This window comes from Mercenaria mercenaria, chromosome 18, assembly GCF_021730395.1.
Source record: "Mercenaria mercenaria strain notata chromosome 18, MADL_Memer_1, whole genome shotgun sequence".
Classification (NCBI taxonomy): Eukaryota; Metazoa; Mollusca; class Bivalvia; order Venerida; family Veneridae; genus Mercenaria; species Mercenaria mercenaria.
In genome coordinates, this window is record NC_069378.1 from 34,031,479 (window position 1) to 34,153,834 (window position 122,356).

At 35.4% G+C, this 122,356-nt stretch overlaps 2 protein-coding genes across 2 annotated transcripts; both read left to right on the top strand.

Annotated features, from left to right (window-relative positions):
• The first annotated feature begins 5,762 nt into the window (after positions 1 to 5,762).
• On the top strand, positions 5,763 to 71,503 carry LOC123538796 (ADAM 17-like protease). The gene is made up of 22 exons (XM_053529512.1): positions 5,763 to 5,910; positions 19,321 to 19,462; positions 22,238 to 22,368; positions 24,650 to 24,741; positions 25,057 to 25,154; positions 26,347 to 26,420; positions 27,364 to 27,497; positions 27,737 to 27,832; positions 28,299 to 28,400; positions 28,912 to 29,050; positions 29,738 to 29,851; positions 30,846 to 30,970; positions 32,542 to 32,611; positions 33,093 to 33,231; positions 39,407 to 39,511; positions 52,044 to 52,109; positions 58,246 to 58,325; positions 59,104 to 59,222; positions 59,606 to 59,684; positions 60,811 to 60,899; positions 61,398 to 61,451; positions 62,861 to 71,503. The coding sequence occupies exons 1-22, from the start codon at positions 5,844 to 5,846 to the stop codon at positions 63,167 to 63,169; spliced, it is 2,424 nt and encodes an 807-aa protein (XP_053385487.1). The 5' UTR covers positions 5,763 to 5,843; the 3' UTR covers positions 63,170 to 71,503.
• A 37,871-nt stretch (positions 71,504 to 109,374) lies between these two features.
• LOC128550705 (C-type lectin domain family 10 member A-like) lies at positions 109,375 to 110,247 on the top strand. The gene has a single exon (XM_053530278.1). The coding sequence runs from the start codon at positions 109,429 to 109,431 to the stop codon at positions 110,230 to 110,232; it is 804 nt and encodes a 267-aa protein (XP_053386253.1). The 5' UTR covers positions 109,375 to 109,428; the 3' UTR covers positions 110,233 to 110,247.
• Positions 110,248 to 122,356: the final 12,109 nt, after the last annotated feature.

The window sequence follows — 122,356 nt, forward strand, 5'->3', positions numbered from 1 at the left end:
AAAAAATCATCGGGAATGAGGTTGCGCACCGGGAATGGATTTGCTCGTATACATCATAATATATATAATGTAAACGCACAATTCCATTCCCGGGGCGCAACCCCATTCCCGATTATTTTTGCCAATCTTTCCCCGAAAAGCAACATTTCATTCAAGAGTATGTAATATTCATGACTGTTTTACACGTGTTTGATCATTGGAAGCGTTACATTTCCAGAAAGAAGGCACAAGAGCTAGGAAATTTGCATTTTTCATGATTCCATGCTTTTTTGACGGCTCGAGCCAGCAGAGTTTTCGTGATAACAGAGCTGATTCTTAAATTAATAAGTTGGTATTTCACACATATGATCTTTATTCATTTTTGTGTCGAAAAGCGTTTTGCTTTTTTTCGAAAGCACTCGTAAATGTGTCATTATTTACTAAAACAAAAATCCATCTACCTCGATTTTGTATATATTGATGCGCAACACCAGCGCCGGAAGTCGCGCAACCCCTTTTTGGCGTATTCCCAGTATACCACCCGTGTAATTGCCTTATGTTACTTTTGTTAGTTGGCTGACACTTTGTTTCACCTGGATATTCAGGAACCTACCCTGACAGAGCATTAACATAATAACAGGCTTTAATAAAATCTAACGTGAATCCACGTAATATATTGATTAATAATTTTAAATGAAAATTGAATACAAATATTAATACAAATCCATAAGATTCTACTAACGTAGGATTTAGATTTTATAGCAACTGAAGAAGATCTTCGGGTCGAAAGCGCTTTTGCGTCAGGATATTGTTTTTATGGTAAAATCTTCGAATCCTATACCAGTGTATCAATTATAAAACGATACAACTGCTCATACTATGGAAAAATACGTCAGCAATTGGCAAAAAATAGGTCATTAATTGACAATGCAAATACCGCAAAAAAATAAATTACAATATATAATAACGTGTCAGCGGTATGCATGCGGATACAGGAATATATATTATCAAAATACACGTGAAATAGTTGGGTGAGATTAAACCCATGAGGTTACCTCAAACTTGGCACGGGGCCCTCATGAGGCATTCTGAACCATCAGCTGTGGTCGGACACCCGCAAACCCCCTAAACAAAGCATGTTGAATCTACAGGTAGCATTTTTGTTTGGCCTACTAAAGGTGTGTAAGTTAAGTAAGTTATTTATATTTTTTCCTTTCAAAATGTTTTATTTATCTATTTATATAATTATTTATAAATTAATGATACATAGTTACATGGCAGTTTGAATTGTAATATAAAACATGTGTACATTTTGACTCTCCTAAGTGGGTATATTTTGACTTGTTATGTGTATTTTGACTTCTTATTTTTGCGTACAATTTGTTTGGAACAGCAATTGCCAAGCAGATATTTACGGTATTGAGCATTTTAGACTGACACAGAATGATAATTTTTGCCATGCTGATTGGATGGCGGATTGTGAAATACAATATGAAGCGGGTAGTATCAAAACTGTTTAAAAATGGGGCTATGGATTTTTATTATACAACTTAAAGGGAACAGTACAATATAATAAGTGTCCATATTCTCGAACATGAAGAGCATAAATTTAATTATATCCATAGCTACCAATTTGCTAAAAATAATCTCACTTTCGTTCATTCAACAGCGCAACAGTGCTCAAAACACTGTGGTTTAAATTTCCAAAGTTTAAGCTAGGCTTTTATTATTTCAATTTAAAGAAAACGAAAATATGAAGTTTTTGAGTAACAAACTTTTGTCCTTGAAAAATAAAGTATTATGATTAGAACATTCAGGTTAAATTAATTGATTTAATAAACATCCATTCTGATACGGAATTAAAAGCGATCAATCTGATGGGTGTTTTCAAAATCAAAATCTTTTTAAAGCATGTAGGCAAAACCCAGGGATAAATATTCAGAAGAAAAAGCCAAGTTCCAAGAATGCAGACCCCTTCAAACTGAAACTACATACCAGAATGGCTGTCTACATGAATAAGATATAGAAAAAGTGGAAACTCCACAGGTCGCTCAACACGACAAAAACGTAAATGTTGCAGCCTCGGGTTGAATGAGCCTGTTAATTGACGGTAGTGGAAATGCATGTTACCGTCCTCGCCCTCTAGCCCGGGTGAGCTGAACATTTACACATGCTACAATTACAAAAAAAACAAATTTGAGACATCCGCAGATGTGTTCATACGGCGAGGCACACGGAACCTTCAATGATATACTAGCGTGTAATTCCATGAAAAGCGGCGTATGGTCCACAGTTAAAATAATACCATAAATTGTTAGACAAAGTAAAGGCAACGAAAACGTGATGAGCACAATGGAACACCGCCTTGGAACAGTCAATAGCAAAGTATCATCGGTGAGAATAATAGTGCAAAAATACTCACTCTTTATCTTCAAATAATTCCAGATACAGGACCATGTAGATAAGAATTATCCCACCAAGTGAATCCATAACAGATCACAGTGCACTGGTAGCAAATGACTGGATATGTAAAATGCAAAATTGCTCTTGTAAATAATTACAAAAACAAAGTACCAAATATATATACAATGTATACACACCATATGCCTTAACAGGACGAAACAAGACAGAAGACAAATGTCGAAATAAATGTGACCCGGTCAGCTTTAGAAACTGCATTAAGTATGGAAAAATGGAAACTCTGCGGGTCATCCAACCAGACAAAACTGATTTTTTTTTGCAAGCTATGTTTGATCGAGCCTATTTAAGAATGATAGTGGAAATGCATGCTACCGTCCATGTCTTCTGGCCCTGAATTGAGCAGAATTAAACATTTAGTTTATACTAATTTAATTTAGTTCGATTGTGAAGCAAGTTCTAAAACTTATATTAATCACTCTCGACATCTCATTCCTGATGGAATCCATCGCCACGAGAGTATGAGAGAAGAGAAAGCCAGTTTCCCTTTAAATGCTGAGCTCCAAGCAAGGGAGCTACTAGTACCATTTTACACGTCTTTGGTATGCACGTGTTACAAGTACCAAAAAAAGAGATATATCAAAAGATATGTTCACAGTGCGGTGTACATGGAACCTTCAATGATACATAATGCAATTCCATGAAACACAGCATACGGTCCTCAATTACTAAACGAGAAAACAATGGGTAGAACTAAACAAACATGATTTTAGAGAGTAGATTTCCACCTGTTCAAAAGGCAGACGTAACGTCCAACTAAGATTTCTCTTTTCTTACGAAACATGTAAAATACCATTATATTGGGAAAAAATCTATTTAATATATGTATTTATTTTATCCATCTTTGAGACATCTACAAACTAAAAAAAAACTTGCGACAAAACCTTTCAATAAAACTATACAGTATTTGCAAAATATGAAGAAAGTATTATGAGCACCTTCATCCTGGTTTTATCTTTTTTCTTTTTGGTTGTTGTTTACTTTTTCAAAAAGGCTAGGGCTATATATTGTTCTTTATTTTATTTTCAATTTTTGTTTGTTGGTGGTATTACATACCTTCATCCTTCCCTTTCCTCCCCCCCCCCCCCAACCACACGTTCGTTCACACACACACACACACACACACACATTTCACACCCCCCCCCCACTCCCCCCCCCCCCCCCCCCCCCCTTTTTAAATACACTCCCCAATTTTTACCCAACAAAATTTATGATGTATTTCATCTTGTTGAAATGAACTTGTTGATGGATATATAAAGCAGCCTGTTTGTGGTTGGCTTACTTTGCAATGTGTGGATCTTTGCTGTGCTCCAGATATATGATCCAGGGGTTTGCAAAATACAAATTTAAGGAATATAGGCTTATGAAAGTAGATGCTGAATTTGGACCTGCCATCTCTCTTACAAATGAGGGAAGCATTTGCTCTTTCCAATTTAAATGTAAAGATTCCTAATCAATGGATTTCTAAAAAATAACTTCAAGGATTTGAGACAGTTCCATTGAAAATCTAAGTGATTAAGTATGCCCACGTGATCATATAACAACACAGGAGTCAGTGATTTATCAAAAATTTGTTACTACTGATTGAAAATCTATATTAAGACATAGGGTTCTAGAGTTTAAAAGAGACTGGACTCCAGATAAAATTGATCTTTCTTTAAATTGAAGTTTGGATATATTATGAACATGAGAACATGAGTTTTTGTTCTTAAAAACATACGAAATCATGAAAAAAATATAATGTTGGAACCGGGAAAAGATTCCAGGCCGCCTCGGCAACAAATTTTTTCTGTCGTATTGACTATACGGAGAAATAGGTACTTAAGGCTCGTAAAATATAAAGCTTAAAAATGTTTCTACTTCTTGTTCCTATTGCTTTATGCTGCTGATTATATGGCGATTTTTCAGAATCTGAATCTGATTTTCAATTGGCTGTATCCGTAAAAACTGATTTTTTATTGTAAGTTATGGACCTTTAATTTATAAAAAAAAACGAAAGGGGTAGTTTTTTTCTGAAGGAGAAATGTAGAAATACACCTTCATTTTATTTCAATAATGCTAAATTTCATAATATTAAATATAATAGTTTTGATATAGATTTAGCAAAATCACTAAACTTATACATCTTTGTGGTCAAACAAGAAAAGCACTATTTGATGTACATAAAGGCACTGACCTTCAGTTCGTAAGACCAAAGAATACATAACATATAAAGTGGGAAAATATTGCTATATTTCTCAAGACGGCTTTGAAACTTACTTACTGACAGATAATATACTAGTATTATGAAACGCATGATAATTACTTGTAGTTGGTTTTACTAATTCTTTCCATTTAAAATTCAAAAGCGTTTTTTAACGTGTTAATTAGAAATATATTCTTAGATTGTGAGAGAGTGTACTGTAAGACCGAGGCAAACCTCATTTGTATAAAAGAAAGTCTATACATACTTTGGGCTAGCCTGGCTCCCTGGCTGCATGGTTATTTTTATAAAAATACTGGAAACATTTTGTAAGAAAATTTTAGGCCTCTAAAATAGCACAATTTTAGCTGATGGCTGAACCATACAGCCTGGTGAAAGTTGGCCAGTGTAACCCTAGATTGCCCCTGTAAACTGTTAACTACTGAGAACCCTATCAATATGTTCAGAGCCAGGGGCAATAAAAAATCTCAATGTAGAAACAACCTTCTGGAGTTACTTCCCTCTTAATGAAGAAAACTGATATATGTAAATAAGAACAAACATAGGGACGGGAGCCAGTCTAACTTTGGGCTAGAAATCGAAAAATTAGCAATGTATGGCTTATGTTTCCGATGGTTCTCATTACAGATTTTATTATTTTCGCAATTATAAAATTATTTTCGTTACCACATTTGACGCAGAGTGAACAAAACTGTGCTGTTTATTACATTATTACTGATACAAAATTATTTATTTTTCGTATTTAAGTATGTACATTAAAGTTAAAATAGGAGCAAAATATATCATTTATAGCTTAATTTCGCAGTTATAAAGTTTATATGGCCATTAGAGTAATAAAGATTAAAGTTATCTATTTCATCATTATCCATGCAAGATCATTTATTTTGCGTTTGTAAGAGTGTATTTGTAGGATTAATACAGTAATATAAAATAAGGTCAATTTGGACATAAAATAAAGAAAATATGGCTTATTTTCGTAACCATTTCCTATTTTCGTGAAAAGAACCTTTTTTTCGCACTTTAGACCTATCGGAAAATATTTAATTACCAGTCTAGGAATTCCAAAATATTCGGAAAACTTTTACTATTATCGTTACAAACATGTATTTTCTTCCGTGTTTTGATGAGAACAGCACTAAAATTAGGAATTAATGAGTAAATTGAATGAATAATGTGACAGTTAATGTCTGTAAAAATGGAAGTTGCTGTTATTGTTTTGCATTTCGTTAATTTTCTGTTTATATCGACAGGTGAGTTGAATTGGATGGTTAATTTATACACTGTACCCCACCCACGGTTTTACCTGTGGTTGGTATTAATTCTACGACATTGATAATGAGTGTACTTGTGCATTGAATGTTCACTATGAAACCTATGTTGAATTTAATCCTAACCTTTAGTCCGTATATTGTAATCTAAATACATGTGTATGCTGCTTTCTCCTTGATTCGAGCCTCTTAAATCTTATAGGGTTGTGCATATTTTTGTAATCCTGTTCAATTGAATAATTTTTGTTTTTTTGTTACAAAAATATTTGCATTTAACAATGGGCAATAAGAATTACAATGTTACCATCTTTTACATGTACTTTTTGCACAAGACTGAAGGAGGTCAAACTCCACATCATTTTAGGAAGTGTCTAGGGGTACGGATCCCTACCTCTAGACAAGCCTGTTAGGGGTTTTCTAGGGATACGGACCTCCTTTTTCTAGAGATTTAGAGTTATTTATATCTTAATTTTTTGTAGAAAATGAAATAACAAATAAGTCGTAACCAGTCTTCACTTAAAACTTGGATCTAATTGGTTTACAGATACACTTTTCTGTGCCGATTAGTTTGTTGTCAAATAACCTGTTGATAACAGCTAGATTAATGAATGAATCTATCCCTTAAATGAATTCTATTTGAAATTCAGCAAAAAAATAAATTAGGCATGATCATATGCATCAATTTATTTTGTTATTTAACAAGGTATAATGATAATCGGCACGGAACTGATTGTTTAATAATCAATTAAGCGGCATTAAGTAAAAGAAACTGTTTGTGAAAACGTTTCATGTATCTCCTAACGGCTACCAAATGTGTGAAAAACATGAATACACTAAGGGTTAATTATCAATTAAAAATAGTTTTTTCCCCAGCATATTTAACATTATTTTGTTTAATCTTTATATCTTGTTTTCCTGCCAGTTCGAATCCTCGATCGTGATTTATTTGGTGTCCCTCTGTTATTTACGTTCCGAAAGAAATTGTAACAAATCGGATGAATGTTAGTATCTGTAAACCATTTAGATCCAAGTTTAAGGTGAATTCTGATGAAATGTTATTTGTTATTTCATTCGCAACAAAATTTGAAATGTAAATGACCCTTAATCTCTAGAAAAACGGAGGTCTGTACCCCTAGAAAACCCCTTATAGGCTTGTCTAGAGGTACGGATCCGTACCTCTAAAATCAGATTCTAGAGGTACGGATCCGTACCCCTAGACACTTCCATCATTTTAAAGCTTTCTCATCGATTTGAGCCCTTTATTTGGAAGGTCATCAAGTGTTAATGTTTGCATATTCTATTTCCATAAAGCAAATATCTATCAAGATTGACTTCTTGTTCACTCCTTACAACAGTTGAAATATGCTCAGGATGCTTTTAATTTGAAATTTGGGCTCACAATATTACCCACTATGTAATTTTCTTTTGAAAAAAGCAATTTTTGATGCAAAATATTAAAACAGGTATTTACGCAATTTTTCAGTGGTTTCATGACTAATTTTTTTCAAGGCATTTTAAAATGTTAATGACACAAATTTCTGATGGAAGAACATGCTACATGAGCATGACTTTTACTAAAATACAAGGGCTTGAATCGATGAGAAAGCTCGAATCAACGAGAAACAGGCATATAAGGATTTTTCTAGAGCAGAATAGCAGAGTGCTGCGCTCTGCCCTTTTTAGCGCCGCCCTTCTGCCCAAAGTGGGAAATACTGGAAAAAAGTGGGAAATACTGCAAAAATGACTCCAAATTCAAAGAAAATTCTGCTTTTTTGTGACAAAAACATCAAATATCTAAGTGATAATTAATATTTAAATGAACACTTGCATGAGAAAAATACATAAAAGTACTAAGCACATGTATACACTTTTATACATATAACATAGCTCACTGTTGAGAAATGTACTTTCAATTTTACATAGTTCAACCATCATAAGACTCAATGATATCTAAAAACATTCATGCAGAACCAATAGGCTTCATTTTCACTATAATGATAAAATTATGTCGGAACAAAAGCTGTGTATTTGAAGGGATGAATATCATGTTTTCTTGGATTTCTTCTTTCAGTTAAAATGACCATAAGACTAAAATATTTACTTTGAGTCAGCAAGACTACGTTTACAACCAACTATGATAACAGTAGTAAACAGCATCAACATAAAAAGTATGATAAGCTGTAAAAGAGAATAAGTGTAAGAATGATCGAGTTATAACAGCAGGTGTCACAAATCTTCAGACATATTACTCTGTATTCAAAATGATAATTAAAAAATGTATAGATGTCAACAATGGCTGGGTTGTCAAGAAAATATATATGTGAAAAAAAACAAGCAGTACACATTATAGGAACATTTATTATAGCTAGTTAAAAGTTCAGAGAAATAAACTGAATTTTGTAATGATTTACTGAAATAATGTAAACAGGTGCTATTAAGTTGTTTGTAGCATGTGATTTGGTCAACATCAGTGCCTGAGGCATAGTGTATTATTGTTACTGATCCCTACCAACTAATGAGTGTCCAACTAATGAGTGTATTGTTACTGACTTCTCACCTTAATGATTATGTTAACACAAATGGATTGGTAAGAAGCGATTATGAAAATATTTTAGGGGTATAGCTTATCTAAAGAATAAAATATATTGGTCTGAATCATATTTCCCAGTATTGCCCAGGAATTACCAGTATTTCCCGGGAATTCCCTTTATTTCCCGCCGTCCTGGGAAATATGAGTATTTCCCGCTTTAATGCCAACCCTGAAAATAGCAGACGTCCCAAAAAAACTGTCAGTCGATATGCAGATATGACACTCGCCAACTACACATGGGTGCTGTGTATTTGCCCGAGGCGTGTATGCAGAGAAAAAGTAATTAAAATGATAAAAGACGATGACCAACTGAAGCCTAACAAATAACAATTAGAGAGGTCTGCAATCAAAGCAAACTGGAAAACAGAATAAAAAGGGTAAAAAAAACACATAATTTAGAACAAGTCAGTAATTATCGGCAATTAGCGTGACACCTCGTGTCAGTTTTGTTGTTCACAGTTAGATCTTGGTTGAAGATAATACTCAATCTTTAATTAGTATCATAATATCAGTTATCTATAATTGTTTTTATATTTCTTTCATCAAAATAATATTAAATTTATATGGAATTAGAATTGTTCAAGAAAAAACAAAACACACACACACAAAACATACACACTCAAACTTTTACGAAACATAACGTAACGGCAATCTTAGATTTTAGCATAGACAGCACGGAGAGTAGTTTCCCTTTACTGAAATGGCGAAAATCATAAATAAACTTATTTTGAAGTTGGAAAATCTTCTATACCCATATATATAATGCACTCACCATTCGGGGGTGGTCCCGGGGGTCAAAAATCTGCGCATTTTACAGAGTGTCAATGGTACGTTCAGTAATATGATGAATGTATAATGACATTTATTGAAAATGTATTCAGATTTGCACTAGAAGAAACTTGCAATGAATTTGAATGAAAAAAAAAATTATTCCTATTTGTTTATATAACATGCTTATCATCAATACATAAATACTGTTTGTTTTATGATTGCCATTCTATACATAGAGCGTGACGTCACACATTCCGTCTAACCTCTATATTAGGAACTGATAACTAGCCGATTTTGGATGATTGTACATACACTAAAACATAGTCCAGGGGAGGACGATAAATTTTCAGAATCTACTTATTTTTGCATGTTATTACAAGAAATTTGTGTAATTGTGATTACTTAAACTTTTTAAACCCTTATCTTTCTTTGACTCATGTCATAGAATTATTTTTTGACAAAAAGGAAAATCTACTTTCACTTTCCTATACTGTAGTATTGCAACGCAATTATGGTATATTAAATATGGATCGGGAGACTTAGATATCATAAGATCAATGTCCTAAACGTCTAAATGATGCACAAATTGAGTGCTTAAGTCATGTCATCAAGAAGGAATACTGTGTGGCCTGATATACCAGCTGGCACCCCATGTCAATGTACATGTATATCATATTCTGTTCAAAGTGTTAATAACCAAACACTTTCTCTAAGTTTACATATTGCAGTTCTGATAGTCTAGTCCTTCATTTGGTGCACCACTGACAGTTAGACCAAAGAGAGAACAATTTCTCTGCTAGTACTAACTGGAAATGCTAAAAAGTACTTGTTGTTTGTATGAATCATGGACAATGTAATACTGACAGGATTTCAGTTTTCAACACCACTATCATGAGTGAAAAACAACCACCTTTGTAAATTCCAGTTTTATTTGTACATATATTAAAGTTCATACACACTATTTTTCAGTCTATTTTTTATTAATTAACAGGCCTACTAAACATGGGGAACATATCAAACAAATACACTTCAGGTAAACATATAAAATCCTAAGCACAGACAACTTCAATACAATATAATTATTAATGGAAGTATTTGCTGGTCAATAGTAAAAAAAAGGCTACGTCATGACTGGCAAGCCATTCAATAAGTGGTATATTACAAGACTTTAGACATTAATATTAACTATTATTCTCAGATATTAGACATGTCATAAAACACAAACTATGGACCAGATATTTATGTAAGAAGTCCTGCAATATTACTAATGATTATTAATATTATTTCTGGTACACACATTATAACATTTTATCAGATCAGTAAAAGGTTGAAGGGTAATACACTTGTAACTTAAATGAAAATAATAACTAGAATGTTAACAATGTGTATATATATACAGTCAATAAAAGATGTTTAAATTGTTTCTAGATTCTGTTCAATGTTTTAATTTGATAGTATTTCACACAAAAATTCTATTTCCCAGGCTAGTTGTAAAATATTTAGTTCATTCTTCTCTCAGAAAGTAGGTTTAATTTCCAATATTTGACCAAAAATTCTTTCCATCTTTTTTACATCTTCCAACCAAATTTTTTAGTAAATATTATGTCAACCATACCATTTAAAACACAAAGCAATTTGTTAAATCAAGTCCCTTTCTTCTGAAATGGATTTTATTCATACCGTATTTTCCCGAATTAAGGCCCCCCGCTAATTAACGCCCCCCACCCATTTTGGAGGGAAAAAAAGTCAACAAGAACGGGAAAAAATCACCTACCTCATTTTTATAAGTCCACATAATAAGTAATTTACAGTACTAAAGTCCAATGTATTAAAAATTAAACACACTTTTAAACAGTCCATGTACCGTAAAGCCAAAACATTTGTACTAAGTACGGTACGTAACAGAAAATTAAACGGTAAATACATTTTTGATTTGTTTTTACACCACTCGCGCACACGCTTCCTGCCGACTTCAAACAAACTTGCAGCAATGTGTTTACGATATACCCTTTTCTTTGGCAGTTTTAAGAACTTTTGATTTAAAAGCAGGCACAGCAGCGTGTCAAACCATTGACATTGTGTATTGCACTTTTAGCTACCCGCATGTACTAAGGAAAATATTATCGGAGTATACAGCTGTTTGGGTCATGACGTAATGTGTAGTGTCGCGAGCGTGTCAAAAAGCCAGACATGGAATACACGAGGTACCGTATTTAAATGCATAAAAGACACACGACACACTGCATTAAATTGGATGCCAAATAATTACGTTTTAGGGGGATTAAACAACACAGAAACACTTTATAGCTAGTTTGAACGATGTTTTTAAGTTTTGTAAAAATTTTCATTTTTTATTTTTTTACCTCAAATAAATGCCCCCTCTTTGGAAAATGTAACGCCCCCGGGGGCGTTAATACAGGAAAATACGGTAATTCATTCTGATACAAAAATAACAATGTGACTTAGTTTCAAAAGATTCCATTATTTCTATCACTACAACTTCATGACAGCTCATGCAGCAGATTGAGAAATATACAAGGATTATATATAGTGACCTTTACAAATATGTAATATACTGTTACTAGTATCTTGGTCTGCAGTATTCATCTAAAGTCAACTTTTACTAAATAAAACAAAAATGTCCTAGTTTGTATTACCTGTTGACCTGCAGTTATAAAACATGGGACATGCCTGTTTCTCAGTTGAAAAAATCTAAATGTTACATTAGTATATACCTACCGTTTCATCTAAACTGTAACATTATATCAAAGTTAATAGGATATTGTGCTCAACAACAAAATTTATAACAATAAATTAAAGCATCAATCTCTTAAGTTTTCCATGGCAAAATGCTTTAAACACTTTCTAAATGTGCTGTGGTATGAAAAATATTATAAGATCAAATGTACATACATGAAGAATTGAAGATTTATGTGTTAAAATTTGGAAGTGTAAATTGACATAATTGGAGGTAATAAGGTGGACAAGTGCCAGGTTAGGATTCGAACCTGAGACCTCCCCATGACATCGTACTTCTATGTCTGGGGTGCTCTAACCAACTGAGCTACCTGTCACCGACTGTCCTCACCGAGAAATAAATTCTGAGATTTTTTACAATTTTGAAGCAAGCTGAGAAATCTTATTGAATATGATTTTTACTATTCCGATATCAAATAAACTCGTACTAATTATCAACTGTTTATTCAAGAAAAAATATCAATTAACAAAACAAGAGTACAATACAAGAAAACAAAGTGTGCATTTGGTAATTAGCCGTTTAGGTCTGGTATTTAGCCTTTTAGGTCTGGACCATTTCTGACTAGACTGTACATTTAGCCTTACTGGACTACATCAAACTGATACTTTGGAAACTAGTCCTGCAAAAAATAAAAAAAATGTATGACTGACATTATTTCAATTTATACTTATACTGAATTTGGAAATGGTGCATTCAATACTTTTGTACATTCGTTTAATGAAATGATGTACATGTACAGCTCAGTAGGTAGTGCGTAGATCTACGGATCGAGAGTTCGATCCGGGGCTAATGTTCTTTGCAACTATTTGATAAACAATATTTGTGTCTGAAATAATTAGTCCTCCACCTCTCATTCATGTGGGGAATTTTGCAGTTACTTGTGGAGAACAGGTTTGTACTGGTACAGAAATCAGAAACACTGGTTAGGTTAACTGCCCGCCGTAACATGACTGAAATACTGTTGAAAAACGGCGTTAAACCCAAAACAAACAAACAAAAAGCTGTACAGAAATATACATGTACAATTTTGCAGGTAAACAAGATAAACGATGCCATTTTTCATGTATGAATCGATTTGAACAACTGCAGATAACTTAAACATGTTAAATTCATCATTTCAAATGATACTAGAATGGATACACTAGAATTAATCATTCTCTGGAAACAACAATGGTGAATATTCAACTAAAAATGCAAAGCATACTTTCACTTCCTTGTTTACGACTCCATGTTGAAAATAGTTCTTACCCATAATGCCCCAAGCGAAAGTACACAGGTCAGTGCGACAGTATGAAGGCGCTACCGTAGTGTACACAATGTTATGATTGCATTCATTAATTTCATTATTTTTGTCTTGCAAGTTTTTTTGTTTAGAAATACCATAAAATGTTAAGTTCTGCATAAAGATTGTATTGCACAACCAAATATACAATGTAGTAACTTACAAAATAGACATTTTTGACCAAAAACCATGGAAATATACCTTTTGATTTTTGTAGACAAAGGTGCGCAATGCGCAAAATGCACCCTGCCCCTTTTTAGCAGCACACTGCTCTTTTTAGAGCTTTAGAAAAATCCCTATAATTATGTATATCAAATAGATGCAAATTAATGTTGTGTTTTTCTTTCGGGTTGATTTTGTTCGACTCCAGTCCAAATGAAAAATAGACTTTTTTGTCCTAATTTTATGTCTAAAATTCTCAACAGAAAGTTGGAAAAAATATCTAAAAATTTTCACAAAAGAAAGACACCTGCGGGTTTTTCACTATTCTTACGAGGCTATTCCTATGGGACCGTAAGAGTAGCCACTTCCTTTTTTATACGCCCGAAGGGACGTATTATGTTATACCCCCGGTGTCCGTCCATCCGTAAGCAATTTTGTGTCCGCTCTGTAACTCTTGAACCCCTTGAAGGATTTCAAAGAAACTTGACACAAAAATTCACCACACTAAGACGACTTGCAGAGGGCATGTTTTGGATGTCTCACTTCAAGGTTAAGGTCACACTTAAGGTTCAAAGGTCATATGTGTATGTTTTGTGTCGGCTCTGTAACTCTTGAACTGCTTGAAGGATTTCGAAGAAACTTGGCACAAATGTTCACCACACTGAGACAACCTGCAGAGCGCTTGTTTTGGTTGACTAGCTTCAAGGTCAAGGTCACACTTAGGAGTGAAAGGTCATATATGACTTTGCTGTGTCCGCTCTGTAACTCTTGAACTGCTTGAAGGATTTCAAAGAAAATTGGCACAAATGTTCACCACACTAAAGTGATGTGCATAGCGCATGTTTTGGATGACTCGCTTCAAGGTCAAGGTCACACTTAGGGGTCAAAGGTCATATATGTCTTTGCTTTGTGCATACTGCTCTGCATTGCAGTGCTCTTGTTTTTATTTGGCAGATCCCTTTTCTGTTCTCTTACAATAATTTTTTTATGAATTACTTCCCTTTTTATTAATATAAATAGCTTTTTTTGAAACTTTTTTATTATTGGCCTTAGGGAAAAACCAAGACCACTTTTCTGGGTACAACATGGATGGTACATCCAATTTTGAGATGTATTTTGACATTACTTTACCTGGTAAGAATTTCTTTTTTGGACTTAGAAGTTTTTGGTTTTTTTTGAATTTCTTCTTTTTGTTGTTCCTGTCCTTTGGGCTTCAACAGTCAAATTTTGCTCCCATCCTCTGATGTAACCCTTCGGGCGTATATTGCCCTGCTTGGCGGGGCTCTTGTTTTAAATTTACATTCAGTATGTACAAAAAACTTTGAAAGTTTGATGTAAAATGTGTACAAATAATGCTGCTATTGGATATGTTTAATAATCGCCGTTCGCTGTATATATCCAGGTCATCAGGGTGATGTCTTTCTGCATGCGTCTCTTTGATACAGATGCACTCGCCAGCAATGTTGCATAATTCAAAGTACTACGTAAAAAAGATTGAAAAACCAGAAAACAAAGACAGTTGACCTTTTATTTAAACAGTTTGTTTTGGGTTTAACGCCGTTTCCAGTGTTCCTGGATTCTGTACCAGTACATACCTGTTCTCCGCAAGTAACTGCCAACTTCCCCACATGAGTCAGTGGTGGAGGACTAATGATTTCAGACACAATGTCGTTTATTAAATAGTCACGGACAACATACGCCCCGTCCGGGGATCAAACTCACGACCCCGCGATCCATAGACCAACACTCTACCTACTGAGCTAAGCGGGCGGGCTTTTTATATAAATATACAATATTATCAAATGCTTCCCAGGAACAAAGGTTAGGTGAACTGCTCGTCTTAAATAACTGAAGTCACTGTTGAAACGTGCATAATAAATTCATAAAAACATACAACGTAATACAAGAATGAATAACTGAGCCTCTCTGTCATGAAATGGGTGCCAGAATGTAAGTTAAGAAAACATGTAAAATTGTTACATTTGTCGAAAAATATATATTAGAACATAAAATGACAATGTGTGAATATGTGTTCACAAACAATGTCACCAGTCGCTTTCACCAGCACAGATAACAGACATTGTTGATTATTTCAAAAACATGAAAGCGGTGATATTGACTTGTAACAAGTATAGTCGATCTTAAATTGAATGGTCATGCCACGTGTCAGATTCATTAAACATAAAAACCATTAACTGTGTTCATATATGACGTTTTAATATGTCTTGTTTTAAACATTGCAATTTTTGCCAAAATGATGCGAAAATTCCAAATTCAAGGGGTGTGGGTCATATTCCCAAAATGATGGGAAAAAACTTGGCGTCATTGACTGGAATCTGCATGACAGATTCAGATAACAATTTTAAGTGATCATCAAGCACAAGACTAAATCATGTCTATTGTGAATGTCTATGTATTGCAAGCTTTGTCAGATACTGATACATGATTTGCTTGTTAATTTTTTTGTTGTTCTCAATGAATAAATATTGATAACTTTACTATATTTTAACATAGATATTGCTTAAAAATTATTAGTAGTACATTAATCATGCAATTAAAAAATTCCCAATTTAGGTGTTTTACTACACATATATTTTTTTTTAACTAAATGGATCATTAATTTATGAAAGTGGACAAAGAGGGTCTTAATCCCTGTGATTTAGTGTCATTACTGATAGAGAATACTTGATAGTGATTATGTTAGTGAGTCTGATGGATTTTAATGACTGATGGATAAACCACTGAAACGTAGGTAGAACTACAAATCTATAATTTTGTTCATTGTGTCTGATTATTGATTTTTTTCACTTAGTAATTTTTCACGCTTATTAATGGTGCTAGATAAATCGCGTATTTTAATGCTTGTTTGTACGGTAATTAGCAAATTTTTGACTATCGTTATAAACACATTTATTGGTCATAAAATGAAATAAAATAAAGGAAAATTTTATTTTTTATTTTTGTTTGTTTAATTATATATGCCTTTACTGTAAAACTAATAGAATACTTTAACACTATTACAGCACTAATAATTTATCGCGGAAATGTAACAAAATCGTGAGCAAAATTAAGCGGTAACTTGCTAGAAACATTTTTTTCACAGTATTTTGTGCCATAGCAGTTGTTAAAATGCTAGAACTATCCATCCCTCGAGTCGACTTATGGTTGGGGCAAGTTGAAAATCTAAGATTTTTTTATCCAGAGTAGGCTCTCGTCTTATGGCCGAAGTCGACATATGGCCGGAAATATACGGTATTTAACGTGTCAGATGTTTTAATATCATATTTTAACTTTAGGAAGATAGTATCAGTGTCATTGTAATAAATTTAGTCGCGGGTTGCCATTTATTTATAAAATAATTTTCATTTCTGTCCGCCAAATCCAGACTTTATTCTACCTTTTCCGGATAAACGACGTTACGCCATCCCTTCCGGTTTATCAAACGTGCAGAACTACCTTAAGAACCAATTAATTTATTATTAAACATAATTATGTATCAATCTAAAGGTCTTCCTGGATAAAAGACTTCAAGGAAGTTCTTGAATTCTGAAGGCGTCATTAATTATAATATAATCATAAACAAATGATCTTTTAAAAGGAAATATCTTGGAAAACTTTGGACAGCTTGCATATCACATAAAGGACATCTTTTAGAAAGCCAGGTACGAGGACAAAGGTTACATTTTTAGCTCGTCTGAGTTTTGAAAAAAAAAATCTAGGAGTAATTTTTCATCATTTTGATTGTCAGCGTTGGTTAAAATTTTTGTTTAGGTACACCTTCTCTCAAACACTGTAAGAGCTACAGCTTTGAAACTTTGCACACTTGTTTATCATCATTAGGGGACTATGTAGGCCAAGAACCATAACTCTGATATGCATTTTGTTAAAATTATGGCCCTTTTTGTACTTAGAAAATTTGAGTTTCTTGGTTAAAATTTTTGTTTAGGTCCAGCTTTTCTCAAACACTGTAAGAGCATATATATTTACAGAAATATTGAATTAATAATTAATTACTCAAATTCCTCATCATTCATAATTTTTAATGTTCTGAATTAGTTCAAGTCAGGTGATAATTCTCAGAAAATGAATTCCTTTAGTTTGAGTAGCACTTACTAATATTTAATCAACACCTTTTAAAATTGACACATAAAATTAGACACACACCAGTTTAATGTTTATTATAGTAATGGTTATGAACCAATTGGCAGACATCAATTTTTAAATTGAGGATTTTTGCATTTATGTCAAAATGTGATGGTAGCATAGTCTGTGAATGAGGGACAGACAGATGGACAGATAGTTTAAGTGGCCATTATGTGTCATTATCCAATTCATTACAAAGTGAGTGACACAGTCAGTAAATAATCCAACAAAATCTTGTTCCACTAATTAATACACTTATTAAGTATGAATGAAATATACACATAAAACAAACATAGACAATACATAATATAAATACGTTGCCACAAAGACTGTACAATCATACAACACATACTAATCACAGACTTAACATTTAGTGAGCTGTATTCAAACAGTAACGAAAGCAAGATTATTGTATATATTATAATATGATTATCATGTAAAAATGTGAATATGGCTGTAGACACAACCATTTTGTAATCAGAGCCGGCTGCCTTACAGGGATTGGCCTATACAGCATCGAGCCTGTTTTAATGATCATTTTAAGTCAGGAATTAGTGTCTTTATAGTGCTAAATTTCCTTTTCATGCTGTTATTATTATGTTTGGATAGATTGTGATGAAACCTTACATGAAAATGCATTTTGAATCTACAGATGTTACAGCAGTATTTATGCTATAAACAAAGTTTAAGCAAATTGAATATATTTGAATCAGACTTTTAACTGATGGAATATAAACACAGATGTTCACAATATTCATCAGATCTGCTGGGCCAGATACCATCTATACCTGAACCATAACGTTTTAGTGGTGCCTGGTTCCTGGCTGTTGATCTTTTGCTATTTTGTTTAATTACTTCCTCTGTCCTTTCTTCCCTATTGATTATCCAACTATCTTAGGTGAAGCTGTGATATTCTACTCATTTTCTTCATACCTCTAAAATTAAAATGTGAATGTTCTACATGAATGCTCTGTCTTACTGCACTGGAAATCCGGATAACCTAGAGTAAAACCTGGAGTCTGGACTGTCTGGTATATAGACACTTCAACCATGCTTTGAATAAATAACAGTTCTTGTATAAACTGACAGAACTGTCAACATTCTATATGATGTAACATTAAAAGTGTTATTCATTATTCCAAATACTGTTGTAACATCTGCCTTTGATGTTGTTCTGTATTTAATCTTTGGCAAGTGTCTCAAAATTACACGTAACTGTACAGATCTATATGTTTTATTTGAATGTAATTAAAGAAAACTGCTGTGAGTAGTTTCATTAAAATCTAGGTTGTAGGATTTTCCTTTAATACCAAAATATACATCAAAATTGTAATTTTCCCGAACTTGCTTGCGGTCTATTACTTTAAATCATTCCAGAAAATATTATGCAAACATCTAGCTAACAGCAACATGAAACATTGGAAAATCAAGGTTCAGATCAAATTGAACATAACAGAGAAAATTTTCATCTGGGCATCGGAATTATCTTAAGCAAGGCTTTGCTGAATAATTGAGAGACTATGAATAATAAATGCTTGTTACATTGAGGTAACTAAGTGTAATATACCAAGTTGTTCCATATTGATTCAATATGCTGGTACGCCTAAATTCAGTAACTTTCATGTCAAAAATACCTGTATGTACATGTACTATATTTAGAGAAAAAAGTATGTTTTTATATTTCAGTGGCTGGAAATATCCAAGACAGATTAAGATATTTTGAAACTCTGAAGACAACAGATTTTACACACAGGGTCAAAAGGTCAATAGATCCAGATCCTTACAGCTCTTCACACATTACAGAGGTGAAGGTCACAACACTTGGAAGGTATTATAATGGCAGTTTAAGACTTTCTTTTAGTTGAGATACTAATTTTTTAATCATTTAAATTAGAAATGTTATGCCGAGATGCTTAATAAGGCCACGTTTAAAAATGTCTTTGTTTGCTGTCTCCCGACCCTACTTTTTAAAGTTGGGTAGGTAGGTAGGCAATTCTTTTTCTACTGATCTACTGATGCGGGAGGCATATAGTGATTGTCCTTCCGTTCGTTCATCCGTCCGTCCGTACAAGGTTAACCAAATGGGACTGTTTCGTCTAGCATCAATACCCCTTACTTGAATGACTTGATACTAATGCAGATGTAACATGTGACCATTCCTCATCTTCAGACATCACCTGACCTCAGTTTGACCTTGATCTCATTTTGGACTTAGGTTGCTTTATATGGGCCATTCTTGGTTACCAAAATGGGCCCGTTTTGTCTAGCATCAATACCCTTACAAGAATGAATTGATACTAATACAGATGTAAACTGTGACCATTCCTCATCTTCAAACATCACCTGACCTCAGTTTGACTTTGACCTTGACCTCGTTTTGGACTTAGGTGCAAAATCTACCGACAAGGATCCCACTGGGGGCATCAAGCGTTTATTGAACGCAGCTCCTTGTTTTTTGTTTTTTTCCGGTGGGGGGATTATACTTTTACCAGTAGATATATGATCTTTTCTTACAGAATATTTCTTCTGTCTATGTTGTATAAAAGGATGAAATTAAATAATACAATTTAAACTTTCTTACTTATTATTTTGCTTACTTGAAATATATGCGGTACTTGTCATATCGCAACTTAAAAAAAATTTGACCAACATTGTCCAATAAAAACTTTCGGGGCGCAGCATTTTAAGTGGGTAGGTAGGGAGACAGCAAACAAACATATTTTTAATTTTGGCCTAATGATCAATATGTAACACAACTATTCGAGTTTTCCATGCATTGCATATCTCAGAAAGATTGAATTTCACACAAGACTTTCAAGTCATAAAGTTATTAAATGTGTTTGCATAGAGTTCATTTAGAACCATTTTGGCTCAATTCTGAAATGAAAGAGGTAAATTCATACTCTTTTTCATGAAACCTTTAGAAATAACACGGTTAAATACAGGGTTTTTTTTCGGCAGTTTTCATAGCCGTTATTGGGCTATATTCCCAATCCCAAAAAGTATGTATTTTTCCCAAAATAAGTGCAAAATTCCCATCTACATTCTGAAAAAAAATTTCTTTCAAAATTGCACAAACATTGACCAAATTATGGACAATTTTGTAATGGCAGTATGTTAAAGAGGTTGTAAATGTGAAACAGTGTATGAAAAAAGTACTTAAAATATCCTTACTATTTTTGGGATAATATTTCCATTTTGGGAAAACATTTATGCGTCAAAATTCCCAATGTTGGGGGTATAGGCTATGTTCCCAAATCAGAAAGAAAAAACCCTGAAATATGTCTTGTGAAATTAATGTAAATGAAATAAAATCAGGAAAGTAGATCCCTCGGAAGCACCGAGAACAAGGCAAACAGTGAAAATTGCACACTCTGTTTGATTTAGAGTGTTCATGAGCAGTAATAGAAAATGCAACACTGCTCACGCCCTCTAGCACCGGCTTAAGCAGTATTCAATCTTCAAATCTAAATGAGTTGAAATCAATGATCCCAAAGGACCAGAAAATATAACAATACTGAGATGAAGTCGGGGCGACTTTTTACGGCCGCCACACAGCACTTAACACCCGCTTAAAACCTTTTTTGACCTTTGTTAGTGTATAGTTTATACTAATTGTTTTAGCTCAATTGTGATGAAAGCTTTTAGCTTATTGGAACCACTCTTAAGTCTGCTTCCTGGAAAAACCTGGTACTGGTGTCATATGAGACCTTTGTCAGTAGTCATCAAGTCCACTGAAATAACCAAGTTAGATAATTCTTGGTTTAATTTTGTGGGAAGTAATGGCTGTTTTCATCTGAAAAAAATGTTGGTCCAGTTTCATGTGCAATTTTCAAGTTGTTTTTTCCTACACCTACCAATATTGGACTGAAACTTCACACAGTGCTTCCTGGTCACCAAACCTACTGAAGTAACCATGTTACATAACTCTTGGTTTAATAAGTGGGAATTAAGGGCTTTTTTCACCTTAGAAAATTTGGTTCAAGTTTCATGTGCAGTTATCAAGCTGCTGAAGTCTGAAACTTCACACAAATGTTCCTAGTTATCATAATCTACTAAACTAATAATTCCAGAGAAGTCTTGGTTGTATATGGTAGCAATTATTGACCTTGTCAACTTGAAAACTATGTTGTGAATCACTGTCAAGCTACAGCTACATAATTTTGGATTTCAGCTTCACGCAAAGCATCCTTTAAAGTTAGATAACTCTTGGTTAAAATTATTTTAGATTACTAGCTTTTTTCAACTTAGAAATTTTGTTAAAGTATTTTATGAAAGTTATAATCATTACCAAGGTAAGTTTTTTACAACAACAGCAAAACAACAATTGCTTGAAGTCACAAAGGGTTAAGAAAGAAAGCTTGAGTTATTCTAGGATTAAAATATCCCAGCCTAGACAGAAAACTATCAGTGTTCGCATGAATTGCTGGAGTCAGGTCTTATAATAGAGCTGTCATTTGAATGCCATAACTCTGTTTCAGTGCAAAAACGGACTGTGATAAAAAATATATATATATAATATTTTTGGCACAGTTTAAAGTGCTGACTTATGGAAAGTTCTTGTTAATTGACACAATACTGCAATGTTCTTTTTTTTTTGCAGAGAGTTTCACCTGTACCTGAAACCATCCAATATACTGTCTTATGGTTTTAAAGCATCCATTGTCGGAGGGAACGGTATATCACATCCCTTCCATATAAACAGAGGCTCACTCTTAACTGGTAATCTAGCAGGTAAGTTCTTTGTTTTGTTATCATTTAAAAATGATACAGGTTGGGTTGCTGAAAAAGGTCTCAACTTTTTAAGGTAACAGCTGGTTGTGAGGTCAAAACCTCATTGAATTGTGCCGATAATTTCAGTTCAAGTTTTGGTGTCTGTTTCACATTTCATGTGGCTCTTTTTAGAGTTTATGTTTCAAGAGTAAATTTTTAGCAGTCCTTTATGCTTTTGTAGCTACAAACTGTTAGATATTTGTGAGAGACCGTTCTAGACTTTATCATTAACATATCCATAGAAAGTTGCAGGGATTGGTGTTGTATATCCCTTAGTGGGGCCTCACTGGCTTCCATGGTTATTAGTCCCCTACTGGTTGAAAACCAGTTTTGGGGACTATAGGAATGCTCTTTTCCGTCATTCCGTCATTCCGTCCGTCCGCAATTTCGTGTCCCGGGCCATAACTCTGTCATCCCTGAAGGGTTTTAATATTACTTGGCCAATGTTCCCCATGTGAGACGACGTGTCATGCGCAAAACCCAGACCTAGCTCAAAGGTCAAGGTCACAATAGGAGGTCAAGGTTTAACAGGGCTTTTTCCTGTCCGGTCCACAACTCTCCCATCCTTGAAGGGATTTTAGTATTACTTGGCACAAATGTTCCCCATGATGAGATGATGTGTCGTGTGCAAAATCCGGACCCCCAGCTCAAAGGTCAAGGTCACATTGGAGGTCAAGGTCAACAGGGCTTTTTTCCTGTCCGGTCCATAACTTCCCATCCATGAAGAGATTTTAATATTACTTGGCACAAATGTTCCCATGAGGAGACGACGTGTCATGCGCAAAAACTGGACCCCTTTGCTTAAAGGTCAAGGTCACAATTGGAGGTCAAAGGTCAACAAGGCTTTTTTTCCCGTCGGTCCATAACTCTCCCATCTATGAAGGGATTTTTAATATTACTTGGCACAAATGTACCTCATAATAGGGATGTGTCATGCACAACTTTCAGACCCCTAGCTCAAGGTTTAAGGTCACACTTAGCAGTCAAATGTTAACATAGATGACAGGGTCTGTTTCGTGTCCGGTCCAAACTCTGACATTATTAAGGGATTTTAATATTACTTAGCACAAGTGTTTCCCATGATGAGACGACGTGTCATGCGCAAATCCCAGACCCCCAGCTCAAAGGTCAAGGTCACAATTGGGGGTCAAAGGTCAACAGAGTTTTTTTTTTCCCGTCCCGTCCATAATCTTGCCATCCCTGAAGGGATTTTAATATTTCTTGGCACAAATGTTTCCATGATGAGACGACGTGTCATGCGCAACACCCAGTACCCCAGCTTAAAGGTCAAGGTCACACTTTTAGATCAAAGGTCAGAGGATTTTTTTTCCCGTCCCGGGCTATTACTTTGTTCATGCAAAGAGGATTTAGATATCAGTTGGCCCAAATATTCCCTGGATGAGACAACATGTCATGCGCAAGAACCAGGTCCTAGGTCTAAGGTCAAGGTCATATTTAGAGGTCAAAGGTCAAATTCAAGAATGACTTTGTACGGAACATTTTTCTTCATGCATGGAGGGATTTTGATGTAACTTGGACCAAATGTTCACCACCTGAGGCACCCTTGTATTTAGAATTACGTCCCCTTTTTTTTTACTATAAAAAGATTTTATTGTAACTTTTTATTACTGGCGGTAGAGAAAATCGAGACCACTTTTTTGTGGTACAGCATGCTGTTACATCCAATTTTTTGGTGTATTTTGACCTATCTCTACCTGGGTTTTTATATATGCACATTTTAATCCAAGTGTGTTGTTATAATGTTATAACATATTGTATATGTAGTACAATATTGTTTATACATCATTGACAGATATCAGTTCATTATGTTATACTGCAGTAGAAAAAATTAGGTGCCTTCCAGTAGGGGACTTTGTATTGCATGGCAATACTTCATTCACTTGTTTTTACTGGTTATTCACCCCTCATTGCTGTGTGATTGGAGTTGCACAAAGGGGTCGGGCTAGAACTCTAAGGAGGCTGTCTGGCTGGTTCGTTTGCAGGACTTTTGTTTCACTGTTTCCAACCAAAAGTCTTACAAAATTATTCAGTGTTAGTGTGGCTTAAAAACAACTATACACCAAACGTTGAGACAGAGAACACCTAGATATTAGATCAATGCATTTTTAAATGCACAGGTCTTACATACATGTATGATTACTTTCTTTGTTGAAAGTCCATGAAAACAGAACCTTGTTAGATAAACATGTTTAGAATCAGAAGTTCTGTTTGTTTTGTACAGGTGATACCAGTGCTGTTGCTAATGTGAATTACGAAGAAAATGGAGCCCTTCTTGCCAATATTGTTACGAAAGAGGATACATATATCATTGAGGTATGTCTGTCATTTCTCTCATAAAATTAACAACAACCTCTTGAAATAATGCTTTTCTATTCTCTGAAAAACTTTAATTTTAAAGAGTAAAAAGAACTTTTTCTTAGTAAAAGTAATTGTGTATGATACAGTTACAGTTAGATATAGAGGTCAGTCTGTAGTTTTACTGTCCTGTCTAAAATATAGTGTGTTAAAGCAGGTAGTAACGACTTTTATAAGAGTAGAAGATATTATCTTAAACAATCGCTATTTTGTGTCAGTTCGCCTAAAAACCCAACTCATTCATTTAAACAATTGTTTGTTTTTCTTTGGCAGCCATCTTGGAGATTATTACCAGAATCTGATAACCACACAATGGTGTCGTATAAAAAATCTGACATGAAGTTTGAGTATTCTGATGATGGACAACACATGTAAGTTATGTATTTTATACACAGTGGTGGCATATAAAAAAAAAATCTGACACAGTGTTGAGTATTCTGATGACGGACAACTCCTGTAAGTTATGTATTCTTCAAGTTAGTGATGTCGTATAAGATATCTGACATGAAGTTTGATTATTCTGATAACAGACAATTCATGTTAGTAATGTCAGATATACACAGTGATGTCAAATAAAAATCTGACATAAAGTTTGAATATGCTGATTATAGACAATATATGTAAGTTAGGTCATATGTTCACAGAGGTATCGTATAGAAAATCTGCTGTGAAGTTTGGATATTCTGATAAGGAACAACTCATATAAGTTATGTCTTATGTGGTCTGACAAAGTTTAATATTCTGATAACAGACACACATTCACATTGCTCTATCATGTATAATTGGCAGTACCTAAAGAGAAAATCTGTCATGAAGGTTACATGTAGATATTAACAAATAATTGCAAATCCAGTCAGGAAGTCTAATTCAGTCATTCAATAAGTGGAGGAGACAAAATGTAAAAAAAATTGCAGCCTACCAAAAACATTTCAACATAATCATTTGCGTTTTAGCTGAAAAAGCAAAGTTGATGACTGAATTGCAATTATTTAAGAAATAATATATCTCACTAGTGATTTGTCGCTGAATAAATCAATGTTTGGAGTTCAGATGCGAAGGAATTATATCACGAGGGCACAGCCCGAGTGATATAATAACACGCATCTGAACGATAAACAATGATTTATTCAAGAGCAAATCACTAAATGAGATATATTATTTCGATTCTAACACATTACCTAGGACTTTAAAGTACATCCTTGACGACGTTAATTGAATATTTGCCCGTTTTCAATCGGTTTCTTTTCCAGCACACCGCTATGCGGTTTGACGCTATGACGTAATAATTGTGACGTCAGAACAGTGAATTGTTGTATAATAATTCACTGTTTCCAGCCTTCTTTGTTTAATAGGAAAATGAATCGGATCGTGTTAGAATAAATTTTTTGTATCACAGGCTTCTTGCATCATTCTGAGACAATTTGGTTTTCTTAAACCAAAAAGTGAAAAGTTAAGTCCTGAAAGTTTATGTTTTTATAGGTCTTTCATCATGAACAGAAACCAGCAATATTTACTGGTAAATAAATGTAGAAATATATTTATATTGAGGTTTATGTTTTACAGACACCCTGTATGTGGCATAAAGGAGGGAGAGAAAGATGATGAATTACATGGCAGGATAGAAGTTCCAGGCAGTGGTAAATGTTTGGAAATAAATGTTTTGTTATGATTAATGTGAAACTCCTAGTCTTCTTGTAAACTTTTGCTTTAAGTAGTAAATTTTTTGAAACACTAGAATTTACAATGTATGACTAAATACAAAAAGTTAGAGCTTTTAGCTCATCTGAGCACAAAGTGCTCAATGTGGGGTATTATAATCATGCTGTGTCCATTGTCCGTGTGTGCGTCAAGTCGTCCGTCGTCAACAACTATGTTTAAATGACATCTCCAAAACCACTGAATGGATTTAAGATGAAACTTGGCCTGGATGTTTCTTGTGTGGTCCTTTACCGAAGTTGTTCAAACGGTTCGCTTGGTGAGATACCTTACCATTCAGAATTATGACTTTAGCTGTTTGTGAGTTTTTTCTAGCTGCTGTTTGGACCTCTTTGTAGCTGGGATTTTTATAAAACTTTTCAATGATTTTGTAGCAGACACTATGGTGATAATATACAGAGTTAATAGAATGACGTTGATTAACAAACTAAAAAAAAAATTAAAGCGGCATGTTTCCAGGGTTTTTTTTTTTCAAATTGATGAAAATTTAGACTGTGCATTCAATAGTTATAGTATTTTAGTTTAATGTATGTGTATAGTTATGTAAAGTGTAAACATGAAATGAGTTCTATGGATCAGTTTATAAAGGTTTGTGTAATATCTGTAAAATATATAGAAAAGCTCTGTTAAGCATTAGTGACTAATTTAGTCACATGCCAACAGTTGATAGAATTTAGACTTTCTTTGTATCATACTTATATATATCAGCTTGAATGATGTTGTTTTATGATTTCTGGTGCTTGATATATATTGCATTTCTATTTTTAGAATTGCCATATAGGGAAATATAAATAGTCGAGGCAGTTGACATTAGACAGCTGTTGTTAAATCATTGAATGACATGATTCTATTTTGTACTTTAAGAATCTCAGAGATACAGACGCCAGGCCTCACCCTACCTTGCAGAGAGAACAACTTGCCAGTTAATGGTTGTTGCTGATTACAAGTTCTTCAAACATATGGGAGGATCTTCCGCAGCAGCAACAGCGTTATATTTAGTTAGTAAAACTAATATCTAAACCTTTTTTAGAGTGATTCAGATACAAAACATTTGATGTATTTCTACTGTGTGTTGACTATTACATTTGATATTTTGATGAAAGAAAAATGAAGAAAAAATACTATACTTTATTGTTTAATTGATCAAATTTAAAATCTAATTATGCATATTCAAAAGATATACATTTTGTCATTGAATACCACATTTACTTGAATCATCTTTTCTAATATATTTCAGATAAATGTAATACAGTTTGTGAACACAATTTATCGTCAAACACAATTTGATGTTGCCTCGGGCAGTATGATTGGTGTTGGTTTTGAAATCGGAGAGGTACAACTTTTTGTTAGCAATTGTAGCATTTATAATGAGCAGAACCTTGAAGACTTGGATGTTTATATGTTGCCTGAAAGATATTTTCTGGAAGTTTTTTCTAAAATGGATATTTCTTCTGATTGGACATGTCTTTCTTTCACTGTGTGATAGCCTGCAACCATACACTTGAAGTTAAATGTGGTTTGTGTATGTCACCATAATGGAGAGAACAGTTTCATATTGCCTGGACTTCTATGTCCAGTTACTTTCCTAGAGTTATGACTCTGTTGTGGACTTGATTATTTTTCTGTAAATATTTTCAGGGAGAAAGTGTCATACAAAACTGGGATCTTTCTAGTTTTTCAGAATTGGATCTTTTATATTTTTTCTTTTTTTATAAAATCTTCCTTTGAGTCAAAAGTAGACAAGTTCAATTTTTTTCTGACAGTTTCTCACATATTTATGATATGTATTGATTTTGTAGATGAGAATTCACAACGAATCATACCCTGCAACAACAACATTACAAGGGAAAAATCATTATAATATTGAAAAAGGAAAATGGGATACAAAAAACTTATTAGAGGTAATTAACTAGATTATGTTTCACCATTTTGGTATAATGATATGTTGATAGCTTAAAGTGATAGGTATTTTGAATATGATTATGCCCATGTCTTACAATCTGATTTGACTACCTTGATAGCCTTGTGGTAGTGTGCTGGCCTTGAGTGCAATAGGTCATGGGTTTACACTCTGGCCTCATCATACAAAGTGTACTAGCAGAACTCAGCATTAAGAGGATGGTACTAGGACTGAACAGCCTAGTGTCGGTATACTGGTTGGGGTCACGTGTCACGTGTTATATAATCCATTGAAGGCATACTGTAAAGATGGGCTCACTGCTCATTGTGTTCACTGCTAAAAGTAGACACTGTCATTTATATGACCGCAAAATTGTAGAGAAAAGCTAACCTGATCACACACACAAACATACTATTTGATTCAAATTATTATATAATTAATATAATTTAGACAGCTAGAAGACACACACTACATAGATGTGATATTGAAATCTAGTATATTATCTATCCCAGGCATTTAGTTTTGACCAGTACTTCAGGAAATACTGTTTAGCACATTTGTTTACATATCGACAATTTGATGATGGTGTGCTTGGGTTGGCCTATATTGCCTCAGAAAGAAGGGCTGCAGTTGGTGGACTCTGTTCAAAATGTAAGTAGAACTTTTTTATTGCAGTCTTCAAAGCATATGCCTCCATAAAAATGTCAGTTTTTTAGAAATTTATTTTCTTTCAGAAGTTAGTTCTGCTTAATAAAAAAAGAAAGTACCATGATTCTGTATATTATACTTTTTAAAAATGCTTGTGTAATCTTTAAAATATGAAGAAAAAAAATATCAAAAAATGTGAGTCATGCTATAGAAATGTGATGTAAAAATAAGTTTATTTAAAGTCTATGTATAAATGGGCGAAATTTTTCCCAATAACGTTTCTTCAAACTTTGGATATTGAAGGACAATCATCTAAGAAACAAAGATATGCAATAAATGTCAAAGGTCACCAGTATTGAAAATGATTTATCTGCCCATTTCATATACAGAGACTCAAGCGTATGCCTTTAATACTTGTAATATATCAGTTTCAATAAATTTCTATATGTCTCTGTTTTGAAAATTTATATGCACTTTGTGAAGTGTGCCCCTTTAATCAATATGCATATTATGGGAAAGGTTGCTAGAAAAAGTGATCTGTTCTAGAATAAAGACTCCTAATCACAAGGTTGTTTATGGTAGTTTGAAACTGTTCAACATACTGTAAATTCAGAAATATTCATGAGTAACTGTAATTTTTCATTAGAAGCATGTCAAAAAATATATTTTTTTTAGTTCTCTTCATTTCAGTATACCCTAAATATGCAGGTGTGACCATGACGTTAAACACTGGATGGAGTTCCTCTCAGAACTCAGCTGGACACAGATTGCTGGCTCTACAGGCACAACTTGTTACAGCTCATGGTAGCTATTTTCTTGTATAGCTTAACTTGTTACAATCAGATTTGTCCACCAGTTAGCATTGGGAAAGGACAGATCAGCGAATTGCCAGGTCATGAGTTCTATCTCCCCAAAAAGGTGAATGTTCTCCATGATGATTTGATAGGACATTTTGTTTCTGAAGTTATTCATCCTCCATCTCTCATTCATTCGGAAAAGTTGGCATTTACTTGCGGAAATCATGTTAGCAATAGTACTGAATTTAGGAACTATGGTCAGTTACATACCGGACATACTGTTAAAGAAAATTTATGTTACTCCATGTGTAATGATCACCATTATTTGGCTTTCTCAAGCATTGTCCTCATGTTTGACTGTACAATATGTACTACTGACTTGCCCGTGTAAGTGTTTCAGTTCTGTTAGTGCTTAACTGCCTATGATACAAACATTATTGTAAAATGGTGAGTTTGTTGATATACATGTATTTCTTACAACTAGTAATCCGGGCATTAGCACTACCGCTGTCAACACCATCAATGTCTCACCTTGGCTACAAGTTTGCCTGCATAGCCATATTGTCAAAAACCATTCTACGTATTTGATTGAAACTGCACACAAGGTTTTCTAGTCAATTAACCTGTTGCCAAGTTAGATAACTTTTTAATAAATTTACATTATTTATGGCTCCTTTTCTACTAAAAAAATTTGGTAAAAGTTTTGTTTCTGTCAAGCTTATTGTATCATAGTACCACCTGTATGTATGGGACTGAAATTTCATATTATGCTTCCACAGAAATAACCAAGTTGATGCATTTTGTTAAGAGTTATGACCAGTTTTTAGCTAAAATAGTTTGGTTAAAGTCTGTCAGGCAAGTAACTGTTAAGTAGAATCTCAATAACAACTATATACTTCACGCAAGACAACCTTCTCCTTAAGCGTTCTTACATAACCAAGTTAGATAACTCATGGTTGGAAAGAATTAAAAGTATGGTCCTTGTATTCTTTTCCTTTCAGAGTTTGGTCACAACATGGGCAGTGAACATGATCCAGAAACAGACGACTGTGCACCCTCAGAGTACAAGGATGGAAAATACATGATGTATCCATGGGCAGTTAGTGGATATGATAAAAATAACCAGGTAAGTACATGATGTACCCATGGGCAGTGAGTGGATATGTGATAAAAATAACCAGGTAAGTACATGATGTACCCATGGGCAGTGAGTGGATATGTGATAAAAATAACCAGGTAAATACATGATGTACCCATGGGCAGTGAGTGGATATGTGATAAAAATAACCAGGTAAATACATGATGTACCCATGGGGAGTGAGTGGATATGTGATAAAAATAAACCCGGTAAGTACATGATGTACCCATGGGCAGTGAGTGGATATGTGATAAAAATAACCAGGTAGTACATGATGTACCCATGGCAGTGAGTGGATATGTGATAAAAATAACCAGGTGTATACATGATGTACCCATGGGCAGTGAGTGGATATGTGATAAAAATAACCAGGTGTATACATGATGTACCCATGGGCAGTGAGTGGATATGTGATAAAAATAACCAGGTAAATACATGATGTACCCATGGGCAGTGAGTGGATATGTGATAAAAATAACCAGGTGTATACATGATGTACCCATGGGCAGTGAGTGGATATGTGATAAAAATAACCAGGTGTATACATGATGTACCCATGGGCAGTGAGTGGATATGTGAGGTGTATACATGATGTACCCATGGGCAGTGAGTGGATATGTGATAAAAATAACCAGGTGTATACATGATGTATTCATGGGCAGTGAATGGATATGTGATAAAAATAACCAGGTGTATACATGATGTATTCATGGGCAGTGAGTGGATATGTGATAAAAATAACAAGGTAAGTACATGATGTACCCATGGGCAGTGAGTGGATATGAAAGAAATAAGCAGGTAAATGCATGGTGAGTTCATGAGCAGTGAGTGGATATGATAAAAATGACAAGGTGTATACATGATGTACCCATGGGCAGTGAGTTGATATGATAAGAAATAAGCAGGTAAATAATGTACCCATGGTCAGTGAGTGGATATGATAAAAAAATAACCAGGTGTATACATGATGTACCCATGGTCAGTGAGTGGATATGATAAAAAATAAGCAGTTAAAAATACATAATGAGTTCATGGGCAGTTAGTGACTATGATAAAATAACCAGGTAAATACATGATGTACCTACTGGCAGTGAGTGGATATGATAAAAATAACCAGGTGTATACAAGATGTATCCATGGGCAGTGAGTGGATATGATAAAAAATGAGCAGGTAAATACATAATGAGTTCATGGGCAATGAGTGGATATGATAAGAATATATGTTTTTACTGTCGGCATCTAGTTTTGATATATAGAAATAGTAAGTTTATGACAGAAGGAATGACACAAGCACTCAGCTGTTCTGCAGGGATGGAATTATTCGTTATCCCAAACTTTTTGCCTGAATATATTTGTCAACATCTCAGACATGATTAAAAATTAAACAAATATTACTGTCAGTTAACTTTTATGTACATAAGATGTTTCTACAGGAAAAATTGAAGGCCTACAAAATTGTGTAGTGTGTAGTTGTGTTTGAATTTTGTAATAGATGCTTTGTTAAATGAGATCAAGGTGTAGTAATAAGATATTGAAAACCTGTTCTGTTTTCTTTTCAGCTGTTTTCACCTTGCAGTAAAGCTTACATCTTTAAAGTCCTGAAAGTGAAAGGGTATAACTGTTTTATAGGTAAACATAACTTATTGTTCTTTATTCTTTGTTTAACTGACAAACAGTTTGAGCTTTGTCAGAATGTAGTTGATCAAGATATGTGCATACAAGTTGAGGTGCACCATTTGTACTGGAACAGTTAACACTCAGTGTTTATTCGGGATAAATTTAGCCCCATTCCTTCCTTTAGGAAGCATGTTTTTCACCGATTTTTGACCACAAAATTTTTCATCCTATCATTTCCAAAAACTGAAATAAAAAACATGGACAATTAAGAAATGTCAAAATTGTATGTGACAACAAGGTCATCATACTGCACAATAATAACCAGTTCCACATGGCTGTTTTTGCTCATGCTGTATAAGGAGAGTATTCACATCCTCCTGATGTTCCACAAAGTCTCAAGACAAACTGAATAGACCTGTATTTCTTTAAGCAAAAAAAAATCACTTAAATTTATAATATTTTGGATTGGCTAAGAAACATTTTATCAATTCAGAGGGTCGAGGTGACGGAGCATTCTGTGGGAATGGTAGAATAGATGCGGACGAGGAATGTGATGCCGGATACCATACAAAGAACGATGATGACCTGTGCTGTAACGAGCAGTGTAAATTACGTGCTGGAATGAAATGCAGGTAACTATGCAGACTTCCTTCTTCTGAGTATGTGTGTTATCTCCCTTATGACACATTGTGTAATTATTGTCAGCCAGGCTGAATTCTGGCCTCCTTTACTGTAGTAGAGCTGTAAGAATGGTATTCTTGGATTGGAACTTATACAATTTTCAAGTTCTCTTGATTAGCTTTAAATTTATTGTTAAAATATCTTTTGGTAGGATATTTTTCACAAGTAATTTAGATGTCAGTTTTTAGCTCGAATTTTTGAAGAAAAAATAGAGCTATTGGAATTAACCATACCTTGGCTTAGGTGGCCCAATTTGGTTAAGATTTTGTATGTAAGCTGGTACCTCAGTGACCACTTGTGGGAATGGATTTAAACTTAACACACATGTTCATTGTGATAAACCGACTAACATTGCACAGGATTGATAACCCTATCGTAATTTTTTTTTAGCTCACCTGTCACATAGTGACAAGGTGAGCTTTTGTGATCACCCTTCGTCCGTCGTCAGTCCGTCCGTCCGTCCGTGCATGCGTGCATCAACAATTTTGTGTCTGCACGATAGTGGTTTCATTTATGATTTTATTTTAACCAAACTTGCACACAACTTGTATCACCATAAGATCACGGTTCCTTTCTTGAACTGGCCAGATCCCATTATGGGTTCCAGAGTTATGGCCCCTGAAAGGGCCAAAATTAGCTATTTTGACCTTGTCTGCACAATAGCAGCTTTATTTATGATTTGATTTTTACCAAACTGGCACACAACTTGTATCACCATAAGATCTTGGTTCCTTTCTTGAACTGGTCAGATTCCATGATGGGTTCTAGAGTTATGGCCCCTGAAAAGGCCAAAATTAGCTATTTTGACCTTGTCTGCACAATAGCAGCTTCATTTATGATTTGAATTTAATCAAACTTGCACAAAACTTGTGTCACCATAAGATCTCAATTCCTTTCTTGAACCGGCCAGATCCCTTAATGGGTTCCAGAGTTATGGCCCCTGAAAGGGCCAAAATTAGCTATTTTGACCTTCTCTGCACAATAGCAGCTTCATTTATGATTTGATTTTAACCAAAGTTGCACACAACTTGTATCACCACAAGATCTTGCTTCCTTTCTTCAACTGGCCAGATTCTGTCATGGGTTCCGGAGTTATGGCCCCTTAAAGGGCCAAAATTGACTATTTTGGCTTTTGCAGCCATATAGAGACTTCATTTATGGTTTTATTTGAAACAAATTTTTAAAATATCTTCAACAACAATAAGTCTTGGATTCCGTGACAAATCAGATCCAATCATAGGTTCCAGAGTTATTTTATATCTGATTACCTCCCCTGATTGTAATCAAAATTGATTTATATCAGTAAGTACTTATAGGACTTTTTTGAAATTTCATTATTGTTATTAGTTGGACTGAGACAATCAGGATAGATAACTATGAACTGATTTTATGTCAAATTACCTCCCTTTATTTCAAATTAAAATGGGTACATCTCCATAACTAATGAAGATACTGATCTGAAATTTCATTTATGTCAACAGATTTATTTGGCAGATCCTTCTTTTGTTCCCTTACAATTTTTATTTTTTTAAATACTTCCCTTTTACGTTACTATAAATACCGTAGCTTATTTTTAGTAACTTTTTTATTATTGGCCATAGGGAAAAACCGAGACCACTTTTCTGTGGTACAACATGGATGGTACCTCCAATTTTTAGGTGTATTTTGACATATCTGTACCTTGTAAGAATTTTTTTTTCTTTTTTGTTAAATTTCTTTGCTTTGTTGTTCCTGTCCTTTGGACTTTCTGAGGACCTTCTTGTCCTCAAGTGCAATGATAACAGGTGAGCGATATAGGGCCATCATGGCCCTCTTGTTTAAATTATGCCCAAAATGTGTTTGATCCTAAGTTCTTGGCCAGGTTCAATAACTATCCAAATCGGCTCAGGCACTTTGGAATTATGGCCCTTAAATTTCCAAAAATCTGCTTTTTAGCGCACCTGAGCATTATTGTGATCGCTCAATGTCAGGCGTCTGTCTGTCATGTCTGTCCACATTTAGCTAGTGTATGCGATAGAGACTGTATTTTTCAACTAATCTTCATGAAATTTTGTCAGAATGATAACCTTGATGAAATCGAGGCCAATTTCGAAATTGGGTCATCTGGAATCAAAACCTAGGTCACTAGGTCAGATCAAAGAAAAACCTTGTGTATGCAATAGAGGTTGTATTTTTCAATTGATCTTCATAGATTTTGGTCAGAAAGATTACGTTGATGAAATCTAGGCCAAGTTCGAAAATGGGTCATCTGGGGTCAAAAAGTAGGTCACTAGGTCAAATCAAAGAAAAACATTGTGTAGGCAATAGAGGCTGTATTTTTCAATTGATCTTCATGAAATTTGGTCAGAATGATAGCATTGATGAAATCTAGGTCGAATTTGAATATGGGTCATCTTGGGTTAAAAAGTTGGTCACTAGGTCAAATCAAAGAAAAACCTTGTGTATGCGATAGAGGCTGTATTTTTCAATTGATCGTCATGAAATTTGGTCAGAATGATTGCCTTGATGAAATCTAGATCAAATTCGAATATGGGTTATTTGGGGTCAAAGAGTAGGTAACAAGGTCAAATAGTTGAATTCTTCATGTGAGGAAGACATCAAGCTGGCTTGCAGATTTTTCAATTGATCTTCATGAAATTTGGTCAGAATGATAGCCTTCATGAAGTCTAGGTCAAGTTTGAAGGTGGGTCATCTGGGGTCAAAAACTAGGTCACTAGGTCAAATCAATGAAAAAACTTTTTTATGCGATAGAGGCTGTATTTTTGCTCCAATTTTAATGATAATTGGTCAGAATAATTTTTTCCATGAAATCAATAGGTCAAACATGTTTATACTTTTATGGTGTGTTATGGTTTGTTTCTCAGGTGAACGACCTAGGACCAATTTGGCCCTCTTGTTTACTCTTGTCCGCACTTGAAGTCGAACAGTTCTCATTTGATCTGCACCAAACTTGAATAAAATGTGTTCACCAATAAGTTCTCGGCAAAGTTCAATTACTAGTCAAATCGCCTGAGGTATTTCGGAATAATGGCCCTTGAATTAACGAAAATCAGCCAATTTACTCTTGTTCGCGCTTTAAGTAGAACAGTTCTCATCCTATCTTTAGCCAATTTTTTTTTTACCGTAACTACTTTGCCAAGTTCATTAACTAGCCAAATTGCCCCTGGCACTTCAGATTTATGGCCCTTGAATTGCATTTTAAGCTCACCTGAGCACAAAGTGTTCACAATAAGCTGATGTGGTCAGTCATTGTAAGGCGTCCATCTATCAGGCGTCTGTCTTTCGTCCAGCCATCCACACTTCACTTCAAACAACATATCCTCTGAAATTACATGGAAGTTGATGAAACTTTGCCTAGATGTTTCTTGGTAGTTCTTCCAGAATTAATCAAACCATTCATCTTGGTTGCATTTAGGGGCTGCCAGAGCTAAACATAGGAAAATCTTCAAAAAACATCTCCTTCTAAACTGCTGCTACGATTCTAAAGTAATTTCAAACAAATGGTCGTTTTGTGATTCTCTACCAAGATAGTTAAGTTCATTCTGATATGTCAGAAAACATGGCAGTCAGCGGGCATGGTCATTTTTGTCGAGTCCATTTGCAGGGCGCAGAGATATAGTTGTCCACATGGCTGTTTGGTGTATGTGCATTAGTGCATTGGTGTGTCTGATATTTGGCATAGATATTTGCCATAGTGAAACAGAGTGTTTCATGCATACAGATCTCTACTCAAAGGTCAAGGTCACACTTGGGGTTCATATGTCATATAACATCTTAGGCCATTACTTTTGCATGCATCAATCTACCTTTTATTATCCCCCGACAAAAGTCGGAGGGATATAGTTTTGGTGTTGTCCGTCCGTCTTTCCGTCTGTCCTTCCATCTGTCCGGAGCCATATCTAGGAAATGGTTTGGAATATTTGTATAAAACTTCATATACATGTTCACCACTATGAGTTCTTGCGGCCCGTCAAGTTTCAGTCAGATTGCCCTAGTTATACCAGAGTTATGGCCCTTAGAAGTTTTTAGTGTTAACTATATAGTGTACTATATATATGGCAATGTCTGCATAATAACTTTTGATATATTTGACCTAGAACTATGAAACTTAAACAGAATTTAGATCACCATAATGTGGTTGTGTACACACAATTTCGTTCGGATTTATATGTAAATTAAGAGTTATTGCCCTTTAATTGTATAAAAATCCACATATTTGTACATAACAAACTTACCATTTGGTAGAATTTCATTAAATTTCTTTCATTCTTTTCCATGAACATTTATTTTAAACATGTGAAGTTGCGCACCCAGACCTGGTCACCCACTTGCCTTGGTCACACACCCTCCCCCTCCCACCCCCCAAAAAAACTTTTTTTATCATTCCTTATTTTAGATTTTTTTCAAACCTTCCATGAATATTTATCAACAGGCAAGTTGTACCATTCCCCCACCTCGCTCCTCCACCCAGTCATGCCCACCACTGATCATGCATCCTCTGCCCCCCCCCCCCCCCCCCCCCCCCCCACACACACACACTCCATTTTTTTTTCTTTTAATTTTTAATTTTCCATCAATATTTATAATCAACATGTAAAATTTTGTTTCCTCACCCTTTCCCCTCAGCCCCACCCCCTAAAAAAATAAATATATACATATATCTATATATATAGATATATATGTTTCCATTCCTTTTTTTTTTTTTTTACTGTTCAAAACTTCAACATGTTAAGTTGTGACTGCACAAACCTTGCCACTCAGCCATGTTCAAAATATCTTACTTGATTGTGTTCTCTTAAAGGCGTTCTTTTAAGTTCAGATGTACATGTTAAACAGCAACACCTGGTGTCAGACCACTCAAAGACAATATTTTGTTTCAGTTAAACTATAAGCTCACATTTCAATTAACTGCATTTAATTTTGAAAGCTAAGCTTATTACAGTAAGCATATCCCATTCAAAATAAATTCTTTAGTCAGGATCAAAGTATCATACATTTATCATGTACTCTTTAATTAAATATTTGTTTTCTGTTAAATTGATTTTGACTAATGAAATTATTTGCTTCTTATTAACATCCTTAACTTTTTGCCGGATATATTTTTTTGCCATTCCTCACCACAAACCCTTTCGGCAGGGGATACCAATTCATCGAATTTGCTTGTTTACTTTGGAAGATCCCTTTTCTGTGGACTTAAAGTATTTTACAGCATTACTTCCCTTTGTTGCTACTATAGAAAGCTTATATTGTAACTTTTTATGCCCCCGGCATCTACTGATGCTGGAGGCATATAGTGATTGTCCTGTCCATCCGTTCGTTCATCCGTCCGTCTGTATGAGGTTAACCAAATGGGACCGTTCCGTCTAGCATCAATACCCCTTACTAGAATGACTTGATACTAATGCAGATGTAACCTGTGACCATGACCTTGACTTCCTTTTAAACTTAGGTTGCTTTATATGGGCCATCTCTTGGTTAACCAAATGGGACCGTTTCGTCTAGCATCAATACCCCTTACAAGAATGAGTTGATACTAATACAGATGTAAACTGTGACCATTCCTCATCTTCAAACATCACCTGACCTCAGTTTGACCTTGATCTTGACCTCGTTTTGGACTTCGGTTGCTTTTTATCGACAAGGATGCCACCGGGGGCATCAAGCGTTTATTGAACGCAGCTCCTTGCTTTTTTAGCCACATGGAAAAACATTGACCTCTTTTCTGTGGTAAAACATAGATGGTTCCTCAAATTTTTAGGTGTATTTTGACATATGTGTACCTGATACAGATTTTTTAGTGGATACAGAATATTTTTTATATACTTACATTTGTTGCAGACAAGTAAGAACTGCATGTCCAAGGTTAAGGTCACAGACAAGAGCACTTGGAAAATATAAATAACATGCCACTTCAGGGGCTGTCGTAATTTTAACTAGTTACATCTCTTGTTTATGATGGAGTTTTATTGAAAATACTGCACAAGAGTAAGGTGTAGGAAAATTTATTTCATATCGTTTTATAGGTAGTAAGACATAAGCTTTATTTCAGTCAGAAGCATATGTATTTTTTGTTACTGTAGGTTGATTGTTACAATTTTACAATACAGATTTTTGAACTATTTTCAGTCCAATGAACTATGGTTGCTGCTCACCCTTGTGTCAACCTGCAGACACGAGTGTGACCTGTCGTCCTGCTCTAGAAGGTTCCTGTCTCGATGAAATCAAGTGCGAGTATCCTTTACTATAAATCCTTGTTACATTAATTATTGTTACTAGGACCTGTTCTCTCAGAGTTGGTTTCAATTTCAGTTTTGTTTGTACAAATTAAATATAGTAAACCATCAGTCACTAAATGTCACAAGCTGATACAAGCAGATGAGCAAAATGCTAGAGTTATCCAGTGTTTAAGTAAAACATAGAAAAGACAGTGAAACACAGCCAGGAACGTCATTAAGTGCGCAAGCTAATGGTAAAAGAAGGAGGGCAGTAATGATATTTATCATGTTGTTAAACATTTTCGTGGATAACATTTTTTCTAGGTAAATTTTTTTATGCCCCACTTCAAAGAAGGAGGGGTATATTGTTTTGCAGATGTCTGTCAGTCGGTCGGTCGGTATGTAGACAAATCCGTTTCTGTATATTAACTCAAGAATGCTTGGACTTAGGATCATGAAAGTTGATAGAGTGGTTGGTCATTTTCAGCAGATTACCCCTATTGATTTTTAGATCAGTAGGTCAAAGGTCAAGGTCACACTGACCCTGAACAGATAAACGGTTTCCAGATGATAACTCAAGAACACTTGGGCCTAACATCATGAAAGTTGATAGGGTGGTTGGTCTTGACCAGCAGATGACCCCTATTGATTTTGAGATCAGTAGGTTTAACTCATTAATACCTGTAGCCATATTGCCGCTTATTTACTGGTATCAGTTTTCCGATACATTCTTGAGCCACTTATCAACTTATCTGCTTTGTATGCCTGTGGATTTTCACTGATAATCAATAAATTTCATTGGTTGACTTTGACAGCAGTCCAATCGTGAGTACTCTTACAAATGAAAAATCACGTCAAGCAGCATACAGTACTATCAGGCAGATAGCGCATTTATGCGATCCTCGGCATACACGCCTGTTATCTTTTGACGGATAAGTACAACATGCGGTACTCGATAAGAGTTAAAATGAAAGCATAAATGCGATCTGCATCCTTAATTAGTTAAGGTAAAGGTCATAGTGACCCAGAACAGTTGAACGGTTTCCAGATGATAACTCTAGAACGTTTGGGCCTAGGATCATGAAAGTTGATAGGATGGTTGGTCGTGACCAGTAGATGAGCCCTATTGTTTTTGAGGTCTGTAGGTCACAGTGACCAGAAACAATTTAACGGTTTCTGGATGATAACTCAAGAACGCTTGGGCCTAGGATCATGAAAGTTTAAAGGGAGGTTTGTCATGACCACAGAAGACCCCTATGAATTTTGAGGTCAGTAGGCCAAAGGTCAAGGACACAGGGACCTGGAACAGTAAAATGATTTCCGGACGATAATTTGAGAACGCTTTGGCCTAGGATCACAAAACTTAATTGGGAGGTTGATCATGAACATTAGATGACCCCAATTGATTTTGAGGTCAGTTGGTCAAAGGTCAAGGTCATAGTGACCTAGAATAGTTTAAATATGTCTGAACAATAAACTGAGAACATTTGTTTATACTTCTCCAATTATCATTAATGGCTTTGTCTTGGCAAGTGGAAGACCTGTTTTGATGTAGAGTTAGATACCATAATGGCCGAGGTAACTTGGGCATTATGATTTGATAAAAGACAATATGTTGTTGTAAATCATTGGTCCTCCAACTCTGATTCATGTACTAGGTAAGTCGGCAGTAACTTGCGGAGAACAGGTATTACAGATTTTATTAACTATCACAACAGCAATCTTTAAGTTCCATGTAGTGGATTTTTGTACAGGTTTTATTTTTTATAACCCCACAAAACGACTTCGTTTTGTGAGGGAATGTAGGAGTGAGCTTGTCACTCGGTCTGTCTGTCTGTCTGTTGGTCGGTCGGTTCGTTGGTTTTCATGGTTTCCAGACAATACTTCATCAAAGGTTTGACCGATTTAATTAATTTTTGGTTCACAGGTGTAACATCTAAAAATTCAGGTCAAGGTTGATGTTTAGGTCAGTAGGTCAAAGGTCAAGGTCACAGTGATCTTGAACAATAAGATGGTTTCCGGATGATAACTTGAGAATGCTTGGGCCTAGGATCATAATTTGTAGTATACAGGTGTGACATCAGAAAATACAGGCCACGATCAGTAGACCAAAGGTCAAGGTCACAGTGACTCTGAACAGTTAAATGGTTTCTGGATGATAACTTGAGAATGCTTAGGCCTAGGATCATGAATTTTTGTACTAAGGTTAAACATGATAAAACACAGGTCAAGTTAAACTTTGAGGTTAGTAGGTCAAAGGTCAAGGTCTCAATAACACGAAACATTTATAAAAGTTTCTGGATGATAACCTGAGAACACTTAGGCCTAGAATCATGAAAATCAATAGGTAGGTTGGTCATGACCAGGAGATGATTCGTAATAATTTTGAGGTCAGTAGGTCACAGGTCAAGGTCACAGGGACCCGAAACAGTTAAACAGTTTTCAGACAATAACTTCAGAATGCTTGGGCCTAGGATCACGATACTTAATAGGGAGGCTGCTCATAACCAGCAGATGACCCATGTTGATTTCAAGGTCAAAGGTCAGAGTGACTCTGAACATTTAAACCTTTTCTGGACACTAAATTAAGAATGCTTGGGCCGAGGATTTTGAAATTTCATAGTGAGGTTGATCATGACCAGCAGATAACGCCTATTGATTTTGAGGTAAGCAGGTGAAAGGTCTTGACATTGGCTTTGGTCTGTGACAAGGCCATATTGTGGGGGTATAATTTGTCACTCCTGTGACAACTCTAGTTTGTACTGTTACAGAATAAAGGAAAAGTGGCTAGGTTAACTGCCCACCATTACATAACTAAAATATTGTTGAAAGATGCCTGTAAACCCCAAGCAGACAAACAAACATACACTGGGGCATGTTGGTTGAGGTTTTAATGGCACACCATTTCTACATTATTCACTGGTTTTAAATAACAAAGAAAATCTTCATAACACAGAATTTGACATAAAATGAACACCTGGCATTTTAAACTTGACTTCCTGTCTGTTTCTTTCTTTGCTTTATGAAAATCTTATTGTGCTGATGTATTCTTTTTTTAAATGAAGCACAAAAGAAAATGTCTACAATCAAGTTAAGAAAACTTGGTATAAAACACAGAGTTTAAGTTCAGATAAACTTTGAATAAAATTAATTACTACTAATGATGTTTTATAGACCAAGTAAATCCATACATTAAGAAGTCTCCTAGAACATTTAAATGTTTGTCCTGCATCAGTCATCCTGCATCAACCACTGCTAACATACCTAGTATATGATAATGTAAAACTTCACTACATTTCTCACACCTAATACAGTATTTCAGTATAATAGGCTTTTTAAATAATTTCATTGTTTATCTTCTGCATATACTTATCAACCAAAAATGTATTAAGTTTTATACTGAAAAAGAAAATTCAAGTCCACTCAATGCTGACATTAACCTATTGACAACAATGAGAAAGTGCAAATGTGATAATATATATGTTATTATAGGAATAATCTAGTTGTCTTATTTACTCTAGTGAGTGATAAATTGAAAACTTTGATGTTTGTGTTGTTGTACATTCCAACATATAGTCTGTTGTTATTCTGGCAGTATGCAACAATCACTGGTTTGTACAGACCATGACTTTCATTCAGAAGGATCTTCACTTTTGTAAGGTCAGCTGATAGTTGATGAATATTGTGTGAGTCAAACCCACACACGTATACTGTCCCTGACTCATCCACTGTTAGTTGACATGGTGTAGTCAGTTGATCATCCTTGTAGATTGCCTTGACCTTACCGTCAAAGGTCAGACTTGTCACTGTGTATCTGTTCCAGTCAGACACATATATGGTTGTATTGTCTGGACTTACTGCCAAGTAGCGAGGATCACTAAACAGAGGCTGTCCTTTAGAATCTTTATCAAAGGTTTTAAGTACATGACCAGACATATCAAGTATCTGAACTTGTGCGGGGTGACTATAGGATACAATGAGATTGTTATTACTACAGGCAATACCATGACACCATGCTCCTACTTTTATATCATCAGTATTGATCACAGTCATTGTCTCAGAAAATGTTATCAACCTGACAATGCCTTCATAAGGAAGTGTAACAGCAACTTTGTTGTCCTCAACTTTTGTGATGTCCCATGGTTGATAGGGCATGTCTATTGTTGTAACTGTAGGTTTGATTTGCTTTAAGTTTTGGACTATTGCCAGGCATTTGGCACTATAATATGCAACAATAAGTGTGTTCACAGACAGCAGACATGAATTTTGCCAGATACATTCATTATAACCTGTTTGTATATCAGAATGAAATGTAGCAGCTCTTCCTATTCTTGACTTGGGTATGTCCTCATAAGAGAAAAAGTTGGTAGTGTTATCAAGAGTTTCCATAGTTACGTCAGATTGTGTAAGTTCAGTGTTATAATAATGTATTTCATTCTTTTCTTTTAACTCACTTACTTCCTTTCCCAGATTTCTTGAACTTTCCTTTGCAGCTTTTATTGAAATAAATAACTGACATCTTTGACCAAGATTTTGTTTCTGTTTGAGATCTGCAGATAATATTTTTAAGTCATCTGTCAAGGTCAAGTTTTTCTTCATCAGTGAGTCTGGATTTGCCTGGTCAGTCTCCTTTGAACTTTTTATCTTTTTTGTAACATCTCTCTCTTCATAACTGAGTTTCTTCTCAAAATTTCTCTTCTTATCTGCCAGTTGTTCAACCAGTGCCTGCTTTTCTCTCTTCAATTTGGCAATTGTTTCTTCCATTTTCTTGTCAAAGTTTTCAATGATTTCTTTCTGCTTTTTACTGTAGCTAGTTACAAGTTTGTCTTTCTGATTGCTAATTTTCAACTTTTCATTGGTTTCTTGTGAAGTAATATAGTCTATATTTGATTGGAGTTGCTGTTTTGTATATTCTAGGTCTTCAGACAATGTGTCCATTTGTTCTAAAAGGTCCTTAAACTCCTTACTTTGCTCTACCCCTTTAACTAGTGTTGGCAAATGTCGCACTTTATTACAATTTTGATGGTTATTTGTCTTGCACATGTAACAAGCAATTTTATCACATTTTTCACAGTAAAATTTAACAAGTTCATTTGAATGAGCAGAGCATTTTTCAAAACAGAAATCTTGAGGCATGTTATTTTTGTCTTGAATTTGATGATTACCAAAGTGTCTCTTATGATATAGGATACACAGATCACATTTATATTCCACACAGTCCACACAGAAACCTTTCGCAGTCACATATTTTGCTGAATGTTTGTCACATTCCTCACAGTACATTTCCCGTATTTCATCCGAGTCTTGTGTCTGTGACGCACTCGAGTTTAACGCCATTTTTTTACAGTATATTATGTTATTAAATCAAGGCTTTAAGTATAGTATTTCACACTGAGCTAGAGATTTCATATTGATTTTACCTGAGCTTATCACAGAGGGTTAAATAGTGTACCTCATAGTCATATGATAATACAAAGTCCAATATTTTTATCTCGTTGTGGTTGATAATAGATTCAAATGCTTGTACTGATTTTAAATGAGCATTTTTATATGCAATTTGTGGTCTATGCCGCTTATTTCTGCTAATTATACACCCACAAAACGAAGTTTGGTGGGGGTATATATGAGTGAGCTTGTCTGTTGGTCTGTCTGTCAGTCTGTTGGTTTTATGGTTTCCGGATGATAACTCTTGAAAGGCTGGACCGATTTAAATAATTTATGGTACACAGGTGTAACATTAGAAAATACAGGTCAAGTTTGTCTTTGGGGTCAGTAGGTCAAAGGTCAAGGTCACATTGACTCGCAACAGCTAAACAGTTTCTGGATGATAACTCTTAAAAGGCTTGACTGATTTAAATATTTTTTGGTACACAGGTGTAACATCATAAAATACAGATCAAGTTTGACTTAAGGGTCAGTAGTTCAAAGGTCAAGGTCACAGTGAACTCGCAACAGCTAAACAGTTTCCGGATGATAACTCTTGAAAGGCTTCACCAATTTAGATAATTTATGGTACAGAGATGTAACATCAGAAAATACAGGTCAAGTTTGACTTTGGGGTCAGTAGGTCAAAGGTCAGGGTCACAGTGACTCGCAAGAGCTAAACGGTTTACGCATGATAAATCTTGAAAGGCTTGACCGAAGTGAATAATTTTTGGTACACAGGTGTAACATCATAAAATACAGGTCAGATTCGACTTTGGGGTCAGTAGGTCAAAGTTCAAGGACACAGTGACTCGCAACAGCTAAACGGTTTCCAGATGATAACTCTTGAAAGGCTTTACCAATTTCAAGAATTTTTGGTACACAGATGTAACATCAGAAAATACAGGTCAACTTTGACTTTGGGGTCAGTAGGTCAAAGGTCAAGGTCACAGTGACTCGCAAGAGCTAAACGGTTTATGCATGATAACTCTTGAAAGGCTTGATCGATTTAAATAATTTTTAGTACACAGGTTAACATCAAAAAATACAGGTCAAGTTCAACTTTATGAGTAGGTCAAAGGTCAAGGTCAAAGTGACTTGCAACAGCTAAAGGGTTTCCACATGATAACTTGAGAACTCATGGGCCTAGGATCATGAAAATTGATAGGGGGTTGATTATGACCTGCAGATGACCCCTGGTGATTTTGAGGTCAGCAGGTCAAATGGTTTTTGGACAACAACTTCACAATGCTTGGGACTAGGATCATGAAATTTAATAGGGAGGTTGATCATGACCAGCAGATGTCCTCAGTTGATTTTGAGGTCATTAGGTCAAAGGTCAAGCAAGTTCAGCTTTGACATTGGCCTAGTTCTGTGACAAGGCTATATGTGGGGGTTTAATTCGTCACTCGTGTGACAACTCTAGTATTTGCATCATAACAATAGTGTGCTGCAGTATAAGCGGTATTACTTCAGTGTGCTATCACATCATCAGTTTCACAATGGTGTGCTGCAATATCAACAGTGTAACAATAATGTGCTACAATATCAGCAGTATAACAACTTTGTGCTGCATTATTAGCAGTATAATAAAAGTGTGCTGCAATATCAGCAATGTAGCTATAATGTGCTGCAATATCAACAGTACAACTACATTGTGCTGCTATAACAGCAGTGTAGCAATAATGTGCAGCAATATCAGCAGTATAACAAAGTCATGCTGCAATAACAGCAATATTACATTGGTCTGCTGCAATATAAGCGGAGTAACAATTGTGTGCTGCAATGTCAGCAGTGTAGCAATAATGTACTGCAATATCAGCAGTATGACAACGTTATGCTGCAATAACAGCAGTATTTCAATGGTGTGCTGCAATATAAGTACAACGTTGTGCTGTGTCCTGCAGTGTCCTGTCCTGTATCAGCAGTGTAGAAATAATGCACTGCAATATCAGCAGTATAACAAGTATGCTGCAATATCAGCAGTATAACAACAGTGTGCTACAATATCAGCAGTATAACAACATTGTGCTGCAATATCAGCAGCATAACAACAATGTGCTGCAATATTAGCAGTATAACAACATTGTGCTATGATGTCAGCGGTGTAGCAATAATGTGCTGCAATATCAGCAATATAACAACAGCTTGCTGCAATATCAGCAGTATAACAACATTCTGCTATAATATCAGCAGTGAAGCAATAATGTGCTGCAATACTAGCATTGTAACAATAATATTCTACAATATCAGCAATGTAGCAATAATGTCTTACAATATCAGCAGTATAACAACAGTGTGCTGCAATATCGGCAGTATAACACCATTGTGCTATGATATCAGCGGTGAAGCAATAATGTGCTGCAATATCAGCAGTATAACAATTGTGTGCTGCAATACCAGCAGTATAACAACATTGTGCTATAATATCAGCTGTGTAGCTATAATGTGCTGCAATATCAGCAGTATAACAACATTGTGCTATAATATCAGCAGTGTAGCAATAATGTGCTGCAATATCAGCATTGTGACAATAATGTTTTACAATATCAGCAGTATAACAATTGTGTGCTGCAATATCAACAGTATAACAATAATGTCTTACAATATCAGCAGTATAACAATGATGTCTTTCAATATCAGCAGTATAACAATTGTGTGCTGCAATGTCAGCAGTATAACAATTGTGTGCTGCAATATCAGCAGTATAACAATTGTGTGCTGCAATATCAGCAGTATAACAATTGTGTGCTGCAATACCAGCATTGTAGCAATAATGAGTTGCAATATCAGCATTGTATCAATTGTGTGCTGCAGTATCAGCAGTATAACAATAATGTCTTACAATATCAGCAGTATAACAATTGTGTGCTGCAATATCAGCAGTATAACAATAATGTGCTACAATATCAGCAGTATAACAATTGTGTGCTACAATATCAGCAGTATAACAATTGTGTGCTACAATATCAGCAATGTAGCAATAATGTCCTGCAATACCAGCATTGTAACAATTGTGTGCTGCAATATCAGCAGTATAACAATTGTGTGCTGCAATATCAGCAGTATAACAATTGTGTGCTGCAATATCAGCAGTATAATAATTGTGTGCTGCAATATCAGCAGTATAACAATTGTGTGCTGCAATATCAGCAGTATAACAATAATGTGCTGCAATATCAGCAGTATAACAATTGTGTGCTGCAATATCAGCAGTATAACAACTGTGTGGTGCAATATCAGCAGTATATCAATAATGTGCTGCAATATCAGCAGTATAACAAGTGTGTGCTACAATATCAGCAGTATAACAATTGTGTGCTACAATATCAGCAGTATAACAATTGTGTGCTGCAATATCAGCAGTATAACAATAATGTGCTGCAATATCAGCAGTATAACAATTGTGTGCTGAAATATCAGCAGTATAACAACTGCGTGGTGCAATATCAGCAGTATATCAATAATGTGCTGCAATATCAGCAGTATAACAATTGTGTGCTGCAATATCAGCAGTATAACAACTGTGTGCTGCAATATCAGCAGTATATCAATAATGTGCTGCAATATCAGCAGTATAACAATTGTGTGCTACAATATCAGCAGTATAACAATTGTGTGCTGCAATATCAGCAGTATATCAATAATGTGCTGCAATATCAGCAGTATAACAATTATGTGCTACAATATCAGCAGTATAACAATTGTGTGTTACAATATCAGCAGTATAACAACTGTGTGCTGCAATATAAGCAGTATATCAATAATGTGCTGCAATATCAGCAGTATATCAATAATGTGCTGCAGTATAAGCATCACATTATTTTTTTCTGCAGTATCTGCAAAATTAGAAATGTGTGCAGCAACATTAGATGTGTCACAATATATGCAGCAATATTCTGGTAAGTAGTGGCATGTTATGGTGCTGCAATTTCAACAGTATCACCAAGGTAGGCTTCAATACAATCATTCACTAGTCTTTTCTCTAATATCAGTAGTACAGCAATAGACAACAAGTCTCAGTAGTCATCTGTAATGTTTAGAGGAAGACATGGAATTTAGCTGAACTCTTGCCGCTTTTCTGGATCTTTAGATCAGCACACCGACAGTGTGTGCACTTTTATATGAAGAGCCCTGTGGCAATTAATAAAAAAGTGTTGATTGTATAGTTATCAATTTCTGCTACACTTAAAGGTATTGTTTGGGTTTGAATTAAATTTGATGTTCACCTTAAACTTGATGAAATACATTTGTAAGGCTTATCATGAAAGACAACATAAAGTTAATTTTGTGATATAGTAAATGCCTCTTGACTTACTTTTAGTTCAATATTCTTAACTGATGAAGTATTTTTAGCTCACCTGAGCAATGCTCAGGTGAGTTTTTCTGATCGCTCAATGTCCGTCGTCTGTCGTCTGTCTGTCAACATTTAGCTTGTGTATGCGGTAGAGGTTGTATTTTTCAACTGATCTTCATGAAAATTGGTCAGAATGATTACCTTGATGAAATCTAGGCCGAGTTCGAAAATGGGTCATCTGGGGTCAAAAACTAGGTCAAATCAAAGAAAAACCTTGTGTATGCGATAGAGACTGTTTTTTTTTCAACTAATCTTTATGAAATTTGGTCAGAATGATTACCTTGATAAAATTAGGCCGAGTTTGAAAGTGGGTCATCTGGGGTCAAAAACTAGGTCACTAGGTCAAATCAAAGAAAAACCTTGTGTATGCGATAGAGGCTGTATTTTTCAATTAATCTTCATGAGTTTTGGTCAGAATAATTACCTTGATGAAATCTAGGCCGAGTTCGAAAATGGGTCGTCTGGGATCAAAAACTAGGTCACTAGGTCAAATCAAATAAAAACCTTGTGTATGCGATAGAGGCTGTATTTTTCAATTAATCTTCATGAATTTTGGTCAGAATGATTACCTTGATGAAATTTAGGCTGAATTCGAAAATGGGTCATCTGGGATCAAAAACTAGGTCACTAGGTCAAATCAAAGAAAACCCTTGTGTATGCGATAGAGGCTGTATTTTTCAATTAATCTTCATGAATTTTGGTCAGAATGATAACTTGATGACATCTAGGCCGTGTACGAAAATGGGTCATCTGGGGTCAAAAACTAGGTCACTAGGTCGAATCAAAGAAAAACCTTGTGTATGCGAAAGAGGCTGTATTTTTCAATTAATCTTGATGAATTTTGGTCAGAATGATTGCCTTGATGAAATCTAGGTCAAGTTCGAATATGGGTCCTCTGGGGTCAAACAGTAGGTCACTAGGTCAAATCAAAGGAAAAGCTTGTATATGCGATAGAGGCTGTATTTTTCAATTGATCTTCCTGAAATTAAGTCCAAAATGATAACCTTAATGAAATCTAGGCCGAGTTTGAAAATGGATCATCTTGGGTCAAAAAGTAGGTCACTAGGTCAAATCAAAGAAAAACCTTGTGTATGCGATAGAGGCTGTATTTTTCAATTGATCTTCATGAAATTTGGTCAGAATGATAGTCTTGATGAAATCTAGGTCAAGTTCGAATATGAGTCTCATGCTCTGGGGTCAAAAATTAGGTCACAGGTCGAATCAAAGAAAATGCTTATTTATACTCAAGATTTTTGCTCCAGTTTTAATGATAATTGGTCAGAATATTTATTTCCATGAAATCACTAGGTCAAACATGTTTTACAACACTGTTATGGTGTGTTATGGTGTGTTTCTCAGGTGAGCGACTAAGGGGCATCTTGGCCCTCTTGTTTCTATGTGCATGTAATAGATAATTAAAGCAAATGTCATGTCAAGTTTTTCTGCCCAAGTTGAAGTATTTTAATAGCATTTATGTTATCATTGTTGGACTGCTGATAGATAGATACATGCTCTCTCTCGAGCTCCCGGGTTCACTAAGTAATTTATATTGTCCCTTGCTATATTGCTTACATTTTTTATGACATCCTTGATAATTGGAGCATTTTCTACTCCCCTTTGGATGTTAGATGATTAGAATTGTGCTGGAACTGTACTCTTCTTGCTTGTCTCAAGTTCAAATCAGGTATCACACCAAAGCAGACGGCTTCAGGGATTGCTTTTTGGTCTCAATGTTAGCATACCACCAATTTCAAAGATTATATACTAAACGTCTTGCAATATCATGATTGAAATTTGTCATAGAAAAGTCTGTTTTCATTCATGGAATGTAACGATATGATTAGGTTCATTTAACAAGGTCTGTTTATTTTTAAAATGTCACAAAAATGCACTTGGATTTTTTAACCCTTAGCCTACTGGTTGCAAGTGATAAAGTGATTTTGCCTTTGCAACCAGTGCAGACCAAGATTGGTCTGCACATGGTCCGCAATGTTCACTTTTCAGTCAGTATCTTTTTGGTAAGCACCCCTTTTAACAGTTAATGGTACTGTCCAAATTGAAAGATGGACAAGTTCATTATGGAAATTTAGCAAGTTAAGGGTGGGTTAATAATATCAAATAGACAGATGTCATAAAGATACAGCAAAGTAAGTTTTGATGTAAAGTCAAAAAATAAACAAAGTCATATTGAAGTCTGGATATGGTAACATTTTGTTTTCTGCCATATAAAGAAAAACTGTCATTTCTTAATTATTGTAAACATTTCTTATTCAGATTGGGCTTTGTATATTAGTATAGTATGTAAATGAACATGTAAGTGCTGGCAAAGAACTCTTGTTGATGGCTAGATCAAGTAACCACTATTACAGAAATGATTTACTGTTCAAAAATGGTGATAACCAAAATAGTCACAGTTTCATTGAACCTTTTCAGTCTTTACCTTTATGTGATAAGAGATAGACTGTTGTTATAAGATAACAGTTGAAAAGTTCATAAATGATAATATATGTATGTACATGTTGTCATGTGAGTAGTATTTACATGTAATTTTACATGTCTCAATAACAGTTATATCTCACTAAAGGTTAAGAAATGGCATTCAAATATTTATGCAGTTAGCTACCATAGCACGGCTCAAACTGCTGAAATATTTCTGATTTGAAGTCTTATGCAAAACAAATTTTGTATTGCTACTAATATAATGTTAGTTACAGAACTTTGTTTAAAACAACCAAGAGACATTGTTAAGTTCCTTAACTCAGTAAAGTGGTATCCATATAACCTGTCCCAATATCACCAACAACATTCAAGATGGAACAGACTGCATTGACCAGTAAGTACAATCTTTAGCTCACCTGTCATGAAGTGACAAGGTGAGCTATTGTGACCGCTTGATGTCCGTCGTGCTTCGTGCGTCAACAATTTGTAAAAAAATCTTCTTCTTGAAAACCACTGGGCAGAATTACACCAAACTTCACACGAATGATCCCTGGGTGGCCCCTTTCAAATTTATTCAAAGAATTGAATTCCATGCAGAACTCTGGTTGCCATGGCAACTGAAAGGAAAAACTTTAAAAATCTTCTTCTCAAAAACCAGAAGCCCTAGAGCTTAGATGTTTTGTGTGTAGCATTGCCTAGTGGACCTCTACCAAGTTTGTTCAAATCATGACCATGGGATCAAAGTTGACCCCGCCCCAGGGATCACCTGATTTTACATAGGAAAATCTTAAAAAATCTTCTTCTCAAAAACCAGCAGCCCTAAAGCTTAGATATTTGACATGTAGCATTGCCTAGTGGACCTCTACTAAAGATGTTCAAATCATGATCCCGGGGTCAAAATTGACCCCGCCCCAGGGGTCACTTGATTTTACATAGGAAAACCTTAAAAAAAATCTAAAAATAAACCAGATGGCCTAGAGCTTAGATATTTTACATGTAGCATTGCCTGGTGGACCTCTACAAAATGTGCTCAAATCATGATCCCCCGGGGTTAAAATTGACCCGCCCCAGGGGTCACTTGATTTTAGGAAAATCTTCAAAAATCTTCTTCTCAAAAACCAGAAGACCTAGAGCTTAGATATTTGACATGTAGCATTGCCTAGTGGACCTCTACTAAATTTGTTCAAATCATGACCCCGGGGTCAAAATTGACCCCGCCCCAGGGGTCACTTGATTTTACATAGGAAAATCTTCAAAATTTTTCTAAAAATAAACCAGAAGGCCTAGAGCTTAGATATTTGACATGTAGCATTGCCTAGTAGACTTCTACAACATTTGTTCAAACATGACCCTTGGGGGTCAAAATTGACCCCACCCCAGGGGTCACTTGATTTTACATAAGAAAATCTTCAAAAAATTTCTAATAATAAACCAGAAGGCCTAGAGCTTAGATATTTCACTTGTAACATTGCCTAGTGGACCTTTACAAAATTTGTTCAAATCATGTCCCCCAGGGTCAAAATTGACCCTGCCCTAGGGGTCACTTAATTTTACATAGGAAAATCTTCAAAAAATTTCTAAAAATAAACCAGAAGGCCTAGATCTTAGATATTTGACTTGTAGCATTGCCTAGTAGACTTCTACAAAATTTGTTCAAATCATGACCCCCGGGGTCAAATTGACGCCGCCCCATGGGGTAACTTGATTGTACATAGAAAAATCTTCAAAATTTTCTAAAAATAAACCAGAAGGCCTAGACCTTAGATATTTGACATGTAGTATTGCCTAGTGGACCTCTACAAAATTGTTCAAATCTTGACCCCCAGGGTCAAATTGACCCAGCCCCAGGGGTTACTTGATTGTACATTGTAAAATCTTTCAAAAAATTTCTAAAAATCATCAGTTTGACATTTGAAACATATAGCTCATTTTACTCAGGTGAGCGATCCAGGGTCATCATGAACCTCTTGTGACATATCTTTACCTTTAAGAAAATATCAGCTATATTTTCTCATGATTCTTTTGATTGATCTTGATGATTTTTTTACATTCTTGTCCTTAAGTGCAGTGATAACAGGTGAGCAATATAGGGCCATTATGGCCCTTTTGTTGATCATGCTGTCCAGTCAAAGAGGTCTTCACGGCCAATCAGAAAAGGTCTTTTTAGTCTAGGTGGATGGTTTGGTGCCCATTGTCATGGATCACCATTTTCATTTAAACATCTTCCCCTTTGGAACTACTGGTTAGAATTACAGCAAACTTTGTTGTAGTCTGATTTCTGATTAATAAATTGAGAATGTTTTGGCTCATAGAGGTCAAACGTCATACTCAGGATGATTGCCATTATTCAGTATATGACCCCTATGGTTTTGGGTGTCAGTTGGGCAAAGGTCAAGGTCACAGTGACCTAAAGATTGAAAATGGTTTTCAATCGATAACTGGAGAATGTTCTGACTGACCGGCATTGAACTTCATAGAATCATTGCCTGTGGTCAGTAAATAAGCCCTATTGTTTTGGGAATCATTTGATCAAAGGACAAAGGTCACAGTGATTATGGGTTGCCATCATGCATGTTTCACAAGCATGTCTTATTTTTAGCTAACCTGAGCACGAAGTGCTCAAAGGTGAGCTTTTGTGATCGCCCTGTGTCCGTCGTCCGTCAGTCGTCCGTCCGTCGTCAACAGCTTGACTGTTAACACTCTAGAGGTCACAATTTTGGCCCAATTTTAATGAAACTTGGTCAGAATGTTACCCTTAATAAAATCTTGGACGAGTTCGATATTGGGTCATCTGGGGTCAAAAACTAGGTCACAAGGTCAATTAAAAAGAAAAGCTTGTTAAAACTCTAGAGGTCACAATTTTGGCCCAATCTTAATGAAACTTGGTCAGAATGTTACTCTCAGTTAAATCTTGGAAAGTTTCGATATAGGGTCATCTGGAGTCAAAAACCAGGTCACCAGGATAAATCATAGGAAAAGCTTGTTAACACTCTAGAGGTCACAATTTTGGCCCAATCTTAGTGAAACTTGGTCAGAATGTTGCTCTCAATTGAATCTGGGTCATGTGGGGTCAAAAACTAGGTCGCCGGATCAAATCATAGGAAAAGCTTGTTTACACTTTAGAGACAACGTTTATGACCATATCTTAATGAAACTTAGTCAGAATGTTAATCTTGAGGTCAATAGGTCAGGTGAGCGATACAGGGTCTTCATGGCCCTCTTGTTTGTTGTTTTTTGTTTGTTTTTAGCTCACCTGAGCACGAAGTGCTCAAAGGTGAGCTTTTGTGATTGCCCTGTGTCCATCGTCCGTCGTCAACAATTTGACTGTTAACACTCTAGAGGTCACATTTTTGGCCCAACCTTAATGAAACTTGGTCAGAATGTTACCCTCAATAAAATCTTGGAAGAGTTTGATATTGGGTCATCTGGGGTCAAAAACTAGGTCACCAGGTCAAATCAAAGGAAAACCTTGTTAACACTCTAGAGGTCACAATTTTGGCCCAATCTTAATGAAACTTGGTCAGAATGTTACCCTGAATACAATCTTCGAAGAGTTTGAAATTGGGTTATCTGGAATCAAAAACTAGTCACCAGGTCAAATCAAAGGAAAACCATTGTCAAACACTCTAGAGGTCACATTTTTGGCCATCTTGCAATGTTTCACAAGCATGTCTATGTTTAGCAACCTTAAGAAGTGCTCAGGTGAGTTTGATATTGGTCACTGTGTCGTTCGTAGGTCACCGTCGTCGATCAACAGAAGCTGTTAACACTCTAGAGGTCACAATTTTGGCCCAATTTAATGAAACTTGGTCAGAATGTTACCCTTAATAAAATCTTGGACGAGTTCGATATTGGGTCATCTGGGTCAATAACTAGGTCATCAAGGTCAATTCAAAGAAAAGCTTGTTAACACTTAGAGGCCACAATTTTGCCGATCTTAATGAAGCTTGGTCAGAATGTTACCTATTGAAATCTTGGTCAGTTTCGATTTGGTCATTGGATCAAAAACTAGGTCACCAGGATAAATCAAGGAAAAGCTAGTTTAACACTCTAGAGGCCACATTTTGCCCAATCTTATGAAACTTGGTCAAATGTTTTGCTCTCAATTAATCTGGGTCATGTGGGTCAAAAACTAGGTCACCGGATCAATCATAGGAAAAGCTTGTTTACACCTAGAGCCAATTTTATGACATATCTTAATGAAACTTAGTCAGAATGTTAACTTGAGGTCATATTGAGGATAAGGTTTAAGCCCTGTTTGGGTCCATGGCACGGGTCAAAAAGCTGATTCACCGAGTCAATCACAGGAAAATGACTGTTAACACTTAGAGGTCACATTTATGGCCCAACTTAATGTAAGTTGGTCAGAATGTTAACCCTTTGATAATCTTTGGAAAGTTTATATTGGGTCACTGGGGTCAAAAACTAGGTCACTAGGTCAGATCAAAGGAAAACCTTGTTAACACTCTAGAGGTCACAATTTTGGCCCAATCTTAATGAAACTTGGTCAGAATGTTACCCTGAATACAATCTTCGAAGAGTTTGAAATTGGGTTATCTGGAATCAAAAACTAGGTCACCAGGTCAAATCAAAGGAAAACCTTGTTAACACTCTAGAGGTCACATTTTTGGCCCAATCTTAATGAAACATGGTCAGAATGTTACCCTTATAAAATCTTGGATGAGTTTGATATTGGGTCATCTGGAGTTAAAAACTAGGTCACCAGGTCAAATCAAAGGAAAAGCTTGTTAACACTCTAGAGGTCACATTTTTGGCCCAATCCTAATGAAACTTGGTCAGAATGTTACCCTTAATAAAATCTTGGACGAGTTCGATATTGGGTCATCTGGGCTCAATAACTAGGTCATCAGGTCAAATCAAAGAAAAAGCTTGTTAACACTGTAGAGGCCACATTTATGACTGTATCTTCATGAAGCTTGGTCAGAATGTTAATATTGATAATCGTAAGGTCCAGTTTGAATCTTGGTCATGTAGGATCAGAAACTAGGTCACCAGGTCAAATCAAAGGAAAAGCTAGTTTACACTGCAGAGGCCACATTTATGACCATATCTTAATGAAACTTGGTCAAAATGTTACACTTGATGATCTATAGCTCAAGTTTAAATCTGGGTTAGGTTGGGTCAAAAACTAGGTCACCAGGTCAAATCAAAGGAAAAGGTTGTTAACACTCTAGAGGCCATATTTATGACTGTATCTTCATGAAACTTAGTCAGAATGTTAAACTTGATGATCTTTAGGATAAGTTTGAATCTGGGTCATGTCGGGTCAAAAACTAGGTCACCGAGTCAAATCAAAGGAAAAGCTAGTTAACATTTTAGAGGCTTCATTTATGACCATATCTAAATGTAAGTTGGTCAGAATGTTAATCTTGATGATCTTTAGGTCAAGTTTAAATCTGGGTCAGGTGGGGTCAAAAACTAGGTCACTAGGTCAGATCAAAGAAAAAGCTTGTTAACACTCTAGAGGCCACATTTATGACTGTATCTTCATGAAACTTAGTCAGAATGTTAAACTTCATTCTGTTTAGGTCAATAGGTCAGGTGAGCGATACAGGGCCTTCATGGCCCTCTTGTTAAAGTTACCTGTTTCCCTTAAGAACGGACTTATGTACATAATTGATAAGATTTTGTTCTATCTATTTACCATTTTTATTCCCCCACTTTGGGAGGGGGGACATATAGATTTGCCCTTGTCTGGCTGTCTGTCTGTCCATCCTTCTGAGAATGTTGTGTCTCGCCTAGCTCCAAAAGTATTTGACGTAGAGTCACAAAACTTTATAGGAATGTTGGTCAGCATGTGTAGTTGTGCACCTGGGGTTTCGCGTCCGGATTCATTCAGTCCTGTAGCAGTTATGGCCCCTGACTTTGTAATAATTGGTCATTTTAGTGTTGTGTCACGCCTAACTCCAAAAGTATTTGACGTAGAGTCACAAAACTTTAGAGGAATGTTGGTCAGCATGTGTAGTTGTGCACCTGGGGTTTCGTATCCGGATTCATTCAGTCGTATAGGAGTTATGGCCCCTGACTTAGTAAAAATTGGTCATTTAAATGTTGTGTCGCACGTAGCTCCAGAAGTATTTGACCTAGTGTCACCAAGTTTACAGGAATGTTTGTCAGCATGTGCAGTTGTGCACCTGGGGTTTTGTGTCTGGATTCATTCAGTCATGTAGGAGTTATGGCCCCTGACTTAGTTAAAAATTGGTCATTTTAATGTTGTGTCGCGCATAGCTCCAAAAGTATTTGACCTAGAGTCACCAAAGTTTACAGGAATGTTGGTCAGCATGTGCAGTTGTGCACCTGGAGTCAGGTATCTAAAAATCTCAAGAAAGCATGTATGTTTATGTGTACATTATATATGGTTATTTTTTGCATTTTTTTTAAATAGCAACTTAGTTTTCCCACAGTTGATCTGTGTCCTTTGTCATGTAGTGGGGGCATCTGTGTCCCACTGTGTCCCATGGACACATTTCTAGTTTAACCAAATAAATGATATATTTTTCATTTTTCAGAGGGAAGTGTAAGGATGGACAGTGTCAGAATTTCTGTGAAAGATATGATGTGGATTTAACACCATGTATATGTGCAGAGGGTATCTATGTTTTTATTTTTTTATTACAGACGAAATGAAATGAAATGCTTTTAGCAAGACCTAGTTCATGTTTATCAATATTGTTATGCCCCAACTGAAACTTGATAGGGACTGCCTTGGTAGCCATGTGGTAGAGTGCCCACTTCAAGTGCAGGAGGTCGGGTTTCCATCCTTGCCCAGTCATACCAAAGACATGAAAAATAGTACTAGCGGCTTTCTTCCTTGGTGCTCATCATTAAGAAGATAGTGATAGTACTGGTCAGCCCGGTGTCAGTATAATGTGACTTAGTTGGATATCATGTCAAGTGTCTACAGCGTGATATTCCAGTGAGGCAGCTCTGTAAAATTGGGCAGTTTGGTTACTGCTACAAGTAGCCATCATCATTTATATGACTGTAATATTTTTGGAAAAGACGTTAAGACCTGAATACGCACACACATAAACACGCACACACACAAACGAAAGGCGGGTTGACGTTGATCGGCAGATGATACCTATTGATTTTGCAGTCAGTTACTTAGGCATTAAAGTCTTGCTGACCTTAAGCTGAAATTCAGTTCCTGATTGATAACTGGAGTACATTCTTAACTACAGTTGTCCGACTTTAAAGAATGACTGCCTATGTAGTTTTGAGGTCAGTAGGTCAAAGAGTTTGCAATTAATGAGAGTTTCCACTTGATACCTTAAGAAATGATGTAATTTGGTTGTGTCATTTATTTCTACCTTGCTCTAGTGATTTATATTTTGCTTCAGTATCACTGAAATGTGTCTTTTTAGATACAGGAAAAGCTTGCCATAGATGTTGTCGCCATAAATATCAACAGAGCACATGTGAAAGTATAAATAATACATTATTACCCGATGGACGGCCATGTTATCAAGGAATTTGTAATCAGGTATGGTTTTATTGAACAAATCACAAAATGACTGGTAGAATTGTTTAAGTAATTTGTAAAATATGCACTCTTGTGTGCATGACTGAAAAAAAAAATATTCCTGTGTCGTTCCAGACTTCTGCAAAATAATATCTTTTCTTAATTATTTAGGCTTAAAAGCTTCAAAGTCATACTAGTAATCAGAAGAAAATAATGTTGGAAGCTTGTGGGCATAAATAAGAAAAATGTATTTCTGTAAACACTTCAAGATTTCTTAGGTGTCTGAGTATTAGAAGATTATTTCAGTCTGATAAATGAAGACAGTATTAAACATATAACTATATATTAACACCATTTAAACAAAAATCAGTTATTTAATTGAGTTGTTTCTTATTTGTAAACAGGGCACATGTCAGAAGGTGAAGCGTGATATGGTTCAGAGATTATTTAACATTATAGAAGATATTTCAATTGATCAGTTAGGTAAGTAGTGTAGCATTACCATTGACCAGTGAAGTAAGTTGTGTAACACTTCCATTAGATAGAGTAGTTAGATAGAGTAGTAGTGTAATATTTTTTCCATTTATTTACCATTAATCTTGTAGGTCAGTATTGTAATGCTTCCTTTGATCAGCTGGTTGAGTAGAGAATCATTTCCTTTGACCAGTTATTTAAGTAATTTAACATTACCTTTGATCACTTAGGTAAGTACTGTAACGCTTCGATTTGATACGTTAGGTGAATTGTGTAGAACTTCCCAAGGTCAGTTAGGTAAGTAGTATAACATTACCTTTGATCTGTTAACCAAGTGTTGAAGCATTTCCTTTGGTAAGGTAAGTATAGTAACATTTCCTTTTATCAGTTAGGTAAGTAGTGTAACATTTCCTTAGATATGTTAGCTAACTGGTTAAGCATTTCTTTTGGTTAGGTAGGTAAGTAGTTTAGTCTGTTAAGTAAGTGATAAATCATTACCATTGGTTAGTTAGGTGAATTGGAACATTTCCTTTTATTAGTTAGGTAAATGCTGTAACACTTCCATTTATCAGATACTAGGTAAGTATTTTAATATTTCATTTGATTGATGAGGTAACTTTAAAGAAGTGTAAAATTTGGAAAGTTTTGTAACTTTCCCTTTGATCAGTTAGGTAAGTAGTGTAACATTTTCATTGATCAGTTATTAAGTAAGTTTTAAAGCATTGATCAATTATGTTCATCAGTTAGGCATGTAGTATTTAATTAAGTATGTAGTGTAACATTGATTGATCAGTTAGAGCATTGTTTGATCAGTTAGGTGTGTAATGTAATATTTCCATTGATTAATTAAGTAGTTTAACATTGATTTGATTAGTGAGGTAAAAAGCAAACTAGAATATGCTGATCAGCAAGCTGAAAATACATGGCTTCAGATAAATGGAAGTGCACCCATTGAAATGTTTCAATGTTATATACTTTCAAATCCATAAAAAAGGAAATACGATTCTCGGGAAGAAAATGTGTCATCTGTATTGTTTAAAAAAGCTTTAAAGAATTTGAATGATTTGATCATTTACAAATTATGTTTTGTATGACTTAGAGCATATATGTTTACATACATGTATATATTTTACAGTTGAGTTCATGAGAAGTAATATAGTTGGTACTGTGATAGTATTGTCCTTGTTACTATGGATACCAGCAAGCTGTACTATCAGTTTTATTGTAAGTATTATACAACAATCCTACGAATCTGTTATAAAACCGTTCTGTTTTGCGTTGCATGTTAGGAGATTTCCTTTATAATAGTTGATTCAATTGTAGCAACATTTGATATTCAAAATACATTCAGTATGATATCGTATCAGTAAGCATCTGTTTAATATTTATATGTCGGTCTTCTTACTTTTATCAAGTAATGTGATTTTAGTTGTCTTCCATGGCTGAGTAATTAAGGTTGCAGACTTTGAGTCACTTGCCCTTTGCTGTATATTTGAAACCTTGCTTCAGATATAGAATTCCATAGTGTGGAGAAGCTATCCAGCTTTCTTTCAGAAGGTCTTGTTCCACCCATGTGTCTGCTTGTGCCAGAAATACTGCTTGAAGGCCCACCTAGGGTTTTCTATTACTATAAAAAATAAAAAAAAGTGCCATATGATCTGTAATTGTTTCATTGTGATGTTAAAACCAATTGTATTAATTGATTTTATTTCAACACAACAGGATAAAAAGAATAACAGAAAAGAAAAAGCCAAACGAAATTGGATGAGTAGATCTGTAAGTTTTTACTCATTTATGTTAAACATGAAAAAAGGAAGAAATTTACTTTGCCTTATGAAAGAGTCTTAAACAAGTTAATAAAGCCTGTAACAATTTGTAAGAAAATCTTTTTATACAGACATGTAAAGTTGTATAAGATTCAGTTTTATGGAAATTGTTCATGAGAGCGCATAGTGCATATGGGTGTATTGATCATGTGATCAGGATAGCTTTATTTGGAATAAATCAAATCCATTTAATGGCATCATTTATATTAGGGAGAAAGGTGTCTTACACCCCTGGGTGTAGGATGACTCACTTGCTATAATTTGTTAGTGGATGTGTAAATTCATACTCTTCTAAAATAAGATAGTGCCTAATAGAAAAACATTTGTTTGATTTTAGTTCTTCTATTAATTGAATAATACAGTATGCAAGAAAAAGAATCTCTCTCTAGTTAAAGGTGCAGATGGAAATACCTGGCTTGAGGGTAACTGTTTTGCAGTAACTCTGCAGAGCCTTGTTACTGCCTATACAGTTACAGTCAAGACAGATGCTTCCATCAGCACCTTCAACCAGTTAATGATTCTTATAAAAGTGAGCTTTGGACTGAAAATGATTTCTGATCAAAAATGAAAGAAAGATTTTATCTAAATTTTATCAAACTTCATAAGATGATTGCCTGTTGACAAAAAAAAATCCCTATTTTGGGGATCAGTAGGTCAAAGGTTAAGGTCATAATGACCTTCATACTGAAAATTATATCCATTCAATTACTGGAGAATACTTAGGGCTACAGTTATCAAACTTCATAGGACGATTGTCTGCAATCAGTTAATAACCCTATTTATTAGGGCATCAATAGGTCAAAGGTCGAATTCACAATGACATTCACTCTGAAAATGGGTCAGATCAGTAACTGCAGAATGGTATGCCTACAGTTGCCTTACTTCATAGATTGATTACCTGTAGTCAGAAAATGATCACAGAAGTTTTACTGATTAGTAGGTCAAAGGTCAAGGCCATAACAAACATGTGCATACCCAGTTGCCTCTGCAAGTCACTCATGTGGGACATATGTGTTCAATACAAACAGCTCTGTTTCATTTAGTATGTCGTTACTTAAAACGTGATGTTTCATCTGCTTAAACTTTCGTTGAAAAAGCAGCCAGTGTTTACACCATAGTGTAACTTGTATAAACAAGCATGACTGTACTACAGGATTTGAAATTACACTAGGAATTATAATGCAGTCCCTGTATAAGGTATAGAATGAAATGCAACAGGACACGTGAGTACCTAAAGTTATGTAAGTACAGTAAAAGGATAGTTTCTTCAGTCTATGACATCTGTATTTAAGGATGTGAGCCATGGTATAATTTATGGTTTTGTTGCTTTAACATATAATGTTCTTTCTGTTATTTCAGAATAGAACATTATTTATGGAAGAGGATTTCAAAGTTAGAAGAGTTCCAAATATACGTGCACCAAAACATTCTATAGCAGTTAGAAATCGTGACTCAGCGGAGCCAACAGTACGTTGGCCTGAAGGAACATTTGAGCACCAAAGTCGGCCAATGCCACGGCCAATTAACCCAGCAATATTACCGAGACCGGTTCAACCGGTGAAACCAATGCCATTCTCTGAGGCCACTGCTGGCTTTATTAACTCTAATACAGAAGCACTAGATATCGGACCTGATTTGAAAGACCCTGATAAGGAAACACGTGTCTGATCATTGTGAAATATTGGAGACTTCTGATAGAAAATTGGAAATTAAGTGGATGAAAAATCAGGGAATATGTGTCTTATATCAAGTGAAATTTAGGATTTCAGTAGATAAAATTCTGGGATGTTTATGAAATTTTCTTTTTAAAGAAGTATTAAGGTTTAAGACTTTAGAATATGTGGATTGGCATTTAGACAGGAAATGTGTTAGAATATTTCAAAATAAGAAAACTAAAATGTTGTATCTCAGAAGTTCTGTCTGGATGTATATGTTATGAGTTTCTTGTATTGTTGATTGTTTGTATTGATTTACATTTTTTTATTGGAAACATATTGTTCTATTTGATAAACCAATTATATTTATTGTAGATTTGGAATACATACATAAATCTGTAACGGTTTGACAACAAAATCTGTTAATGTAATTCATAATTTGGTTTTGTATTTTGATGTTATGCACAATTTCTTTAAAGGTCTGATTTAAATGAAAATTAATCGTTATAGCATTCATTGTTTATCCTGTATGTATGCATATTAATGTTATGCTTAATTTTACTTATTTATAGGGAGGGAATTATAAACAGTATTTTTACAAAATGGAAGAAAACAGCTTTGATTTGGTATTAAGATCAGTAAAATTAGGCTCAAGAATTGTTGTGACATAAATATTAAGTACTTAAAAAGCTGAATAGCATGTAATTGGACACAGAAAACTTAATGAAATATAAAGTGCTTACAAATTTTATTGGCAGCAATCTACAGAAGTGCCAAACATTATTTTGAATTCCATTATTGTGTACATATATTCAAAAATGTTTTGCTTCGGAAAAGTAAGGGGGATAAATCTTCCTTGTTATCACTCAGGCAGAGCACAAATTATAGATCTATATTAAATTTATCTTACCTAGATTCTATGTATTCTCTATTTGTCTATACAGCAACATATTCTTTTTCTTGCCTACAGCCTTTGAAGTGTTATATAAAGAAGAAAAAAGAAAGAAGAAAGTAAAATAGCCAAGATTTAATTTTATATATAGGTTCAACACATTTTACCACTGTGAAAGTGCCTTCTCTGCATCCTTAAATATATCCACGAACTTGTCTACATGGTTAAATTTTTGTTTCTGTAGTTATAATGTTATAATTACAAACTTTCTGCTCACTGAATTAAAGAGGGTAATGATAATGGTTGTGTCCCATGTTTGTTTTTAGCTCACCTGAGCACGAAGTGCTCAAAGGTGAGCTTTAGTGATCGCCCTGTGTCCGTCGTCCATCCGTCCGTCCGTCGTCAACAATTTGACTGTTAACACTCTAGAGGTCACATTTTTGGCCCAATCTTAATGAAACTTGGTCAGAATGTTACCCTCAATAAAATCTTGGACGAGTTTGATATTGGGTCATCTGGGGTCAAAAACTAGGTCACCAGGTCAAATCAAAGGAAAAGCTTGTTAACACTCTAGAGGTCACATTTTTGGCCCAATCTTAATGAAACTTGGTCAGAATGTTACTCTTAATAAAATCTAGGACGATTTTGATATTGGGTAATCTGGGGTCAAAAATTAGGTCACCAGGTCAAAATAAAGGAAAAGCTTGTTAACACTATAGAGGTCACAATTTTGGTCCAATCTTAATGAAACTTGATCAGAGTATTATCCTCAATAAAGTATTGGACGAGTTCGATATTGGGTCATCTGGGGTCAAAAACTAGGTCACCAGGTCAAATCAAAGGAAAAGCTTTTAACACTGTAGAGGCCGCATTTATGACTGTATCTTCATGAAACTTGGTCAGAATGTTAATATTGATGATCTTAAGGTTCAGTTTGAATCTGGGCCATGTAGGATCAAAAACTTGGTCACCAGGTCGAATCAAAGGAAAAGATAGTTTACACTGTAGAGGCCACATTTATGACCATATCTTAATGAAACTTAGTCAAAATGTTAATCTTGATGATTTATAGCTCAAGATCAAATCTGGGTTAAGTGGGGTCAAAAACTAGGTCACCAGGTCAAATTAAAGGAAAAGCTTGTTAACAATCTAGAGGCCATATTTATGACTGTATCTTCATGAAACTTGGTCAGAATGTTAATATTGATGATCTTTAGGTCAAGTTCAAATCTGGGTCATGTCGGGTCAAAAACTAGGTCACCAGGTCAAATCAAAGGAAAAGCTAGTTAACATTTTAGAGGCCACATTTATGACCATATCTTAATGAAACTTGGTCAGAATGTTAATCTTGATGATCTTTAGGTCAAGTTAAAATCTGGGTCAGGTGGGGTCAAAAACTAGGTCACTAGGTCATATCAAAGGAAAAGCTTGTTAACACTGTAGAGGCCACATTTATGACTGTATCTTCATGAAACTTAGTCAGAATGTTAAACTTGATGATCTTTAGGTCAAGTTCGAATCTGGGTCATGTCGGGTCAAAAACTAGGTCACGGGGTCAAATCAAAGGAATAGCTAGTTAACACTTTAGAGGCCACATTTATGACCATATCTTAATGAAACTTGGGCAGAATGTTAATCTTGATGATCTTTAGGTCAATAGGTCAGGTGAGCGATACAGGGCCTTCATGGCCCTCTTGTTCATGTGTTATTTTGTTAAAGGGGCTTGTGTACAGCTCTTTTTGTTATGCAGAATGTTCTTTGATTTGTTAGTAATTATTGAGGAAAAGACGATAGCAACATGATTCTGTAAGTAGAGTGTAGAGTGTAATGATTAACTCGCTCACCAAGTCTTTTAAATATGCAGATATTTGTTTACTGCTTTAGTCATACATCAAATGTTTATGTCAAATTGAAGACATTTAGCAATATGTCATATCGTAATGATAAATTAATGAAATAGATATTGATTGAGGAATGTATATTCCTGAGTGGTCAAGGTTGCTGTATTTTAATCCATTCCTCTTGCCTCTGTGAGTTTGGAATCTCAGTTAATGTGTAGAATTATTTATGTGTGGATTCCAAAGCCATCTGGCAGACGTAAGGTTTGTGGTTCTACAAAGTTGTCCACTTGTGCCTGAAATAATGCTTACTTTTTTTTTGATAGATCAATCTTAGTTATGATAAAAATTTGGTGCAGCTTTTTTAGCAACATATAGTTAAGTCACAAAATGGTGTGTTTCTCATGACAACTACTTGAGTCTTGTAACGTAAAAAAGAGAAAAGGAGAGGTTGTTGGAAATATATGTTTTGCCAAAAAAATTGGGTTTGAGCCTAGGAGCTGTAAGGGTTGAATGTCTGTTGGATTTCCTACATCTATCAAGTACAGTTGTGATTTCATCCTCACTTGTACCTTTGCGAAGCATGTCATAAACTCAACACTGTCAGGCTTTAAGTTATAAAGAAGCATAATATAGTCTAGTATTAGAATTGTTAATGAAAGAAGACAGCAAACTTATGTGCAATATGCCATTCATTTGTATTTTCTATATAATCATCTGCTGTTTTGCATTCATGTTGTTCTTTGATTGTCTTTGCGTGTAATGTAAGGTTACATAAACTTAGAAAAAGTATAAGTGTTAGGCATCCCGTTTCACAATATATGTTTAAATGCGGAATATGGTTTTAATTAGCCATAATGTTCATTCTGTGCACAACTTTTCGAAGAATAGTGAGAGTTATTTTACTCACCAGTATGTAGGCATGGGCATATTAATTAACACATTGGTAATAGTTTAGTTTGCAAGTTCATTTCTCGGTAATCATTGCTTATATTGAATTGAAAGTTTACACAAGTCTTTCTAGTTATCAGACATACTGAAATAACCAAGTTAGATAACTGTTGATTGAATTAATGCAAATTATGTCCCTTTTTACTAAGAAAATTTGGTTAAAGCTAACTAACTAGCTGTATTTGAGTAACAAACTTTACACAAGTCTTCCTAGTTTTCAAACAAACAAAAAAAGATTTTCTTTAGATATCTGGAAATTAATGCTATATTTCTTAAGAATGATTTGAAACTTACTTACTGACAGACTATATATTATGGAAACACATGAGAATTAGTTGTATTTACTAGTTTTTAAGATGAAAATGGAAAAGCGTTTGTAACGCTTTACTCGAGATAAACTTTCTCGATTATAGATATCTATATTTTAATGCGTAATAAACACTAAATCCTCATAGGGGTATTGGTAACGACAGCAGAAAATTCATTTGTTGCCACGGCGGTCTGGGTTCGATTCCCAACACAGTCATCTTTTTTTCTTAATTTGGCATGTTTTAGATAGTTTAGAAACAAAAAGCCATATTCTAATGTTCATAATATAACTGAACTTCAATTTGAAGAAAGATCATTTTTTTAGCCAAAATCTGGAGGCCAGTGCCTTTAAAGTTTTGCATGCAGCAGTCAAGCTATTTCTCAGTAATAGCTACATAAATTGGACTCAAACTTCTCCTACCATTGCCGCAATAAATTCAGATCTGTAATTAGATAGGGTCTTTCTGTATGTAATTAATTATCTGCGTAAGGTTAAAATGCAAGTCTTGCCAAGCTATGGCCATTGTTCCACTTGGATGTCGGATAGCCTGCCCACTTAGCCTAATAGGGAGAACGCAGATCTACAGGTCACCAGGTAGTGAGTGCCCACCGTTCCATAAATGAAATACTGTTGAAAAACGGCATTAAACACAAAACAAACAAACGAAAGATTTTTGGATAGTCGAGCGTGATGTATTAAAAGCAACTCTTATTATCAATTTGATAAAGCTTAACAATTGTATATGTAATTCAGGCCGATACTTATACATGTTTGTTGTTATTTTATATTGAAAACATACATGCTGAAATAAGAGAATGTTTGAAGAAAGTGTGTCTTTCAAGAAGACTTGCATAATTATACAAACCTGTTTAGTTTTCTGATCATCAACTTGGTCTACCAAGCTTGTTATTGTTTAAGGAATAATTCGTGCTAGTTTTCATTTAGTTACATACAAGTATACTCGTATGCATCTATTCCATTTTACACAGAATTGAAAAGGACAAAAAGAGTAAGGTGTAACATTTTAAGAACAAATTATTAAACATGTACTTGAATGCATTTTTTTTAGATATTCTATTTTTGTAACATATAAGGGAAATGTAAGATAGGGTAACTGGATTACATAATATGTCTGGAGAAGCATTACCAATTTTGCTTTGTAAGATTAAAAATGTAAAGCGTACAATGTCAGTGCATTGCACAAAGAATTGAAATATAATCCATTTATAAGGTATAGATTATAAAACATAACTTGTAAAAATCTAAATGCAACTTTAATACTAATTATGACCTTAACATTATACAGACTTCATTGATACACTTATAGGTTTAAATTAGGAAAGAGATGACTGTGGAATGTTTGTTTCTAATATTTATTTGTGCAAGCTATTAAAAATAAAGTTTCACAATCTGCATTAATTACATTCAACAGTTTCAATATTTTCCTTTTTGTTTGCTATTAACCATTTATTCCTAGTTTTACTTTACATGTTAGTCATTCATTTACAGTGTATCTTTGCATTTGTACAGAAATCATGTAGTATTTGTTTCTAGACCACTTATGTAAATTTGGTTCTTTCATTGTAAGAATATACTTGTTTTTACATTTTTTTCTACACATGAGTTTAGTTTTTAGCTCACCTGAGCATTCTGGAATATGATTTGATGACCATTCAAGGTATTGACTTTAACCTTGACACATAGGTAGAGGCGACGAGAAAATGTGCAGAGTGCATGAGCTAGGTCAGTAGGTCAAAGGTCAAGGTTACAAATTTAGCTGAAAGGTGGTATTTTCTGTCATTTTTTGAATAACTGTTCAAGATATTGACTTCATACTTTGCACATAGGTAGGTGGCTAGAACAAAATGTACAGAGCACATGCTTGATTGGTAGGTCAAAGATAAAGGTCATGAATTTAGCCAAAATAACATGTGTCCATCCTGTTTTTGTCCAGAGCAAAAGTTAATAACTGTTCAAGGTATTGACTTCAAATTTTGCATATAATTATGTACATGTAGATGGCAATGAGACGATATGCAGAGCACATAAATTAGGTTGGTAGGTCAAAGGCTATAGTTACAAAAAAAGCACAAAAGTCAAATCTGGCCTTCATATTTCGTGTCTAGAGCATGATGTAATCCCTGTTATATGATGACCCCTATTCAAGGTGTTGACTTTAACCTTAGAATAGAGGTAGGTGGTGATGGGACAATGTGCATAGTGCAGAGGTCCAAAGTTACCATCCCCTCCCCCGAATCCAACTTGCACACCCAAAACAAAATTTTCTTCAAATTATACTTCCTCCTCTTATTTAGACATTGGCATATATTGCTCTTCATTGTATGCCATATGGTTCTTTTAGTTTCCCCTTTACACACACCCCTTCCCAATCTAATAACCCCGATTACCAGATAAACAATTATAATTTAAGTTTTCGTAGTTGGCCCACTTAACTAAGTAGGGAGAGCACAGATCTATACTTCGGATCGTGGGGTCACAAGTCCGAATCTCGGAAATCATATGAAATCATTCGTCCTCCATTGCTGATTCATGTGAGGAAGTTAGTAGTTACTTGTGGAGAACAGGTTTGTATTGCGGTGCAAATCCATGATTTACTGGATAGGTTTACAGTCTGCCATTACATAACCGAATACTGTTGAAATTAGTGTTAAACCCAAAACAAAAGAAACACAGTTTTTTTTTCTTTTTAAATTGTTTGTGTCATCCTATAATACTTCTTAGTAACCCTTTCCAGTTACAACCGCCACATCCGAGACAAAAATATCATTCTCTGATCTCTTTCGGTCTCAGTTTGAGTGTGCTGTCATTCAAGCAACTCTGTTAACCATGTCTGTCCCTCCTTTGATCATAAATTGAACAAAGTTTTAATGTTCTTTGATTAAATGATAAAATGTGGTAAACATATAACTAACATATATTTTTATGTTAGATTGTCGTTTCATTTTAGCGGTTCTGTTGCGTTATGTCTTTGCACTACAAGTCTGTAAAATGTTTTAGTGTAGTATATTTCTCTGTCTACATTCCCTCTTATAGTGCTCAATTAGTGTAAATTTCTTGTTTTTTTGTTTCTTTTATAGTGTTATATATGCAGTATCTCTTTCAAATATTATTTTAAAGATTCCGTTATAATTATATATGATCACACATACATTACATGTGATGAAGTGTATCTGTGAAGATGTGAAGTAATATTACATTACTTTTGAATGCAGTTAAAGAAACATATTTCGTTCTTTTAACGAAGAGACTTGCACAATTCATTTGCCAAATCAAAAGCAAATTATTATGTATTATTTTTTCACATTTTGTCACTATAAACTAGAGCCGGATATATTTTGTATAATTTTAAACCAATCTTGAGCAGGCAAGCCCAGTGTTTTATTTGAATTTTTAAAAGAAAATGATATAGATTTAAGAAATTTGATACATGTATTTTCATTATCTGTCCTATATAAATTTTCATTCTGTTGAAAAAAACATGTTTGATGAAAATAAAACAGTAAATTTTGATATTTTGTGATTTTCATGATGAAAATTTAGCATTTACTTAATGGAAGTTCCATGAAATTCATTTGTATTATATTTACATTGGCCCTATTTTTTCCATTAAAAATTATAACGTTCATTTCATATGAACAGCTAAAGGTTAAGCGAGAAAGTTACATCAATGCTGCCAAAAGATAACGGGTCACTGTTTTGACAACGTCTGCGTATAGTCCGGGAGAACGGCCCTAAGATGACGTCACAGTTGTTCCACCTGGTGAATAGAATGACCTGGAAGCTGATTTTAATGTTACATGCAACAGAATATGTGCAATCTAGAATATAATTTAGTTTACAAATGGAAAGAAACATAATGTAAATAAAAAATGATTGTTTTTCGATGTTCATGCAAATTGAATGACTGAATAGGATCAGCAAATTAAACATGAATCGTGATTCATGGATTTGCCGATCCTATTCTGACGTTTATTTCGCATGAACATCGGGAAAAAAATCATGTTTAAGCTGAAAAACTTTGTTTGTTTATAGAATGTCAATTTTTACCTTTAAAGGCTCATTGTTGAAATGAGGAACACCTTTTAAAGCTGTAATTGCATGATATCTCACTTTTCTGGAAGTTGTTGGTTACAAAGTTATGTTGGAGTGATGTAATAGAAGGTATATAATGTTACTTATGAAACTGCAATAATTTAGTACATGCGTGTTTAGTGGTGTTAATTGTATACATTTCGTACATTTTATATAAAGCAGTTACGTCATATGTTTTTATATTATGGTATGAAATACATCATTATATACATTTTTGAGAAGGTAAAAAATGTTCAAAACATCCGTTCGTTTTGTCATTTTCTTCAGTGTATATCCATACTAAATACAAATCCTGTCCTCCCAGCTAGCCCACTCACACCAGACTAGAAATGAATATCATTGTACATGTTATTACTGACCCCTCATTATACTATGAGAACTATGATAACCAACAGGAAAATATACTAGCCCATTTCTATGAAAATCAAAATATTATGTGCATCGATGATGAGAGATTAAAGTAAATTTATCAGTATATTAATATTATAGCTGTAACTGCTCTGATCAGATGCATATGAATTGTGTGTGTTTATATTTAGATAACAATTAATGTATGTGTTGTTAACAGAATACAAGACCTTGTACAATAAAAACAACACGTCTTCATAATAACATATTTAAATTTTGCACCAATATCAGTGTCTTACATGGAAAACCTAGATATAGTGGTCACCAGTCTGAATTGGTCACTTCCAGTGACCGCTGTAATTAGATTAGACTCTAATATTAGTGCCGCTCAGATTTGTGTCAACCAGAAGAAAAAAGCATTTCATGTCATCCTACTCTAGAATGTTCGCGCCTTAAGTACTGTTTCTATTCCAGTGATATATGGTTGCAGCTTGCGGCCAGACTTGTGTCAACTGAAAACACTACTTTAGTGTCACATGTCGCCCTGTTCTATTCGGTTCCTATTTTTATGCCCCCGAAGGGAGGCATATAGTTTTTGAACCGTCTGTCCGTCTGTCTGTCCGTCGGTCTGTCGGTCTGTCAGTCTGTCAGTCTGTCCGCAATTTTCGTGTCCGGTCCATATCTTTGTCATCGATGGATGGATTTTCAAATAACTTGGCATGAATGTGTACCACACTAAGACGACGTGTCGCGCGCAAGACCCAGGTCCGTAGCTCAAAGGTCAAGGTCACACTTAGACTTTAAAGGATAGTGCATTGATGGGCGTGTCTGGTCCATATCTTTGTCATCCATGGATGGATTTTCAAATAACTTGGCATGAATGTGTACCACAGTAAGATGACGTGTCGCGCGCAAGACCCAGGTCCGTAGCTCAAAGGTCAAGGTCACACTTAGACGTTAAAGGATAGTGCATTGATGGGCGTGTCCGGTCCATATCGTTGTCATCCATGGATGGATTTTCAAATAACTTGGCATGAATGTGTACCACAGTAAGACGACGTGTCATGCGCAAGACCCAGGTCTGTAGCTCAAAGGTCAAGGTCACACTTAGACGTTAAAGGTCATTTTTCATGATAGTGCATTGATGGGCATGTCCGGTCCATATCTTTGTCATTTATGCATGGATTTTAAAATAACTACGCATGAATGTGTGACACAGTAAGACGACGTGTCGCGCACAAGACCCAGCTCCATAGGTCAAAGGTCCTAAACTAACATCGGCCATAACTATTCATTCAAAGTGCCATCGGGGGCATGTGTCATCCTATGGAGACAGCTCTTGTTATTACATGTAATTGTGAATTATTTTCAATAAAATAAACTGTGGGTGGCTGCTCAGGGATCATGGTCAAAACACGGTAAAGTCAAAAAGACCAAAATGTACCCAGTTGGTATGGTCAATATGTACCCACTTTTAAAAATAACAAATGTACCAATAAGGTCCAGGTAATATATCTGACGATTTAAATTTATATACAGTTTTATTTCAGTGACAGTGAGTAATAAAATTATGTCTCACATACTGTTTTTGCCCTATCCGTGCGTCCGTCCATCCATACGTCACACTTCAATTCCGATAAATAACTGGAGAACCATTTGACCTAGAATCTTCAAAACTTCATAGGGTGACAGGGCTTATGGAGTAGACGACCCCTATTGATTTTGGGGTCACTATCAAAGGTCAAGGTCATAATCGTCTGAACATGGAAAACCATTTCCGATCGGTAACTTGAGAAACACTTGACCCAGAATGTTGAAACTTCACAAGATGATTGGTCATGCAGAGAAGATGACCTCTATCGATTTTAGGGGCCCCCCTATTAAAGGTCAAGGTCACAGGGGCCTGAACATGGACAAAATTTCCAGTCAGAAACTTGAGAACCATTTGACCCAGAATGTTGAAACTTCATAGAATGATTGGTCATGCAGAGGAGACGACCCCTATCGTGTTTGGGGTCACTCTGTTAAAGGTCAAGGTCACAGGGGCCTGAACATGGAAAACCATTTCTGATCAGTAACTTTAGAACCACTTGACCCAGAATGTTGAAACTTCATAGGATGATTGGACATGCAGAACAGATGACCACTTTTGATTTTGGGGTCACTTTATTAAAGGTCAAGGTTGCAGCGGATAGAAAATGGAAATCCATTTCCGGTTTATAACTTGAGAACCATTTGACCTAGAACCTTCAAACTTCATAAGGTGATAGGACTTACAAAGTAGATGACCCCTATTGTTTTTTTGGGTCACTCCATCAAAGGTCAAGGTCACAGGGGGCTGAACATAGAAAACACTTTCCAATCAATAAGATGATAACCACTTTACCAAGAATGTTGAAACTTCATAGGATGATCGGACATGCAGAGTAGATGACCCCTATTTTTTGGGTCTCTCTGTTATAGGTAAAGGTCACAGGGGCTTGAACATGGAAAACAATTTCTGATCAATAACTTGAGAACCTCTTGATCCAAAATGTTGAAACTTCACAGAAGGATTGGACATGCAGAGTAGATGACCCCTATTGATTTTTGGGTCACTTTAATAAGGAACAAGGTCACAGCAGACAAAACATGCAAACCCATTTCCGGTCAATAGCTTGAGAACTATTTGACCTAGACCCTTCAGACTTCATAGGGTGATAGGACTTACAGAGTAGATGACCCTTAATGTCTTTGGGGGTCACTCCATTGAAGGTCAAGGCCACAGAGGGCTGAACGTAGAAAACTTTCCAATCAATAACTTGAAAACCACTTGACCCAGAATGTTGAAACTTTTTGGATGATTGGACATGTAGGTAGATGACCAGTACTGATTTTGGGGTCACGTCACTCCATTAAAGGTCAAGGTCACCATTTTATAACTTGAGAACCACCAGGCCCAAAATGTCGAAACTTCATAGGATGATTGGTCATGCAGAGTAGATGACCCCTATTGTTTTTGGGGTCACTTTATTAAAGGTCAAAGTCACAGGCCGGAACATGGAATGATTGGACATGCCAAGTAGATGATTGCAGCTAACCATCAGTGTCTCTTTGACTTTCGCTCCTGTCCCCTCTTGATTTCTTGCCTATACGACTATGCACTGGGGGAGACATGCGCTTTTTTACAAAAGCATCTTCTAGTTCTTTGTACCCTGTTACTGTGGCTACGAAAACAACAAATCCTAATTCTAATTTTAAGCTCGACTATCCAAGGAATAATGATGATGACTATTGCCTCACAAAGGCTTTGTCGCTTGCTTTAAAGTAAAGTTTTATGTCAAGCTTTTCAATTTCACTACATCTTCGTTACTGTCACTGTTTTCCAAACCGCACATGGAAATTGCACTTGGTAAGTAGCAGATACCTTTTGGTTTAAATCCAGATTCTGATTATTTCTTAGCAACCTTTCCTGTCTCAGCTACACACCGCCATTTCCCTCCAAATTATATTTTTGTCATATCTTTATTTCTTAGAATGGAATATGTAATGTGATGACATAACTATGCGTCGGTCCTTCCATCATATTTCTTTTCTGGAGTACGATTTGATGACCATTCAAGGTATTGACTTTAACCTTGACATATATGTAGGGCGATGAGATAATGTGTAGAGTACATGAGCCAGGCCAGTAGGTCAGAGGTCAAGGTTACAAATTAAGCTGAAAGGTGGTGTTTTCTGTCATATTTTGTGTCAAAATCAATTCATACTTAGCATACAGGTAGGTGGCTAGGACAAAATGCACAGAGCGCATGAACTTGATTGGTAGGTCAAAGGTCAATGTCATGAATTGAGCCAAAATATCAAATTTCTCCATCCTATTTTTGTCCAGAGCATAGGTTAATAACTATTCAAGGTATTAACTTCAGACTTGATATATAATTATGTAGATGACAATGAGATGATATGCAGAGCACATAAATTAGGTTGGTAGGTCAAAGTCATAAAATGAACTCAAATGTCAAATCTGGCCTTCATATTTCATGTCCAGGGCACATATAAAAGCTGTTCAAGGTGTTGACTTAAACTTCAAATTATATTTCCTCCTCTTATTTAGAAATTCAGGCATATATTGCTCTTCTTTGCAGAGCACTTCATTGTACTCCATATGGTTGTTTAAGTTCCCCCTTACACACACCCTTTTCAAGCCTTTCTCAGTCTCATAACCCCGATTACCAGTTAAAAATAGAATTATAAGTTTTCGTAGCCGGCCCATTTAGCTCAGTATGAACAGCACAGATCTATGGATCTTGGTGTCATGAGTCCAATCCTTGGACGAGGCGTATGTTCTCCGTGAAGATTTGATAAAAGACATTGTGTCTGAAATCATTCGTCTTCCACCTTTGATTCATGTGAAGCAGATAGTTGCAGAGAAAAGGTTTGTATTGTGGTACGAATTCAAGAAACACAGGATATGTTAAATGCCTGCCTTTACATAACTGAAATACTTTTGAAAAAGTGTTTAACACAAAACAAAACAAACACAGTTTTTTCATGTGCCTTTCGTTTTAAATTGTTTGTGTCATGTCATATGTTTCTTAGTAACCCTCCCCAGGTGCAACCTCCACATCCGAGACAAAAATATCATTCTCTGCTATCATCTGTTCAGTTTGAGTGTGCTGTCCTTCCAGCAACTCTTGTTAACCATGTCTGTCCCTCCTTGGATCATAAATTGAACAAAGTTAAATGTTCTTTGTTTAAATGATAAAATGCGGTAAACATATAACTAGCATACATATTTATGTTAGATTGACGTTTCATTTTAGCGTTGCTGTTACATTATTTCTCTGCACTACAAAAGTCTGTAAAAAATTGTGTGTAGTATATTTCTCTGTCTACATTCCCTCTTTAGTGCTCAATTTGTGTAAATTTCTGTTTTTGTTTCTTTTATAGTGTTATATATGCAGTATCTGTTTCAAATATTATTTTAAAGGATGATTACATTATAATAATATACATTCACACGTACATTACATATGATGAAGTATATATGTGAAGAAAAAATGTAATAGCATTTTTGAATTCAGTTAAAGAAACGTTTTTCGTTTTGTTTTGTTTTTTCACAAAGAGACTTGCACAAGCCAGTTGTCAAATTAAAAAGTCTTTGTGTATTATTGTTTCTCATTTTGTCAATAAAAACTAGGGCCGGATATATTTTGTACAATTTCAAACCGCTCTCAGGCAGGCAAGCTTATTATCTGAATTTTTAGAAGACAATGGTGTAGATTTAAGAAATTTGATATTTTCATTACCTGACCTACATAAATTTTCATTATGGTGCCAGAAATATGTCTTACAATAATAGAATATTAAATTTTAATGTTTTTGATTTTCAACTGACATCATGATATTTTAATCTTGTCAATTTGGGCACAACAATGGCTTGTGCAGTTTAATCCATCCAAGACGGAAGTTATGTTCTTATCTTTGGCTAAAAATAATAGAAATCTCCCTTCACTTTACTTTCAGAACACACAGTTAACTTACGTTCAGACGCATAAACACTTAGGAGTCACACTAAATGACGACGGAACTTGGCACAAGCATATTTCTGATATAGCAACATCAGCGAGTAAGGTTTTAGGAACTATGCGTATGTTAATGTTTAAACTTAAACGAAAAACTCTAAACCAAATTTATATATCTTACCTAAGACCAATTCTAGAATATGCATCGATAGTTTGGGATAACTGTACCCTATATGAAAAACAAGTATTAGATAAAATACAATATGATGCAGCAAGAACTGTTACTGGACTTACCAGATCAGTCTCGATTGAATTACTTTTGAAAGAAATAGGTTGGGTCAAATTAAGTGATAGGAGAACAATGCAAAAACTACTTTTAGTCTACAAGTACAAAAATGGAGACTTACCGAGTTATCTGAAAGAACAATTTCCGCCTACTGTTTTTGAATCTATTACCTATAATTTGCGAAATAACGATGATTATGCCACTGTGGCTCGTCGGCTCGAAATATATTCTAAATCAACCATACCATCATCTATCAAATTGTGGAATTGTGGAACGAATTAAATGTAGACATACGGACCGCTAATACTTTATCTTCATTCAAAAGTAAACTAAAAGAAAAGTTTAAACCACCCCAAGTCGCTTCGTATTATCTTTCAGGAGACCGTGTCTTCCAAGTCCATCATGCTAGAATTAGGAATAGATGTAGCAATTTGAATGCAGATTTATTTCGCAATCATTTACGCGATAATCCCAGTTGCTCTTGTGGAAATACGTCTGAAGATGCAGAACATTTCTTTTTCCGCTGCCCATCATTTGTTTTACAAAGACGTGAACTTTTTAACAACACACGGACTTATCACCCTTTAAGTACTTTTAAATTACTTTTTGGAATAGAAAACCAAAGTTATGATGTGAATGCGTTAATATTTAAGGCGGTACAAAATTACATAAAAACCACCAAGAGATTTTCTTGAATAATTAAATAATTTTCAGTATTAAACGTGGTATATTTCTGTCTAAACACACCTAGAATAGGGACTGGAGGGGCGCGTGGGGGATCTGGGGTGGCTGCAACCTTGTAGGAAGCGTACAAATGGTAATCTCCTTTGTTTGTTTTTGTGGTTAATATGTTGTTTGTGTTAACAATGTTTTTTTTTGGGGTTTTTTCGGAAGCCAATATTTACTTATTTTCTTTACCATTCAGTATGAATGAATACTTTACAGTGCTATGTATCCTTTGCCTTTTTAGATTCATTCCAATATTTTTGTCTTTTCATTTTTAGAACTTTCTTTTTTACATTTTCTGCTATTATAACGTATAAATAGCCTGACGACAATACAAAAATCTTTTAAGTCTTGTTCTTTATGTCTGACTATAGGGAAGGGCCGTCCGCTAATGTTGGTATAACTTGTGGCCCAACCCGTTTGCTTTTGATATTCGCGTTATTACTACATGTGTTTATTCTTCCTTTTGTTTGTTTGCTGATTTATTTGCATGTATTGTATAGAATTGTATTGCCGTATTTCTTAAGCAATAAAATATGATTAAACTAAAAATGATATTTTAGCATATACTTAACACAAGTTCCATGAAATTCATTTGTATAATAAAAATGTGTATATTAGCAAAAAAAAAACTTGTTTTGGTTTAAGAATGTAATTTTTTCTTCTGTAAAAAACATTGTTGAAATGCAAAACACCTTATAAAGCTGTAATTGCATGATATCTCACTTTTCTGGAAATTGTTGGTTACAAAGTTATGTTGGAGTGATGTAATAGAAGGTATATAATGTTACTTACGAAACTGCAATAATTTAGTACATGCATGTTTAGTGGTGTTAATTGTATACATTTCGTACATTTCATATAAAGCAATTACGTCATATGTGTTTATATTATGGTATGAAATACATCATTATATACATTTTTGAGAAGGTAAAAAATGTTCACAACATCAGTTTGTTATTGTCTATTGCTACAGTACAGATGATATCATTATCAATCGTGTCCGGCATGATAAGGGTTAAATACAATATCCTTTCCGCTCGGTTAGCCCATTGACACAAGACCTGAATAAAAATGCCAGTGTATCTACCTCTAGGTTAGTCCCAATCCGTGACTCTAGTTACCTCCCCTGACGGTCCGTCCACAGACTGAAATGAAATGAAAGTGATAATTACGCAACGGGTTGGACTACCCCTAGGTATACTATGAGAACCATGATACCAACTGGAAAATATACTAGCCCATTTCTGTAAAAAAAGTAAACTTTGTAAAGGTCAAAATATTGTGTGCATTGATGACGATATATTAAAACATTTCCAAAGCAAATTTATCAGTATATTAATATTATAACTGTTATAAAAGGATGTAAAATTTACAGCTAAAAATTATTTTCATCATTTGTCCATGCCTGAAACAATAAAAGCATCCAAATGCCTATTTGAGCAATTAAAGCCTTATTTCATTGTGCGAGCACGGCCAGGGGATAGAGTGACGTGTTGTTGTAGACAACATGTTGAAGCCAGATATTTGTTCAAAAGTTGCATAGATAGATAGATAGATAGATAGATAGATAGATTCTTTATTACCTCCACAGATAGGAGAGCATCATGGCAAAATTATTCAAACAACATCAATACAAATAAGTAAACTAAATACAAATATATACACAAAGAGCATTAACATGACAAGATACAAACAAGTACAACTTAGTTTCAAAGATAAGAAAAGCGAGAATATCACCAGCCGATATTAAAATGACCAGGAATTGTTTCTGTGCATACAATATCAATTACAAGTACTATGTGCACATATACTTAACTATATGTAAACTATATGACGCAATCTTGTTAAAATTTGGCATTAACAACATATGGATGGATATCACCCTTCTATTCATGCCTTGTCGAAACGAAATACAAGGCAAAAGAAAAGGGTAATCAATAGACAGCTTTCAATTGATTCACAATCGCATTCTTACATACATATGTATATACTTACATATATATACACATACACATACACACACACACACATATATACATACAAATACACACACACATATATACATACATATAAATTTACAAATTCCATTAACATGATTAAGTCTTTTCCGCAAATCCAGCATTTGAACAATACATAGACGAGTAAAACAGTGACTTTTTAAACTATCATTTTATGGCATGCTTTTATCACTTCTAATATGATTATATCATTATCGGTACAATATAAACCAGCCAGTAAGTCCACGATTTGATTCAGAGGTGATTTCGATATGAACGTCTTAAAAGAACGTACACCACAGACTGCGATAAGATTTGACCATAGACATGAACGGACTGTCTCATTACATGGGCAAAACAGTATTAAGTGTATTGTAGAATTGTCCACAGTAAAATTGCATTTTTGCACCTCTCCGTTTTATTAAATGAAAACAATTTATTAAGTATTTTTGTAGCCGTAAAGCAATATGATTTTGTTGTTGGGTATTTCCTACTAATTGCCCAGAAAATACATGGACCTTTCACATCAAAAATGTTTATACACTGTTCAACTGTTATAAGCTGGCACAGGTTTCCAAAGCGTTTCTCTTGCTCATGCTGGAAAACGGAACGCTGTAATACTGACTTCCATGCTCCTTTGCTTGGAAAATATGAGGTTTCTAGGAAAATATTTATATAACTTATCAAATCATATTTTTGCAGGATTTTAAATATATCTGGCATAAACCCTAAGCACTGTCTCTCTGTACAATTGGTATACCGAAACAGCCTATGTATAAAAATCTGTTTTGCTAAGTATCTACCAGGTAACCTGCAAAGCTGTCCTAGAAATTGCAGCTTTTTATAGTCTATTGTTGTTGTTATGGAATGCAATCCAAGCGAAAACAGAGCTATGTCATTATTTGCATGCAGCGGTAGTCTTTGTATATATTTAACACAAAAACGATGAGCACGTTCAAGAATCAATGTTATAGAATTAGTCATGTAATTCCATAATTCACAACCGTACAATGCTTTAGGCTGTACTATTGATTTATATATCTTTGATAGGGTCATTGGGTTTAGGTCGTCTCCATTATTAATCCCGCTATTAGTTATACTAAGTAGAGTTCCCCGAAGCTTAGTGCTAGCGTTGTGAATGTTATCGTTTAAGGGTGAGTATTTATTAAGTGTTATACCAAGATGCACATATTCGGTATCCTCTTTTATTGATTTTGTACCAATTGACCAATTTCTAGTAGTATTCTCAAATTCTGTCTTTGACTCATTGTAAACCACAACGGCACATTTAGTAGCATTATGCTCAGATCGCCAATTAGTTGAGTAATGGTAACAAATATCAATCATTTCATCAAGGCCTGTATCAACAGAAAATGCACAAACTGCGGCCGTAAAAAAAATCACTTTATCTGAAGAGGAAAATTGACGACTCGGACTCTTCGCCGTTAGTGGAATGGATGTGCTACGAATATGTAACCTTAAAAATCAAAGGCACAGATCGGAAAAGGAAATGTTTAGTAAAAAAAAAGCGACAAAGCCGAAAGTGATGTTTGAATATTTCAAAACAGTCTTACAAAAGTTCGCAGCCTAAGTGGCAAGCAAACTGTCTCCAAAACCTGAAAGAAAGTCTACCAGAAAGGAATGTAATATGCATACATGACTACTCAGAAAATTATACACGTAAAGAGAAAGTTGAAATCCAGTAGGATTATTTTATGAGGGTTGAAATATCACTCCATGTTACTGTTTTATACAGACATCGTGTACCTTCCATTGGCGGGAATACAAATGATAAATCTAGCGAACATTTAATTGAAGAACATTTCTTCGGCATTAGTGATGATACGTGGTACAAACACATATTGTTGAATCATCTACACGACATAGGTAATCTTTAGATATTATTCATGAATGGACTGATGGCTGCGCCAGACAATACAAATCATGGCATTGTTTAAGAGACCTAACTTATGCCAAACAAGATTTCGGCTGCGGCATTACACGCTCTTATTTTGAGACTTTTGCACGCAAAAGGTGTTCAAGATGCTACAGGTGGTTTGGTAAAAAATTAAGCAGATTTTGCTGAAGCACGTGGGAAAATATCCATCCAGAACGCTTTTGATTTGTTTCAATTTTGCAATGAAAAACTAAGTAATGATAAGAAGATTTCCGGCCGAAAACTGTTCGCATATATTCCAGATATACCACGGAGCAGAGAGCGTTACTTCAAACCCGTGCCAAGTATTAGATCTATCCATTATGTTGTACCTAAAGAGGAAAGTGGGTTGATACATGTACGTAAACTTTCCTGCACGTGCGATGAATGAATTCCAGGAAATAGCATGTCATTCACAAAGTATGGCCGGAACTCTCTCCGTACATATGATGTTACATGATAAATGGTCGACTGCTGTAGAGAACCCGGATGCTAAATGTTGCACAATTTCGGAGCTTATCACTCCAGGTGTTGTACTGGCTGTATATAGGGACGATCCAAATGAAAACTTTTATCTCGTACAGTGTTATAAAAATGGGAAAAAAATGACAGAAAACTGACGATTGGGGGAACACATTTCATCGAGGAACAAAGATAATACAAGGTTTTTACTTTGACTGGAAAGCAGACTTGAAGTACACACTTTAACCAGAGAAATATGTAATGATTCATGTATAGTGTGCTTGATAAATCAACAAAGTCTGGAGTACTGATATTAGAACCGACGACCAGAGATGAAATTCTCGGCTTACGCAGTGAAATAAATGAACTAAACCAGCAATTGAAGAATTAAGTCCATTACTCATAATATTTTATATTTGTGTATAAATTTATCTTCATTAATGATGTATAAAACGTCTAAAGCGGAGGTAATTTAATGTATTTTATGAAAATGATAAAAATGTAGAAAGACAAAATTTCAGAGTACAGTAAAACCTGCTTTAGTGGTCGTCTCTATTAAGCAGCCAACCTGTCTTAAGCAGTCAGTTCCTCATTTTCCAAAATGGTCATTCATTCTATAAATTACATGCATTAAGCAGCCACCTTTTCCCCACTCCCTTGGCTGGCTGCTTAAGACAGGTTTTACTGTATCTTAAAATGAAATATGATATAAAATATTTCTGTGCTTGTGTAGCAGTAGCATAGCGCATACATCCCATTCGGAATAAACGTCGCTAAACCGCGCAAAAATAACGCCGACGTCATGTTGCACGTTTTTGTAGCAGCAACGTGCACAACGTCAATGTCCTTAGGCCTTCATCCACTTGTAAAAACTGGAAAGTCGCCATATGAGTCAAGTTGCGTTTGTTAAAATCCACCACAACAAAACAAAAATACATATTAATCATTCATACAGGTGAATTGAAATGTATCGAGAACTGTTCATCATGGCATCCAGTTAACCAACACAGTACCAGCACTACACTAATTTCTTCTCCAAAGGTTACTACTAACTTCCCTATATGAATCGCAGCTGGACTGGCTTGAGTGAAATCTCGTGATTTCCCTATATACTATGTATAGCTAAGCGAACAGGCCTTAAGTTGAAATGTTAAGCTTATTTGTTATAAATGAAAGAAAGAAAGAAAAATAATTGCCACAATTTGACGTTTGTCGTTTTGGCTCGGTGGCGCGTTTGAAGGGCGCCAAAAGCTGTATTGTCGTACTGGTGCGCTAATTTGTCGTTTTGGTTCGCGCGTTTGAAGAGCGCCAAAAGCTGTATTTCTCGTATTTGGTGCGCTAATTTATCGTTTAGGCTCGGTAGCGCGTTTGAAGGGCGCCAAAAGCTGTATTGTCGTACTGGTGCGCTAATTTGTCGTTTTGGCTCGGTGGCGCGTTTGAAGGGCGCCAAAAGCTGTATTGTCGTACTGGTGCGGTAATTTGTCGTATTTGCGTGTTGGCACCCTGCAAACACGTCAACACGCCAGACCGAAATGGCAGAAATCAGCCATCATAGAAGTATAAAACATGTTTTCAATTTATGCATTTCAACAGCATTTATATATTTTCTCACAGGTTTTCAGAAAGGATTTTTAGGATCTTTCAGCAGCGATTGTTATCTGGGTTGTATATTACAATAAAGCAGCTGCTCAGTCACAGTTCATGGGAAAAATGTAAATCTTCATAACACAAAATTCGACATAAAGTGAACAGCAGGCTGACAAAGCGGAACTTTCGAAAACCATGTATCATGTTGATATTACCACAAACACATTCCTCCCCGGGATATGGCGCAAATTTACCTATGTCAGGGGCTAAGCTCGAGAGTATTTCCATTTTTGCCTAACCCTTTCAATCTGGTACAGTTTAAAGCACTTCCTTGTAGCAATTCTTTCACAAAACAGTCTTGTCTTCATTTCCCAGGGTTTTGGACGATAATTGAATGATTTTTAAAGTTTTTTTTTCTACACTGACTTAATTAGCAATTTCATGTGTTATTATCAGTTTTCGAAATAAGGTTGTTCATAGCTCGGTTTCATATAAAAATATATAGCTCCTTGCTATTGAGGAGCTGTAAACGAACGCAAGAATGTGCAAATCCGAATATGACTCCCTATACATGGATAATGTAAGAGTAATACAAAACACGAGTATGTGAAGTGTTATTTGAACCTTGGGGAAGCGGGTGAGGCATACAAATTTGCTTTTCTTCGTTCGTGCAAACGAATGAGTAAGAGAGCGAGGGGTATCATTTGATTGACAGCCATCAAACTTTACAAAAATGGTAACTTTTTAATTTTTGTGTCTGGTCTGGTAGTTGTGGCCCTTGATTTAGGCCAAATACTTAAAAACTATACAGTCACCAGATTTAACACAAATTTCATTTAGTCTCAAAGAAAATAAATATCAATTCTTTGTTTTTTGAAAAAGCGTCAAAGTGGGGACATCCGTGTCCTATTAGCAGAGTTCTAGTTTTGTATATGTGGAAGTCTTTACCTTCCCTGTAAATGCGAAAAAAAAATGTTTTTGAGACAATGTCGTGACACATTCTAGCTTTATTTATTCTAGCTCTGTATTCTTTTTGTTCAGCTACATAAAATTGGATACCGAGGACCGAGCTTGGTACTGCATCTCGGCATTTGTTTTTCACTACATAAATGTGAATGCCGATAGCTATCTCAGACATTACTGAACGTACAGTGCGGATCCGGACTATTCCGTATTTGAAGTTCAATGAATTAGCAACTACGTGTTCTATGTGGCATATAGAGGCCGAGAAGCTATATGCGGAAGAGAGCTACCGGTATCTTCATTCTGTATCTTTGATTTAATTAAAAGCATAAATATAATGTTGTTGCTGAGTCTTACAATCATATCTTATTACAAAAGTAAGAATGTAGCATATATGCTACATGTATACATTTCGCGAAACGCCCAATGTTGCATATATGATACATTCGCAAAAAAATACTATTATGGGACATATTTATATTTTTCTCCAAATTTACAAAAGAAATACTGCTAATTACCAACTAAATCAATTTTATATATATATTTTTTTTTTGAGACTAAAAACATGCTTTGGGCACTAGTGGGTTAATCAGTAATCGAACTTCCCAATAAACTTCGAATAGCAATTTGATTGTTCAGCTACCAACTGCTTACCAACTTTGCGGCCATATAATTTAATAATCCGCTGTATTATTACCTTAGATTACTGAGAATAATCTGGACGCATTTTTGTAATTCAATTTCAAATTTCGTAAATAATTCCAAATCATGAAGTCTTTAGTTTGTCTTTCATTTTCATGACAAAAAGGATTAACAAAAATTCTTGTCACATTAGCGGGCCTTGAAAGAAATTCATGCTTACAAAAAAAAAAAAAAAAAACCATATGAGTGTTAATAAAACATAAACAAATACATACAAAAAGGATTTAGTTAGAATATATTCTCCAAGTAAGAAAATACTAATCTAAACACAGCATCTTGATTACTAGGTTCTTTCCGGGAATAGCTGGAGAAATATACTGTATATCCGGCTTATCTAGTCGGCTGGATGCAAAACCGATAAAATCAAGTAGAAAGAAACCCTGCCAGTCTAATTTACTTGGAAAACATCTGTACATAAACTATAAAAAAAAATTAAAAAGATTTTAAGCTCACCTATCCGAGGAATAAGAATTTTTTTGTTGTTGTCTCACCTGGGCATTGTCGGTTGCTTTATGGTGAAATTTTTATAGCAAGCTTTTTAATTTCACTACATCTTCTGAAATACTGTACCTGTTATTATCAAACATCAGGCACAAGATCAAGATCCTAGTTCAAAGGTCAATGTCACATTTGGAGGTTAAATGTCAATAGGGGCTTTTTCCTGTCCGGTCCATAACTTTGTCCTCCATCAAGGGGTTTTAACATTACTCCGCTAAAATGTTCCCCCATAATGGGGCGACATGTCTTCCATAACACCCAGAACTCTAGCTCAGAGCTCAACGTGACACTTGGAGGTCGAATGCAAATAGATCATCCATCAAGAGATTTTTACATTACTTGGCACAAATGTTTCCCATGACATATCATGCACAATATCCAGATCACTAGCTCAAAGGTCAAGGTCATATTTTGGAGGTCAAAGGTCAATACGGACTTTTCCTGTGAGATCCATAAAATAGTTTATGTCCCTTTCTTGTCCTCTCTGTAACATTTTTGCCCATACATGGATATTTTGATAACTTTGTATAAGTACTCAACATATCAAGCAACCTCAATGGACCCAGTTAAAGAAAACTTTTTGGTATATTTTCTTCAGAATAACTTCCTTTAAATATGACGAAATATTTCATTAATTTTTTTTCTGTTATTTTCCACCAGTTTAAAAATAAATTGTGATTACAAAGATGTTAAAAGCAAAAACCAATAATTGTAGAATTGTGTGTCCACTAAAATTAAGGGGGGTGGGGGCACTTAGAGTTGCCTTGTCCGTCCGTCCGCCTGTCCGTCTATCCGAATTTGTGTCATGCATATCTCACAGGATTGTCATGATGATTCAGCATGTGAAATTGTGCACCTGGTGTTTTAGTTCGGATATAGCACAGCCAGACCAGAGTTGTGGCCCTTTACTTAGTCAAAATTATGTCCCTCCATCCGTCCGTCAAAATTTGTGTCGTGCATACTTAAAAAAGTATTTGACCCAGGGTCATCTAACCTCACAGGATTGCCAATCAGCATGTGAAGTTGTGCACTTGGTGTTTTAATCTGAATTTCACACAGCCGGACAAAAATTTATTGCCCTTTAGATGTTCAAAAATATAAATAAAAGGGGCCATGCATGGATATCTCGCTAATTTTGCCTCGCGCCTCATGTGATCCGGCCGTGCAAAATTCACTCGAGCCGAATAAAGCATCCCAGGTCAGCCTATTATTATCACAACCATATTGTATCGCATGTTTCTCAAAAAGTATTAGACCTAGAGTCAGAAAACATCAGAGGATTGTTGTATAGCATGTGAAGTTATGACTTGGTGTGCTTTTTGGGTTTTCACTCAGCCAGACCAGAGTTATGGTCATTTAAAATTCTTCTTTTTTTTCATACTGGCAGTTTTAAAATGGGTTATTTTCGATAAGAAATGTAGGAAAAACTGTCTATGTATCTTATGTGTCATGTACTACCTACTTGTTGCAGATAACTCCGTCAATCTAACAAAACTATGAAGATTAATAGTTTTACGAAATATTTGCAAGAAAAGTTGACTGAAAATGCAACCATGATAACATCAGATGATATTTGATAAAAAAGTATATTTGTTTTGAAAAGTTACTCATATGATGGTTCGGGCAGTGGGCATAAGGTCCCTGACAGGAATACACTGTATTGCGTCTTGAAGTATTACACATCTATAATTACAATAAAGACCAATTTGCATGTGTCTTAATTCAATGTCTTGGTCTTTTACGGTGTTCCGTTATAACACCATCGTTGTTTCACCGATTCGTCCTATAGACTGCTAAGGGCAAAAGTGCGATACTACGATGTGAAAATACGTTGTGAAGATGCGATATCAATATCGCACCTTTGCATCCTGTTTTCGCGTTTTCGCGCCTTATTATGGCAATATCGCCCCTCGACCTGAGGTCGAAACTACAATAATACAATACAAAAGTGCGATATTAACGTCACAATTTCGTACTTTCGTAAAATCGCCCTTATGTCGAAGGGATGATACGATGCAAAACGCGAAAACACGAAGAGAAATTTAGTAGTTTTGTCGTTAAGACGAAGGGACAATGCAATAATACGAAGTTATTGCATTTCCCAAACGTATTGTCGCATCATGGTATCGTATCTTAGCGACTTTTCATCGTATCATCGCACTATTGTCCTTACCAATTTACAGGGCGAAGGGACGCAACAACTATGGCCCGTAGTCTTTCGAACATAGAACTCTCTGTTCACAGCTGTTCTTCAACGAATACTAGTAATATGATTCGACGTAAAAGGTTCTATATTGCCGAGAAATTAAAATGAATAACAGCACTAAAATAACACATATTCACGAAGCATATATGATGTTAAGGCATCAGTTGTAAACACAGCAATATCACGATAAATGTATAAAATAGTGAATAATAAAATTAGTAAATTAAGAGATAGTACAGATAAATACAAAACTGAATTCCTCTAACAGAATAAATCTGCTTTGCAATAGGACCAACAATTTTAAAATCTCCATATTGTCTTTTGTCTAAACAAAGCAACCAACCAACCTGCATATTCTTAAAGTTGCTCGCCATCTTCAAACCAGGCTAAATGAATAAATCTTTGGTACTTTTAACAATAATCTTATGTGACTGAAGGACGGACAAATAGACAGACAAACAGACAGGCAGACGTACGAACAGGCTGGCAAATGGATATATAACATGAAATAAGGTACATATTCTATATTTATACAAACTATCTCTGGATCCATAATTTGCGACTGACTGACTGACTGACTGATAGGCAGACGGATGGACGGACGGAACAACGGAGAACAGTCATATAAATGGATAAAAATGACCTTTTTTACATATTCTCCACACGTATTGATAGATACGAATAAGATTCCATGAAAAAAATCAATTGTACATTATTAAAAGATATACAGTCCAACCTGTATTAAGCAGCCAGTCAAGGAAACCACACAGTCTGGGTGCTTAAGGCAGGTGGCTGTTTAAGACAAGTTGAAAGCAGAACAAAAAGTCAATTTGGGAAGTTCATTGACTGGCTATTTAAGGCAAGTGGTTGTTTAATACAGGTGGCTGCTAAGGCAGAATCAACTGTATGTGATATTCCACTTTCTGTGACTGACACGGACAGGCGTGCGAACGGGCAATAAAACGGATGTGTACATTTTCTCTCTGCGACATAACTATAGCTTTTTTATAAAAGTTGATATATTTTTTCACGCCGACACAAGTTTTAGGTAATATGGTGAATTTTTCCTCTTATGAAAGTGGGGTTGGGGAAGACCCCAGGTTCCCCTCTGGGAGTTGTTTCAGGCACGGGCCTGAGCTGAATGACATCCGCACTTGAAAGTGTTCTACACGCCAGGAGACGTTTTGAGACCACAGTGAGAAGGGATTAGTAATTCAGACTTTGTCACCCTTCAACAGTAGCTACAGAATACGCCAGGGAGTAAGTGACGTTGACCACTCGGCTATGGAGGTCCCAATTCTACAAGTTGCAATCCAGAATTTCTATTCAAAAAGATATTGAATGACAGATGAAAAATTATTAACGAACATATTCTTAAGTTTGCTTAAGTAAACATATTTATTTTATGTTTTTCGGTGGTTTATCGAAATATAACGGTGAATTATATCCTGATAAACTCACTGGCCACTCAGTGAAAATTATCAAATCTGATACCCGGATTAACGTCAAAAAGTTTACCGAGCGTACTGAAAGCCGGAAACAATATGACGATGACGTCGTTAAAATGACGTCATCTTTGCGATGCTTCCTGATAAAATTTCCCGCAAATTTCGACATTTTATTGAAATAAACACAACAAAAGTAGAGTTTTAGACATAAAATAAACAGAAAAATTGTTGGTATCGATGTAATATCACGGTAATTTCACTCGTGAACACCAAAAGTTGTTATTTTCACTCGTGGCTGCGCCACTCGTGAAAATATCACTTTTGGTGCCCACTCGGTGAAATTATAATGTGATATTACACCGAAACCAACAATTATCCTCTATTTAATAACAATATTGACAAGGCCCATTAGTATAGTGGACCTTCGGCAGTTTCATGACAATAGGCTTAGACAAGGTTACCCTCATGTATGTACGGAAAACAGTCAACAATATGAATATATAATGTAGCCTGGTTCCTGGCGTGTACTAATAGTACCTCTGTGTAGCAGTTAAGGGGCAGGTAATCCAGACTACATATAATGTGGCGTAACAGTTTATAATTCGATCAAAGAAGTTGAATACGATTCCTAACATTGAAACTGATGGATATTATATCTTTACCTTATACTGGATATATCAAGGTAATGCAAGCTTACACCTAGTACATTTGTGACCGTGGAATTATTTGGGTTTTGCTTTTCATTTAAAAAGTAATTTTAGTTAAGCACCATTCAGTGCTTTTGAAATGCAAAACAATGTAAAACTCATCGTTAACTTATATTCATTTTAAAACTATGATGTTGATAGAACCTTTTCTGTACACAGTTATATGGCATTATTTCTCGAAGTCCATACAGTCCAACATTTATGTTGAGTAAACCACTGGAACAGAGGTGTTTTCTAGACCCGTTAAATAGATAATTATCTAACTGGGCAATCATTTATGCTCATTATGTTAAGCTTTTGTCGAAGGACTACCTTGTTTTAACAAAAATATCAGTACTTACGACAATTTTAGCCATGACATTGGTTCTTTGTGACAGTCTCAAATGTGACGGCATACATGACCTAATTTGTTTTATTATCAGTTGCAGACTGTTATGATAGCGACAGGGGGTTCGGGAATTGCCAATAAATAGAATTCAACATCCATTCCAACATGACATTCATAATAAAGAATTGAGACTCAAAACAGAAATAAGATACTGCTGACTGATTAAAGAAATATTAAAGAAATAATAAATGAATTATTTACCTCGATTTCTTACCAACTAAAATAATCTTGGATTAATGAAAACAAATATGCAAGAATTTTTGCGAAAATGGTATTTAAAGGACAAATTTCGTAAATAAAAAAGCATGAAGACAAGAATATGTCATTCACTTTCATGACAGAAGGATCCAAAAAATGCATGTACATATGAGTATTTCTAAAACATAAAGAATTACGTATGAACAGTAATTAAATAAATAAATAAATAGAGCAAGAAAATACTGCAATGCGTTCTAAGCTTGACTAGCAGATTCTTTCCAGGAATAGCTAAAAATAAATGAATATCCGGCTTGATCCAGTCGGATCGGTGCAGAACAGATTAAATCAAGTAAACACTTAAGTGGAAATCCTGCAAATCTAAGCTCATAGATAGCATCTATTAAAACATTATTATAAAACAAGATATATATAGTACGTGATGGCTGTTAAAAACAGTATCGTGTTTGTTTATGCCACATGCTGACTTGCAATTAATACAAGAGCGTAGTGAGACAAATGTTGATATGGGGGACGTTAAGGTTCTAAATTATAGTTCTGTGTTCCCATATAATAATGTGACAGTTATATATTTAGTTTATTTTAATTGCTGACTGTTTCATTTCTAGACCTCTTTTATTGTGCATTTCCAGGTTAAAGTACACATGCAGTGAATATCCACATACGCGGAAATGCTCAGGAGAATTTTTTATGGCAACATTTTGAAAGGGTTTTGTTTTTCAGAACAGATTAGTTTTCTTATGTGTAACATAACATCTCAATACATTTTTGTATATTTGGTAAGAAGACATGTTATAATAGCTGGCTTTGTATGGTTTTGTTCTCTAAAATACCGAGATTTAATTATTTATATTGAATTTAAAAGAAGGAATCGAGTAAGCACATTAAACAATGTCTGTACCATCAGCACTCTTTCATCTTATTTATCTGACAACACAGACAGACACACATACAGAGAGAGAGAGAGAGAGAGAGAGAGAGACGGGGGGGGGGGCGGGGCTTATGACTCCGTTCCGATTTGGAATTAAATTAGGATCAATAAGTCATTACCATTAATTTTTGTTGACCTTATTGTTTGTGTGCATTTCTAAGTTCTTACTAGCCATTTTAATTCAGCTTTTAGCAGGTAAAATGACAGGCCGTAACCGTATTCTAGGGAGAAGGATGAGTGTATTTTTAGATTTGATGGTTGCCACATTCTCTGCAAATATTTATTCCATTTCAAAAGAAGATTTAAATGTAACATGTAAAATGAAACTGTTTCCTCAATTCTGATCATTCAAATATCTCAAAGATTCATTTTCTTGAATTAATTATGATTTAACTTAAAAAAAAAGGTAATACGAGGGTTGATCAAGAAGTAATGTCATGTCGTCCATTGTGCATTAATTCGCAGGATTTAGATCAAGATGTAAGCTAATTCATTTATGATGACATGGATAAATATCATTTTCTAGAGTTATTTTGTTTTAAATATATAGAACTTCAAAGTTCACCCCTGACGACATTTCGCTGCACGCAAAAAAAATAATAATGAAAGACAATCAACAATTGACATCAAAACAATGCACCTACTCATTTGAAATTATAATGATGTATAGTTACGTCTATAAGTACTCAACCAGGAAAGTTATAGTGGCATCCTCGCAAGTTAAAGTTCGTTCTGTTGTGCTAAGGCTTGTTATTGCTTATCGATAAACACATCAATTTCTTATGTCAATAACGTAATTGACGTGACCGTGCATTCTATGCATATCAATATCTCGATAACTAACCAACAATGTTATTATGATATGTTCAATTATACCTAATAAATGATGTTCAATTATACCTAATAAATGTATAAAAGTTGACTAATCAAAGTTCTGGTGATGTGTACAACAAAGAAATGTATGAATGTAAAAATGTGACAAGATGCTTTTTCATTAAATGATATTTCTAGAAGCACTCTAAACATTTCTTCCAACGAGATAGTTTGTCTCTAGCTACGCCCGTTCCGTTACTGAGGAAAAGTATAAATTCATTGACACGTTGATGCTCGGTTCAGTCTTCTAACACATGGAACAAGTTTGAACTATTTCACAGAACTGTAAAACAGGAAATATAAGATGAACGGGGTAACTTTGGCATTCTATATTGTGATATGTGTCACTGTGCATTATATCCAAGGTACACCGACAACCACTGACGTGAATGGAACTGAGCCAGGAGATATGGATGGAAAGAAATTAATGGAAATTGGGAAAAAATTAAAATTACCGAAATTACGGCTTATCGGGAAAACTATTGAAAATCTAGAATTGAAGGTAGACAAAACTCTTGAAAATTTTGAAAAGAAGACTGGAAGAAAAATTTGCGACCTTAATCCCTGCATGGCATGGACAGACTGGAGTGAATGTAGTTCTAATCTGCATCGTTTCGGATCAAAAGTTCGGACACGTCAGTGCAGCATAAACAAGGATACTTGTAAAGTTGACACCACGAACAGTAGAACAGAGACAGAGTTTGGTATTTGTGGTGGATTTTGTCCCAAAGACTATAATGTAACAAAGAATGGGTTTTGCGTGAAGCTTTATTCTGACAAACAACGGACTCAGACTCAGGTCTCGGCGGAACAACAGTGTCAGGATGACGGGGGGCATCTGATGAATATAGACTCCGAGGAGAAGTACGAGGATGTGAGCAGTCTCTTGAAAGGGTTTAGTTCTGGTGTCTGGATTGATGGGCATAGGAAGGATGTCAGTTCTCCGTGGCAGTACAAGTACGGTTCACAGAAAGGATTCTTCAAGTGGAAATCTGGTCAACCAAGCAATGGCTCAAATGAGCTGTGTCTGTTGATATATCTTTCCAGTGGAACAACATTAGTTTGGTATGACAATACGTGCGGCTCTAATTACTACAATCTATGTGAAATAATATAATGCTACGTTTCATGTACCATTATGAAGACATCGCTTATAATAAATAATTGTCTTAAATAGGAAATATACAACAGTGACTATTCATGTGTGTACATATGACTCGAACTTTTTAAGCTGGTAAACAACCTTATTAAAAGATTGTGATTTAAAGGCTTTATTACAACTGAACGTAATGATTTCAACTCAACGTTTGTTAGACACGTGAACTTTTTATTATATGCCAGTCTACATGTAGTTTTATACTGTTCCGAAATCATTAAGTAAGAAGAATATGAAATTAAACATGAATAACGATTTTTATGGACAGTACCATTAACTGTTTAAAGGAGTTCATTTTTATGTCGCACAACATCAAAGATTTCTATGCTACTATGAAAATTGAATTGCTGTCACTGTTGCATTTCAAAAGTATATAGATCTTTAAATTAAAACGGAGGACAAGATATTGTTTAAATATCTATGTGAAAACAAACGACTGAAATACGCTTGATTTGTGTACCCTCTAATGAAATACTTTATTTTTGTCTTGTAATTTAAAAAATATATACAAATAGACATTGTTTTAAATGCTATTTGCTCAATTAAATTAACCATAAAATGAGTATACTTTTGTTCTATTTCATAGTTCATGAATAAATGATTTTATTTTAAACATTGATTTCTTTTTTATGCGTGCACCTTTCAATTTACTGGTGCACAGGGCGTATATCTAATACATCCCTGTATAAATTTACAAGTTTGAGAGAGGTTATATGCGCACGTATATATACGCGTGCACGCCTATTTATACGTGCACCTACATAAATATATACGTGCACGTGTATTTTAAGCTGTGCGCGCATGGAAAACAGACTTTCGACCCAAATGGTACACCATAAATTTAAATGTGGGGGAAGAAAGTTGTCTTTCAAGTCCTATCTTTATAGCCATTTCTAAAACCTCCACATTTTAAATAGTTACTTTATTTACTTTTATGAATTTGTTTTGCTTTGTAAAAAAATATCCCGTACATTATGTTTGTCTACGTTTCTGATGTAAAAATGATCAAGATCATTTAAAGACCATTTATCCACATTTTATGTTTGTTGATTTCTCCCATAATCGGTCATAAATTCCACCCTGCTAACAGTTTATAAAATCACCGTCACATACAAACCCATAAATCCCTTTCCAACGACATTATTATGATATGAGAATACTAAGTACTATCAATTAAAGGCGTTGCATTTGTATCAAAAACAGAATTAATAAATTGTTATTTTACCTACACTCCTTTCCCGTTTTAATTAGCCCACTGCATAAGGGAAAATTAAATCCATCGTGAAAATCACCACAAAGGCCGATAATAAGCTAGTTTGGCTGTCGAGACTGTTCAGTAGTTTTCGGTCTAGCCGATCCCTTCTTCGCCAGTGTACTGTTACAATAATACTTTTGATCAAATAGATTAAAGGAATATTGCCAAACTTAATTTACAATGATTGCAAAGATACACTAGAACATGAATTGGAAATTACCGGGACTTAAATGGTATTTGGTGGATTAATCAGAATACCTTTACAACGGTATTATCAACAAACACATTATTATAACACGGAATAATCACTTTGCAAAAATGATTTCTGCTTTCTTACAGTCACATAGAAACTAGCTTTATTTGATGATCATGATTATGAAATAAAGGTTTTAAATAGTTTTGTGTGTAATCATGACTGTGTATTTGTTGTTATGTCGTGAGCCTAGAATCATATACCAGCTCGAAGATCGAAACTCGACTTCATAACTTATCGAATTTTGATCCCAAGCTAGACCTATTCTTGAAGATCGAAAACGTCCGTTTAATTTCGGAACAGCTCAATGATCGAAATTCATAATGTTCCAAAAGCCGAATTTCGACCTTGTATTGAATGAATAGCCTATTCAGAGATTGATGCTGATTCTGAGTCAAATATCGAGCAAGCAATTAGTGTAGGGCCAGCTCGAAAATCGTACTTCAAATTTTGAAAAGCTTAATTTCAATGTAACACTGAAACCGCGATCTGCTCAAGATCATAATTCAAAGATTAAAAATCGTGCCAAATCGGATATATCGAAATTCAAGTTTTTAAAAATCTAAATAGATTTTTTCAAGCCTGCTCAAATTTTTAAAGCATTCGAAGTTAAAGCTAGCACTGAACGTGAAAGTTACTTTTAAAACAGCTGAATTTTAATCCTGCATTGATTTTGTTTGCAAGCTCGCTCGACATTTCGTAAACCCTTGTTGGCTCAGAAAAATTATTGCTACCATATCATTGATAGTGTTTAAACAATACCGAATGTTGATATAATATATATTGAGCTTATAAATTACTCACGTTACGGAGTGTAGATTTTAGTGGCCATCTGTATTTTTGGACATGAATAATTAAACATTAACACAGTTATTAAATCAAAAGAAACTCTTTGATGCAACATAATTGAAAAACACATCCGATACACTGTTTTATCAATAGGACATTTTCTACCGTCTACACCGAGAGAGAATAAAAGGTACATGTATATGACTGACAATTTTTAGCTGTATTTTAAAAAATAAAAACTTAAATATTTACATTTGTTATAGTTATGAAATTGTAAAGATGAAAAAATGATAGCCCTCTGTGAATTCAAAACGTCCTTAACATCGAACAAAAAGTTGCGGATGTGCTACCTATAACACAGTGCTGGAATGGCACAGCTTCGTTACGGACGTGATAAGATCTACAACGAAATGTTAACATAAACCCTTAAGAATTTAGCCACGCTTAGGCCAGTTCCATTGTATACTAACTTTAATGGACAAACTCAGCTAGCTGAATACATGCCTGAGACAGGCATTGATAATGCATCATTTGTACAGCATGATTATATTGATAATAGTGCACAAAACACACACGATATAACATTTGAAGATTCTATTATATGCCAAGCAGATGACAGCTTAACAACGGAAAATAGTCAACCCATATCAAATCAGCAGTTCTTCACTCAGTTAGATAATGCGTTGTATAATCTGCCAAAAGATTTATATGTTGACCAGCTCATAAAATTGACCAATGGTGACGAAGGAAATATTTCTATGTATCGCAACATTCTACTTCAAAGGGCGAAGCAATCCGAATACTGTCCTCAAGGTGTTCTCGTAATTCGCCGCACAACTAAACTCGAAAATTGCTCCAAGAGAAATGCTAGCGACTGTCATGCATTGCAGGAATTCATTAATAACGGTGATCCGAAGGTGATAAGTGCCCTTTTTACAAAGAAATTGCGGAGTATAAAATCTGAGCCGGTTGAAGAAGTACCGACTGAATACCTACCAAAAACATTGCTCATTGAGATTGCACAGATGAAATCGCAAATTGGAGAGCTTATAGTAGACGTGCGCGATTTGAAAAAGCGAAGATTTCAAGATAGACAAATAATCTCATCCCTTGAAAATTTGAATTCAGTTAACCAAGCTAAAATCAGTGAACAAGAGAAAGAAATATGCCAACGGAAAAAGTCCCTTGGAAAAGCAATGACCGCGAAAATGCATAAAGGTGATGAAGAAACAAGCTTTAAAACAAAGTGTCAAAACAATCCCAACATAAACAATGCAAGCAACACAGGTTTGCTGTCAAATGAAACTATTCAAAACATAAATGACAAAGAGCATAAACTGCAACTCTCAAAAAGCACAAGTTCTGTGGAAACTAAATCCCAAACCGACGAAGCTCTAAATGATAGAAACAGGTTGTCCCAGATGAAAAATAAAGATAATATCAATCCAAGAAATAACTCGGGTACCCTGCCAATATCCAACAAACAATCAGAAGCTAAGCAAATCGATGCAATCCAAACAACTCCGAAAAGAAATGAGGGACAAAATCACATTGAAATAAGAATATCGAACAGAAATACCGATTCTCTTTCTCATACAGAAAATGATAATTATCAAAATCTTACAGAGAAAAACCCATGGGATATTTCCCCAAAAGCATGGTGGCTACAAGATGAAAATGACAATGATAACAGTTATAGTCACCAAAATGACCACGAGCCAATATTTGAAAGTGTCGGGAATAATCGACAACCCGATAATAGAAATATGAACAAAGAGTCTAAACAAAATGATTATACAGAAGAGCCTTTCTTCGAAAGCGTAAAATCTCGGCGAACTCAGCGATATTACATAGGTGGTATTGACAGGCGCTCAAATAGCGCAGGATTAGCAGATTTCTTACATTATTATAATATTAAACCTGCCGCGTCAAAATTGATAAAAACTAAGAAAGATGCTTTTGCGGCAAAAATTACTGTGTACAAAAATCAGTGTCACATAATGGAAGATAAGACTACTTGGCCGGGAAAAATGTACTGTCGAAAGTGGATTGCCGAAAATCGGTGGAGAGATAGCGACAATCGTCAGTCTAGCAAATACAACTCTAATGATGACTATTAAGTACATTATTTGTGTGTATTTCCTGCTAACTTTACATAAAATGGACAACAGAAATAATTGCAATTTACTTACATGGAATGTTAGAGGTATTATGTCCTCTGCAGGAAGCCTAAGCGTTTTGCTAGACAAATATAGTATAGATATTGCTGTAATCACAGAACATAAACTAAAAACATGGCATGACGATTTCATGAATTCACTGCATGCTAATTACCTGTCTTGTATTACATGTACAAATGATGTTAATCAATTGTCCCGGTGTGGTAAGGGAGGCGCTGCTATCCTTTACAAGAAAACACTGGCATTTTCAATAAAACATATTGAGGGCATTAATCATGACCGTATAACTGGCATTGAAATAGTACGAAAAAATGCGTTATCATTATTCCTTTTTGCTGTGTACATGCCCTCAGCTAATTACGAATATGAAGCGTTCACTGATTGTATTGACGTATTACAAAGTTTATACTTCCGTTTTAATCAGTCGGGTATAGTAGTCATATCTGGCGATTTGAACATTGATTTAACCATGGGATGTAAAAACGAACAACAAAAAGCATTCAGGAGCTTTCTTGATCAAAATAGCGCCATACCTGCAGCAACTTCAGGTTGTACATATACGTTTCGGCCAGCTCAAACAACATTAGACTATGTTATCATAAACAATCATCAACAAGATATGTTATGCTTCAACACGATCTTTGATGACGAAATATGTCTTGTTTCTGATCATTTGCCCATTCTGTCTGTGTTTGCCTTTCCTGTTGACGCATATTCCATACCAAAAAACCAGAGTGTACAATGGCGAAAATGCACACCAGATAACATATCTGAGTATCAAGTTAAATTGTCCATGTTGCTTAAAACGATCGATGTACATGAACTAGAACAATCTAATTCTTCCTCAGAGGTCATTGATTGCTTATATGACCATATTGTATCTTCTGTTAAAATTGCTGCATCAGAAATGTTACCTTCATCTAAGTTTAACATCCATTCTAAACCATATTGGACTAAAGAAGTAAAATCTGCCCACTCATTGCAAAGAGAAAAACGTAAACAGTGGATGGCCGCTGGAAGACCGCGAGATGCTTTAAACAGCTTTTTCAGGTCATACAAAAATACTAAACTCTGTTTTAGAAATGCCCAGAAGAATGCCATATTTGACTGTGAAACAAAATACTATGATGAACTGAATAACGCAGCAGAGTGTGACATCCGCTTATTCTGGCAACTTGTAAATAGAAAGAAAAATAGAAGATCCGGCTTAGTAACAGAAATTTCCTTTGATGGAAATTCATTTAGAGACCCATTTGAAATTGCCAATGCTTTTAGACTTCACTTTTCCAAAGTGTTTAGCCCAAAAGAAAATGATAGCTTTGATGAATCCCAATATGACGATATCAATACACGTTTTGCTGACTTCCTAGCAGAAACTGTTAGTTACACATGCGACGACATACTGAATAAACAAGTAGATATTCTAGAATTATCAGAACTTGTAAAGTGTCTGAAAAAGCGAAAAGCACCGGGCTTTGATGGCATTGTACATGAGCATCTTATAAATGGTGGTCCCACACTCTTAGAGTACCTAAAATCTCTGTTTGATCTTATACTTAAACACTCGTATGTCCCCGCTCAGTGTAAACTAGGAGTCATCATCCCTGTGCTCAAAGACGGAAAGCCAAACACAATTACCAGCAGTTACCGACCTATTACCCTGTTACTGGTAATCTGCAAATTGTTTGAAAGTTTGGCACATGTCAGGTTAAAAAACTGGGTCAAACGTTGTGGTAAACAATTTCCTAACATTCAACAAAATGGTTACCAAGAACACCTAGGATCAATAACTCTGTCATTTAACCTCCAAGAGACAATTGCCCATTATATGGAACATTCAAGCAAGGTATTCGCACTATTCTTGGACACAAGTGCTGCCTTTGATACAGTATGGCATAATGGCATGTTTGTTAAGATGTTAGACTTTGGAATTAATAAGCGCTTTGTAAGGACAATACATGCCAGCTATTCAAACATTAAAAGCTGTGTTCTTGTAAATGGTGTTAAGTCTGAGAGTTTCCCAGTCCTGCAAGGGGTACGACAAGGGGGAGTCCTGTCCACTTGGCTCTACCTTTTATATATAGATGAATTACTCAACACTCTACAGCAGAGCCATAATGGATGTATCATAGGTCACCTGAAGTGTGGCAATCCTACACTTGCGGATGACCTTACCTTACTTTGCCATAACTTAACATCACTAAAGCTATGTACAGATATTGTTAGAAACTATGCATCACTTTGGAGATACCAGTTCAACGACTCAAAGTCTAAGCTAGTTGTATTTGGTGATTCAAGGTCATCCGAATATTCATTAAACTTTGGGACATCCAATATAGAGTCCTGCTGTAATACTAAACATGTTGGTATTGAGCTTCATAAATCGCTCAGCAGTTCCAGTGCTGTGTATGCACGGTGCAGAAAAGCCAAGTCATCATTGTTCTCAGTCCTGTCTATAGAATCCCAGCCAGGGGAAGTAAATCCATTAGTACTGGCAAGCCTGGTCGGAAAGGTCACCATTCCAGTCGCACTGTATGGATGCGAATTGTGGCATAATCTAACCCAAAAAGATTCATTATTACTTGAACGCTTTTTGCGACTAGCAGCCAAATCTGTCCAAAAATTACCAACTAGAACACGTACTGATATGGCCCTCTCACTCTTAGGATGGCGTTCCTTCGAATCCCTTGTAGACAGACGGAAGCTATGTTTCCTACAGAAGCTCTGTCAGATGCCAAATGAATGCCTTGCCAAGCAAATTTTTGATCTGCGGCTAAATCTTTTCATGCTGAAAGGAGCTAAAAATCAGTTAGGATTTATCTCAGACATATGCCGAATCTTGGTCAAATATGGTTTATTCAAATATCTGAATGACTATATCCAATTTTCAATATTCCCGAGTAAATGGACCTGGAAAACCATGGTATCGAATAGCATTAATTCATACCAGGACATTAACTGGGAAGAAAGAATAGAATCTGACCCCGAGTTCTGTAGATTTAGATCCATTCACACAGTATGCTCCCCCTCCAGATTATACCTATTAGCAGATACGAAACAACTTATACGTTACGTTCTAAACGTGATAAGAATACTAACGTTCGTAGATATGCGCAACGTCGTAAGCTGTCTAGTTTGTCAACGTCAAGAATGTGATATAAATAGGCACATTATTTCGGAATGCCCTGTTTTCGCTGAAATTAGAAAGTCATTTCTTCTAACAGTCCTCCAAAATTTTGGACCGTCAGTCTATCAGCACATTCGCTGTGGAAGCTCAGAGCATTTTTTGCGCTGTTTAATAGATCCCGATATTCTGAATTTTCTAGGGTCTGATGCTAGCAAGTCCCGGTGCTATATTACACATGGCGTATAGCTTCATTTGCACTGTACAGAGGGCATACAAATTATTTTGTTAATTCAAAATAAGATGTAAATTTGCCCTAAGAATGTACTGAAGACATATTCATGTTGTTGTTGTTTTTTTCTCCATTTAGATATCTTGTATTTCGTTTCGGCAAGATACCTTAATACAAGGGGGGGGGGGGGGAACGACCATTTTAAGTATACGAAGTGATCGTTCTATATAGCTTATTTAAACGCGAGTTTCAAATTCCATTGAATTGTAAAAAGTCGTAACAACTTGCTTTATTAGTAATCTAAGTGATATTTGCTCTATCTATTTGGTGATTTATGAAAAGAAATACACTTAAGATTACATCTTTTTGATATATGTGTTAAATGTATGCCATTGAATCTTAATATAGGTATATGATTTTGCTGTGTAAATATCGAAACATACTATAATAATGAACTCTATTCACACATGTTTGATAATTATGTATTCCTTGTTTATACTAAATTTGTTTCATGTTTTCTCATGTACATGTAAATAGTTGTTATATATGTTATAATCACTGAAAAGTGGAAATAAAGAGTATATATATATAAAGATGTAAAAAAAATGATAGCCCTCTGTGAATTCAAAACGTCCTTAACATCGAACAAAAAGTTGCGGATGTGCTACCTATAACACAGTGCTGGAATGGCACAGCTTCGTTACGGACGTGATAAGATCTACAACGAAATGTTAACATAAACCCTTAAGAATAAATAGTTTTTTATAACATGGAAACATGGTTTTGTAACTTTATCTTATGTTTTACAACGTTGATAAAAACACACACACACGCACGCACGCACGCACGCACGCACGCACACTCGACATATTACTAGTGCAGTACTGGTAGTGCTAATTAACGGGTATTAGAAATACTTAAAAAAAACCTGTAACCTAACATAACTTCAAAAACAACACATTTCATTTGAGACAGCCCTTGAAACAGTACATTTTCAAACAATTACCTGCATAAGACAAAACAGCAAGTAACCTTAACTACCAAGTGTTGCATTTATACAAAATCTGTATATACAGCAAATTTAGGAGCATCCAGTAACGGAAGTGATAATGCGTTACGGAAACTGTGTTACATAGTAACATAGTTAGGCCTATATTCAAGTTACTGTGTGTAACAGATTACTGAGCATAATATAAAAAATGTCGGGGCTCTTTAGAAACAGTTCAAATAATAAAGCCCTCTCATTATGCATGGCTTCTATACTTTTACGATAACCGTCACAGAACCTCGAACATTTCTTGATATTTTCCTGCTTGTTTCAAATAATCAAATACCGTGTACACGTCTGATTTCTTTTAACCTTTTTACATATTGGACGAACGGGACTTTGCATGAGTTTCTATATTTCCTTGATTCAGCAGGGAATTTAATCATAACCTTATCTCACGTTATGTCTGTGATTTTTCCCGTAGCCATCCAGATGTCTCTTCTCGACCAAAAAAATCTGTGATTTGTCAGCAACAGTTGAATTTACATTTTTCGGTTACTTTTTTATGTCAGGCTTGATTTCCATTTTTGAACAATTTCAACTCACTTAATAGTGTTGATAAACGTTTCCTTACAAACTTTTTCTGTCTTTTAGTCTGTCACATCGATTTTTCGGACGTTCAGCATTCAACAGTTTGTGTTGGATAACAAATTCTGTCTGTAAAAAGATTCTTTAAAAAATGCAACCAAGCGGAATAATAGCGTACTCGGTTTGATTGAGTCTGTAAGTTATGTGTGCAACTATGTCTTCTCTGCACATTGAATAAAAATAGTTTGTGAACTAAAAAATGACATTCAGATAAACTTTATTACAATAAAATGTCGAAGAATAACTTACTTCAACTAAATAAATAACAACATTTCTGTGTAACCTCCGTAACATAATATCTTCTACGTAACAGAATAACACATTTGGTCGTCGAAATCAATTTAAAAAAAAACTATATATAAGAGGTTTTAAGTATTACAAAACGGCGTAGACATTACTTTAACTAGAGGGAGTCATATTGGGTGTGGTAATTAAACAAGGACAACTTCAATGCAGTCAGACAAACTATCTCACCTTCATAACTATATTGTGGAGAAACCCAAGTTCTGCATCACTTTTCTACTGTTCTACTGAGAAAATCGTCAGAAACAAGAGCTGTCTCCATAGGATGACACATGCCCCTGATGGCACTTTGAATGAGTAGTTATGGCCGATGTTAGAGTTTAGGACCTTTGACGTCGTCTTACTGTGGTACACATTCATGCCCAATAATTTTAAAATCCATGCATGAATGACAAAGATATGGACCGGACACGCCCATCAATGCACTATCATGAAATATGACCATTAACGTCTAAGTGTGACCTTGACCTTTGAGCTACGGACCTGGGTCTTGCGCGCAACACGTCGTCTTACTGTGGTACACATTCATGCCAAGTTATTTGAAAATCCATCCATGGATGACAATTTTGTTTGTTTGTTTTGGGTTTAACGCCGTTTTTCAACAGTAGTCATGTAACGGCGGGCAGTTAACCTAACCAGTGTTCCTGGATTCTGTACCAGTACAAACCTGTTCTCCGCAAGTAACTGCCAACTTCCCCACATGAATCAGAGGTGGAGGACTAATGATTTCAGACACAATGTCGTTTATCAAATAGTCACGGAGAACATACGCCCCGCCCGAGGATCGAACTCACGACCCCGCGATCCGTAGACCGACGCTCTACCTACTGAGATAAGCGGGCGGGCCCATGGATGACAAAGATATGAACCGGACACGAATGCACTATCATGAAAAATGACCTTTAACGTCTAAGTGTGACCTTGACCTTTGAGCTATGGACCTGGGTCTTGCGCGCGACACGTCGTCTTACTGTGGTACACATTCATGCCAAGTTATTTGAAAATCCATCCATGGATGACAAAGATATGGACCGGACACGAATGCACTATCATGAAAAATGACCTTTAACGTCTAAGTGTGACCTTGACCTTTGAGCTACGGACCTGGGTCTTGCGCGCGACACGTCGTCTTACTGTAGTACACATTCATGCCAAGTTATTTGAAAATCCATCCATCGATGACAAAAATATGGACCGGACACGAAAATTGCGAACAGACCGACAGACTGACAGACCGACAGACTGATAGACGGTTCAAAAACTATATGCCTCCCTTCGGGGGCATAAAAATATGTATCTTGAATCTTAGTCAGTTTTGTCATGCCTCTTTTTAATGGGATGTTTTACGAGGGGAGGTCAAAAAGATCGTAGAACTCGGGGTTTATAGTAGAGGTAGGCTAATGGTTTCAATATTATTTTTCAATATAACCCCCCTTTACCTCAACGCACTTGCCCCACTTTTCTTTTAAACAGTCTATGCCTTTAAAATAAAAGTCCTTTGTTTGGTCCTCAAACCAAGCCTCTGTGGCAGCCTTGAGTTCATCATCATCTTGAAATCTCGTTCCACGCAAGTGCGACTTTAAATTTCGAAACAGATAATAACCACTTGGGGCCAGGTCTGGACTGTAAGGAGGATGTTTCAATTGTTCGAACTTGCACTCATGAATAGTCGCTTGTGCAAGTCTTGACTTGTGCACAGGGGCATTGTCATGCAGAAGCAGTACACCAGCGGCTAGCTTCCCCCTTCTTTTTTCTTTAATAGCAGCCCTTAACTGTTTGATAAGATCTGCATAGTAAGCCCCAGTGATTGCACTACCAGCAGGTTTATAATCTATTAATATCACCCCTTCTGAGTCCCAAAATGCAGTGGCCATTTTTTGCCAGCTGATGGTTGAGTACGAAATTTTTTAGATGGGGGGTGAGCCAGGGCGCTTCCATTACATTGATTCTTTTTTGTGTCTGGATCCCAATGGTGAATTCATATTTCATCTCCTGTTACGAGACGAGTGTGAAAGTCTTCTGGATTGGCATTGTAAATTTCCAGAAGCTCTCGACTTGATTCCAACCTTTGCTAACGATCCTGCATGTTCAGGTTTCCGGGGACCCATCTTGCAGAAATCTTTGACATCCCCAGAAATTCATGAAACACTTCCATGGAAAATGCCACACTCTCTAGCAAGTTCATCGACTTTGATTCAACGATCATTCATTACAAGACCCTCAACACGATCAACCATCTCCTTGCTGATGGCATCAGCAGGCCGACCTGACCGTGGGACATCCTCCAAAGAGCTTCGTCAAAGTTTAAATTCTGCTGACCACTTTGCCACTGTGGAATACTGCGGGCTACTATCACCATACACATCAGCCATGCGGCGATGGATTTCTCTGACATTTGATCCCTCTTTAGTGAGAAACTTAATTACAGCTCTAAACTCCAAATTCTGATTTTCCATCTTTGCCTATGGGTCAGGTTATTCAACTGCCAAGCAAGAGTGAAAATTGTCGGTTTTGACTGAAAGACTGCTATCATTCAACTAACAATTTTGTATACTGCACAAAGATGAAAAAATGAATTTTGATTTGTATCAATATATACTTAGTTCACGAACTTATTGACCTTCCCTCGTACGTTCATATCAAATTGCAAAAGCAGAGAAAACACATTCTAACGTCGTAAAATGTAATCTCGTGCACATCATGTATTAGAATTAATTTTTTACATATTTAACTTTCCTCATTTACTTAAGGTACTGTTTCATCAATAATTTTCAATTTACACTATAAAGGTTTTGTAGATTAGCCTCTGCTTCCTTCGAGTGGCACATGAGAAATTTCTTCGTTATTTCCGCATTTCAGTAGGCAGTTAGATCAACTAAGATCTTATGTTACAGAAGAGATAAAATTATTTGAATATATGATAACCGTTTGATACCTTGATGGCATATACTGAAAACAATCCTTCTTACTGATGTATTCAATAGACAATAGACAAAGAGGGAAAACACCATTGTTAACACGTATATTTGAAGAAGTCCCCGTTATGGAAGAGAGATTTTAAATCGCCACAAAATATAGATGAACTGGAAACGATATCAAAAATATTTACTCATCAGAAAGTAACATCAGGGAGTTATTTTAATAAAGTAACATAATTTGACGACAATTTGTGCCACTTCTGTCACATCTTTACCTGTTTTCGAATACTTTGTATAGATATTAGTTCATGTTACGGCAGGTGAGTACTGTTTTAAGCGACAGTAATATGCAGGACTGGGATGAATGCATTTTGTGCTTTACTATTGAAAATGTCTGTTAAAAGTTACAATGGGCCCTCTTTCAAAATTTTGTTGTACAGATGTACTCCTGTGCTATTAACAGAGTTGTTATTTGCTTCAGTATACTTGGCGACATAGCAGAAATGAGCAAAATGCTTATATTTCGCATCCTACAGAAAAATAGAACGACTAGTGGTATAAAAATACAAAATATATGCCATTACTAATGCAAGAACCTATTTTCAATTTAATTTATTTATCATTTGTTTGTTATTATAGCTGAACAAGAATGCAGGCGACAAGGGTTTTTCTAAAGTGGGTCAACGTCTTCATTTTGGATTTCGTAATAATAAAGACTTGGGTGTGCCTTTCAATTTCATGACAGAAGGACCACAGTGGTGAATTCTGTAATAAATGCATCGTTACAAAATGTACTGTTAAAGAAGAAAGAACAAGTGGCCGTGTATTGGAAGTCCCCTACCGGTATAAAACTTGTTAATGTTCGTCCCTTGCCTTGTTGACAACAGTGTTACGACTAAGATACTTCAAGGATTTATAAGCTCAGATAAAAAAATAATTTTACTTAAATTTCAATTGTGACCTTGACCTTCAAGCAAAGATCATGTACGCCACACATTGTATCATCATGGAGAACATTTGTTTGCAGCACTAAGATGATACTTCAATGCAAATAAAAGTGATGGGGCATAAATAAATTTACATGACCTTCATTAGTGGCCTTAACCTTTGACCGGCAACCATGGGTCTTGTGTGCAAGACATAGCCTAATCATGGGGAACATTTCTGTGTACTAATAAAGAAATCCACCAAGGCATATAAAAGTTATGGAGCGGAAACAGTTTTTACTTGACCTTCAATAGTGACCTTGACCTTTGACCTACAAGCATTAGTCATATACGTGCATAATCTACATATTGCCCTCTATTCACATACCAAGTTTTATGAACCTAGCTGTAACACGTTTGTAGTAATTGCAGGATCCAAATTTGCAGACGGACGGACGGACAGACGGACGGAGGTCATTTCTATAGTCCCCTCCGGTGTTCCACTAGTAGGAGACTTATACGTATAAACGGTGACTGGAATAGAGCAAGAAAATACTGATAAAATAAAATAACAAGACAACTTGGCTAGCAGGTTTAGCTTGACCAGCAAGTTATTTCCTGGAATAGCTCGAAAAAATACAATGAATATAGGCTTGGTCCACAGTTTTGGTGCAGAACAAACACTTAATAGGAAATCCCGCCAGTCTAATCTCATAGAAAACATCTGTGAATATATAATTATATAAAACATTATTTACAATACAACGCTGCAAGAGACGGAGGTGTAAAAAAGTAATACTATGCTCAGTGTTACAGAGAGAGAGAGAGAGAGAGAGAGAGAGAAAGGGAGAGAGAGAGAGAGAGAGAGAGAGAGAGACGGGGGCGGGGCTTATGACTCCGTTCCGATTTGGAATTAAATTAGGATCAATAAGTCATTTCCATTAATTTTTGTTGACCTTACTGCTTTTGTGCATTTCTAAGTTCTAACTAGCCATTTTAATTCAGCTTTTAGCAGGTAAAATGGCAGGGACATAGTTCCCGTAACCGTATTCCAGAGAGAAGGATGAGTGTATTTTTAGATTTGATGGTAGCTAGTTTCTCTACAAATATTCGTTCCATTTTTATAAAAGAAGATTTAAATGTAACATGTACAAAGAAATTGTTTCCTCAATTCCGAACATTCAAAGATTCTCAAAGTTTCATTTTCTTGACTTAATTATGGTTAAGCTCAATAAAAGGTAATATATGGACCTTTAATGAAATCAAACACACTTTATGCCAACCGGTACATTTTCATTGATAGGAACAATGGAAATTATATATCAATGCATACACTATAACAAATGTATTATAGTTGGCAACTTAAAGTTATGATGATGTAAAACATACATATGCATGAATGTAAAATGTTACAAAATGCTTTTTATTATTAAAGGATATTTCTAGAAGTTCTTTATACATTTCTTCCAGCGATAGTTTGTTTCTAGCTACGCCCGTTCCGTTACTGAGAAAAAAGGTATAAATTCATTGACACGTTGATGCTCGCTTCAGTCTTCTAACACAGGGAACAATTTTGAATTATTTCATAGAACTGTAAAACAGGAAATATAAGATGAACGGGGTAACTTTGGCATTCTATATTGTGATATGTGTCACTGTGCCGTATATCCAAGGTGCACCAACAACTACTGACGTGAATGGAACTGAGCCAGGAGATATGAATGGAAAGAAATTAATGGAAATTGGAAAAAAATTGAAATTACCGAAGTTACGGCTTATCGGGAAAACTATTGAAAATCTAGAATTGAAGGTAGATAAAACTCTTGAAAATTTTGAAAAGAAGACTGGAAGAAAAATGTGCGACCTTAATCCCTGCATGGCATGGACAGACTGGAGTAAATGTAGTTCTAATCCGCATCGTTTCGGATCAAAAGTTCGGACACGTCAGTGCAGCATAAACAAGGATACTTGTAAAGTTGACACCGCGAACAGTAGAACAGAGACAGAGTTTGGTGTTTGTGGTGGATTTTGTCCCAAAGACTATAACGTAACAAAGAATGGGTTTTGCGTGAAGCTTTATTCTGACAAAACACGGACTCAAGTCTCAGCGGAACAGCAGTGTCAGGATGACGGGGGGCATCTGATGAATATAGACTCCGAGGAGAAGTACGAGGATGTGAGCAGTCTCTTGAAAGGGTTTGGATCTTATGTCTGGATTGATGGGCGTAGGAAAGATGTCAGTTCTCCATGGGAGTACAAGTACGGATCACAGAAAGGATTCTTCAAGTGGCGCTCTGGTGAACCAGACAATAACTCAAATGACCTATGTCTGTTCATTTATCTTTACAGTGGAACAGTATTTTGGTATGACTATCCGTGTGGACATACCTACTACGCTCTTTGTGAAATAATATGATGCTACATTTCATGTACCATTATGAAGACAGCGAATTCATAGATAAGTGTCTTAAATAGGAAATATACAGCAGACGTTTTCAGTTAGTAAACAACCTAATCAAAAGACATGAATACAACTTAATGTAATAATTTTAACTCAACGTATGTTGGACACGTGAAGAATTTATTATATGCCACTCTATATGTAGTTTTTTTACGGTTCCAAAATCCTTCGAGTTATTTTAAAAGTAAGTAGAATACGAGATTAAACATGAATAACGATTAGTAGCAAAGCCTTTTTATGTCGCAGAACATCAAAGATTTATGTTCACATATTTTATGTTTATGTAAACATTGCCGCTGTGAAAATAGTCACTGCTGCAGTTCAAAAGTACATACATGCATAAATTAAAACTTAAAGACAGTAAATTGTGGACAAGAAATTGTTTAAATATCTTTATATGTGAAAACACACGACTGAAATACGCTGTGCGTACTCTCTAAAAAATACTTTATTTTTGTCTTGTACATTAATAGGAACTCTATAATCTAATTATGTTTATACTTAGTACCGGTTTTAAAATGTTTAAACCCCAGGATTTTGTATAAAAGGAAGTGGGAGGAGCCTAATTTCAAATGGTGGCTGTTTTTTGCAACATTTTGTATTCAGATAAATTTTCTTGAAATAAACTGATTATTGAATTCATGATGACATTCAAAATTGACACAGTGTAGGAAATTTGCATGCACTATAAAATGATGATTGTACTTTTTATTTTAAACCCTTGATTAAATCACTAGATTCATCTAAAGTATGAAATATAACAGCAGTTGGGAGATAAAATTTGAATTTGACATAACCCCTGACCCTGGTCATGTGATGTAAACAGAAAGCTGCTGCTATAGAGTGTTTATACCAGCAAGTAAGCATGCAGGCTTACCTGTAGAAAACATTATCAGCCCAGCGAATTACTCCTATTCAACAAGGTTTATAATCCAGGTGTAGTAAAATGAATGTTCATATGAAACTGGGCATTGATTTATCTAATTTATTGCAATCAAATGATTTTCATCCAACATTGAAACTCTATATTCATTTATTTGTTATACATTTTTTTTTTATAATTGCAAGTAATATCCAATATTACATGTCAGAAAATAATCCACTTTCAAGTAAATTAAGCATGTACAGATCATTACAAATTTCCATCTTGCTGATTGTCATTGTCATGTTGATTATCAATGTCATCATTTGTGCTTCCTGTTGGAACTGGGTAAAGTGATGAAACAGCATTTTATTCACGAATATTATGCTCCATTTGAAGAACAGGTTCTTGAACATTTTCCAATGACCATTCTGATGAAATCAGTGCTTCTTTAAAATCCCAATCACTATGATTAAAAAAATAAAACACAGCCCAGAATTGTTCTTCTGTCAAAGTTCTGGCCTTTCTGCCATGTTCAGTTACAATGATAGAAATGGCGGGATACTGAAATCCCTGACCAACTAAAATGTGATACAGTAATATTTCTAATAACAGTCGCTTCATAAACTACTCCAAAGGACGAGTGAAAATTTAAAAAAAAATCATCATAAAGTGAAAAGATATTCCATATTTCATAAAAAGTAAAACCAGAAATGTCACAGTATATGAAAAATGGCCCCCCGAATAAGTTATTGAGCAGACAAGGATTTATGTCAAATTTTCAGTAGAAAAGGGGCCACGACTACGCAAAAATTAATGAACCTAAGCAAAAATTGAGATTGACCTGGACTTTATGGATATATACCTGTGTACCAAAAATAAATTCATTCTATTAATCCTTCCAAAAGTAATTGAGCAACATGTTTGTAACAGATGGACCGATACCAAATGAACAAATGGACAATGCAATCACTATTTGCCTCCCTACATGATAAAAGCTGTTTATTTTATTCTTATGAACATGTTATACTCCCTGCTGCTGCAAACATCCCTCTAATTATAACATCTACTTATAAATGCAGAATTACCTACATTTTGTAAAGTACTCTAAATTTACTGAGTTTCATGCTTTAGAAGATAGTGGTAATTTGGCCAAGAAATGTTTCAAGGCTATTATCTAATGCCAGATGGGTCAGATTTCCAGTATTTATTGTTACTGTTATCTCATTATTTAGATATTTATATTATTACACATGTGTGATATGGTACTTGATAAGAGCAATTAGCAGAAAAACTTCAGCTTCATCAAAACTATAGAAACAGAGAGAAAATTATGAAATTATATTTCATAATCATATAAGTCTGCAATTAGTTTTATGTACAGGTCTCCTCACCATGTGATAATAAAATAAGTATTATTTAAATACACTGATGTATGATTATATTAGTTTCAACACCTAAAAAACTTACTTACTTTTTACGACTTTAGAGAAAATTCAGTGTCAAAAATATCATCAAACTTTAGAACTATTAAATGCACACTACAAGTAATGTGAAGGATATTCAAGCAGAGGATTATGATTTGAGAAAATGTTTTGTTTATGTACATGTTCTTATATTAATATTAAATGTAACAATTCATCACATACCCTATTCATTATTTCAACAATAATACAAGAAATAGTACCTAAAATCTTAGATTATGAAAAACGATTGAAAAAATAAAGTTGGTTGCTGATATGTAATTTTTAAGACTGAATTTAATACAAACATGACTAAGTCTTGATTTGATCATGTAAAGCATTTTTTTTTTTCAGATTTTTTGAAACTTCTTATTTAATTTACATGTAGCTGCTCTTGCTGATAGTCCTACCTATCAAGTCACTGATAAGTATTTAATCCCCAATTAAACATGGATTATTGCGGGAAGAACTTATCTCAATGTAAAAAAGTTGTCCAATACATTATTATTGTGTGACATAAGAAAATGTTTTAAGTCTGATATTAAATTCAGAAGTACTATTTTAACTTAAATTTAGATATAGTTTTATTTGTATCACTACACACATTATATATAAAACAAGAAAAAAACATTTTCAGTATTTACCATGAAAATTGACATCATAATGAAATGACTTATCACTATGTTTTTAACCAATCATTTACTTCATTATGCCTGTTACTAGTAACTTGTGTCATGCAAGTAAATACAAGATAGGATTAATATTTATGTCATTTATTTATCTCTAGTACTATGTCTATAACATTTGATTCAATATTTACCAATATAAGTCACTAGTCAAATAGATGTCCATATTATGATAAAAAAATGTCTGCAGAGGTCAAAATTTATTGAAGCCACCATATATTATACAGTTTCAATTAACTGAATTTGTAATATTACTATGTAAAGTATAACAATATAACTATGTTACACTTGAAGTAAAGCTAATATTCATTATCATCAAGATCATATCCTAGTAACTATCAAAACCAAGTGTTGTATATAAATCTCTATGCTGGTCAAGTAAAATCTATATTCACTGAGTATCTATAACCTGTAGAGCAGAGATGTTACATGCATGAGTAACACTGCTGATAAGCCACTGCCTATATACCTGTCCATTCAATGACGGTAGTCGCTACCAAGATTGAATTCAGTTTTCTTTAGAAAAAAAAAAAGAAACAGAATTTCGAGTTGACATCGAACTTGGAGCAATCTCGAAGCTAGCAACTAATCTTTTCAAGCTGTTAAAAGTCGAAATTGTGATTTTCAAAAATAAATGAATTTCGAGGCGGCATACACTTTTGGACAAGTTAGAAGACCTGAAATTATCAGAGAAAATGCTTGAAGATCGGACTTCAAATATTTCGAGCTAGCATGATGTCACCTCAATGACAAGCATTTTGAAAATTTGAACTGGCTCAAAATTCAATGACAGCTTGAAATTCAGCTTTTTGAACATTTGAAAATCTATATTAGAGCTTGCCTTAAAATCAAACGCAGGTTGAAAATCAGTTGTTTTTTTCAAGTTTGAATTGACTGAAACTCAATGAGAGCTCGACATTCAATTTCTTGAAAATTTGAAGGTCGAAGTTTAATGCCACATCAAAATTTAGGTTTTCCAAAATCTAAATTTCGATTTTCGCGCAGGTCCGTAAGTTAATGATGCTAGGTCGCAACTCAACTTTTCAAAATTTCATTTTCGCGCTTGGTTACTGTGAGTTTAGAGACAGATCGAACTTCGATTTCTTTTTAGAAATTCATAAAAAGTACTGCGGTATGTAATTTACATTTCTTGTATGTGCGTGAAATTAGCCAGAGCAGCCAGAGTTCAGCCAGAGTTTAGCCATAGTAGCCAGAGTAGCCATAGTTCAGCCAGAGAAGTCATAACTCTGGTTACTCTGGCTGGCCAGAGTAGCCAGAGTTCAGCCAGAGTTCAGCCAGAGAAGTCATAACTCTGGTTTCTCTGGCTGGCCAGAGTAGCCAGAGTTCAGCCAGAGAAGTTATAGCTCTGGATACTCTGACTGGCCAGGGTAGTCAGAGTTCAGCCAGAGTAGCTTGAATTCTGGTTACTCTGGCTGGCCAGAGTAGCTAGATTTCTGGTTACTCTGGCTGGCCAGCGTAGCCAGAGTTCAGCAAGAGTAGTCAGAACTCTGGTTACTCTGGCTGGCCAGAGTAGCCAGAGTTCAACCAGGGTAGGCAGAGTTTCTAGATTTTTAACATGTTCTGCTACTCTGGTCAGCCAAAGTAGCCACAGTAGCCCGAGTCACCCCGATATCATTTGCTCTGGTTACTCTGGCTGTTTCTAACAGAGTAGCCAGAGTTCAGCCAGAGTAGCTAGAGTTTCTAGGATTTTAACATGTTCTGGCTACTCTGGTCAGAGTAGCCAGAGTAACCAGGTACCATGTTCGCAAAATAGTTTCAGTCTTAGCTAAGTTTAATTATGAAACTTAATATGTCATTTCTATCTTAATGGCATATTTATTTTCAGGTACATGTGTTTTTTACTTTCAATTTGGTGCCATTTTTTTTTCAACAGAAGGAATATGAGACAATACACTGGGGATAAAATATGCTATGAATAAGATCCAGAATGGGTTAATGCAAAACAAAAGACCATGACAGCCAGGTCGCACTGCACTAAATCACAGTCCAGTGTGGTATGGCATACAGCCGTATAAGTACTGAAGATCCAGGATGGATCGGTGTCGCTTCGTCGTGTCTACCCTTCGTGGGAGGCAGGCTACTTTGTAAAATTACAACTTATATAAAAAGAAAACATACCTAAGCATTATTTACAATGTACATGTATATAAACAAAGAGCCTTTGCATATACCCGTTTATTTATTATTATTTTTTTTTTTTTTTTTGAAAGTGTCATTTTCTGATTCGTGTTACTCTTCGTGTTACTCTTAACTTTGTTCGAAAATCATGCCGTCTTACTGTTTTTTTGTTGTTGTTGTTGTTATTTTATTTGATATGTTTAGGCTTGTTTTAAAGATTTTCAATCTACCAGAAATATATAGACCTGTTCGCTTTAATCTTTGTGAATTTCAGCCTTCATATACTTTTTATTTACATTATAATTATATACAACAGTTAGTGCAACCTAATCATGTATAATATGATTTGTATGAAAAAGGGTCATACATTTTGAAAATGGCTCTAGTTTACATGTTTGTCTGTATTTTCTCTGGCTGTTCTGGCCAGCCAGAGTAACCAGGATCCGTGCGCATTTCAGTTATTCCTGGTTACTCTGGCCAGCCAGAGTAGCCAGACTATGTAAAAATTATGAAACAGGCTGTCCTGTTCAGCCACAGTAACCAGAGTTCTGATTATTCTGGCTACTCTGGCAACAGGTTTTACTGTATTTTCTTTGGCTATTTCTGATTAGCAGGGTAGCTAGTACCAATGGCCATCTCAGAAATTCTTGCTGTTCTGGCTAGCCAGAGTAGCCAGAGCAAATGAAATCATGGTCACTCTGACTACTCTGGCTGACCAGAGTAGCTAGAACATATTAAAATCCTAGAACGTCTGACTACTCTGGCTGCTGTCTGAAAAATAAGACAATTTTTGAAGTCCGTTTTATGAATCACTTGATACATATAAAACACTAAAAAATCAAACCTGAGAGAAACAAAAGGGTCATTTCGCAATAGGTATTACAGTATTTTCTCTGGCTATTCGGGCTAGCCTGGGTAGCTAGAACCAATGGACATCTCGGAAATTCTGGCTGTTCTGGCTAGCCAAAGTAGCCGGAGCAACTGACATCCTGGTTACTCGGCTACTCTGGCCAGCCAGAGTAACCAAGTTTCTGGCTACTCTGGCTGAACTCTGGCTACTCTGGCTAAACTCTGGCTGAACTCTGGCCAGCCATAGTGACCAGAGTTCTGGCTACTCTGACTACTCTAAATAGCCACTTGAAAATAGTTTTAAAGATGCTATTTAAATAGAAATGACATATGAGTCGCGCCATGAGAAAACCAACATAGTGGGTTTGAGACCAGAATGGATCCAGACCAGCCTGCGCGTCAGAATCCATGCTGTTCGCTAACAGATTATCCAAGTCCAATACGCTTTAAAAGCGAACAACATGGATCCTGACCAGACTGCGCGGATGCGCAGCCTGTTCTGGATCCATGCTGGTCGCAAAGCCACTATGTTTGTTTTCTCATCGCACGTCTCAATTATTAAATGTCATAATCAAATTCAGCTAAGACTGAAAAACTTTTGTAAACATGGGACCTGGTTACTCTGGCTACTCTGGCTGACCAGAGTTGCAAAAACTTGTAAAAATCCTACAAACTCTGGCTACTCTGGCAAGCCAAAGTAACCAGAGCAAATGAAATCCTGGTGACTCGGGCTACTCCGGATACTCTGGCTGACCAGAGTAGTCAGAACATGTTAAAATCCTAAAAGCTCTTTCTACTATGACTGAACTTCGGCTGAACTCTGGCTACTCTGGTTGAACTGTGGCTACTCTGGCCAGCCAGCCAGAGTAACAAGAGTTCTGGCTACTCTGGCTACTCTAAATAGCCACTTGAAAATATTAATTAACTTGAAATTCAGTTTAAGCATGCTATTTAGATAGAAATAACATATTAAGTTTCATAATCAAATTCAGCTAAGACGGAAAATGTTTTGTGAACCAGGTTACTCTGGCTACTCTTAAAATCCTAGAAACTCTGGCTACTTTGGCCAGCCAGACTAACCAAAGCAAATAAAATCCAGGCGACTCGGGCTATTCTGGATACTATGGCTGACCAGAGTAGCCAGAACATTTTAACATCCTAGAAACTCTGGCTTTTCTTGCTGAACTCTGGCTACTCTGGCTGAACTCTGGCTACTCTGGCCAGCCAGAGTAACCAGAGTTATGACTTGTCTGGCTGAACACTGGCTACTCTGGCCAGCCAGAGTAACCAGAGTTATGATTTCTCTGGCTGAACTCTGGCTACTCTTGCCAGCCAGAGTAACCAGAGTTATAACTTCTCTGGCTGAACTCTGGCTAGCCAGAGTAACTAGTGTTCTGACTTCTCTGGCTACTCTGGCTAAACTCTGGCTGAACTCTGGCTACTCTAGCTAAACTCTGGCTGAACTCTGGCTACTCTGGCTAATCTGGCTAATTTCACGCACATATTTTTTGTACACATAAATTTATACCCATCATCTATCAAGTATTTGACACATTGTATAACATTCATTCCAACTCCAAGAAAACCATAAGATGCTAAACTCTAAACTTTTTTTTTATTTTTTGTACATTTTTTTTTTGGGTGGGGGGGGGGGGGGGGTTGGGGGGGGGGGGGGGGGGCGTGGGGGTTGAGTATAGTGGAAACTTTGAAAAATGGCTGGCATGATTTTGAAGTAATTCCTATGTTCCTTGGGTAAGCGTCAACCAAGAATATTAAAAAAAAACGATTTTCCGGAAAAAGCGTCCATCAGAGCTAAATATAAAACAAACTTCAAACGACATTTCTTTTAACCTCTGGTTCGATTTTGTATGACAGTATGTTTAGGACCTGCATTATTTTTTTTAAGATTGAATTATCTCGTGCGCACGACATCTTAACTCGTGCGCACGACATCATATCTCGTGCGCTAGACATCTTATCTCGTGTGCACGACATCTTATCTCAAGTGCACGGCATATTATCTCGAGCGCACGACATCTTATCTCGTGCGCACGAAATCATATCTCGTGATCACGACATTTTATCTCGTGCGCACGGAATGTTATCTCGAGCGCACGACCTCTTATCTCGTATGCACGACATATTCTTTCTTGCGCACGACATCTTAACTCGTGCGCTCGACATTTTATCTCGAGCACACGACATCTGATCTCGAGCGTACGATGTCTTATCTCGAGTGCACGACATCTTATCACGAGCGCACAACATCTTATCTCGTGCGCACGACATCTTAGCATCGGGAAATTAGCATGGCACACCGGCCTTACAAAACTACAGTGTTATTTTTTCTACAAACAGAAACACGCTCCCAAAAAGATAAAAATAAAATTAATTGTTAAAAAAAGTATTTAGCTTATGGCTACGGTTGCTGATTTGTGCCATTTCGTTATTGCGTTCTGTTGCAACGACACAATTCTCATGAAAAAAACAACGTTTTTTTGGCGCCCCGCCGAACGTCGCCCCAGCGAACGTCGCCAAATGTAGCTAATTTTTAAATGCTAAGATGTCGTGCGCACGAAATAAGATGTCGTGCTCTCGAGATAAGATCTCGTGCGCACGAGGTAATTTAATCTTTAAAAAAAATGAAAATGCATGTCCACGTCATTTTTAAATAATTCACAGAAATGTTTCTTAGAGGACACTACACCAAGAGTATTCATTTTTCTGATTCTTCAAAAAATAAAGCTGCCAGAGCTTAAAATAGATATATCTTCAATCGACTTGTTGAATTTGAAACTATTTCACAATTATGTTTCTTGTGGGACCTTTGTTCGAGTCGAAAAACTGACTACCGGAACAAAGAAAGAAACTCTTCATGTGTCATTGTTTCGAAAACTACTGGTCTGATTTTAAGATAATTTTACAAAAATATTCCTTCGTTTAGTTTTTTCGAACTATTCTGGTTTGTCAAAATCATGGCCACAAGAGGGCGTTACGTAGTCACTTTTCCTTATATGGTTAATGTATAGCAGTTCTTTATATGTATAAAGTGAAAAGAATTTTCCTGTCAGAAGCAGATGGCCCATTCACAGGTAATTTTTCTTGCGTGATCTTCTGCCAAAATTGTTTAAGTCATTTATGAAACTCGAGTGAGCGATCTAGCGCCTTCGTGACCCTCTTGTATAATTGTATCTATACGATGAACCTTATCTTATGATGAGAAATAAAGCTGAAATGTGTCAGTGTCTTTTAATTGTTCAACAACACTTATGTACAAAGCCGTATATACTAAAGTACTACGTACATTGGCTCAAACTAACAACTTCTTACAAGAAAAAGAAGTGTCGTATAGTTCGGACCACGGCGTTACTTTTTATTTAAGGTATTGGACCCCTAATAGTAATGTTTTAAAAATGGCATTTGCTTGGTATATTCTTAAAGTTGACCATGTTTTGCACCGTGTTGCAAATTTTAAACAACTTTTACCGTGCCGTTTTTTGTAAATTTTGTATATATTATGGAATTTCCTCAAGTTCAAATAGAGACAAATTTCAATGTGATGGCCACTTTCTAAAATGTTTGCAGAGAATTCATTACAGCATTAATTTTGATGAAAGAAACATCAAACTATTGTTAAACAATTATAAAACACAAAATAAAACTGTATATATCATTTTTTTATAGAGTGCCTCAAGTAAACAGATTTAATGAGACAGAATTCTAACTCCAACATTGAAAAATTAAAGTCGAATCCTGTAGGTCTGTTTTGAATTTTGCTCACTTTATTCAAAAATAACCTTGGGGCATAAGTAAAACCTACTTGGATTTCTTCCGCAATATGTAGTCTAAAGAATGAAGGCAAAATAGAGAACTTTTACCGTATGTAACTTAGTATTTTTAAAGATGTCTAACTCTACCCCTCCGGATTCAGAGGTAAATTCACTTTGAACAGCAAGAAATCGCTTATATTATTATTATTATACCAGATTTATATAGCGCCCTTTTCATGATCAATTTCACGTTCAAAGGCGCTTTACATAGTTCAAATGCAGCCACACAGGGCGCATAATTCATCCTCTACTAGTACAGGCACAGAGCGATCTGACCAGAGGGACAGAGTGAGTTAAAGCCCCACGACAGAGAGATCAGAAATCAGATACAGGCTTGTCCGGCTAACTTAGCCTAGCTCGTTGCGAATAGACAGCCTGGTTCTTTAACGTGCCCAGTGTATAGCACTGATACACGCAAGGATTGCCTGGGTTCCTGACCAGTACACCTCTAGTTGGGTTGGAAACACTGAAAAGCGTTTCTGAAAATTCCGGAGTAGCTGCCGGGGATCGAACCCCCGACCTCAGGATTGGCAGGACAGTGTGCAAACCACTGAGCTATCCGTCCACCAAAATGAACATTTTCAAATTTTGTACAAAACATCCATAATAAGTCTTGAAAGAAGTAAAAACTTACTAGAAAAAAAAGAAAATATGGAAAAAATATTTGGGTCCCGGTGGGGCTTGAACCTACGCACTCCTGAAAATTGCAGTCAAAGTTGGTTTATTGTAAGAATTGAATACTCTTCAAAAAGAAGGTACTCTATTACGGATCCAATACCTTGACTTTATTTCAGCAGACGAAGTATTGTTAATGTAGGGCCCAAAATCGGATAAATGACCAGGAACAGTATGGTACTCTGAAAATTAAATGCGAAGGACCAGTGTATACATTGAATAAGTTACTTTTAATTACAAACCATGCATAGTTTGGCCCATAATTAATTCTACTAGATGTCAGTGTACATGCATGTGCATACCGTATGCTGGTTGAACTGCACTTTTAATTTATCAACAAACTTGAGATTTATTTTTGTATAGGATCCATGCTGTTCGCTTTCAAAGCCTATTGGAATTAGAGAAACTGTTAGCGAATAACATAAATCCTGACCAGACTGCGCGGATGCGCAGGCTGGTCTGGATCCATGCTGGTCGCAAAGCCACTATATTGTTGTTTTTTTCATGGCGCGGCTCATATACTGGCTATTTGATGGTCTAGCAAAATATATGCAGTAAATGTTACGGATACTTTTAAATTGAACTTGATGAAAAGACCATGCCTATTATATATTTATATGTAGATATATATATGATTTGTAGAGGCTATATAATTATTAGAAAAAAAACAACATAATATGTTATTAAACAGACACGGAACTAAAGCAAGTTTTAATTGGTTAGAATTTATCTACCATTGTTTCTTGTGTCACATAACAGATAATATATCTAGCTTGGCATGGGCGTTACTTAGTATTATGAAATCCTATCCTCGTGGCTCTGTATTTAATTACAACAGCGTATATAGCTAGATGATAGGCATCTTTTATGGAAGCGCGAGGCCAGCAAATATTACAGCGTGTATAATATGAGCTCCTTTGTAATAATAGTGAGTAGGTTATAGGAAAAAGATGTTTCCTTTTGTGAAGAAAGCACCAAACTTTGTATGTAACTATTCTGAAGTATGCTGAATCCAAAAAAAGGAGGAGACACGCAGTTCGCTAACCTCAATTAGCTTAAAATGAGGCCCCAAAAAGGGACCTATATTTTATTTATTTTAATCATATACATGTATTTTTGAAAGCAATGTCCAAAAGGTTAATTTAAAACCAAAATAAGTAACTATTATTGACATAATATTTATTTAGTTACATTTTATACACATTTGATATATAGGACACTAACAAATGACATAGATGAGGCCCTAAAAGGGGGAAAATTGTTTAAAAATTTCATTTACAGGATGACTTTATTTTTAAGTGTGAATATTATATCACTCAGGTAAACAAAACTAATTTTAGTATTTAATTATATCAAAATATTATTTAAACATTCTTTACATTTTGAGGTTCATTAAGGGTATATTATAAAACAAGTTCACATATACGTAGTACTACATACTGTAATTCATATAATCGATTTTACAGTACTTATACTTACATGGGGTAACGATAGGATGATTTCTCTATGCATATTATTAAGCATTCAAAAGAGCAGCTATAGAAGGGTTATTTTGTGTTTTTCTTGTAATTCAAT

Coding starts and splice junctions, on each gene's coding strand:
- LOC128550705 (XM_053530278.1), top strand. CDS start 109,429: ATGAACGGGGTAACTTTGGCATTCTATATTGTGATATGTGTCACTGTG.
- LOC123538796 (XM_053529512.1), top strand. CDS start 5,844: ATGTCTGTAAAAATGGAAGTTGCTGTTATTGTTTTGCATTTCGTTAAT. Junction 30,971..32,541: donor GATATGATAAAAATAACCAG/GTAAGTACATGA, acceptor TTTTCTTTTCAG/CTGTTTTCACCTTGCAGTAA. Junction 39,512..52,043: donor CTCGATGAAATCAAGTGCGA/GTATCCTTTACT, acceptor AACTCAGTAAAG/TGGTATCCATATAACCTGTC.